The sequence below is a fragment of the Notolepis coatsorum genome (genome assembly GCF_963971535.1).
Source record: "Notolepis coatsorum genome assembly, chromosome: 16".
In the NCBI taxonomy this organism is placed as follows: Eukaryota; Metazoa; Chordata; class Actinopteri; order Aulopiformes; family Paralepididae; genus Notolepis; species Notolepis coatsorum.
Window position 1 is genome coordinate 89,201,819 of NC_140180.1, and position 119,001 is coordinate 89,320,819.

General features: G+C 43.1%; 3 protein-coding genes across 4 annotated transcripts; 1 reads left to right on the forward strand and 2 right to left on the reverse strand.

Annotated features, from left to right (window-relative positions):
* Positions 1–1,156: 1,156 nt before the first annotated feature.
* Positions 1,157–8,161, forward strand: LOC311243049 (neoverrucotoxin subunit beta-like; the record flags this gene model as incomplete). Its single annotated transcript, XM_084332120.1, has 4 exons — positions 1,157–1,217; positions 3,683–3,781; positions 4,119–5,268; positions 8,137–8,161. 4 exons carry the CDS (start codon positions 1,157–1,159, stop codon positions 8,159–8,161), a joined length of 1,335 nt encoding a protein of 444 aa, XP_084188246.1.
* Positions 8,162–9,890: 1,729 nt separating this feature from the next.
* On the reverse strand, positions 9,891–33,991 carry nsmce1 (NSE1 homolog, SMC5-SMC6 complex component). Of its 2 annotated transcripts, none has more exons than XM_084331800.1 (8): positions 32,635–32,701; positions 29,678–29,840; positions 27,095–27,216; positions 24,246–24,323; positions 16,291–16,437; positions 14,985–15,101; positions 10,781–10,907; positions 9,891–10,085 (listed from the first exon to the last, which is right to left on the reverse strand). In XM_084331800.1, exons 2-8 carry the CDS (start codon positions 29,793–29,795, stop codon positions 10,063–10,065), a joined length of 732 nt encoding a protein of 243 aa, XP_084187926.1. In that variant the 5' UTR covers positions 29,796–29,840; positions 32,635–32,701; the 3' UTR covers positions 9,891–10,062. The 2 variants fall into 2 exon arrangements, with proteins under 2 accessions (XP_084187926.1, XP_084187925.1); XM_084331799.1 differs by lacking the exon at positions 32,635–32,701 and adding an exon at positions 33,899–33,991 and having other exon boundaries at positions 9,892–10,085.
* Positions 33,992–45,638: 11,647 nt separating this feature from the next.
* On the reverse strand, positions 45,639–96,627 carry LOC311243050 (uncharacterized protein). The gene is made up of 22 exons (XM_084332121.1): positions 96,559–96,627; positions 88,034–88,956; positions 87,488–87,549; positions 83,462–83,500; positions 83,200–83,300; positions 81,341–81,411; positions 80,493–80,609; positions 77,582–77,707; positions 75,031–75,198; positions 74,204–74,328; positions 72,615–73,302; positions 72,065–72,152; positions 67,491–67,507; positions 67,164–67,286; positions 66,883–67,011; positions 64,377–64,478; positions 61,648–61,776; positions 61,342–61,472; positions 57,781–58,072; positions 53,879–54,041; positions 50,929–51,044; positions 45,639–48,451 (listed from the first exon to the last, which is right to left on the reverse strand). Exons 2-22 carry the CDS (start codon positions 88,823–88,825, stop codon positions 48,392–48,394), a joined length of 3,639 nt encoding a protein of 1,212 aa, XP_084188247.1. The 5' UTR covers positions 88,826–88,956; positions 96,559–96,627; the 3' UTR covers positions 45,639–48,391.
* Positions 96,628–119,001: the final 22,374 nt, after the last annotated feature.

Sequence of the window (119,001 nt, forward strand, 5' to 3'; positions counted from 1 at the left end):
GTAATTGTGAATTTATTTAAATGTTGTATTGTATTATTTACCCATTGTCACAATCCATTGGATATTCAACCTTATTTGAGAGAATATTATAAATCACCCCTAAGCATGTTTGAGGCCTGCATGTGTGTGAGTGTGTGTCATGAGAAAGAGACAGAGGAAGGGGTGGGGATTTATAGGAACTCTGAGTATTTGTGATCAATGTGTGTGTGTGAGAGAGAGAGATAAATAGAGTGTAGTGTTGATGTGTGCATGTGAGAGAGAGATAGGGTGTGTTGTATATCTGAGAAAAATTGTGTGTGTGTGTGTGTGTGTGAACCAGGGCGTTGCTGGAAAAATGGCTGGAATTACATTTTGCAAATGCACAGTCATCTTCGGACCCCACCCTTATCTCTGTGTGCCTGTGTGGTTGAGAAGGATGACCACTCTGCTCTCTCTACCCTAAACCCTGAGAACCTATTATTTTCGTAACCTATTCTTTTCAAATTTCAAATTTCAAAAACAGGTGGGAAGAACCGCTAAGAGGCGGGACTTCCGACCTTTAGAGCGGGAATTCCGCTCATTACATCATCAATCAATGTAATCTTTTTGATTAATGGCAGTAATCAATAAAAAAAATGCGATTGATGGTTTGATATTCCATTATTCTCCTGTCATGTTGGAAAGGAAACAACTATAGAAACATTCCTCTGTCACAGACTTCTGACTGTGACCATTATGAGCATTTCAATATCGTCAAATCAGAATCAGCGGTAGCAGGACATAATCGTCTACTATAATATAATCAATCAGCATCTCTCCATCCCTTACTCTCCTTTGCAACTTTCCATACATTCCTTTGCATCAATTCACATAAAAAAAATAGTATATCCACAATGAAAATGAATTCAGAGAACATAGATAATAAAGCCACAGATGAAAGGAACCTGCCAACGTGGTAATAGCTGTATTTTCAAACACAGTGCAATATAGGAAGCAGCATTCACACACCTACAGCTACTGTGTTTTGTATTTCTTCTGTGCACCTTCTAGACAGATTAGTAAGGGGTGAGTGTCATCATGTTAGAATCATATGATTATCTCTGTATTGGGTGCAGGGGTCAGTACTGGGGTAGAGGGTGGGGCTAGTGGGTGGGATCAGACGGTATATAAACCAATGATGGAGCATCAGATCAGCAGACTGGTGGAGCCAGTTGGAGCAGACGCAGAACACTGTGCAGGTGAGGACACGCTAACGGAATCAATGAACAATGAAATAACTGTAGTGTGTGTGTGTGCACGTGCTAATGAGGAATGGAGCAAACTCTATTGTAGGTAAATGCTAGATGAAGGTAGATGCTAGATCTCACGGCCAGGAAGAACATTTTTACATGTATTATTTGTCATTTATAACACAGTGATGTTCAATGCAGACTAGTAATTGCCCAGAAGGGCGAGTATTGTCCTCATTTCAAAGCAAAAATGTCATTCGTTGTTTGTTTAATTTAATTAAGGGAATTGTTTGGATCTGTCTATGATGATGCTTAAAGTGCACATAATACATTTAAGTAGATTTGGAAGCAAAAATATACCATTCATTATTGATGCAAACCAACTTCAATCTCCGCTTTTCTTTCTCTCTTTGATGGGGGGGCTCTTTAAAGGACCACTATAGATGCTTATGTTGCAGCAGAGTGTGTGTCTGTGTGTGTGTGTTAGAGCAGTGGTTCCCAAAGTCGGGGTCGCGACCCAAAGGTGGGCCGCGAGCAGCCACGGGAGGGCCGCGAGATGATTTCCAAAAAAAAATCAAATTTTTTTTATTTATTTTTTTTGTCAGGCCACTGAACTTAGAAGCAGGCCAGGACAGTGTTTCTAGTTGTATTCTAAAATTCTATTCTATTGTATTCTAAAATGTGACTATATGGTTTTATATTAACTTAATAAATAAACAAAAACGAAAAATCTACTTATTTCAACGAACATTTCAAACTAAATAACAGATTATGCACATAAAACGCTGAAAACAACCAAAGCAACAATAGTATTTTAATGAGGCTATTATTATTATCATTATTATTTTGCAACAAGTTAGCCCTCTCATAAATAGCACATATAAATGAATAACAAGTCAAGTCAAGTCAAGAGTTTTAATTGTCACGGCATACAGGTATACAATGAAATGCGGCTGGTCTTGCCCGCGACGATGTGCAATACAGTGGTACAACATATAATAGAATCCAATAAAAATACAGTGGTACAACATATTAATAGAATCCAGTAAAAAACAACAGTGCAATAAACAGGTACATGGTGTGCCATCTCGGTATCTGTACATAGTATTTACAGAGCATATAGGACATGCTAGGTAGCTTTAGTAGTGCAATACACTGTTCCTGATGTTATACTAATTTAAAGTGGCCTTTCCTCTGGCCATAAGTGTGCGTATGTGCGGCATGAGTGTTAAAGTGGCTGCTAGTGTGTGAGCGTGCTCAGCGTGCGTGTCGTGTATGTGCTTGTGTGTGCTTGTGTGTGGATAGTTCAGTTTCTGTGTCTCTCAATGTTCATTGTTCAAGGCTCTGATGGCCTGGGGGAAGAAGCTTAGCCTAAGCCTCTCCGTCCTAGTAGCTGGGGTTCGCAGGCGTCTGCCTGACCTCAGCAGCTGGAACAGGCTGTTATTGGGGTGGTGGGGGTCTTTCATTATCCTGCAGGCTCTGGATTTGCATAACTAACTTGAACTAACTTAATAGGATAGAAGTGATATTTGGCTTAAAAAATCGGTCGCCTGGCAAAAAAAAAAAAAAAGAAAGCCTGACGATGTGCATTGGGCCGCGGCTCTCTGACGCCTTATTTTCTGGGTCCCGGCCTGAAAAGTTTGGGAACCCCTGTGTTAGAGCACTGTTTCCCAACCGGGGGTACATGTACCCCTAGTGGTACGTGGGTGGTCCCCAGGGGGTACATGAAAGGATTGATGTGTGCAAAATGACAGATGTGTGTGTGTCTGAGGGAGGCAAGTAGAAAAGCAAAACTTTCATAGTGCAAGAGTCAAGGGTTGGATTCAGGTATTTGCTTTGGCATATGATCAATGGAACTGCAAAGGTCTAGCCTTAAAATATATTGTGTATATATTATATCCTTGAAATGCACTAAACATTTACAAAAAACGAGTTTGTCATTAAATTACGTGTCAGGGTTTTTATTATTATTAATTATTGTGGTTGGCTTTTACAGTAACAAGCCTATCAAGCCGTACAGTTATTACATTATGCATTCAAGATAAACAGTGGCGGTTAAGGCCCTTCCATCTACAGTTGTCACCATTATTGTATAGCACCCCCATCTGGCCAGTTGAGGTCTAGTTTGGTTCAGTTCAGCTGGATCCCCATTAGCTACTGCAGCCATATTGTTCCTGGGATCCACACAAAAGCTAGACTTACAGCTTGCGTATACATTCACGAAAAAGGGACCACTGATCTGACTGATTGACTGACTAACAACCTAATGCATTTTTTTGTCATTCACACAATCAGTTGGCAGAATCTTAGCACCCAGCATTCACTTTCCTAACAGTTAGCAAACATGCATAGGTCTTTAATTCAAATATAAGGTAAAGTTATGAATACGTTTAGAGGATCAGAACTCTTTGGGACAGTTTTGGAAGATGCTGTTATTTATTTCCTGACTCTGGACCATGTTGTTATGTTTCTAGAGACTGAGGCCATGGCTCATATCATGGTGGTGTCAGCCCTGGGACGGCCATTTCGCTTAGGCATGCTCTATGACAGACGAAAAGATCAACTCATTCCAGGTAAGACTTAAAAGAACACGCCAACATTTGGGGAAATTAGCTTACGGTCTTCCCCAGAGAGAGACAAGACGATAGATCCAGTTTCCTCTCTGTGCGTTCAGTAGAAAGCTATCTGGCTGCACGTTAGCCTAGCTTAGCACAATGAATGGAAGTGGACATGGCCGGTTAGCCTAGCCATTGTCCAACTAACACCTCTCCCGAAGGCTAACCGGCCATGTCAGCTTCCATTCATTGTGCTAAGCTAGGCTAACGTGCAGCCAGATAGCTTTCTACTGAACGCACAGAGAGGAAACTGGTATCTATTTTCTTCTTAAAGTGCTTTTCTATTCTTTTGTAGGTATCACTTTATGGGATTATGAAACCCTACAAAAGGACACAGATGCGACGCCTCAGCCCAGCAGCGCATTTCAAATCATTGCATCCGATTCTATTGAGGAGAAGTCTTCTAAATTGGATGTAGAGGCTTCCCTGAAAGCGAGTTTCATGAGCGGACTGATTCAGGTCGAAGGCTCCGCCAAATATCTGAGTGATCAGAAGACTTCAAAAGATCAGGCCAGAGTAACGCTGCAGTACAGAGCCACCACCAAGTTCAAACAACTGTCCATGAGTCAACTCGGAAACGATAACATGCAATATCCAGATGTTTTTGATACCGGCATAGCAACACATGTGGTCACAGGCATCCATTATGGAGCACAGGCGTTCTTTGTGTTTGACAATCAAATGTCTCAAACCTGCAATGTTCATGATATACAGGGCAACATGAAGGCGATTATAAATAAGATTCCTACCATTAATATTGATGGTAAAACGTCTCTCACAATGACCGACAAAGAAAGAACCATAAGCAAGAACATGTCCTGCAAATTCCATGGGGACTTCAACCTGGAGGTCAACCCAACGTCCTTTGAAGATGCAGTGAAGGTCTACCAACGTCTTCCAAAACTTCTGGGAGAAAACGGTGAGAATGCCGTCCCTCAGAAGGTCTGGCTGATGCCCTTGAAGAGTTTGGATTCCGACGCGGCGCAACTCGTCCGCGAGATCAGCGTTGGCCTGGTGAGGCAAGTGCAGGACACCCTGGAATGCTTCGGTCAACTGGAAATTAGATGTAACGACGCGCTGGAGGATCAAGTGGTTCAACACTTTCCACAGATCGCTGAACAGCTGAGAGATTTCAAAGCAAAATGCCACGATGCCACGATTACCCTCAAACAAGACATGGCGAGGAAACTCCCATTGATCCGCGGAGGGGAGGAAGACGAGAGCGGCCTCAACAAGATCCTTGAAGGGAGACACAATTCGCTCTTCAGCATCCAAAGGCTGAGCAAGTGGATGGACTGCAAAGACAGGGAGATCAATGTCATAAGGGCGTGCATTGATATGATGGAGGGAACAAAGATTGTCAGAAATCAAAACGAGCTTGACAGAGAAGTCCTGAATCCAAAGGTGAAGCAGGTTGTCTGTTTTGCCTTCACCTCCCTGGACACGTCAGACTCCTTCCTCACGGCACTATCTGACCATTTAAAGTTAACTCAATCGGGAAGGGCTCAGGATCTCCACCCACTGATGGCAGATGAGGGGCTGCAACAATGGTATTACTCAATGGAAGTGTATTCCAAGATGAGAGAGAAGGCAAATAGTTTCATTGATTTTGCCCGAGCCAACAAGGACAACAAAGACATCAGTTTCCTGATCGCAGCTATAGCAAATCACAAACACAAAGGAGCAAGCATCTATCGGTACCAATACAAAAATGGATTTCAAATCACAGACAATTATGAACCCCTTAAACAGCCCAGGTTGATTGCTCATCGAAACAACGGTACAACAACATTTCGAAACAACTAGGACTGCAGCGACGTTATCGACGTTGTTGATGCAGTGGAAATGACAGACGTTCAAAGTCATAACATGCACATGTCATCTAACTATAGTGCTTAATTAATGAATGAAGATATTGTTTTTGATGTCAACTTCAGCTGCAACAGTGAGGAGGGGCAGAGCCCGATATGCTTTCCATCTCTGCCTGTGTTTTGTGTGCATTCTCAAAAATACTTTTTTTGGTACATCTTCTTGAACTGGGTTATATTTATACTTTGCTTGAGTTTATACTTTGCCATTCCATGAATTCAAATAGTTATAACCCCCCCCCCCCCCCCCTCTGTTTTAAAAGTTTGCATATAGACTTCTGCTGTTAAAGTGAATAATTGACATTCCTTGATCAACTCGACTGTCATGTTGAACTGATCATCTGTGTAGTAACTGCAACCTTTGTTTAGATTGTTGAAGAATATCATTCTCAGGGTCAATATTTTGTTCACGTTCATACATTTAAAAAAAATGTAATGTATTTTTCTTTTCTCAGAAGAGAAGAGAAGTCTTTATTTGTCATGCAGATTAACACACATGCGAGATGGGCGACTCACAGGAACACACACACACATGCACTGAGGAAATGTCTCTCTGCACTTTTCCCATCCCATCGTCCTTCCCCCCCCCCCAAGGGCAGCTGGGAGCAGACAAGGGTTGCGGCGTGGGCCGGGGACCAATCCAAGTGCTCCTGTCAGTCTTCATCAGGGACGCGACAGCGTTAGCAATCTGTTGTGCATGTTTTTCCATTGGGTTTATCTTTTAATTATTGATCTTTTTTTTCCTCCGATTTTCTCCCATCCCAATGTTAGTCGTTATGCCAATTCCCAATCCCCTTCCTGGTCGCTGCCCACTTACCCCCCACAGTCGGTCTGGGAGAGTGGAGGCTATCACATGCTTCCTCCGACACACGTCTAGCCAATCAACCGCTTCTTTTCACCTGGCAGCGCAGACTCTCACTGAGAGGGCGTAGCGTGTGGAAGGATCACACTATCCCACTTAGATCCTATCCGCGCTTAGCAGGCGCCCCGACCGAACTGTAGGAGTTGCTGTTTACAACGACCCGGACCCACCCCGCCAGCTTCTCCCACCCTCTAATACTGCCAATTGTATTAGTGTGAACGGCCAGCCAAGCTGGTGACAACCCCGGAGCTGTGAGCTGGATTCGAACAGGCGAATCCAGCGTCTCCGGGGTTGGTGATGAACGCAATCTCCGTTACGCCACCTGACCGCCCCCATTGGGTTTATCTTATTGGGAGGGGAAACCCTTGCGAGCACAGGAAGAACATGCAAACTCCACACAGAAAGGCCCGGGAGATACCCCAGCTGGGTAACTGGCAACATGGCAACCTGGTCCCTAAGTGGGAATCGAACCCAGGACCTTCTAGCTGTGAGGAGTGTGTTACTACACCACCGTGCCATTCTCGTGTATTTTAAGGTCTTGAGATCCCAACCATCACTCGTCATATACGTTTCCCAGCCCTCTGATGCTGCTTGTGATTTTATACACATGATCTCTTCATCATCAACAGTTAACTCATTGGGCGCCACCCACTTTCCCCATCCGTACTGCCTGGCGCCAGCGTTATTGACCATTTTAGTGATGTTTGCAGACCCATCGTGTGTTCTGTATTATAGCTATGGAGACAATAGTATGGCTCATTTGACAGGCATTGTTCATAGTCCATTACTGACTAACCAGTTCATTTCTACATACTGTAGTTTGTGCACTATTACACGCTAAACATCGCCCCTTTCCAAAATAATCCAGTATTTTTTCATAGATCGCGAGATATGATGAGTTATATGCAATATGCCTAAATCGTTCTGGTTGATCGCCTGAAACCCCAAATACTTCCAAATCAAAAGGTATATACTATGTACATTAGGCTTGGGCGGTATCACTTTTTTCATACCGTTATACCATGATTATATAATACCGCGGTGTACGGTATTGAACGGTATGACTTTCATTTTAATCAGCGGGGGGGGGGGGCAACCCGTGTTACCAAGTAAACAAGTCGCGGAGATGGCCAGTTAGCCCGCAGCATCCGAGTGCTACTATCATTAGCTCTCAGAATGGAGCCACTAGCCAGAAGCCTGCAGCATCCTAGTAATACTAACGTTAACTCTCAGAATGGTAGCCAGGAGCCCCGCAGCACCCTAGTACTAGTAACGTTAGTATTGTGTATTCAAAAACACACCGGACTGCGACGTAACGTTTTACCGTTTATTTGCTTGTTCCACCAGTCCACAACAACACACACTCTCGTTACCACAACGTTTTACGGTATTTTCACAGCACTGTCGCAACATTACCGTAAAGCGTGACCACCGTTGTGATACACATACACAACAGTTAGCTCTCAGAACAGCCAGTTAGCCCGCAGCACCAGGCAGCAACGGTAAGCGTGTCTCGACTCTCATTTAATTTCCAGTGAAGCGGGGTTTCCCCTCCTCCTCCTGTGTACTCCTCCTGTGTATAGACAACCAGCTGCCTCGCTCCACTAGTGACTCGAGGACTGGTCTCGCCCTCTGCTGGCGCGTGTGTGCAGTGCACTACAACCAACCACTGTTAAAACAACGTTTCACTGTAATATAAACTGAAATGGATCTGTGATTTTGACTGTATTGATTTTCAATACCGTCGGTATCTCTAAATACCCCGGTATACCTTAATACCGTCATACCGCCCATGCCTAATGTACATATGTGTCTTCACAAAATCATCAAGGGGGGGGTCGTTTGAACTCAAAACTGTGATCGTTACCAAAAGCACGTTTTAGGTCAGGTAAAATACGACACTGATAGTTACAAAAACATGTTTCAGGTTCGGTAAAATAGACATAGAATATACCTTACCTTAGCCAGAAGGTACTCCAAAAAGAATAATCCCCAGTGATCCCATCGCGATTACTCGTGTATATGTCTATAGTCGTGTATACGGGAAATAGGCTTCAGGTGATAAAATCTCAGAGCAATCGCTGTCTCGGAGTCCTTGCAGAAAAAAAAAGAAGAAAAGGTGTCTCCACACCAAGCTATTCCAGGTAATTTGCATATTCATAGGTCATTGTGTTCTCAACACCTCCCTCCCCCCTCTGTCCCGTACCTTCATTCTATTCCTTTTGTTAACACCTCCCTCCCCCCTTCCCCTCATTCTATTCCTTTTGTTAACACCTTCTTCCGCCCTGTCCCGTACCCTTATTCTATTCCTTTTGTTAACACCTCCCTCCGCCCTCTGTCCCGTACCCTTATTCTATTCCTTTTGTTAACACCTCCCTCCCCCCTTCCCCTCATTCTATTCCTTTTGTTAACACCTCCCTCCCCTCATTCTATTCCTTTTGTTAACACCTCCCTCCGCCCTCTGTCCCGTACCTTCATTCTATTCCTTTTGTTAACACCTCCCTCCCCCCTTCCCCTCATTCTATTCCTTTTGTTAAGACCTCCCTCCCCTCATTCTATTCCTTTTGTTAACACCTCCCTCCCCCTTCCTGTACCATCATTCTATTCCTTTTGTTAACACCTCCCTCCCCCCTTCCTATGCCCTCACCCCTCACCTGGTCAATCCTTCCCCTGCCCCCTTCCTTTGTCCGAGTTAAGTTTATAAGGTGAACTGACAGAAAGAAGGGAGCTTGACCCGAACTCCTGAGCTAATTTGTATTCGATTTACCATGTTTTTTTTCTGATTTCTCTGATTTTCTCCCCGTCCCAATTAGTCGTTGTGCCAATTACCCCCCCTCCCCTACCTGGCTGCTGTATGCATGTTCTCCTACGAGTCGGTACAAGGGCGTCCCGAGTCGATCGCACGCTTCCTCCGAGACGTGCGCCGACAGCCAGTGACGTCTTTTCACTTGGCAGCGAGGACTCTCATTGGTGAAGTGTAACACGTGGGAGGGCACGCTATCTCCACCAAGTCCTGCCCCGCTTAGCAAGCGCAGAGACCTGACCTGTAGGCGTCGCTGTCCACAACGCCAGATTCCCACCCGCCAGCTTCCCCACCCCCTAATACTGCCAATTGTATTAGTGTGAACGGCCAGCCAAGCTGGTGGCAACGCCGAGAGCTGGGCTCGAACCCAGCATCTCCTGCATTGGTGACGAGCGCAATCTCCGCTACGCCACCTGACCGCCGATTTACCATGTTTTAACAATAGATTTGTATCAACCAAGATGATTTGATCACACGCACAATATGGTGCTTGTCATTTGCATATTCATAGATCATTGTGTTCTCAATGAGGGTAAAGGTGTAGAGATGCTGCTAAGCAATTTTCAGTACATGTATATACATTTTTATTCAATATACAGAACATCTTTTAAATCTTTCAAAATACATCTGTAGGAGATACATGCAATCATGAGGAATGTTTTAAAAAAACACATGTAACAAAGGAAATGTAACAAACTGGTCATCTTCAGGACTGCGACCGCCGGTCCTCTGAAAGAAACATGACAATTATAAGACATTATACAGATACACTGTATGTTTACCGCTTGCCTTCATTCTTCTACGCTTTTATCCATTTGGCCTTTTATACTTTTGTGTAACCATTAAGTAACCAGGCAGATTAAGAACTAATAATTTTACAATGACGGCTTGGCAAAAGATGAAAGGTTGTTAATGAGCAGGATGAAGCATTACAATAAAATATAGACCTGTTCGCTGTATACAAACATACCGTGTTCGAGCCAATCAGCAATACCAACTGAGTCACGTGACTAAGTTGCCCCCTACCTGCGTGAGCTGCTGAGCTAAAAAAGTATGAAGGGGCGCTATGGAGAAACCATGATGACACTCCTCTGACTAAAGGTTGTTTCAAACTAAAATAGCTGGATGTCATTTTGGCAAATCAGCATGGCTGCGAGTGTGAGTCTTTCACCTTTTACATATCTAGTGTTGGCATGGATTGATTGTTTAGATCGCTAGCATGGATAACAAATGTAAATATATTGTAGTCTGCCCCGTTGTTCCGACCAGGATTACATTCCTTTTGCCCCCTTGATCCGCGCGCACACTGAGTCTGACGTATACAGCAAACAGGTCTATAGAGAGACAGACACCATGGAGAAAAACACACTCAGGACCTTCGTTTACAAATTACGTCCACAGCTAACGTTAACAGTGCAACTTACCAGGGATTTCATGTGGCCAGAACTCGTCACATTTGGGACACTGTGGCTCTGTTCTCGCTTTAAAGTACCTGGCTACACATGGGTTGTGGATCCTTATGCCACAATTCACATTCTCACACATTTGGTGCTGAAAGAAGATCATAGTCATAGTTCAGTGGGCGGTGGACATTTTAATTTAGCAGAGAAGTATTATGTAGATCCCAAATCTCTACCCAATGTTATGCTACACAGTGTGACACAGATTCTCCAAACATGAGTGACATCACTGATTTATGAGGTGCTTCACAGTTAGGCCTTGGTTACACTAAAGAAAAACACCAACGTTTCATTTTTGAATTATTTCGTTTGCATGTCGTTGCAAGTTAAAAGGCAACACCGTTTTAGCTGGCATTTTCGTTTTCCTAGCAGCAACGCTCAAAAACTCCCTTAGAACGGTGGCATGTAAACAAAGCGGCTCGGATACGGAGCCGCTCACGCCCAACACCCATGCGCACTAGACACCGACGTCCGCGTGCCCTTGATATGACAGATGATGATGATGATATCACAGAACGCTGCTAGAACAAGACTCAAATATTATTGCTCAAGATGCAAAATATGCATAAAAGATAGCCACTTATACTATTCTGAGAAGATAATTCATCTGTATCGCAACAGAGTCATAGATTTTGTCGAGGCAGGTAGCATTATGTCGGGAAAAATGATATCTATAGACTGTGTATTTTTCCTCCACGAAAAATGGAGCCTCTAATAAATATGATTGCTCAAGAGTAAAAGACACGCAACTGTTTTGACACTGTTTAACCAATTAAATAGGCTAATTGTTTTTCAGCCTGTTATTTCGTTTCAACTTCTTTAATTCACATTTCTTTAGTTTGCAATAATGCAACTGCAAGCCAATGTTCCGAGACATAATTGCCTTTTATTTGTAATTGTTAGGCTATTTGTGAATCCACCATTTAGGGCTAAACGGTGTATTCAAATAGCAGCCTATAACCAATAAAAGGTAATATGTCTCGGAACATTGGCTTGCAGTTGCATTATTGCAAACTAAAGAAATGTGAATTCAAGAAGTTTAAAACGAAGTTTAGCCTATTCAATTGTTTTAGAAGCCTATAGCCCGGGCGGCTAGGTGGCGCAGTGGGCAAGGCGCTCGCCACCAACGCAGGATATGCTGGGTTCGAGCCCAGCTCTCGGTGTTGCTACCAGCTTGGCTGGTCGTTCATACTAATACAATTGGCAGTATTAGGGGGTGGGAAGCTGGTGGGTGGGGATCGGACGTTGTGGACAGCGACTCCTACAGGTCGGTTGGTGCGCCTGCGCAGTAGAATCAGGAAGCGACGGGGGCGGCATGTCCCTCCCACGCAGACCCTCGCCGCTGAGAGATCGCGCTGTGCAGGTGAAAAGATGCGACGGCTGCCTCCTCGAGTACCGGAGGGGACACGTGATGCAAGGCTTCGTCCACATTGCAGCCGGCTTGTGGGAGGCATGGCCTAACAACGTTCGAGATAAGGGAGGGTAGAATTGGACAATACGAAATTGGGGAAGGGAGAAAAAATTGAAAAATGGGGAGAAAAAGTAGATAAAAAAAAAAGAAGCCTATAGCCAATGTTCGAGAAACTGTTCTGAAGGTCGAGATTAATGATTAGACTTAAACGTATCCGTTGTCTTACTTATTATTAAACATATTATTTATTTCTCCCAAATGAAGGTTCCGAAAAGTCTGTCTCCGTCACAAGCGTAATGTAGGATAGACAGATAGACAGGTTGGTTCTTTATAAACGGGCGTTTATTATCTTGGGCTCATCATCACAACTCCTCGTCCCTCTCACGCCGTGATAACTATATTTATTGAATGAAAACAGTACAAATGCAATGGTTACTTACAATACAAAGGCGCTTAGCTCATGCATCAAACAAAATTAATTTGCTCAAAAGAAATAAAATACCTTGTTGGCCGCTTGTCAAGAAAAGAACACTTGTTCAATGTCGTCCATCAGAGCGCGCCCGCTCTCTCTTTCCACGGTTAAATGTGACGGAGATATATAAGAGATATATCTTATCTGCCATGATAAGATCCCAATGTACAAATGGAGACGAAGGGACATTTATGCACATGTATTGGGACTGCCCACCAGTTAAGGCATTCTGGAAAGATGTGACCCATCAATTATCAAAACTCGTATCTTGGAATACACCAGTACACCCCTCTGTATTACTATTGAATGATGTTTTTGAGTTTGCAGTAAATCCACAGCTAAAGAGATTGGTTTTATCGGGTATCACAGTAGCTAAAAAACTGATCGCATCACGCTGGTTTCAACCGGAAAAAATGTGCCGGAAGGTTTGGTTTCTTACATATCTCGATGTGATTTATCAAGAAATATCTACAGCAAGAATTCTGGGTCTCAACGAATCCAAAATGTCAATGTGGTTAGAAGTGGTGGAGAGAATAAAAGCTAGCTTATAATGGTAGTGTCTGGTTAGGAGTGAGGGATAATGGAGGTACTATCCAAGGAGGGGTCCGGGAGGGGGGGGTTCGAGCTGGAACATATGTGTGTAGGGTTTTAGATAATAGGTATTAGGAGTATATCCTGTATAAGACATTGGTATAATTGGTAATTTCGTTGGATATACACTGTATACGGTAAAATATTATTATATACTTTTTTTTGTTTTCTGTTTCTGTACTTGCATGTCATTTTAGCCACCTTAATTGTTAGTTTCATTATGCATTGTGTGTTGAGTACTGACTTTTAATAATTTTGTTTTGCAATAATAATAAAAAAAAAAAAAGATATATCTTTACACTGTTTATTTACTTGATAGTATTTTTATTATATGTCCTTTTATCGCGCTGTATAGACAGCGTGAGCCCACGCACCTGCGTATTGTAAATGCCAGTGTTGGAGCTGGAGAAAAAAGGCTGGTCCGGTGTGTAATTTACGAGAGAGCAGGTTTTGCTCGTGAGTTGTGATTGGAAATGGTATCGTAATATAAGTTTAAGGAGAAGTGGAGTAACGTACTCCGACATAGATAATATAATAATGGACGGTGAAGAGACGTTGGGCTGAGTTCGGTTAATGATGCCATAATTCTCTGCTGTGCTTTTAGGCATTAAAGACCTCTGCGACAGGTCCTGCATTATTATAGACACGCACGCTCTGTGCTCTCTCTCTGCGTCTGTCTGGCTTGTGCACGCGACAAATACCTCCCGCGCATACAGGAGACAAACGGCGTCTAACCTGACTGCATAGACGCAACGTTCAGAAAAGTTAAATGAAACGTTGGTGTTTTCCCTTTAATGTAACCACAGCCTTAATCATCTGAAAAAACAGCTAATTCTAATAGGAATGTTTACCAGGAATGTGTGCAATCAAATCACAATTCAAATAACTTGGTTTCAACTTGTGTAAAAATGTTTAACTGGGAGCTGGCTGCGGTGCCTCAAGTGTTATTGATCATTAATCAAGATATAACATTAAGGAAAAAGGGAAGTGGGCAGTATTGACTTGTTTTTCAGGGCCGATAAGACTGACAACTAGGGTTAGACCAATATGAGTTTTTCAGGGCCGATACCAATTATCAGCGTCATAATTTACAGTAACAAACCATAACACAGCTGTCTTTAAATTAACTTATGGATAATATATTAACTCTACAACAATTTTACAACAGACATATAAACAATTGTCCCAAACATGACATCAAAAAAGTTGACATGACAACTTTCTCTTGTTGATTAGATCTTCGTGATTATTGGGTTATCATGAATTTAGTCTGCAAAAATATTGCCAACCTAGCGCTATTTCGCCCCTTTATGGGTAAACTAGCATGAAATGTTTGTAATCAACGGACTCCTTGCGTTCACTAGTAATACCATGATTTCACTCTACTCTAGCAAAAGATGGTAATGTCGGTGGGTCGATATTTGAAATTCAGTATTGGCTGATACAGATATTTATAAAATAAAAGAGGCTAATATCAGCCCCATATACTGAACCATACTGACAACTGGTAGATATGCCTTAAGGGTTTATTATGTTTAATGTAATTACTTATAAGTGAACAAACGTTGAACACTAAACTGTATGTTGTGTCTGTCCACTATGTTTGTTACTTTTGTTATTTCCCTATGTAAAGCGACCTTGGGTCTTTTGAAAGGCGCTATATAAAATGAAGTTATTATTATTATTAAACTTACCTGCAAGGCAATGTTCTGACAGATGTGACACACTTTGACCTGGTCTTGGTACATGAGACGGATATAGGGCTCCATCTCAATGATGCACCTGGTGGACAGTGTGTACTCGCCCTGCTTCTGAGTCATGGAACACAAACAGGCACATGGAGAAGATATTGAGAACCTCAGCAAAGTTGACACAGTTGGAAAATAAAGGCCAAAATAATTACAAGGCATTTTGTAAACCACCTTCTACCCAAATGTTCAAGTAAATTGAACAATGTTCAATTTAACATTTGACCTAAATGTTAAATTGAATATGTACTTGTTTATTTGGATCCCCATTAGCTACCAAAATAGTGGCAGTTAATCTTCCTGGGGTCCACATATAATAAAAACAAAACTAAACAACATAAAACAGTGAAATCAATTCACAGCTAAAAGGCAAAATGTATATATATATAATAAAGTTCTTCGTATGTGCACGTGTGTGTGGGGGTTCACCAATAAGACAAGACAGGATAAGATGTTCCTTTATTAATCCCCTTGGGGAAATTCGGCTCAGTGGCCTCGTGGGTAGAGTGTCCGCCCTGAGTTCGGGAGGCTGGGAGTTCAAGCCCCGGCCGAGTCTTACCAAAGACTATTTAAAAAAATGGTACCCATAGCCTCCCTGCTTGACACTCAGCATCAAGGGTTGGTTTGGGGGGGAAGTTCTTGCGACATACTAGCGTCATGTCCAAGGGGCGTACTTGTACATCAAGCTGCCTCACACTACGGAAACAGGAGATAGGCTCCTGCCCCATGTGCCGTTACGGCTCGAGAACCATTGGTTCTCAAAGGCAACTTGGAGAAATTCAGGCATCATAGCAGCATGGGGGATGGGGGGTACAGGTAGTAAAAACAACACAAGCAGTGTAAACAAATAAGTCAATATAATTTACTATCCAACTAACTGAAATATACAGTATTCACAGTGTCACATAAGGTGCAGTATGCATAAGGTAGTGTTATAATTTACTGTCTAACTAACTGAAGTATACAGAATTCACAGTATCACAGTATTCACATAAGGTGCAGTATTCACATAAGGTGCACATAAGGTATGCATAAGGTAGCGTTATTGTCCTCCTTGGGTTCCTATTAGTTCTAGTTGGATGTCTGGCAGCAGTCCCTGCCCACTGTTGTGGAGCCTGATGGCCGCTGGTATGAAGGACTGTCCGAGGCTGTTAGTTGAGGGGGTCTAAGCCAAAGCTAGAGGGCGAAGCCGATGTGAAATAGAACCTATTCAAGTTGTGTTTTAGGGTGGATTTGCTCTTTAACGTCGTACCTCACAGAGCCACTTGTCGAGCACCAGTCGGTTCAGGACGTGCTCGGCCTCCTTCTTCTTCAGCTTCTTGGTCTGCAGGCTGTCCACGCTGTTCAGGACGTCAGTAGAGGAAGCTCTTCCGTTGTCCGACTCGACAATCAGCTCAATCTATAACCACACAGTACAGGTTCATGTTGAGACCTTTCCTAGTTAAGAGTGGCTTTCTGAAACCTCATGAAGGACGCAATGTTACGCTAAGGTTAGCCTAGCTTAGCACAAATGAATGGCGGCCAATACGGACCACTAGCTTAGCTGTTGGCCAAAAGCGCCTCTCCTGGAGATGAAATTGGTATCCATCTTCTTGTCCGACTCTGGAGAAGATGGATCGCCATTCAGTAGAGTTGCCAGTTTTTCAGTCTCATAATTGATTAATTGGTCAGTTTGGTCTCAGTGGACCAAGAATTTGTAGACTTTTATGTGATATTCCAAGCTGAATGAGTTATTTGCTGAAAAATGATAAGTCGATCTCTGGTAAGCACTAGATTTAAAGAGGACTTTGTCCAACTAAGATTTTACGGACAGCCTTACGAATCAACGTTATCCAAGACTCCTGTGATCGATAAGTACTTACTGTATGATTACTCAAGCATTTCTTTATGACCACAGCTCCTGCAGATGCATTTAGCTACGTATCTTTATGCAATCATCACAGCATATCATGCAATTAACATTATTTTAAGAGTAAAAGTTATTTAACTTGGTCACATTGTGCATCATCATTTGAATACAGTCAAATGTAAACAGTCCAAGTGCATTGTCATAATGACGTGAATGTGAGAGAGGTCTATGATCCAAAAGAAGATCCAGGCAGAGGGAGGGGTCTCTGTAGATAAACACACCAGACCCGCTTGTAGTGGTTTAGGATGTAGTTGTTTAGGATAATTGTACTTATTATGACTAAGGAAACAGCTTTGTTTGGTATATCTTTGTTTCTGCCGTCACCGTCATATTTATAAATAATAAAAAAAAGAAGAAAGAAAATTGTGGTAGAGCCAATATTGATTGAAATAGCTATTCCACCTCTGTGTACATAAAAACATGTAAAGGTTAGTTTTTAGTGGCAAAATAAAGAAATAATACATTTGTTACTGCAACTTCCTGTAATCACTTGAAGCATGACATTTTTTTAGTATTCTTGACCACACCTCTTCTGATATGTCTATTCCAAAGTCCCTTTCCCAGTGCCCCTTTATTATTGAGAGTGACGAGTCCTCCATCTCGAAAATGTTCATATAAAGCTTAGACATAGTTCCCTTGAGCTCAGGTTTTATCTCCAGGATTGAGTCCAGTGATGTATCTGGAGGCAGGGATGGAAATGTAGTGGATTGACTACGTATAAAGTTTCTAATTTGTAGGTAATTTTCGCCATCGACTAAAGACGCACTTCTTCAACCATTATCTGAATTAAAAATTAAAAATCTAACCCTAACTAACCATACTGTCATGCACTTGTCCTAATAAACTAACCTACACTGTAGCACTCAACACTTTGATGAACATTGTTGCTCAGCTGATAAGAGTTGTGCCCTTCCTGATGGCTTGTCGTACAGAACATGTAAGTCGCTTTGGATAAAAGCGTCAGCTAAATGACTAAATGTAAATGTAAAATGTAAATGTAACGAAAGAAGTGGTGTGATGGCAGATCATATTTGTTCTTAATTTGTTCAAATGACATAATGTGTTGCTTTCATAGAGCAGTCTCGTGTTCAAAACTCCCTTTTTGAACCACTGATCAAATATGTTATCTAGGAGGGAGGCTGGAAACAGATGATTCGCTGCAATTGGAGCATAAGTAGACATAGAGATTAAACCATAACTTTTTCTAAATTGGGACCAAATTTTCAGAGAGTGTAACACTACAGGATTTAGACAGGGCTGGGGAGATTGCAGGGGAATTGAAGAGCACAAAAGAGCGGAGAGTGAAATGCGGGAAGTAGAACTAGCTTCAATGTGTAACCAGGCAGGAACGTCCGGGGCAGATGTATCATGTAGCCAGAACAGTAAACTTCTAATATTCGCGGCCCAATAATATATTTGGAAGTTTGGTAGGGCCAAACCCCCACCCATTTTCAGTCTTTGTAAAAATAATATAAATAAATAAATATAAATATTTTCCGGATTCTGGGTGGTTTGTTGTTCCAAATAAATGTTGAAATTAGGCTGTTAAGTTTTGTAAAGAATATTTTGGTGAGGAAGATCGGGACACATTGGAAGAGGTATAAGAACTTTGGAAGAATGCTCATCTTAATTATATTAATTCTCCCAACTAAAGATAGGGGCATGGTGGATCAACGTATAAGATCTTGGCGTGTTCGGTCCAGGAGCGGTGTAAAGTTGGCCTTTAGTAATTGGGAGTGGGACTTTGTGATAGATATACCCAGATAGGTAAATCTATCGTTTGTGATCTTAAAGGGCAAAGAATTAAAAGAAACCTGGCTGGCCACATTGTTAATGGGTACAAGTTCACTTTTATCAAGGTTGAGTTTATACCCTGAGAATTCACAGATTTTCCTGAGTGTGTCAAGGATATGTGGGATAGACAAAAGAGGATCAGATATATAGAGGAGTACATCGTCATCGTATAAGGAGATGTTGTGCTCCCGCGTCGCTCTAACTATCCCTTTAATATCTGGGCATTGTCGAACGGACGTTGCCAGAGGTTCCATAACCAGGACAAAAAGCAGTGGGGATAGAGGGCATCCCTGTCTCGTCCCGCGCTGAAGGGGGAAATATGTTGAATGCACATTATTTGTTCTAATGGAGGCCACAGGGTCGGTGTATAACGGTCTGACCCAGGATATAAAAACGTCACCGAAGCCGAACCGCCGGAGTGCGTAGAACAGGTAGCCCCATTCCACACGATCGAAGACTTTCTCAGCGTCCAGCGACATGAGTACCTCTGGGCGCTGTGTTGAAGTCTCTGTGTACAGGATATTAAATGCACGTCTAATATTGAAGAAGGAGTGTCTGTTTCTGATGAAGCCCGTTTGGTCCAAATTGATAATAGATGGCAAAACAGATTCTAGGCGGAGAGCTAACACCTTAGCTAAGATCTTAACATCGACGTTGAGCAAACTTATTGGACGATATGAGGAGCAACTAAGAGGATCTAGTCCTTCAAAGAAAGTGTCCATCAGGCCCGATTCAGTTGGATGTTCAGTTTCATATAGATTAGAATAGAAATTACGAAATTGTTCATTAATACCTGAGGGGTCAGTCTTTAAGCCAGTCGGAGAGTCAATTTGGTCAATGACCTGAGTGGCAAATGCTTGTCTCAAACTATGTGCGAGGGCTCTACTCGGTTTCTCACCCTGTTCATAAGAGATGTGCCTAGCCTTCAGAAGAGCACGTTCTGCCTGCCCAGTTGAGAGTGTATCAAACTCTGTCTGATGTAACAGCCGTTCTTTATAAAGCTCTGGAGTTGGGATAGAAGCATAAGCTCCGTCTGCGTTCAAGATCAGTTTTAGGAGTTGCGATTGTCTTTCTACTCGTGCCTTATAAGTAAAGGCACTGTAGGAAATGATCTGACCCCTCAGGTAGGCTTTAATGGTCTCCCAAATCAGAGAAGGGGAGGTTTCATTATTCAAATTGGTTTCTAAAAAAAATTCAATGTGTGAATTAATGAAAGAAATGAAAGCCTCATCTGACAATAGAAGTGAGTTAAGCCTCCAAGGGGATCTATTTGGCTTATGGTTGGGGAAAGCTAATGCTAATGTTACAGGGGCATGGTCAGAAATTACTATACTATTGTAGACACATGACTGCACCAAGGGGAATAAGGTTGTCCAAAAAAAAGTAATCTATTTGCGAGAAAGTATGGTGGACGGGTGAGAAGAAAGAATATTCTCTCTTAGTTGGGTATAGGAATCGCCAGGGGTCTGACATAGCACACGCCTCCAAAAAGCCCTTTAAGTGCTCAGATGTTGGCAGCTCTCCTCCTAGAGGATCTGTCCAGTAAAGGGTCAAGCACACAGTTAAAATCCCCGGACAGGATCAGTTGGTGAGTGTCTATGTGTGGTATAGATGACAGAAAATGTATCATAAATCGAGAGTCATCACAATTGGGGGCGTATACACATGCGAGTATCACAAGCATTTGATAGAGCTTACCAACAACAATAACAAAGCGCCCATTAGGATCAAAAATAGTTTTGATTGCTGCAAACGGAATTGATTTCCGAATTAGAATCGCTGCACCCCTGGCCCTACTCTGATAGCTTGACTGAAAAACCTGCCCAACCCAACCCTGTTTCAGATTAGTATTGTCGGAAGTTCGTATATGCATCTCAGTGAGGAAGGCTATATCCGTTTTCAGAAGCTTGAGGTGGGTAAGTAGCCTAGTGCGTTTAATAGGGTTGTTCAGTCCCTTCACGTTCCAGTTAGTAAAATTAGTCAAACACCTGTTCCCGATCAGGGGGGTCCCTGTATGATTAGCCATAACAGCCCAATGAGTTTATGCTAAACGGATGGAGCATCTGTAGGTGATGGAACATGGCTCCTATCAAGTGTAATTTCAAGTGGACTCTGAGACTTTGATAAATACAAACTGCAAGGAAAAAATTTAAACTAGTATTAATAAATGGTGTGAAAAGGTAAAACAGAAAAAGCAAAAATACAACATTTAACACAAAACCCACATTAACCCCCCACCCTCCAGCACTACCCCATTCGAAGTGCATAGTCCCCAGGGCAATTGGCCCAACTAGCTAGGGTTTTTTCTGGCTAACCTAAACAAACCCATAGCTAAGCAAACAACAATAATACAAAAGAAAAGGGTATATCCCTATTGCAGTGCAGGCAACCTACAGTACCATGCTTTGTCAAGGTACCCGAAAATATATTTTTGGTCACTACCGTGGTATTTTATATTAACGAATAACCCCAGTTGCCATAATACATGGAGCATGGAGTTTTAAAAAGAGATGAAAATAAAATAAAAAAACACCTTCAGAAAGAGGTAGGGAAACAGAGAAACACAAAGCTGTTTAATCAAATCACCAGCCAGTATTTCAGTTATTCTGGTTGCTGTGCTATCTGAGGAGGATTTGTTTTTGTTTGCCTTCAAACATGGTCTCCATCACTTCAGTCATACATTATTTTATTAGGCATAAAAGAAAATATAGTTTGTTTCCTGTTGGTTGTTAAGGCCATGGGTAGGTAGGGAATTTATTTTATTTTATTCTTTCACACGGCGACTATGGATAGGGAATTTCTTTATTTAATTAAAATGTTCACAACAACATGGATGCATGTACTCTGCCAGAATGTTTAATATCCATAATACTAAAGGTTTGACTAAGATTTGTATGAAACTTTATTGTTTTTTTTCCCCCTCCTTTTTCCTCCGATTTTCTCCCATCCCAGTTAGTCGTTATGCCAATTCCCAATCCCCTTCCTGGTCGCTGCGCACTTACCCCCCACAGTGGGTCTGGGAGAGTGGAGGCTACCACGTGCTTCCTCCGACACACATCCAGCCAATCAACCGCTTCTTTTCACCTGGCAGCGCGGATTCTCACTGAGAGGGTGTAGCGTGTGGAAGGATCACACTATCCCACTTAGATCCTATCCGCGCTTAGCAGGCGCCCCGACCGAACTGTAGGAGTCGCTGTTTATTAAACTTTATTGTAAAAAAAAAAAATCTTTTAAACTCATAAAATAAATTATGTAGGGGGCCGCAAAATATCATCCAGCGGGCCACAATTGGCCCGTGAGTTTGAGAAACCTCAAAAGAAATTATCCGATTTCACACGCTTGTAGTCAAGACTTGGGGTAACATTTTCTACTCCACTATTTAAAGGGAGTAGCCATTTGAATGAAAATGGAGGAGAGTGTCCCCGAAAATGTAAGAGCCAAAACTGCATTCTGAATAGCATTGTGGGCGGAGCTTCCATTTGATTACATTACGGCAGAATGTTTGGCCTCTCTAGTAAGGCACTTAACCCCCGCACTGCTCCAGCAGAGCTGCTCAGTGGTTTATTGTTATTTGCACTTACAAACATACATTCTGGAATAAAATAAGTAAAAGAAGAACAGTTAAAATGTGCAGGAATGGTCAAAAATCCCAAGGGCTTATAAGTGACCTCCCCTCTTAACCCGCCCCCACACACACACACACACACATATTATGCACAAACACACATACGCAATTGCGCATATCCCTCTCTCATACACACAGATACATACAATACAGCATTATACAACAATTATAATGTTGGGGAAAAAGACTACTCACAAATACACATGGATACTACAGACTACAGGATCTGTAGTTCTTTTTTAAACTTGCTTTTAAATGCATTTAAAGTGGAACATGTTTCTGTTAGATTTTGTATATCATTCCACATCACTGCACCCTGATAAACAAATGAGAATTTGGCAACAGAGGTCCTACAGAAGGGAATGCGTAAGTCATTATTTCTTCTTGTGAGATGTGCATGATAATGACAATTAAACTCAAAATAACGTTGAAAGAAGTTAGGTAAAGATGAAGGAAGACCAATTACTTTATACATAAGAACCCCTGTTTGGTACTTGTTGACCTCATAAATTGTGAGAAGTTGCAGTTGTTTAAATAATGGTTTGGTTGGGGCTAAATAAGAAGAGTTGGTTGCAATTCTTACAAAGGATTTCTGAGCTCTATGGATTGCTTGTAAGTAAGACGGGTAAGTGTTGGCCCAAATTATATTGCAGTAAGAGATGTGAGGATACATTTTACTGTAATACAAAGTTAGTAATGTGCTATTTTTTTATTGGTTTTTAACCCTTTTTATAATGCCCAACGATTTTGAAACCTTCTTGCAAACAATTTCACAATGATTCTTGTTTCTCATCGATATTGACACCTAAGAACTTCACAGATTAAACTTGTACAAGTTCATTGTTATTTTTATTTTTTTTATCTACTTTTTCTCCCATTTTTCTATTTTTCTCCCATCCCAATTTCGTATTGTCCAATTCTACCCTCCCCTGTCTCGAACGCTGTTAGACCATGCCTCCCACTGGCCGGCTGCAATGTGGACGAAGCCTTGCATCACGTGTCCCCTCCGGTACTCGAGGAGGCAGCCGTCGCATCTTTTCACCTGTACAGCGCGATCTCTCAGCGGCGAGGGTCTGCGTGGGAGGGACACGCCGCCCCCGTTGCTTCCTGATTCTGCTGCGCAGGCGCACCAACCAACCTGTAGGAGTCGCTGTCCACAACATCCGATCCCCACCCTCCAGCTTCCCACCCCTAACACTGCCAATTGTGTTCGTATGAATGACCAGCCAAGCTGGTAGCAATGCCGAGAGCTGGGCTCGAACCCAGCATCTCCTGCATTAGTGGTGAGCGCCTTGCCCACTGTGCCACTTAGCCGCCCCAAGTTCATTGTTATTGATACAAATCTTGGTTCTGTCTGAAATGTTTTTGTTCTTATTTCTAAGATGGTCTTATTTCCGCTCAGTGGTAAGGAACTTAACCCCTGCACTGATCCAGCTGAGCTGCTCAGTGGTAAGGAACTTAACCCCTGCACTGCTCCAGCTGAGCTGCTCAGTGGTAAGGAACTTAACCCCTGCACTGCTCCAGCAGAGCTGCTCAGTGGTAAGGAACTTAACCCCTGCACTGCTCCAGCAGAGCTGCTCAGTGGTAAGGAACTTAACCCCTGCACTGCTCCAGCAGAGCTGCTCAGTGGTAAGGAACTTAACTTTCCCTACTATAGGATCCACCCGGCTACAAGGTGTGAATGTTTTCAGTTGAACCTTTCCAGGAAATTACTACATCTAGGAAATGTAAACTTTGTTGCAAGCTACCTTTTCGTCTTTTCGCTAAATGATGCATGGAATTTATTTCAGATGATTTCAAGCAAAGAAGAATCCCAGACAAATGTATTTTGCACATGGAAATTCAATGGGTCTGAATACTAGGGAGGCATTGAACTCACCGTTTTCTTGAACACCTCCAGTTCGCTGTCAGAATAATCTGATGACATCCTGGTGAGTTCAGTGTCCGCCATGTTCACCTGGACAGGAGGGGTGGAATTAACAACAGTGTGATTGTTGTGTCATTGTTGTCATTGTGAATCATTGGGCTGCGCTGCTTGCTGCTCTAGGGCGACATCTATTGGCTGAATGTTGTCTATAGCACCTTTAACGTGTGCTCAGAGCTATCTATATTGACCAAAATATAGATAACAAAATAGATCATACAGTATGTTCTGCTCTCAAAGGTAGAATATGCAAAAAAAAATCTTAGGTCTAGGTTTTTTGCATTCGCAAATTTAAATGTAATACAAATTACAAATGTTATTGGATCTGGCGGTCATATGGTCCATTGATTATCTAAATGACACTTTTTTCAAAAAATAATAATAATAAGGCTTTCTACTTTGCTCCCATATGCCCAATTTAGTCAGTATGCCAACTCACTTCCTGGTCATTACACTACTGCTGGTCTGGGACGGGTGGCCTAAATATTAAAGGCAACCAACTTGTGTCTAACCACACCCAACTTGCGTCTAGCCACGCCCCCGCGGCAGCAGCGGAGCGGCAGCTCTGCCGCGGAGCTCCGTCGCGGCAGCATTATGTAGCAGTAATCCCCCCTTTTTTACTATCCAGAACTAGCTCAATTGGCAGCGCTGCATTGCTGTGGATCCTACGGCCCGTTGCTGGCAAGTTCGATTCCCTTCAAAAAAAATTTCTTTTTTTTTAACGTGCATTCGCATTCTTTCGCCGTTAAGTTTAGGCATAACTTTAAGCATTGTTTCGGAGTTGGTTAAGGTTAGGCATTGTTTCGGAGTTGCTTAAGGTTAGAAGGGTTAAGTTTAGGCGCTGTTAAGGAGCTGGTTAAGGTTGAGTTTGTCTTAGAGAATGGCAATATTTTTTAACGTGCATTCTTTCGCCGGTTAAGTTTAGGCATTGTTTCGGAGTTGGTTAAGGTTAGGCATTGTTTCGGAGTTGCTTAAGGTTAGAAGGGTTAAGTTTAGGCGCTGTTAAGGAGCTGGTTAAGGTTAGAGTTTGTCTTAGAGAATGGCAATAGACAGCCTATTTCCGCGCTGCAGCTCTCTCGCGCTGCCGTGGTCACATGGGCGTATTGGCCGGGCGTATTGGCCAATCAGAGAAACGCTAAACACAAGTTGGTTGCCTAAAATATTCATGTGGACGGGTGTAGAACTACCACAAGCCTCGTCCAGTTACACTACTGCTGGTCTGGGACGGGTGTAGAACTACCACAGGCCTCGTCCAGTTACACTACGGCTGGTCTGGGACGGGTGTAGAACTACCACCTGTCACCTCCCGTTACACTACTGCTGGTCTGGGACGGGTGTAGAACTACCACCTGTCTCCTCCCGTTACACTACGGCTGGTCTGGGACGGGTGTAGAACTACCACCTGTCACCTCCAGTTACACTACTGCTGGTCTGGGACGGGTGTAGAACTACCACCTGTCTCCTCCCGTTACACTACTGCTGGTCTGGGACGGGTGTAGAACTACCACCTGTCTCCTCCCGTTACACTACGGCTGGTCTGGGACGGGTGTTGAACTACCACCTGTCTCCTCCCGTTACACTACTGCTGGTCTGGGACGGGTGTAGAACTACCACCTGTCTCCTCCCGTTACACTACGGCTGGTCTGGGACGGGTGTAGAACTACCACCTGTCACCTCCCGTTACACTACTGCTGGTCTGGGACGGGTGTAGAACTACCACCTGTCTCCTCCCGTTACACTACGGCTGGTCTGGGACGGGTGTTGAACTACCACCTGTCTCCTCCCGTTACACTACTGCTGGTCTGGGACGGGTGTAGAACTACCACCTGTCTCCTCCCGTTACACTACGGCTGGTCTGGGACGGGTGTAGAACTACCACCTGTCTCCTCCCGTTACACTACGGCTGGTCTGGGACGGGTGTAGAACTACCACCTGTCTCCTCCCGTTACACTACTGCTGGTCTGGGACGGGTGTAGAACTACCACCTGTCACCTCCCATTACACTACTGCTGGTCTGGGACGGGTGTAGAACTACCACCTGTCACCTCCCGTTACACTACTGCTGGTCTGGGACGGGTGTAGAACTACCACCTGTCACCTCCCGTTACACTACTGCTGGTCTGGGACGGGTGTAGAACTACCACCTGTCTCCTCCCGTTACACTACGGCTGGTCTGGGACGGGTGTAGAACTACCACCTGTCACCTCCCATTACACTACTGCTGGTCTGGGACGGGTGTAGAACTACCACCTGTCACCTCCCGTTACACTACTGCTGGTCTGGGACGGGTGTAGAACTACCACCTGTCTCCTCCCGTTACACTACTGCTGGTCTGGGACGGGTGTAGAACTACCACCTGTCTCCTCCAGCAGGATATTGATGGTTAACAGCAACTCTCAAATACCACACTTGAAATGAACTCTAGACCTTTTATCTGCTCCTTGTAAATTAAATAATGAGGGAATAACACACACCTGAGCAGCCAATTGTCCAATTACTTTTGGCCCCTTAAAAACGGGGGAGGCACATGTAGAAACACTGTTCACCTGATTTGGATGTAAATACCCTCAAATAAGAAATTAAAGCTGTCTGCACTTAAAGCACATCTTGATTGTTTCATTTCAAATCCATTGTGGTGGTGTACTGTACAGAGCCAATATTATGAAAACTGTTGAAATATTTATGGACCCGATTGTATATATTAAAAAAACCACAAAACAGACAATAAATGATAAATATTGATGTAAAGATATTGATATACTACTAGGCTGCCTAGGTGACAGAAAATGGAGAAAGTCACTAACCAAGGCGTAGTACTGCTGATCGTCCTCCTCAGACGTGCCTTTTCTGATCTGCATGAACATGGGCTGCAGCTGGGAAGTGATGACGTTGATGAAGTCATCCAGCTGGTCAGGGGCGTAGTTCGCTGGAAGAGAGGACACAGTGTGTTAGAGGCCCCGAGAACAACTCCAACAAGACTCGACTCTCGCAGCTTGACCGAGCAACTCTCATGATAGGAGAGTACAAGAAAAAGGCAGAAAATATATATCTGTTTGACCCGAGCAAACAATTGACTGGAGGGTCATGAAAAGAGGCTGGAGATTTGGATAGGTCCATTCTGGCTAGGCTTGGTCAGTATGGCGTTAACAGAGGGTGGAGATTGGGATAGGTCCATTCTGGCTAGGCTTGGTCTGTGTTAAAAGGTAGAATCTATAATGTCCTCAAACAGTGACCTCTAGGCAAAGGATACTGCCAACACGGTACTGCGCTTTGTTTACAGTTTTTGTTTGTATCTGATGTGTGGGTTGGATTTCAGTGGGTAGAAGGGGAGGGGTTGCTACTGCTGGCCACACCTCAGGCTCTGCCAAGAGAGAGGTCTGGATAAATTCACACTATAATAAGTTACTGACCTTTTTACCAAGTCAAGTGAAGTTTAAGTTTATTTGGATCTCCATTAGCTGTTACAAATGGCAACAGCTACTCTTCCTGGGGTCCACACAAAACAATAAATACAAACAAACATAATTAAAAATAAAACCAACAATAAACATACGAAACAATATACATAACATAATCAAACATAATCCCCACACCCATCCAACCCAACCCACCTCATTACATTAGCATTATACCAAAATATTATAAAATGACTAGTAAAATAATAAAATGTTATGTGGATAAAAAATTTTTTTGTTTAATATATATCTGTGGTTATCCTATAACCCTAGTTATACGATTACTGGCTGAGCGGCTTGCTCTGCCTATTGAAAAACGCACGTTCTAATGCCCGCTGGGGGAAACCTGTCCAGCCAAGGTGTAACAGAGGGGCTTTCAACCAGGCAAGATCCCTATGCATTTGGTCTACACCTGTTCTCGTAGAACACCCGAGTGCAAGACGAGCTGCTCTATTCTGCACAATCTGAAGTTTGTTGAGATCCTTTTTTGCTGCACTTGACCAGATTGCTGGGCAGTAGTCAAGGTGTGATAAGACCATTTGAATAACCTGTAAGAGGGTAAGTGGTGTTAATAAAGAGGAGTATCTTCTTATCATAGATATTCCTTTCCCCATTTTACTAGTCACCTTGTCAATGTGATTCTGCCACATTAGCTGTTCATCCAGTAGGACTCCTAGAAGTTTAGTGTCAGTAACCTGTTCTATACAGTTGCCTTTGATTGATAATCTTAATTGGTTCTGATGTCTCAATACATGGTTTGAGCCAAAAATTATACATTTAGTGATTCAGAATCAATTTGTTTTTTATTACCCATTCCAGAATTAAGTCCAGATCCTTTTGCAATTGCACATTTAGCTCATCCATGTTGTTTGATGACATACACTGTAGAATCATCAGCAAACATAGCTATACTAGCCTTACTGAGGACAAGTGGCATATCATTAGTAAACAAAAAATAGAGTAGAGCAACAGGCCTAAACAACTTCCCTGTGGGACCCCACACTGTACTGTCTTTACAGTAGAAAAACTACTATTAAAGTAAACAGTTTGTGTTCTGTTTGATAAATAGCTCCTCATCCAGTTAAGAGTCAAATTATTAAAACCATAAGCAGTAAGTTGTGTGTTCCTTTGCAGTGATAACAGTAGTCAAGAGTAGTGAATGGCAGGATTCAATTATAAGTCTCATCATTATGGGCATATAATGTTTACTTGGCTCCATTGTCATGTCAGATGATGCAACAATATTTTCTATCGCTGCACATGGTGTTTGTTTTGGAAGCGAGCGTGGGTCTGCATCATCATTTTCACAATCTCTGTCTCCCCATGTCGGCACTACTATGCAACCCTAGATTTTGCAAATGAAGATGGGGACTGTACTGTACTGTAGACATGAGTTTCAGTCAATGTTGCTACCAATGATGAGTAAATCACAGTTACCATGCAGGCGCGCCGTATTTTGTTTTTAGTTAGCTGACGTTATGAACTACCAAGCATTGTTGTGTGATGATGAGCAGAACTCATGGATGATCGCTGTGTATGTTGTATGAATGTCCGACTATGTATTGTCATGTTGAGAGAGAGAGAGAGATATAATTAGAATGTGAAATTAGCAGATTGTGGCACGGCAGTGACGGCAGACCACTCGCGAGAAAGAAAAACACAGCTAACCAGTTCTCATGCGGTTAATGACAGCGGATAGCCGGCTATCAAAATAACCATTATGCACATCCCTAGTCAAATCTCTACCTTGGCACGGATTTCTACCGGTATATTGGTTCAACCGGTGTGACCTGACGATATGTCCAGTCAGAGCTGGCAGTGGGCTCATTTTACTCTGTAGAAAGGCAACGTTACTATAAATACAAGACAGACCCAGAGTGGAATTCCCCCTTTAAGCTCTTTTGGATTCTCTGAACATAAACGTAACCTCACCATCATGCATCTTACAGCAATCCCGGTGGAGAGCCTTCGCTCCTGGTTCATCAACGATGCCACGGACCATCATGGTTTGTAGGAACCTTCGATGGCTGTCTCCCATTGGTCGTGCCATAGCGATGAGGTGTGATAACGGATGAGACTGCCTGGCCCAAGGGTTCTGGATTGTGGACACACATAATGGTAAGAGGGTAAGCAGCACAGTCATTGATTTGTTTAAATATAACCAGTGGGACGGTGGGGAGGTCAAGTTCTCTCTCACCCTGCCCTCTTTTCTTGATCCTCCAATCAAAACTGTTGCTTCCCCCGGACAAACAAGTTAGAAGCAGCAACTAACTTGAACATGGCCACCGATGATCTTGAATCCTTGTGTTGTGTTAATTACAGTTCAATTAAATTATAAGATAGCAGGTCAAGGTATCGTAATTAACACAACACAAGGATTCAATGTCCCCGGTGACATCACTGGTGGCCATATTCAAACTAATTTACTCTCAATAACTGAATGAATGAGAACTTTATTAACAGATTGCAGAATGGGTACAATACAGTACGGCTCAATACACACAATTGTTAAGGGGATGCAGACCTGAGAAAGACGTTTGTCTTGTTTACATCAGGGTCCCCCATTTTCAATTCATAGTGACATTTATGACATACACAACATACATGCATTTATGACATACACAACAATATACATGACATTTATGGCATAGGGACATACATGACATATAGGTATTTAGTACTGTTACATTTGTGACATATACGATATGCAAATATACAGTACTGCCCATAGATCCTGACAGAGTATACATATGATTGGGAGGGGACTGTACATTAGGAGGGGGTGGGTGGGTGGGGGGGAAATATACATATGGTGGGGAGAGAATATATACATGCGGTGGGGAGGAGACTGTCTATTAGGCAGAATGAGCATGGCTAGGAATGACGTCTAAACACGTCATCGGCGATTAAAGTGTTTTAACTAACTAGCTATGTAGCTTGCTATCACATCCAACAACGTTAACTTACACTACGGTCGGTTAGTGTAACGTTGGTGGATGTGATAGCAAGCTAAATAGCTAGTTAGTTAACGTGCTGGTTGGTGAATGAATGATTGATTGAAAACTTTATTTAACAGATTGCAGAATGGGCAAATAGAATCTCGAATGAGGAACTTTATAAGAAGACAGGCAGCTTGCATGTGTCCCTTGAGATAAGGAGACGGAGGTTAAGATGGCTCGGCCATGTATTGAGGATGCCCAATGAAAGGTTACCCAAAGTTGCCTTGAGATGGACCCCAGTTGGGAAGAGAAAGAGGGGTAGACCAAAGAACACCTGGCGAAGGACAGTGATGATGGAGCTGAAGGAGATGGGTCTTTCCTGGGACGAAGCGCAGGACAAACCACGAGACCGGATTCAGTGGCAGTGTATGATTGCGGCCTTATGCCCGGTGTTCTGCCAAATTCTACTGTTCCTGGAATTCTGCTGCCAGCGCTCCTGCGCTTGCGCACGCATGACCCACAATCGTTCACTTAACAATATTCTGCCACCTTGCTGACGAACGTCATGTTGAGTTTGATTGATTGATTGAAAACTTTATTAACAGATTGCAGAATGGGTACAAACAATACAGTACAGCTCAATACACACAATTGTTAAGGGGATGCAGACCAGAGAAAGACTTTCGTCTTGTTTACATCAGGGTCCCCCATTTTCAATTCATCAGGACATATGTGACATACATGACATACAGATAGACAGTACTGTTACATCTATACATTTACGACATACCAGATTTGCAAATACAGTACTGTTTGTGATACAAAAAGAGTCCAGAAAAGGGAGTATATACATTTGACGTAAAAACTGTTGGAGGAAGTTGGGTGGGGTTGTGTGGGGGGGGTTGGGTAGGGAGGGGTTGGGGGGGGAAACACTGTACAACTGTACAAGCAAAACTGTACATTGGGATAGGTAATTTACATTGGAGGGGGTTGGGGGGGGGGAAACACTGTACAAACAAGCAAAACTGTACATTTGAATATTGACAAAACCATACTAGGTAAATTACTGTACATTGGATGGGGTTGGGTTAGGACATTTACAGGGGCCAGTTTCGAATTGCAGTCTCCCGTAGGTGTTCCTTGAGAGTGGTTTTGAAAGTGGGTAGTGATTCACATTCCTTTACAGCTTTGGGTAGGGCGTTCCACATTGATGTGGCATAATTGCGCAACGTGTTTAGTCCCTTGTTTGAGCCAAATCTGGGTTTAACACGATTTGTGGAGCTCCCCCTGGTGTTGTGATCGTGGTATTCACTGACCTTTGGGAAGTATTTTGATTTTGACATGTACATGGGTACCTTAGTCGTATAGTGTATCTTGTAGACCAGGCCCATTGCAAGTTGCTGTACTCTGTCGTCTACTCTAAGCCATCCTAGGTTGTCAAAGTGGGCAGGGGTGAGGTGGGTACTAGGAGTAAGGTCAAGCAGTAGTCTGACCAGTTTGTTTTGAGATGTTTGTAATTTTGTTTTTAGCGCCTTTGAGGTGCTTTGGTACCATGAGGTGCAAGCATAGTCGTAGTACCCTTGAATGAGTGCTCCTGCCAGAGTCTTCAGGGTAGTCCTGTTTACCAGAGAGGAGATCCGGTACAAGAATCGATTTAGTTGATTGACTTTTTTTATTACATTGGATGCCATTTTGTCACAGGAGAGATTAGCCTCTAGGATGGAACACAGGTAGGTAATTTCATCTTTCCTTGTGACAATATTGTCACCCACTGTAACTGAGAAGCCGTCGGTCTTGCTGAGTTTGTTATTTTGAAGTCTTGTTGATATATCTTAATATCTTAAATGTTTTTCATTGCACCTTTTGAACTGTATAAGCATGTAAATATTTGCATGTAATTGGCTTTGCAGCTGAATGTATTTGTAGATGATAACATGTCGGTACACCGACCTGTTGGAGTTCAGAGTGAACTATAGGGTGACGTCACCCAGCTGTCAAAAGATATAGGCGATTCGCGCTACGGCAGCAGTTTTCGAGGAAGCAGTAGAATTCGGCAGAACACCGGCCCCCAACCGAGACGAAGAGGATAAGTAAGTAAGTAAGAATGGGTACAATTCTCGAAGACACTCTGATGTCACGAGACCGCCGCCATCTTGGTATAGGGGGGCCATACGGATTTCTAGTATCAAATGCATGTGTTGAGGTCCGTTTTTATTACATGTTTTATCACATTCTTGTTCATTTCATAACATTTTCATACGATTTGTTTTGAAAATATTGAGGCCAACATGGCATTTCACTATTTCGAAAGCCTTTCTGGTGATTCTAAGGCGAGATATGATTCAAAGAAGCTCCCCCTGATTGACTTGACATAATGTCCATACAAAACACATACAGACATGGCCATCTCTCGAATACCCAAATTGAAGCTGCTATGTTACGTTTTGTACTAATAACAAAACAAACACAGAAATCCAAATCGCAAGTTTTATACCATCACGGAGGAAAAGTGGCTGGCGGCTAACTTTCGGCTAACTAGCTCTGGTGTTGTGGTCGTGGTAGCTACATGCTAAGCTAACGTTAATCACATCATATCGAACCGATAGGAGTTTATCTTATCTAATCTTACGTGGTGGTACCACGTGTGTCACTACCCGATCAAACATCCATGTAAGATTACCGGTAGATAAGATAAGCTCCTATCGGTTCGATATGATGTGATTAACGTTAGCTTAGCATGTAGCTACCACGACCACAACAGCAGAGCGAGTTAGCCGAAAGTTAGCCACAGCCACTTTTTCCTCTGTGATGGTATAAAACTTGCGATTTGGATTTCTGTTTTTGTCATTAGTACAACGCGTAACACAACAGCTCTTTGGCATTGTGAAGGACTGAAGAAAATTCCACTTGATTGTCTTTAATTTGCCGCTTTAACCATCCGTTTCTGCACTAAATGAACCGTACACAATGTACCAGGCTGGGCAGTTTCCCCCCACACTGCAGTTGCGTAGCAACAACAGGCAGGAAGTTGACTTCGAGAATACAGTACGGCTCAGAGAAAGACGTTTGTCTTGTTTACGTCAGGGTCCCCCATTTTCAATTCATAGTGAAGTTAGTTAGCTATATTTACTTTCACTTTAGCTCATTTGCTGTTCACATCAGTGTTAAAATCTCATTCAGTTGTAGAATATTCGCTTCCTGGGTTCAGTGTTACCTTCGGCAGCGTTATTAGAGGCTTTCCTGCGCTCCTAGGGAAGATAATGTAGACTTCACAGGGAAGATAAGATGCACTTCTTCTTCTTCTGCTTCTTCTTCTTCTTTTTCTTCTTCTTTGGTGTAAAACGGCAGCTTGTATCCATAATGTTGCACTAGTGCCACCTTCTGGAACTATTCAACGACTGCATCGCCAGCTTCCATATTCGTCCCAGTACTAGTCCTGTTATTAGTCTAACAATCAAAAGACACAGGACATATCCTGTCAACCTGTGACATATGTTCACAAATACAGACTGAAGTGTCATGGGGCACAGGAAGAATATATAGGAATTATGAAAATGATCAATATCTTATTCATAATCACTAATCAGATTGTATCAGTTGTAGTTTCAAGTTTCAAGTTTTGTATAGTGAGTTTGTGTCTTATAGTAAATAAAATTATGTCTGAGATTATCTACGACCATGTGATGTTATTCATTATTATCCCTCTCGTGTTCTGCAGCAACCGAATGGCTGGAAATCTGTGTTGCCAACTTTACGTACTTGGTCCCTGTTTGCTCTGTCGAACCGGGCATAGAAATGGTTCAGCTCCTCGGTTAATGTGACAGAGCTATTTATGGGTGATGTTGTCCCCTTGTAGTCAGTGATGGCTTTGATTCCCTCCCACACCAGGCTGGGGTTGGTGGAGTTGGAGAAGTGGGTCTCGATCCGTTCCTTATATTTAAGTTTTGCTGCCTTGATGCCTCTCCTTAGAGCTGACCTGGCGATGCTGTAGGCAGCTGCGTCCCCAGCCCTGTAGGCTGCATCTCTGGCCCGGAGGAGTGACCTGACCTCCGCGGTCAGCCACGGCTTCTGGTTAGGGAATGAACGAACCCTTTTAGTGACAGTCACCATGTCCATACAGAAAACAATGTAATGCATGACTGTAGTGGTGTAGTTATCTAATGCCGCTCTAGGATCTACCTGCGGCCCTCTGTCCTTGAAGGTGTCCCATTCAGTCACCTCGAAGCAGTCCTGGAGCTGGGATACAGCCCCCTCAGGCCAGACTCTGACAGTCCTGGTTGTGGGTCAAACAGATTTGATTTTCTGCCTATACAGGTGGTAAAGGAAGAGCGAGATGTGATCAGACAGGTCTAGGTGAGGGTCTGGTTGCGCTCTATAAGCCTTTGCAACATTGGTGTAGACTTGGTCCAATGTTTTATCCCCCCTTGTCGCACAGGTAACATTAAATAAACATAAACACACACAACCATACATACATTAGTGTACCCATACTCACTATCACACCACACATTCATGTACCCACACATACCCTCTGCTACACTTGCACTTATTCATAAGAACATTAAAAAGGTTTTACATTTTTTATTTTATTAAAAAAGCATTAAGCATTGCAAAACATCACAGTAGAAAAACAAATAAAATATTGCACCTTAGAGAATACCATTATTGCACATGTCCTCACATCTGTCATATTGCACATACAGTATATATTATAGTGAGGTACAGTAGATGTAGATGTGGTGGCAATAGGGGGGGGGGGGTGATTGTTCAGTTCAGTGATGGCTCTCGGGAAGAAGCTGTTCTGCAGCCTGGAGGTGCGGAGCTTTGAAGGCTCTGTATCGCCTCCCAGATGGGAACAGGGAGAAGAGGTGGTGAGAGTGGTGCATAAACACGTTTCGCAATGATGCCACATCAATGTGGAACGCCCTACCTGAAGCTGTAAAGGAATGTGAATCACTACCCACTTTCAAAACCACTCTCAAAGAACACCTACGGGAGACTGCAATTTGAAACTGGCCCCTGTAAATGTCCTAACCCAACCCCCTCCAATGTACAGTAATTTACCTAGTATGGTTTTGTCAATATTCCAATGTACAGTTTTGCTTGTTTGTACAGTGTCCCCCCCCCCTCCAATGTACAGTAAATTACCTAGTATGGTTGTCAATATTCCAATGTACAGTTTTGCTTGTACAGTTGCACAGTGTTCCCCCCCCAACCCCTCCTACCCCCCCCCCCCCCCCCCCCCCCCCCACACAACCCCCCCACCCAACCTCCTCCAATGTACAGTTTTTACGTCAAATGTATATACTCTCTTTTCTGGACTCTTTTTGTATCACAAACAGTACTGTATTTTCAAATCTGGTATGTCATAAATGTATAGATGTAGCAGTACTGTGGGCGGCTACATGGCGTAGTGGGCAAGACGCTCGCCACGAATGCGGAGACGCTGGGATCGCCTGTTCGATCCCAGCGCTCCACATTGCTTTCAGTTTAGCTGGTCGTTCATACTAATACACATTGGCCGTATTACCTGTGGGAAACTGATGGGTGGGGATCGGGCGTTGTGGACAGCGACTCCTACAGGTCGGTTGGTGCGCCTGCGCAGTAGAATCAGGAAGTGTCGGGGGCAGCGTGAGCCTCCCACGCGTTACTCCTCGCCACTGAGAGATCGAGCTGCGCAGGTGAAAAGATGCGACTGCTGTTACCTCAAGTACCGGAGGGGACTTGTGCCATGTATGACTTAGTCCACATTGCAGCCGGCTTGTGGGAGGCAAGAAACCGCGTTCGTGACAGGGGAGGGTTAAATTGGGATGGGAGAAAATATAGAAAATGGGAGAAAAAGTGGATAAAAAAAAAAATATGTAGCAGTACTGTGGGCGGCTACGTGGCGTAGTGGGCAAGGCGCTCGCCACGAATGCAGAGACGCTGGGCTCGCCTGTTCGAGCCCAGCGCTCCACATTGCTTTCAGTTTAGCTGGTTGTTCATACTAATACACATTGGCCGTATTAGGGGGTGGGAAACTGATGGGTGGGGATCGGGCATTGTGGACAGCGACTCCTACAGGTCGGTTGGTGCGCCTGCGCAGTAGAATCAGGAAGTGTCAGGGGCAGCGTGAGCCTCCCACGCGTTACTCCTCGCCACTGAGAGATCGAGCTGCGCAGGTGAAAAGATGCGACTGCTGTTACCTCAAGTACCGGAGGGGACTTGTGCCATGTATGACTTAGTCCACATTGCAGCCGGCTTGTGGGAGGCAAGAAACCGCGTTCGTGACAGGGGAGGGTTAAATTGGGATGGGAGAAAATATAGAAAATGGGAGAAAAAGTGGATAAAAAAAAAAAGATGTAGCAGTACTGTGGGCGGCTACGTGGCGTAGTGGGCAAGGCGCTCGCCACGAATGCAGAGACGCTGGGCTCGCCTGTTCGAGCCCAGCGCTCCACATTGCTTTCAGTTTAGCTGGTTGTTCATACTAATACACATTGGCCGTATTAGGGGGTGGGAAACTGATGGGTGGGGATCGGGCATTGTGGACAGCGACTCCTACAGGTCGGTTGGTGCGCCTGCGCAGTAGAATCAGGAAGTGTCAGGGGCAGCGTGAGCCTCCCACGCGTTACTCCTCGCCACTGAGAGATCGAGCTGCGCAGGTGAAAAGATGCGACTGCTGTTACCTCAAGTACCGGAGGGGACTTGTGCTATGTATGACTTAGTCCACATTGCAGCCGGCTTGTGGGAGGCAAGAAACAGCGTTCGTGACAGGGGAGGGTTGAATTGGATGAAACGAAATTGGGATGGGAGAAAATATAGAAAATGGGAGAAAAAGTGGATAAAAAAACAATTGTGTGTATTGAGCTGTACTGTATTGTACCCATTCTGCAATCTGTTAATAAAGTTTTCAATCAATCAATCAATCCTTCAGGAGGCTGCTAGATCTGCAGAGGCAGCGCATCCTGAAGATGTCGTCCAGTGTGGGCAGGGGGAGACTGATGATTTTTTGGGAGGTGTTTATGACTCTCCTTTCATATTCTGTGCAGTTTGCGTACCATGCTGTGATGGAGTATGTTAAGATGATCTCAATAGAGCAGTGGTATATATCTCTGGATGTGGAGAAGGCCTTTGACCGCATGGAGTGGGGGTACTTGTTCTGCTCTACTCCGCCCCCTTGGCTTGGTGTTACTACCAACTCTATAAATTCCCCTTATTTCCCACTCTCTTGGGGCGGACCTAGCACATTTGGCGCCCTAGGCAAGCTTCACCACTGCCCCCCCCCCTAAAAAATAATCAAAACATCCTAACAATTATACAGTAAAGTACTGCACCCTTATTTATTACAAGCAAGAACAAGAGCTAAGAATAAATGTAAAGTGCACACTAAAGAATTAAAACAAACAACTTAGCTAACAAGCAGAAGGTGTCACATCACTCCAGTTCTAGCCTCCTTGCACTGGCTTCCTATACATTTTAGAATTAATTTCAAGGTCCTGGTGCTCACTTTTAGAGCTTTGCATGGCCAGGCACCAGAATATTTAACAGACCTGCTGGAACCATATGTGCCCAGCAGGACCATGAGGACAGCTGACCAGGATCTGTTGGTCATTCTGTCCACTTTAAAGATTTGGATAGTTTCGTCGCCAACTTTAAACTCTGTTCAGCATCTGTCTTGGGGCCTATTAGTAATAACCACCTGTTTGTTCCCTCCACTCTGGACTCGTCTTTTACACGCTGGAGCAGACTAGGAATAGTTTCAAGGATCTATATGACGGTGACACTTTCTCCAGTTTTAGCTCCTTATGTCTCCAATTTGGTCTTCCACGCTCAGATCTATTTCGTTATCTTCAGATCCGTCATTTCGTACGTGCACAATTTGACTCATTTCCTGGCCCCCCTCAACAATCAAATTGGGAGAGACTCTTGAGTCTATCGCCAAACCAAAAAGGGCTTATATCTGAAATGTATCAAAATATTATGTGCTTGACTAAAGACAAAAGTGCTAAGACGAGATCCAGGTGGGAGGAAGAACTGGGGGTGGAACTGATGGAGGAATGGTGGGGGGGGAGCACTGGATAGGGTGAATTCCTCCTCCACTTGTGCCCGACTCAGTCTAATACAACTAAAGGTGGTACACAGAGTACACTACAGCAAAGCAAGACTAGCTGAAATCTACCCAGACTCCAATCCCAATTGTGACCGCTGTAATAGTCCACAAGCTGATCTCTCTCACATGTTTTGGTCCTGCCCAGGGCTTAGACCATTATTGTCATGTTTTTTTGCTTTATTTCACCTTTCTGTGAGGGACAGCTGTCTATTTCGTCTCCTGTGAGGGATAGCCATCAATCACTGCCCTCTGTGGTTAATTGCCTCATGGGTCGGCAGGTGTGTGGGCTTGATTGCACCTGATTCAGTGCAGCTGTGCCTATGGTAAAGCTGAGTCTATTTAAGTTTGAATCTTGCAGTGTTAGCTGCTTTTTCATTTCGTGTTGGCTATCCTTCTGGTCACGCTTGTTATATCGAAGTGTAGTGCTGATCTCTGCCCTATTCAGAATTTAGCCTTTATTTGTAGCCATTCTTGTTTTGGGCTACTAGCTTTATTCTACACTTTGTTTTATAGAGGCTGAGCCTTTTATGGTTGTGTTTCTTTTGGAACTGTCTTTACCTACTACAGGCACATAAACTCCCTGATAGAGGTTTATTGTTTTACGTTTTCAATATAAACTCCGTTATTAGGAGGTGCCTTTGTGGCTTATTTCTTTTTCTACTATACTTCTTTATTGAGTGTTGTCCTGTTTTTTGGACTTGATTTATTTTCTTAAATACTCACTTTGAGGCTTCTACCTGTAAAGGTTGTTTTGTGTTGTTTATTTCCCCCCTTCTCCTTAATGTTTGCGTAAGCAGTTTAGTGGTTATTCGTTACACGGATAACTTAAAGAGTCCCTATTATCTGCTCATGACCCACACACACCCGCAGCCCTCACAATTATGGTCCTCAATATTTGATGTGCTCTCGATAGTTCTCTAGATACTACAATACAGCCCTGTCCACTATTGGCCATTTTCGGGGTACCGGTTGAGCCTCTCCCTATTAATTCAAACGAGACTGACATAGTCCTACCTGTCGATCCATGGGGTGGGTGGGTTTGGGGCTGGGCTGGGAGGGGGGCGGGTTTGTGGGTGGGGTAGATTTTACAAAAAAAGGGGGAAAATGGTGAATGAATGATGCTGATTTTGTATTTGTACAAACGGTTGCTTCACCAATAAAAGCTTTTGTTAAAAAAAGAGAATAGAGCAGTGGTAGAAGGCCTTAAGCAGCTCAGCAGACAGGTTGATTTTTTTAAGTGTCCTTAAAAAATAAAGCAGCTGTGGGCCTTTTTTACCAGTGCAGTGGAGTTGGTGGTCCATTTGAGGTCCTCAGTGATGTGGGTCCCTAGGAACTTAAAGGTCCCATGTCTTATAAATGGCCTTTTCCAGTGTTTAGCATTGTTTTCTAGCAATGTGGGGTTGTATCAATGGGGTCTGTGTCTCTAATTCTCATTTTGGCTCATCAGTCCAGTCTTGAGTTCACGAGATCCTCCCTCACTGAACTAAGCCATTCTGATTTGACTCGCTCGCTGACGTGAATAAGGCACTGGTTGTAGTCACCGCCCACAATCAACAATTCGCTCAACAACAGAGCGAGTGGAAATACTGACACTTCCTCAAACGGGTTGATGTGGCGCGGGTGCCGACAGAGAGAGAGCAGAGAATGAGCGAGAGATAGAGAGAGGGATACAGAGCATTTACACAGTGTGTAAATGCTCTGTATCCCTCTCTCTCGTTCTCTGCTCTCTCTGTCAGCACTCGCGTCATGTCAACCTCTTGCAAAATATCATAACACACACTCCCACGCGTATTCCGATCCGTGCAATAATATTCACAGCGGTATATATTCTCATTCGAAACAAGTTACCAATGCATTGTCCTGTGGGATTATGCCCCCCTGTGGCGAAATTAATTAGTCTCCCTGTCTATCTCTCTGTCTGCCAGTGCAGACTGTGGGTGACTGTCACTCAAAGCGCTTATGGGCGGAGCCCAGCCCAAAACAGCTTGAAATCTTGAAGTGGAAAAATGCTGGTTTAGAGTACTTGATTAGAAATACAAAACAATGAATTTAAAAAAAATATAACCTTACAGATGTGTTCTATAGACTCACAGGAATTGTGCAACATTGCCCAAATAGTGAAAGGAATAGCAAAACATGGGACCTTTAAGGAATGCAGGCATCCTTGGATGTGCCAGTCATTAGCTGTAAATCTGTCAAGGTCATCTTTCTACCAGGCTCTAGGGCCCCGCTTATCATTATTCAGACACCACAGGTCCTGGTTGCCCTGGGCAACCTGACCCCCCTGCCCTACAAAGAAGGTCACTAGCCTTGAGTAGGAGGGAGAGATCAGAGCTTCAAACATCACCTGCTACAGACGCCAATCTAATGGTGTCCTGACACAATTCTTCTATATGATTTATAGCGTGAGTTGAAGATCATTCCAAGAACCCGAGGCTGACTTTCCAAATTCACTTAACCAAAAAACAATGCTGATTTTATTTTGCACATATCGCACACATCCAAAAAGTCAACAGTTTTGCACACATTTATTTAGTTGAGAGTAAATATTAATATGGTCAACAGTGATGTTATCTGGGATGTTGAATACTTGTGTTGTTAATTACAGCTCAATGAAATGATAAGGTAGCCGTCCCTATAAGACAAGATATTGCTATTTTTTCATCTACATCATTTCATGGAGCTGAAATTAACTCCACACAAGAATTCAATATCCCGATGACTTCACTGGTGGCTATATTCAAACTAATTTAACTGTCAACTAAATTAATGTGTGCAAAACACTTTCTTTTTGGATGTGTGTAAGATTATGTGTACAATAAATCAGCAGTCAGATATGGTCCATAATTCTAATCTAGCAACATTGTGATATAAAGTGGTAACTTCCTGGCAATGGAAATGTGAGGGAGAGTCTTGTCTGTTTACTGGCTGACATCTTGATTAGAACATAACATTTGACTCGAGTCGCATTCAATTCAACATGTCAGCGCCCAGAACTGTTAACCCAAAGTTGTTGAAATGGTTAAAAAATGTTTGACAAGTGTTTGACAAATAAGTTGCCTGCATTTTATGTTTAGGTAATATAAAATGCTTCCAAGTAAGTACAATGAAATTATATATCGGTACATACAGCCAGTAACCAGCAACTGGTACCTGTAATTTTTGAGAACATGGCTTGGCACCCCATCGAATAATGCTACTGCTAGCATTACTAACTAATGCTAATAATTCCCGCTTCCAGTATCTCAAAAAGCAAAAACTAGTGACACTATTGAAACCCATGTTTAATTTCTGAACTTGCCCTGTAATATGCTAGGGAAACTATTTAAACCCATACTTTCATTGCTTCAAAGCTGTCCACGTAACATAATTTATTTATATTAATTATATTTTCATCTTTATATGTATTGGATTGTATAGATACAGCGTTTATTCATATAATAAATTATATAATTAAGTTAAAAAGGGGTAGGAATTGTGGCTGGGTGGCGCAGCGGACTAAGCGCTCGTCACCAACGTGAGAGACACTGGTATCGAATCGGGCTTGGCTTGGCCGGCCGTCATACTGGCTCAATTGGCAGAGTCCGCGGTTGGGAAGCCGGTGGGGTGGTATTCTTGTCGTTGTAAACATCGACTCCTACAGGTCGGTCAGGGCGCCTGCACAGCGAGGGATGGAGATGGTGAGGGTAGTGTGACCTCCCACACGTTACACCTCACCAATGAGTCCGTGCTGGCAGGTGAAAAGATGCTGCTGTCTGTCTCCCATGTCTCGGAGGAAGCATCTGATAGACTTCAGGGCTCCCTAGACCGACCAGTGGGGGGCACATGCGAGCAAACGACCAGGAAAGGGAGGGGGGAATTGGCATAACGACTAAATTGGGATGAGAGAAAAACAGAAAAACAGGAGAAAGTGGATAAAAAAGGGGGTAGGAATTAAAGTGTATACAAGTTTCATGTTATTTATTATTTGTCACAAATAAAATACACGTACTTTACAGTGAAATGCTTTGTTCTGTATGAGCCCCATGTGCTTCATACAGTAGTACAATCTAAGTTCAATGAGTAAAAAAAACAAGACTGAGATACAAATGCAGACAATACTTCTTCCGTCCTTTTTCGAACAGGGTAAACTATGATTTGTTTGTTCCTTTTTATTTTTTTATGTGCATGTCAAATTAACATTTTAGTTTTTATACTTGTTTGAAGAAAAAAAATCATTCATTCAATGACACTATTGAAACCCATGTGTTTTCCTTCCCAGGATCATACTGGACGGGACCCGTGGGCCAGCTGAACACTGCAGTCCTGTGAAGGTGCTGAGACGGCCAGCTGAGCACCACTGCAGTCCTGTGAAGGTGCTGAGACGGCCAGATTCAACATGAGTGATAAATACATTTCATTCCTCGAGACACAGAAGAACCAAAAGATCTGGGCCACTTTTTTTTCTTTTCGTTTTGCCCTTGGGTTTCCATACAGTATTCCAGGTTTTGGGAGAAGCTGTTAATATTTCTCTGTTCCTGATCATGTCTCAATGTAATATTACTGTAAGTGCAAATATAAACACTAACTGCAATGAGTTAGAAAACATGTCTCAGCTAATACTTGAATACCAACAGGAGTTTGGGTTTACATTTTAAATGTACTCAATGACTGATAGATTTGGACATTAGTTATGTACATTGAACATGGATGTAATACAGGATTTAAAATCTGTGTGCAATTGATAATACATTCTACCTTACACCTTAAAGACTGTAAAATTGTATTCACCGTTCACCTCAAACTCTTTGTCTGGAAAACAACCCATGGAGATGTTTGTTTGGAAAAATGTTGCACATGTTGCAATAAAGATGACCGGTACTTAAAATGATTTACTTAATCTTATTTTTGAATACAGCACATTTAAAATACATAAAACATTTTATACTACTGTACTAGTCCAATAATACATTGAGAAAGTGATTTTTAAAAGTTTTAATAGCATTGAAGTATTCAATAAGCTCACAGATCTGAAAGTTGAATAAAAAATAAAACATACGGGAACATTTGGCTACAGTTCACTATAGGAATAGAGGCATACAAAAACATTGGTTCACACATTCAAAGTTTGATCCTTGCAGTGATTAAAGAGACAAACTTGGACACAGTAGCATCTATAATAAACTGATTCCGTGGAAAACAATACTTGATCAAACTAGAGAAATAATAATGTACGTGGGTGTTCAGTAGAAAATAGTTCCTACATTAAACTACTCCACGTTTGTAAATCTTTAATTTTTTTATCTACTTTTCTCCTCCTTTTTCTGTGATTTTTCTCCCCATCCCAATTTTACCCCTCCCCTGTCCTGATCGTTGCTCACATATGCCCCCCACTGGCCGGTTGTAGGGAGGATAGCCTTGCATCACATGTCCCCTCCGATACATGTGGAGGCAGCCTGTCACATATTTTCACCTGCCAGTGCAGACTCTCATTTGGCGAGGAGTAACGTGTAGGAGGCTCACACTGCCCCCGCCATTTTCCTGACTTTGCTGTGCAGGCGCCCCAACCGACCTGTAAGAGTCGCTGTTCACAACGACCAGACTACCACCCTTCGACTTCCCACCCGCTAACTCTGCCAATTGAGTTAGTATGACGGCCGGCCCAAGCCGGAGGCAACGCCGACAGCCGGATTCTAACCCGGTGTCTCTTGGTGATGAGCGCAATGTCCGCTGCGCCACCCAGCCGCCATCCAATGTTTGTAAATCTTGAAACCAGGGCCCTGTTCCTCGTACCTGGCTAACTGAGTTAGCCTGATAATTTTCAGGATACCTTGACTTAAGCCAGACCTTTCCGTTCCCCGACGCGCAATTTTCGAAATCACTATGGCAACAGATCAAAAAGTTTGAACCTGCTCCAGTGCAGGGTTAAGTTCAGTTAGCTGGATAACCTGCATGGCCACGCCCTCACAAAGAAATGCCAGCTCGCTTCCTGAAATAATCCTCAGTTTTATACCATTCTGAATTATGTTTTTGTGCTTCGTTTTTTCTAGAGGGGGCTTTTGAAATGTAAAATAATATACCTAAAATGCTGATAATAAATCATATTCAGCCTATGGATTTACTTTATCCTAAATAATGCACGTCATAGTTACCGTAATTTTCGCACTATAAGCCGCACCTGAATATAAGCCGCAGCAGCTAAATTGAATGATGTGTACATATATAAGCCGCAGGTGTTTTAATGTTTAATTACAGTCTTCCCACCAGCATTGGGACACAATACTGTCGGACAAATAACAAGAATTAACTCACAAGAATTAACTCACTTAATACAAGTTGTATTAAGTTTAGCAAATAAGGGAACAGATAAATAACATTTCAATGCAGTCAAAAAAGCAATATTTCGATTTTTACATTTTCGGGTTTGGTCACGTCGAGTCACATATAAGCCGCACCGTTATATAAGCCGCAGGGTCGAAAAATGGGGGGTATACGGATACGCCGCTCGCGACACACAATGTGTTTTTTTTTTTTTGTTTTAATCTTTTCCCCCCCTCCTTTTTCCTCCGATTTTCTCCCATCCCAATGTTAGTCGTTATGCCAATTCCCAATCCCCTTCCTGGTAGCTGCGCACTTACCCCCCACAGTCGGTCTGGGAGAGTGGAGGCTATCACGTGCTTCCTCCGACACACGTCTAGCCAATCAACCGCTTCTTTTCACCTGGCAGCGCGGACTCTCACTGAGAGGGTGTAACGTGTGGAAGGATCACACTACCCCCCTTAGATCCTATCCGCGCTGAGCAGGCGCCCCGACCGAACTGTAGGAGTCGCTGTTTACAACGACCCGGACCCACCCCGCCAGCTTTTCCCACCCTCTAATACTGCCAATTGTATTAGTGTGAACGGCCAGCCAAGCTGGTGACAACGCCTGAGCTGTGAGCTGGATTCGAACAGGCGAATCCAGCATATCCGGCGTTTGGTGACGAACGCAATCTCCGCTACGCCACCTGACCGCCCCACAATGTGGTTATTTTAATAACGGTCACGGAGCATTGCAAATGTGAATCCCGCTGGGATATTTTTAATCTGGCGTTTGGCTCTGATTAGTTTCATATTCTTCACTGTGGCTGTATCTGCAGCGGAGCGCCCGAATTGTGTTTCATTCAAGCATAAATTGAAGCGTCTTTATATGCGTGGATTGTGGATATGAATTACGAGGAATCTGAATCTGTGGATTGTTGTATGATATCACTGTCACTCTAAAGAAACTAAAGAAATTGCAAACTGCCCAGAACAGAGCTGCAAGGTTAGTTTTACATTGTTCCATGAGGACAAACACCATCACTATGCACCGGCAACCGGTACCGGTTAACGGTAGAGAATAGGCTCGTTTTCAACACAGTTATGCAGTCAGGTTCATTCTTATTTTACTAGGTCAGCTGATGATGGACAGATTATGTTACCACGTCCAAAATCAAATGCTTTAAAGGAGGACCGTTTATCGTGCCATCAATCATTGGAATAACTGCCCACTGAACATAAGTAAATTGAATAGTAAAGTGTCTTTCAAATACCACCTGAGAATGCACTACTTAAATATGTGAGCAAAATATTCTGATGTTGATAATGATGTCTACAATGTTTTACTGTTTTTAGACAATGTTACAATGTTTTTAGATAATGATGTCTACAATGTTTTACTGTTTTTAGATTATCATTGTTAATTGTGATTGTCATATGTATCTCATGTTGTTATGTTTTGTGTTTTCTGTTGTCTTTCTATGTGGACCCCAGGAAGACTAGCTCGCCACTTAGGTGACAGCTAATGGGGATCCTTTTAAACAATAAACTCCCACGTTATTGTGATATTGTAACTGGGTTTAAAATATATGAGGAGATGCTAGGGCTGGGCGATATAACGATAACGATAAATATCGCGATATATTTTAATAATCGATATCGAATATATTAAAAAAAAAAAAAAAAAAAAAAAATTATATATATATATCTTTTTTGTGACCTGCAACAGGGCAGTGGACAGACTTGTCTTTCTTGCCTGCAACTTAAAGTAATGGCTTTGCTTGTCCAAATGACAATACTGACCAAATTGAGATTTATTTTTCTCTTGTCCATTTATTTTGTTTGCTTTCTAATTTAAAATACATTTTGAAACCGTCTGTACACAGTAGGCTATGTGTGCTAGCAGAACTAGACTCCAGTCACGAGTCACGGTGCACATGGTGGTTTGTCCACCAAAAAAGCGCCAAAAGATCGAAAATAAACTAACAGAGCCAGAACTGTTCAACTTCTCTGGAGCCACAGCCAGCAGAGAAGCCGGTTTACTTTAGCTTTTAAACCAGCTGCAGCCTGAGAACTGGAGTGTGAGGGGATGTAACACTAAAGATGGCGGCAACGACAAAGAATTGCTGCAAAATAAACATGCATCTGTTGTTATAAAAAAATATATATATATATGTTTTTTTTTAATAGTTATAACAATTAGATAATTATCGATATCGAGAAATAAAATAAAAATCATATCGTTATCGCGATATGATTTTTTTCCATATCGCCCAGCCCTAGGAGATGCGCTGTTTGACGGATTTGATGACGTGACGTGATTTGATACATTGAATGAGCCTTTGACGTTTTGATGAATGAATTTGAGAAAATGCATTAATCTGTTCAAGCACTGTTATCTGATGATGAACATGAGGCGTCACTGGTATAAACCAAAGGTTAATCAATTCAATGCATGTATGGATGATGTCCGAAACAGATTAAAACCTGATTAATAGTGAAACTGTATAGCCTCCCTCCAAGCCTCCGACACGTTATTTCGGGGGTCGCGCCTTGAAAACTTTGTATTTATATAGTACTGTATGATACCTAAGCCCAGCGCATACAGTACAGATACAGATAATATAATTTGTATCAATTAGATACTCTTTGGGCTTGTTTTTATCTACTTATTCTGAAAGAGTTGAACTAATTATTATCGCTAGCAAGATCTCATTTGATTATTCATTCCATTAAGCCTACTGCCAGCAGGCACATTTAAAGAAATATAATCCGATTGATTCGGGTAATGAGGGATTTAAAATTAGCCTATAGATTATGCATTTAACTTGTCGGCGAGGCTATTGAGCCATACTGTATTGTACCCATTCTGCAATCTGTTAATAAAGTTTTCAATCAATCAATCAATCAATGCCGTTAGAAAATCATGATTTCGGCGATCGACACCTGCTGTCTTTTCAGGTGAGGCGGCCGCGCGCAATTATCCTGAGTATCAAGTCTGGTTCGAATTAACGAGACTGAATCAGCGTTCGAGGAACAGAGAAAGCCTGGATTCAAACATTGGGTTAATTGAATCTGGATAATGGGACTTTTGATGGACTTAGTTGAACCAGGTACAGGGAATAGGGCCCAGGTCATTTCTGGACTAAAGTATAAAAACATTTTTGGTGCCATTTTGAACAAACCAAGTGCCATTCACCTCCATTGTATTGGGAGTGACGGCAGACATATTTACAACGGATATCTCCAAAACTTCAACAAATCACACTGAAACTAGCTGGATGGATAGATAGCACTCTGGGTGCTATTCTTTTGAGTGAACTGCCCCTTTAACATGTCATTACACAGCAACAGATTTTCCTTTCCGATTGCCCTGTGTCTTCTCTTTCTCCAGGTGTTTCTAGAAGAGAGGAAACATGGGAAGATTACCTTTGTGTCACTTTCACAGTTTAAATATTAATACGTATTAATTAGTTATCACACATGTGTTCCAGGTTCTCATAAAAAAAAAAAAAAAAAAGTGTGATACTCAAGTAATGAATAACAAACTATAGCACCAGCATGTCATTTATCTAATCAGGTGCATTTCACGTGAGGGAATACACATGCATGCAACATATAAACATTAATTTTGGACCCACATATATATATTTCTTTTATGATACACTAACTATGATTAGTTTTATTATCAATAATTTGTTTGGGACAAACCCAGTTTAGGGTAAGGGGTGTTGGTGCAGGAGGAAATGGTTAAAATGAGAGATCCAGGTATTGATATGTCAAGTCTGATTGTAATTCTGCACCTGGCACCAGCAACACGAGCCCCCACACGCCTGCGCAGCCCAAGGCCGGTCCCACACAGCGGTCGATGAAGGAACCAGCCTCCACACCGCACGGCGATGAAATAACCAGCCTCCACTCCACACAGCGACTGATGAAAGAACCAACCTCCACACCGCACGGCGATGAAATAACCAGCCTCCACTCCACACAGCGGCTGATGAAAGAACCAACCTCCACCCTGCACGGCGATGAAGGAACCAACCTCCACTCCACACAGCGGCCAATGAAAGAACAAACCTCCACCCCGCACGGCAAATGAAAGAACCAACCTCCACCCCGCACGGCAAATGAAAGAACCAACCTCCACCCCGCACGGCAAATGAAAGAACCAACCTCCACCCGCAGAGCGATGAAAGAACCAACCTCCACCCCGCAGAGCGATGAAAGAACCAACCTCCACCGCACACCGCAGGGCGATGAAGGAACCAGCCTCCACCCTGCAGGGCGATGAAAGAACCAACCTCCACCCCACACCGCAGGGCGATGAAGGAACCAGCCTCCACACCGCAGAGCGATGAAAGAACCAGCCTTCACCCCACACCGCAGGGCGATGAAGGAACCAGCCTCCACCCCACACCGCAGGGCGATGAAAGAACCAGCCTCCACCCCACACCGCAGGGCGATGAAAGAACCAGCCTCCACACCGCAGGGCGATGAAAGAACCAGCCTTCACCCCACACCGCAGGGCGATGAAAGAACCAGCCTTCACCCCACACCGCAGGGCGATGAAAGAACCAGCCTCCACACCGCAAGGCGATGAAGGAACCAGCCTCCACACTGCAGGGCGATGAAAGAACCAACCTCCACCCCACACAGCAGGGCGATTAAGGAACCAGCCTCCACCCCACACCGCAGAGCGATGAAAGAACCTGCTTTCACCCCACACCGCAGGGCGATGAAAGAACCAGCCTCCACCCCACACCGCAGGGCGATGAAAGAACCAGCCTCCACCCCACACCGCAGGGCGATGAAAGAACCAGCCTCCACACCGCAGGGCGATGAAAGAACCAGCCTCCACACCGCAGGGCGATGAAAGAACCAGCCTCCACACCGCAGGGCGATTTGGTTCATATCGATACTCTTATTTTGAAAAACCCTGTGGCAACTCGTCGAGTCATATCCGCCCAGTCCGTGCTAATGTCTGCTGGCATTAAGCAGAGTAGGGCTACCCAGCAGTGCGCCTATTTTGCGTCCCGAAATAAGTCTGTGGTGTTTTTTTTTCCTCACAAGGGGTCAAATGCATCTAACATGCTTTGCATCGTCGCCATTCCTTTATGCCCACACCGCCCGAAATTAACGTTACGTTAGCGTAAGCTAACAAGCTAATCCTGATCAGAGCCATAGAGAACAGCAGAAAGTGTGGACTGGGGAAAGGGAAATGGGGTGGGGCACTCTCCTTTTCTCTGTGTGTGTGCGTGCGTTTGGAAAGACGATGAAGTCACTAATCAGGACTCAGGACAGGAGTATATTATAGTAAACTGAGGATTACTGAGGATGGAATATAAAAAAGTTCAGAGAGGAGTGGAAGTTTGAAGACAGACTAGACTACAATATGATGCTGGGGTGGTGAGTTGAAACAGTGTGTGTGTGTCCCGACCCCACTTCTATGTTTCAATAAATTATTTGCATTTACAACTATTAACGCTGACTCATTCCTTCAGTCCACTCAAAATTATGCTAATATTCCTTATGTTGTTTATGATATTAATTGAAAATAGCATATGAGAGTATTATATAGTAATAATAACACATGGCGATATACTAAAAAGCTATTTATAATTTTTGGCTGGTAAAAAAAAATCTGCCTGGCTGGTAGTTTTTAAAATCTCTTTAAACAAGTCAAGAAGAAACATCACAATAAATCAAGAACAAAACAAAAAACACCATGAAATCCAAAATAAAATGTATAAATAAATGCAACAACTCTACTTCCTGATTAAAAGTCAGTTCAACCCAACCCTGCCATGAATAGTTACAAGGAAATCTTGAAATCTGTCGGCCGTCCATCTTTATCTGACAGATAACTTTCCATACCTTCAGTTTATCGTAGTGAGCCTGGCTGCTACAGTGGACCTTCTTGGCCGTCTCTTCGTTGGAGTAGAAGAGGAAACAGACTCGGCAGTAGTAACCCATCTTCACATGTTCAACTCCTGCAATAAGACACCGTACATGTTACCCAGAGATATTTGGATCTTTACATATTATTTGAATGTTCATTTCTGATACATTGGCTTCTCCAGAGTCTCCCAAGTAAGGTTTCAGAATTATATTCATATAACATGAATATCATATGATTTCGGTATCCATTTTCGACATAGGCTAATAAAGGAATTTCTGATGTGGGTGTGATGGCCAGTGAGAGCTAGTATGGAGGGGGTGGTTCTGGGACACTGGAACAAACAGCCTTCTTGAGGTGTCGTGACTCGTGGGCCTAACTTGGGCCTAACACCAGGAGGTGCCCCGATAACCCTGCTGATATGGTGCCCTCATTGCCCATCTACCTACATGTATATTCTTTATATTACCCTGCCTGTACATCCCATGCTGCTACATGACCCTTGACATATCCCAAGGGGATTAATAAAGGAATATCTTAACACTTTGAGTGCCACGGACGAGAAATCTCGTTTTTTCCTAGTTTTTTTTTATTTATTAGCGATTTGAATTCATATTTCATCAATCTAGCCTCACGTTAGTGCTGCAAACTCTCTGAGCTCCATTGGGAAAATACCGCCCCCTATCGTCTCTCCCTGTGGTACTGCACCCCTTTGGAATGGATTGAATGAAACGCATACTATCGATAATCTAGCGTTTATTTGAAAACGATTCATAAATAGGCCAAAAGATTTCAAAGTTTTTTGTGTATTCCAGAATATTCCAGTAAAGGGCGTTTATCACAGAATCTTTATATTTTCCTGAAACTTTAAAAAAACGAGTTTTTCAAAATGGTAGAAAACAGAAATTAACCGATTAAAAAACAATCCGTTTCGACAATGTTGACTGCAAACAAGTAATTGATAAGCGACGGCCAGATTATACACATAATTTAAGATGTAGTTTATGCGTTCGCAAATATGAGAGCGCTATCATTGAAGTGGGTGGTGGCACTCAAGCGCTAAATCGTGCGCCCCCTGCTGTCACTCAAAGTGTTAATGGTGAGTAGATTACAGTTGTTATGCAGGCATGCTGTAGTTAGCAAACATAATGTACTAGCAAGCATTGTTGTGATGATGAGAAGTTGATGATCACTGTCTGGCAAATGGGGGGGGGGGGGCGCTTCTAATTGAGACCGGCCTTTATTTGTCAAAACGTGTAGATGTACCCAGCCAGTAAAAGGGAATCTGCGTTTAATTGACTTTTTTAAATTAAGTCTAAGGTAGATTCTCTATTAATCACAATTACCAACGCAATTCGATTACCATTAACCTTTGTGTTACACAAAGCTTGTATATTGTGTGTCGTTCTGCTTAGCTAATGTTGGCCATCTGTAGGATTTTCCACGCTAACAATTTATAGTTCTATGGTCATGAAAAGGTTTAAACTATATATGAATATAGTTATATGAAAACTATATATGAAAAAACTATTTTGAATACATTTTTTATAAATTTTCAATATTTTGAATTAAAAAAAAACTCCATGTTTTGCCCCACCACTGCTATCACCACTAGTGAATAAAGCCCTCCCCTGCTATCAGCACAAGTGAATAAAGCCCTCCCCTGCTATCACCACTAGTAAATCAAGCCCACCCCTGCTATCACCACTAGTGAATAAAGCCCACCACTGCAATCACCACTAGTGAATAAGGCCATGTCCAGACTTGATCGTTTGCATCATTCTGCCACACGGAACTGCATTCTGGCAGCCTGAAGACGGTACTTTCTGATACCAGCTTTCAGAGTGCGCAATTCTGAAGACGCCCCCCACTGCGTCACCATCTTTACAAGCGAAACGAGTCTTCTCCTGAACCGTTGACGCATAGCCCACCTCTCCCTAAATAATTAGCGTCACATAGCTGGCCTTTTTCTGAAAACCCAAGCACATATTGTTCCATAGCATACGCCTTCAGTTGATCATGACAATCCTCTCTTACCTTGACAATTAAAAAGCCTCCATAATTTATTAAATAGTATTCCCATGGCTGGTGTTGAGCTGTAGCCAGCTAGCGTTGATGCTATCCAATGCTAACAACATTAGCTAAATAGCTAACCAACTAAATACAATAGACAGTAGTATCCTGAGGTAACGTTAAATACAGACGTTTGCTACAATTACAGTGGTATCCTGAGGTAACGTTAAATACAGACAACGTTTGCTACAATTACAGTGGTATCCTGAGGTAACGTTAAATACAGACAAGTTAAACATCAATCAATTAATTTATTACAACACAGGTAGTTTGAGCTGCCTCCGACCGCACGACCGGGCTATTATATTATATACGGCTTTGAGCTGTCTCTCTCTCTCCTGCCGATTAAAATCCACAGCTCTTCCTCCTCCTCCGACTGGCGACTGCCTGTGAAGCGGCACTCGCTCCGCGGTGTGTGTGTGTGTGTCTCTCCTATCCGTTGGAAACTAGTGTCGGCTCAAAAGCACAGAACCAGACACACAAGTTATTGAAAACAACGATCGACAACACTTCCGGTCGGTTTTCAAAATAAAAAAAGAGCGAAAAACAGGAAAGACATTTATTTTGTAAATTTGTGGCACGCACTTATTATCTTGAGACGTTTTCGTTTTTACGGAAAAGCCCACCCCTGCTATCACCACTAGTGAATAAAGCCCACCCCCCTGCTATCACCACTAGTGAATAAAGCCCTCCCCTGCTATCACCACTAGTGAATAAAGCCCACCCCCCTGCTATCACCACTAGTGAATAAAGCCCTCCCCTGCTATCACCACTAGTGAATAAAGCCCTCCCCTGCTATCACCACTAGTGAATAAAGCCCTCCCCTGCTATCACCACTAGTGAATAAAGCCTCACCGATGGGGCTGTTGGGGTCGTGTGGTGCCAGGGGCAGGGAGGCAGCGGCTGGCTTGGTCTCGGCTGGCGTCTGGGAGGCAGAGTGCTGTCCGTTCTCTGCAGCGCTCACACTGGGCTCCTGGCTGGTGGAGACATCCATCTCCTCATCCCCGCGGTTGTCATCCTACAAAGAGCAACATCGTGGCATTAGTGACTTACCCAAGTAGCAGATCATGGTGTCGATACTATGATCATTTATCACATTCATGTTTTGAGGGGAAATGAGTCTTGATTGATTCATTGGATATCTTTTGGATTGGGGCTTTAAACCATGTCAAGTCAAGAGTTTTATTTGTCACGGCATACAAGCATACAGTGAAATGCGGGGGGTCTTGGCCACAACTATTGTGCAATAGTACAATAATGCAGTAATACAATAATAAGAATCCAATAGACATTTGTGCAATAATACAAGTAGTAAGAATAAGACATAACAGGTATATGTACATGAAGTTTACAAAAAGCATGGTAAGACATGCTAAGGTTCTGCGATAGTGCAATACACTGTTAGCTATGGTTGAGGCACTGGGTCTTATGTACACTACTATACAATGTTACACTGACAGAGAGGTGGAGAAGCTATGCCCCCAAAGATATAAAAAAAAATCAAAAAAAGAGGAAATGCCAGTTCTGTGATTTCAAAAGGATGAATTTAATCAAAAACAAGTTACTAAAGGTGCTATAGGACATTGAGCCACTAGATGTTAAAGGTGCTATAGAGCACCTTTAACATCTAGTGGCTCAATGTCCTCTTGTATAGAGGACATTGAGCCACTACGGTAGATGTTAAAGGTGCTAGATGTACACTAGATGTAAAAGGAGTAGGGATGAGTTAGAATATTCGAATAGTCGTGCCAGTCTCCACATTCGATTTTCATGTCCGAGTCAAAAGAAATATGTTTTATATAATTAAAAAAAAAATATATATATATATATATATATGTGCAATACCCTTTGATTTTAATGATCCATTATATTAAAAATAATAACTGAATTTAACTGAAACTGATTTTTTTTTATTATAATAATTATAATTGTGTATAGCCTATTTTCTTCACGCCATGTGTTTGAAAGTTTCCACTCGCAGTTGCGCAGTTAACATTCTGATCGAACCCCAGAACTTGCTTTGCTGCTACAGAAAGTTTTCGCTTTGAATTCTGCTAAAAACATGGATCTTGTAGCGAAACCCAATGTTACGTCACCTGTTTGGGAACACTTTGGCTTTGAGCCTGATGAAGAGGGAAAGTCTCGAGTCGAGACCCCAAACCTCTAGACCAGTCCTCCTAAACAAGATTGAAGGGCATTTGGATGCCGTAAATGCTGCCGTTTTGATCCCGAAAGAAGACTGAGTGATCACGGTTAGCGAGGACAGGTAAGTTCTGCTAACGTTAGCATAAACGTTAGCAAGTTGGCTCAGTCTTATTTGCTGGGTATAAACTCGGGTCTTTGGAAGTAACGGGTTGGTAGAAAGCGGCACCTGGTAGAATAAGCTAAAATGTACTCCTGGGCCGTGTTATGGTATGTGTTGAAGGATAGCCAGCTACACATAACGTTAGGCATTAAACTGTTGGCTATCTAATGTAACGATAGGGCTGAGCAGTTTAACTCTTGAAAATTGTGGCTGATACAGATAACCGATATTAATATTGCTGTTCTGGCCGATACCGATATTTACCGATGTCGATATCTCTGTATAGAAAACACTTTTTTATGATAATCATATTAAGAGCTATTTTCCAAAACGCATACTTTTTTTTTTTTTTTTTTTTTTTTTTTTTTTTTTTTTTTTACTTTTGTAACTTATTTTCAGAAATGACTGATATTTTGAAACTATTTAAGGCCAAAACTTGTATAAAATAAAATAAATTGATTTTTTTTATTATATTTTTAACACTTTGATTGCCTAAGGCTAAATTCATGATATACCATCCGTTGCCATCTCTATTTGTCTATGGAGAAGTTCCCCTTCTTTGCAGGGCTATAACTTTTTAAATTCTATTGCTAGATTGCCATTATTAGGGCCCATTCCCAAGGTCCTATATGTATTGTTCATTGTGTAGCAACGTTAAACTTTTTCATTCACATATTCATAGTAAAATATGGTCTAAAGTATAAGTATGTTTTCATCTCTTTCTGCAGATTTCTCCAGAACGTGATTTATAGCCCCAAATGCATTATATTGATGATGAAATACAGTTTGGTAGGAATCTGTGCGAGATCAAAAATTTCAATTGGACGTACTTCTAGAAGTTTCTACGTATCATCTGATGATGACCGGATGGGCGGGGGATCGTTTATAATTCCGTGGGCAGCGTTATATCATTCATCTAGTGTGGGTGATATGATCATCAGAGCAGTTTATATCGAACACGTTCAAAAATAACGCTGAATCTTACCGTATCTTCCTCGCGCCGTTGGACGTGGAACTGAAATATTCCTATTATGGGATGTAGAAATACGCGATCTATTTCCAGGTTGTATAATAGTATATAAGTCCAAATCATGTTGTTTATGGAGTTATTGGCAACGGATCGCTATGTATTGTGTCGAGATCGAGTCCCGGGACCTATAGAGAGTGCCCGGAAGTAATATGGACGATCAGCACTTCATCCACATGACTTCCTGTTTGGCGCTTCTGCCGATCGGCCACCAGATGGCGCTCTTGAACCGCTAGAGGGTTGAGAGGAGGCCAGCACTGTGTCTCAGGGCTGCGGAGGAAAAATATGATTTCGATCACAGATTTTTGAAATATTGATATTAAAGACGAGTTAGGGCGTCCTCGGCAACTTTAGCATGGCTAGGAAAGACGCCTAAACACGTTTTCGGCACTTAAAGTGTTAATATCTGCCCTATCTTGATATCGGACCGATACCGATGTGTAAAAAAATAAAATAAAAAATAGACTACTACAGAAATAAATGCATTCAAAAAGTTTATTTAGGAACCAATTATTTTAGTTATCTTTTTCCCCCCTCCTTTTTTTCCGATTTTTCTCCCATCCCACTGTTAGTCATTATGCCAATTCCCAACCCCCTTCCTGGTTGTTGCGCACTTTCCCCTACTGTTGGTCCGAGAGGCCGGAGACTGTCGCATGCTTTCCTCCGACGCATGTGCAGCCAGCCGGCAGCCAGCCTGGCAGCGCAGATTCTCACGGGAGAGTGTAACGTGTGGAAGGTCGCACTACCTCTCTCCAGATCCTACCCTTGCTGAGCAGGCGCCCCGACCGAACTGTAGGGGTCGCTGTCCACAACGGCCAGGACCCACCCACGGCTCCCCTCCCCCTAACTCAGCCAAAACGAGTTAGTATAGCGATCAGCCCGAGCCAAGGCAATGCTGACTCTCCGGGAGTCGAGACCGCAGCCTCTTGCATTGGTGACGAGCACAATCTCCGCTACGCCACCTGACCGCCTAGGAACCATTTTAAAACTTTATTTTTTAGCGTTTATCGCTTTTCTGGTCAAGCATGACCGACAGAAACAGGTTGAAATGGGATGTAGAGCAGGGGAAGACATTCTGAGAAATGACGGCGGGTCCGGGAATCGAACTTGTGTCCCCCAGATCCGTGACGAGCACGGTTTTCCCCGACGCAGAAATAGCGCCGAGATATGCGGTGAGCTACGGGAGCTCCCTTAGGAACCATTTTAACATTAAACTTATTTTTTTCTTCTGGTGGTTACTGTGGCGGTTTGAATGGCTTCGCTAATTTGTGCGGTAAGGAAAAAAATATCTATATCGCGGCAGCTCTACATACAAGTGTTATCTATAGCACCTTTAATATAAACATGGAAATAAAGTGTAAAGATAAAGTGTAAAAGGTGTCAATATTTCCAGCCATGACTGTTTGTCAACAACACGCCACTTACTTTGACATCAGCGACGTTCTGGTTTTCTGAACCCGTGGGCTGATCAGTTCCCTCAGGAGGATTCTCCGTCTCTGGATCCACCGCACTCTCCTGCTCGTCACCGGGCACCTCTGCACTCCCCCCCGCCGCCGCCTCCTCTTCTTCCTTCTCCTCCTCGTCATCCTCCTTCGCCTCCCCCTCCTTTAACTTCTTGGCTGGAGGCTCCTCGCTGTGTCTGGAGGACTTGGACGGCGCGGTGCTGCTACTGCTGTCCCTCTTCGACGTCTTCTTGTCCTGCGGGCGGGGTGTGTGTCTAGAGAGAGGGGAACGAGACAGTCTTCAGAAAGGGACCGTGTCTAGTAGGGGTGGGAATCACCAGTTTCATCATGATACGATACGATATCGATTCTTTGGACAACGATACGATATTTGCCGATATCACAAAGTCTCTCACGATACAATACGATACGATTAGATTCAGGTGCCTGCGATCGATATGAGATGATATCATATGCCCATTTAACACAATCAGTAACATTTAGATCAACAAAAAAAAGGTAATGAAAATATCATTTGACATTTGTATTTTTGAGCTCTTCCAGACATTTAAAGGAAAATCAATCTATTGTTTTAAATACAAATAGACCTCCTGTTCACTGTAAAGTGCCACGTTTTTATATATTGAGCTTTAAACTTTAAGCTACATTTTTTGGAACTCAAAACTCACAACATCCCTCTCCCAAACCGTTCCTACAACAATTTGTTGATGTTGCATGATCATGTATAGGCCTACATTTATTATGTATTATATTGTTTATGTTTAAATAGCATTTAAACATCAAACTCCTCTGACCTCATCTGGTCTTTCCAAAGACGCGCGCACACACACACACAGAAAGGGAGAATGCTATGCTGTAACGTCTACACACGGAGCTACTGCTGTTGTTCTTGGGCGGATATGAGACTCGCCACAGGATTTTCAAAATAAGAGTATCGATATGAATCGATTTTATTACATCGCATCGATCCGATTCGATTGTTGATAATTACATCGATGTATCGATCTGGATCGATGTATCGTCCCACCCCTAGTGTCTAGAGAGGGGAACGAGACAGTCTTCAGAAAGGGACTGTGTCTAGAGAGGGGAACAAGACAGTCTTCAGAAAGGGACCGTGGCTAGAGAGAGGGGAACGAGACAGTATTCAGAAAGGGACCGTGGCTAGAGAGGGGAACGAGACAGTCTTCAGAAAGGGACCGTGTCTAGAGAGGGGAACGAGACAGTCTTCAGAAAGGGACCGTGTCTAGAGAGGGGAACGAGACAGTCTTCAGAAAGGGACCGTGTCTAGAGAGGGGAACGAGACAGTCTTCAGAAAGGGACCGTGGCTAGAGAGGGGAACGAGACAGTCTTCAGAAAGGGACCGTGTCTAGAGAGGGGAACGAGACAGTCTTCAGAAAGGGACCGTGTCTAGAGAGGGGAACGAGACAGTCTTCAGAAAGGGACCGTGTCTAGAGAGGGGAACGAGACAGACTTCAGAAAGGGACCGTGGCTAGAGAGGGGAACGAGACAGTCTTCAGAAAGGGACCGTGTCTAGAGAGGGGAACGAGACAGTCTTCAGAAAGGGACCGTGTCTAGAGAGGGGAACTAGACAGTCTTCAGAAAGGGACCGTGTCTAGAGAGGGGAACGAGACCGTCTTCAGAAAGGGACCGTGACTAGATCGTCACCTAGGTCAGTAGTTCTCAACATGGGTTCCCGGGGACCCCCGGGGGTCTGTTAGGGGGTTCCAGGTGGTCTCCCAGAAAAGGTGGTCCCACCTCCAGGTGGTGCCACCCTTTCACTCGCTAGAAGTTAGCTTGTTGAGAGAATGTAAAAGAATGAATATTCTGATCATAGTTTCACCCTTTCCACTGCAGTCTCCTCAACTACATTATAAATAGTTTTGCGCCTCGTCTAAATTCTGTGATGAATTACAGGAAATTACTCAAAGTATTTTCTGAACCGTCTCTGATGTTACTGTTGTGGCGGAAGCATATGGTTCCTGCCTGAACAAGGTTACATTTGATTATTAAAAGGTCAGAAGTCTCAAGGAAGAAGACTGTGTTCCTAAAATGTTGGCGGGGTATTGTTTTGAAATTCTGAGAATGTGCGTGTGGGGGAGTCATTGACGAAGTCGTCATTCCAAAAGGGCGGGGGCCCCCGGATGGAGCGCCCATTTCAAGAGATATAGAGGACCAGAGAGGGAGAACGGTCCATTTCAAGAGATATAGAGGGAGAACGTTCCATTTCAAGAGATATAGAGGACCACAGAGGGAGAACGGTCCAATTCAAGAGATACATACAGATTGATTAATTAATTAGAGTTAAGGGCCGGCCCTTGGTTCGTTAGTTAGTTAGTTAGTTACTTGGTTAGTCAGTTACCTTATTTAGTCAGTTAGACTTTAAGTAGTTAGAGGAGCTAGACAAGTAAGTTAAGATTAGTTAGTTTATGGATAATTAAAGTAGGAATCAGTGTATGTGTCTTGTACTAATGGATAAATAAACATCTTCTGAAGTCACCTGATCTTACCATGCTTGATTAAACCTAACGAGGTCAAGGTAGATTAATGACAAATTACCACCACATTACCAAGACAACTCAAGGGTAGAATTATAAAGATGTGTGTCATCATCAGAGACCATCAGTTTCCCATAGGGCTGCACGATTTTGGGAAATAATGTAATTGCGATTTTTCGGACAGATATTGTGATTGCGATTAAATGTGCGATAATTTTTTTTATTCTTTTTTTTAAAGCAGCCCCACAGAGGTTTATTGTAAAATGCGGCTTGCATCTGGCCTACGTGGTGAGTCTGTTCGGGACACCGAGCCTGAAAATGTTTCTTTTTACCTGGGAATCGATACTGGTACCCAACGGTACCTTTTTTCTGTACTTTACTCTCCCTCTCTGAAGTCTAAACTTCACAATACACAATCTAAAACCCCTTACCTCCCTCTCCCAAACCGTTCCTACAACAATAACAACTTGCAAAGGAAATCTTGTATCTCAATGAGACTTCCTGGTTAAATCATTTTTTTTTATTAAATAAAGAAAATGTGCGATTTGCTAATTGCATCATTTCAAATTGCGATTTCGATTTAAAATCGATTAATCGTTCAGCCCTAGTTTCCCCATCTACCACTGGGAGGTCTTCCAGAGCTTTTTGATTTATACCAAACATACAAATGTTCGAGACCTAAACATTTACCTAAAGCAATTTGCAAAAAAACATGTTTGGGAGGAGACCGGAGGAAGTAAAACATATCTAGTCCTGCCCCTTCCTTACAATATAATACATATAAAAAATATAGTCTTTCTTAATCAAAATATAATATAAATCTACAAATGCAATATATGTGGTACTTCAGTCACCTTACTACTTAGTCCTCTCTCTTGTACATGTCCAAAAATACTTGTTTATAACGGCCTTTGAATTGGTTTGTATTATTGCTCAGCTTTATACTGGTATCTGAAGTAATGAAAATGTTGACCGTAATATATATATATATATATTTTTTTAATAACAGAATATTGTTTTTGACTCACCCATACTTGAGCTGCTTGTACTTTCTGCTCACATACACCGTCAGACGCTTGCCTCGCATTTTAAGTGCGTTTACTTTCCAAGATTCTGCCATCTTCTCTGCATCCGCTGCATTTACCATCTCAATAAAACACTAGAAAATTATAAAAATGCATTCAGGTACTGACATTTACATTTCTTGTTGGCAGTAACTGGATGAGAACATGTGTGTGGGTATGGGTTTACATTCAGAGAAACTACACAGATGCTATAATCGATGGGTAACATTTTATGGAAAGTGTATAAAATGAAGGCCAAGATAGACTTACCTCTCTCTTTGTCCTGTTTACAAAGTACTTCTTCACTGGCCCATAAGGCTCTGCTATTTTCAGGATTTCTTCATCCTGGTATTTACAGTTTGGAATTTGACCGATGTAAATAACTTGACTACCACCACGCTGGAAGGAGGAGAAACAGATACGCTTGCATTAAGTTGTGTTTAACACTCATGCAAATTCACCGGTATTAGAAACTGGTTTATCCCAAGGTCATTCAGGTCAACATTGGCAAAAAAAAATTACAAAGTCACAAAAAAAGAAGAAAGTCATATTTTAACTAGATGTTTGTTTCTTTACATTCAACTGGCAGTTTGTAAGTCAAATAAAAATAAAAGTCAAATTAGAATGAAATTAAAACCCCATTTTATTTAGGATTTCTTTTGGCGACCCCACACTTAACACTTTCAGTGCCAACAACGAGATATCTCGTTTGTTCATGCCGACCGTTCAGTGCCAACGACGATAGATCTAGTTTTTTTATTTATTATTATTAGCGATTTGGATTGATATTTCATCAATCTAGCCTCACGTTAGTGCTGCAAACTCTCTGAGCTCCATTGGGAAAATACCGCCCCCTATCGTCTCTCCCTGTGGTACTGCACCCCTTTGGAATGGATTGAATGAAACGCATGAAGAAAAACAACCCTGCTTCCTCATTTTACTTCTCAGGCAAGTCACCCGAGAGGATCGGATTCATTGCCGAGCCCCAGAACAGCGTGGAATACATATTTCCAGTACCGAGCGTTGGATCAATAAATGCGATCGATATTTGGAATGGCGATCAGGAATTGGAATAATCTTTTGAGAACATCTGATCTGAGGTAAGGAATCTATTTTACCAGTCTTAGGATAATCAGAGCTTTTTCACAGAGATATCAACGTGTGCCCTATGTGTGTGTGTATCAGCGTTTCCGTTAGAACATATTCGTGCCGGTCTGGATGTCCTGCAAGATTTCTATCCCCGGACATATTCGAGAAATGCCGGTCAGCCTGGTTTTCCTTTTTACCGGCTGAATGCCACCATCGGCGCCAATGTTAACGTTAATATCGCCTAATCTATGTTTTAAATTATGGCTATGTGTCTAATCTGCCCATCGCATTATCAAAGACTATTTTCCAGTCGGTGCTGTCAAGGCTGTTTATCGCGTCGTTGCCGTTTCAGAGCAGTTAGAAAAGCCCCCGTTTTCAGATAAAAAACAGCTCTTTCTGGAGCATTCTATGAAAATAGTCTTTTAGTGGAATATTCCACAACGTTGATATTCGTCGGCCTTTTTATGAATCGTTTTCAAATAAACGCTAGATGATCAATATTATACGTGCACGCAAGCACATTACGGCCGCGCGCGGATAATCGCCCTGTTGATTTCCTCTCGGACTTTTAGTGAAACCGAAACAAAAAGACATTTCACAAAACAGCTTATAACTTCATCAAACTTACTCTGATTATCCTAACACTGATAACATAGAGTCCTTACCTGACATCAGATGGTATCCAACTGGTATATTCCAATTCCTGATCACCATTCGAAAAAATCGATACGTGTATGGATCCAACGCGATACTGTAGAACCTCATGATCAGCGGGGATCTGAGGTTCCAGAATGAACTGTGTCACTGGTAACCCTGGCTGGATCAGTGAACTGGAAAATGTGGATATAATGTCGCACCTCAGCCAGGAGAATTAAACTTTCCACTCGGGCCTGAACGCTCGACATTTCTGTTTCTGTTTTCTTTCACCACGGCATCAGCGGTCTCTGTGGTGGGCAGACAGACAGGCTCAAAAAAAGAAAGAAAAAAAGATTCACATCCGAGCGGCGCCATCCGCGCTTTATCAGCGTGAAGCAACATGTAATGATTGTTTTGTTCATCGCATAGGCTATTTAATTTGAGCCTATTTTAATACAATTCAAATAATAAAATTGTGCTTAGAGAAATTATTTTCACCGGACATTATGACCGGAGATATTTAAATATTCGGACTTCAACATATTTTGCCGGTCAAAAACCGGTAATTACCGGCTAACGGAAACGCTGCACAGTGTGTATGTGTGTGCTGATCAGGAAATGAGATAATCGATTTTTCAGCCCGCTTCTATAGCGTGCATAAGTACACATATACTATCGACAATCTAGCGTTTATTTGAAAACGATTCATAAATAGGCCGAAGAATGACAACGGTTTTTGTGTATTCCAGAATATTCCAGTAAAGGGCGATTATCACAGAATCTTTATATTTTCCTGAAACTTAAAAAAAAAAAACGTTTTTCAAAATGGTATAAAACGGAAATTAACCAATTAAAAAACAATCTGTTTCGACAATGTTGACTGCAAACAAGTCATTGATAAGCGCCGGCCAGATTAGACACATAGCCATAATTTAAGATGTAGTTTATGCGTTCGCAAATATGAGAGCGCTATCATTGAAGTGGGTGGTGGCACGCAAGCACTAAATCGTGCGCCCCCTGCTGGCACTGAAAGTGTTAATGTATCGCGTAATTTCAACGTGGAATTAAGGAATATCAAAATAAAAGCACACATTGAACTTGATCATGCACATTTATAAAACAAGGCATATTTAGCCAAAATATGTTGCTAGAACATAAAATGAAATAAAAATGAGTGACCCCACTGTCACCTACCCATGACCCCACTTTGGGTCGCGACCCGTAGTTTGAGAACCGCTGATTTAGAATGCAAAAAAACGCATGTATGAACTGACCTGATTGTTGCCTGCAGGGTTCACTCCATGGTCCTGCAGAGAAAATACTGCATTGGTAATGATGTTCCTCTTCCTACTGGCCATTGACTGGATAATGAAGACCTCCACAGCACAGAGAAGGTACGGGATTCAGTGGACACCTTGGACGCAACTTGACGACTTGGACTATGCTGACGATTTGGCACTACTGTCGCACACCCAACAACAGATGCAGGAGAAGACCAACAACGTGGCATCCACTTCCGCGCAAGTGGGACTCAACATCCACAAAGGCAAGACTAAGATCCTCAAGACCAATGCAGCAAACAACACCAACACAATCATGCTGGATGGCGAGGCTTTGGAAGAAGTTGAAGCCTTTACCTACCTTGGCAGTGTTATTGACAAGCAGGGCGGCACAGATGCTGACATTAGAGCACGAATAAGGAAAGCACGTACAGCATTCGTGCAATTACGGAACATCTGGAGCTCAAAAGAACTGACTTCCAACACCAAAGTCAGATTCTTTAACACCAACGTCAAGGCAGTCCTATTATATGGAGCAGAGACGTGGAGAACTACAGCTGCAACCATCAGGAAAGTGCAGGTCTTCATTAACAGCTGCCTGCGGAAGATCATCAACATCCGATGGCCAGACACCATCAGCAACTGCGAACTCTGGCAGAGAACAAACCAGCTGCCAGCAGAAGAAGAAATTAAGAAACGCAGATGGCGCTGGATAGGCCACACCCTGCGAAAGCCCGCAAGTACCATCACCAGACAAGCCCTAACATGGAACCCGCAGGGCAAGCGGAAAAGGGGCCGCCCGAGAAACACCTGGCGCAGAGACCTGGAGGCAGACACCAAGACCATGAAGATGACCTGGAACCAACTGGAGAGAACAGCTCAAGACAGAGATGCTTGGAGATCACTTGTTGACGGCCTATGCCCCAGAAGGGGTAGCAGGCGTAAGTAATGATGTTAACCCTTTCACTACCACACTACCAAATGGTCAACCCTTTCACTGCGACAATACAGAAGGTTAACCCTTCACTTTAAAAGGTTAACCTTCTGTAGTGTGGTAGTGAAAGGGTTAACTTGCCAAAATACAGAGAAAATACTAGGTTTTCCGATCAGAATGTTAACTGCTTGACTATGAGTGGAGACTTTCGAACACATGGCAAAGTAAATAGGCTACACAATTATAATAATTATTTACCAAATAGCATTGCATTTATTTCAGATCACATAACACAACAATTGGAACATAAACAATAGGCCTAAAATAAACAAAGGGGGGCAGCTTCACTCAGCGGTGGGCGTGACACGTTTGTGTCACCGTGGTAATGCGGTAACCGCGGCAGCTCTAAGTGAAATTTAAATATTGAATTTCGTTCCGACAACCCCAATGTGAACCGAAATGGTCATTTGTGAGATCAATGTAATGTTAGCCTAAGCTATTTGAAATCATAATGAAATCATTAAAATTTTCACATGGAAATAACCAAAACATTTCATTTTCAGATTTTCTTTTTCTTTACTCACTTTCATCTGTATAACACTGACTCATTCTCATCTTATAACTCTAGAAACTACCTCCATTCTTGAGTGGTTTGGATTCATGAGATATTACCATGACTGGAAACTACAATTTCATCCAATGGCCACTGAAGTCAATCATTTACCCGACACACTTTTCAAAGTGTTTAGAAGAGTAGACAAACCAGCCACTAAATTTGCCAGCATTTGGCTAGTGGCTGGAGTTATTTTGAACCCTGGTTATTATGTAAGGGATAATGTATAGCTACGAGGTCATTGTCGCAAAATAATTGACGACAGTTTAGAATACCGAGGCGCCTCGCCGAGGTGTTCTAAACGTAGTTGTTACGCATTACTTTCACATGGTGGAGGGATACTTACTGTCTGTGGTGCATATTCACATTGTGGTTGTAGTGTGTCGTCACTAATTGGTGGTTTGATTGATACACTGTTTCTTCCTGTTTTTGGTGTTCCATGTTATTAAAATGGCCGCCCTTCTAATTGACACAGGTGTGGTGATGAGGCACCACGCCCTACAAAGGAGAGCAGAGTGCAGGCTGCAGTGTCTCCCACTTCATAAGAGATGTCAGCTCACCAGAGTCTCATCTGCTCTCACTGCTGCTATTTTTGCTATTGTTCTATTTTGGCCTATGTGCCTTGGTTTTGTTATTGACCTTTGGAGTCTGGAACACCCAGCTCTCACCCTTTTTGTCCATGTAAATAGCTGTTCCAATAAATAGTGTTATTTTTGATAAACTCCTGTCTTGTCCTGTGTCCACCACTTTGCATTCAAGGCCTACACGAGCCATACTTTAGGCTTGAATGTAACAGTAGTGAACGAGTAATAACGGACCGCTGCTATGGGCAACCGAGCGCTATTGACCAATCACAATCAAGCATTGCCATGTAATAATACTGCATAAAACATTTCATTCTCTTCTATGAAACTAAACTAACCAATGTTGACGTTTTTGAAGATTGCTTTTACCTGGATAGTGGGGTAGTTCTGTGAATGGTTTATCCTCACGGCTCTGCCACAAACGGATGCCTTCACATTCCCATGGTAAAAATTGGCCATTGCTTTGGCTTCCTCTTCGGTTTCAAATTGCAGATAAGCCTATGCAAGGAAAGCGAAATGGTTAATTAAATCCTACAAAACTAGTCTTGTTTAAAAAAAAAACATTGATATAGGCCATCTGGTGCATCCCTACATGAAATACAGTATACCTCCCAGCCCTATTACAGGTTAATGTATTAACATCCATTTACCTCAGGTCTTAGATCCAACACCAGGTTTTTCACCACTTTACCAAAGGGTTTAGCCAGAGCTAGCAGCTCATTGAGGAAACCGTAGCCTCGATTGAATCCAGATAAGGTCACAACCCTCAACCCCTACAAAAGGATAGAAACCATTGTATTAATAATGCATTATATATACAATTAACTATATAAATATACTAATTAATTAGGTCATATTTAAATGTGTGTACATTTACACATTACTGGGAATTTATATACATTCCAAATGCATTATGATGCTGAATTCATGGGAAAAGATAAGAACTTTATTGTCCCCACGGGGAAAACAATACATACCCCTTTTCTTGTGTTGTCTACCGGTAGGAGAGGTAGGAGGGGAGGGGAGAAGGTAGGAGAGGAGAAGGTAGGAGAAAGGAAGAGGGAGGAGAGGGGAGAAAGAGAAAGAATGAGAGGGAGACGAGTTATTTGAAAAACTATGACATAGACCAGTGGTTCTCAAGGGAGTTGCAAAATTATTTTTATCAAATTGAGGATGAGAGATTTACACCCAACCAAAGGTCATTACATTTTGTCCTGTGGCTCTAAATTGTATCTACTCGACACTTAGGGCAGATGGGCAGATAAACAAGCCGACTCTTTTCTGCAACATAAGATTTGTCTGGTAGAATAAACTGAATACTGTGACCAGTGGATGATAAAGTGCGTCTAAATGAAGGACACTGCAGTCATATCACTGCAGAAATGGGGGTAGAACACAATTCACATTGGCCAGCGTTACCATTCCAGTAACGTGGTTTAGTTTACTCAGTTTATGTGATCAGGGACAGTGCATATCTTTTGTATCAAATATACATTTATAAATGAATACAAATTAAAAACTGTAAATATGCCAACATTAGCAGGGTTGCTAGTTTTCAGTTGTAGTCCCTGGGCTAGATGTTTAAGCCAGGGGTGGAGCTGGACTCTAGCGGTGATGGCGGAGAGGAGCCTTGCTAAGCGCCATGCCATCAGGGACATCCCCTCCCACCCACTAGGGCTGACAGTAGAATTTTCTTTTGTCCTTCAAAGCTTCGGGCCGAGATTCGATTTTAACACTTTGGCTGCCATGGGTTAAATTCATTATCAACCGTAGGTTGCCGGCTCTATTTGTCTATAGAGAAAGTCCCCTTCTTTGCAGGGCTATAACTTTTTAAATTCTATTGCTACATTGCCATTATTAGGGCCCATTCAAAGTCCTATATGTATTGTTCATTGTGTAGCAACGTTAAACTTTTTCATTCACATATTCATAGTAAAGTATGGTCTAATGCAGTGTTTCTCAACTGGTGGGTCGCGACCCAAAAGTGGGTCGCGGGGCCATTTTGAGTGGGTCGCGGATGTGTATGTAAAAAAATAAAAATAAAAAAAAAAGTAATTTTTTTTTTTTTTTTTTTTTTTTTATATACTTTTTTTTTGCACTAGCTATCTTTGTGAAAGTGGCTTCTCAGCTCTGGTCCAGCTGAAGACAAAGCAGAGGAACAGATTGGACATTGAGCATGACCTCAGAGTTGCTTTGTCTACCATCACCCCAGACTTTGAGACTCTTGTCAGGAGCAAACAACATCCCCAGTTATCCCATTAGTTCCCTGGGATGTTTAAGCTAAGAAGTCTGCTAAGAAGGATATATTATTTATTATTATTATTATTATTTTATTTCATTGTGTTTTTAGCCCTAGTTGTACATTTGTTGCAACCCCAGTTATCCCATTAGTTCCCCCAAACTTACTGTAGGTCTGTTATGTTAAGCTAAGAAGTCTGCTAAGAAGCATAATTATTTATTATTATTATTATTTTATTTCATTGGGTTTTTAGCCCTAGTTGCACTTTTGTTGCAACCCCAGTTATCCCATTAGTTCCCCCAAACTTAGGTCTGTTATGTTAAGCTAATAAATCTGCTAAGAAGCATAATTATTTATTATTATTTTATTTCATTGGGTTTTTAGCCCTAGTTGCACCTTTTTTTTAACAGTGCATGAAATATTGTGTATTACTGCAATTTTTTTATTTTATTTTTTTTAAATCATAGTCGTTAAAAGATTTGGGTCGCGACTTAATGACTAAGGAAAATGTTGGGTCCCGAGGCTAGACCAGTTGAGAACCACTGGTCTAATGTATAAGTATGTTTTCATCTCTTTCTGCAGCTTTCTCCAGAACTTGATTTATAGCCCCAAATGCACTATATTGATGATCAAATACAGTTTGGTAGCGATCGGTGCCAGATGAAAAATTTCAACTGGAGGTACTTCTAGAAGTTACTACGTATCATCTGATATTGACCGGATGGGCGGGGGGTCGTTTATAATTCCGTGGGCAACGTTATATCATTCGTCTAGTGTGGGTCATATGGTCATCAGAGCAGTTTATATGGAACACGTTAGAAAATAACGCTGGATCTTACCGTATGTTCCTCGCGCCGTTGGACGATCAGCTTGGAGTAGACAGTTTTCGATTATGGGATGTTGATATAGATGAACCATTTCCAGGTTGTATAATACTATATACGTCCAAATAACGTTGTTTATTGAGTTAGGGCGAGCGATTGATTATCCAGTGTGTTGAGATGGAGTCCGGCTACCGATCGCGAGTGCCCGGACGAAATATGGATGAGCACTTCCTGTTTGGCGCGCCCCTCCCTCTTGGCCGATCTGCCACCAGATGGCGCTCTTGAACCGTTAGACAGTTGAGTGGAGCTCACCAGTACATCTCATGTCTCCGGAGGAGAAATATGATTTCGATCACAGATTTTTGAATTATTGATATCAAAGATGAGTTACGGCGTCTTCGGCAGAATGAGCATGGCTAGGAAAGACGTCCAAAGGCGTTTTCGGCGATTAAAGTGAACATGGTCATGTTTGTTGAATAAAGAAAAAAGTTAAAAAAAAAGAAAAAAAATTGCAGATTTTTTATTTAATTTTTTTGTCGATCCCGATCTTCGGAACATCACGTGATCGGCCCCGATCCCTATCACGTGATCGGATCGGGACATCCCTAACTATTGCTATCGCTAAATCTAGGTGTTCTAAAATCTATTGCTATTGGTAAGACTATAATAAGTTAGTGACTCGGAAAACGCTCGCATATCGCAATCAGAGCCCTGATCGCAATGGCCGACTTGCAGGAAGTAAACAAGCCAAATGAGAGCTTCCGATTGGTCATTTGCTTTATTTCCCATGAAACCAGTCACGTCACAAATTCAAGCAAGCATGAAAGCATTACAGTAACGACGTTGTGTGTGTCAGCAAGTTGATACAGAAGCCTCTCCCGTGTTTTGGTAGAAGCTTGTACACCACGCCCCCCGCTCCCACTGGCACGCACCCGAGACCACCTATTTCAGCGGTCCAGGTTTGGAGCGAATCAGCGTCCCGGGGGACGGGGGGGAGCGTTCTCAGTAGAATGAATGACCCACCCTTTTCTGGTGCGATCCGGCTCTGATTCGACCCCGAATGGTGAGTGCGAAAGCACCCTCATTCATTAACCCCCCCCCGGGACGCTGATTCGCTCCAAACCTGGACCACTGAAATGGGTGGTCTCGGGTGCGCGCCAGTGGGAGGAGTGGTGTACGAGCTTCTACCAAAACACGGGAGAGGCTTGCTGTATCAACTAGCTGACACACAACGTCATTACTGTAATGCTTTCATGCTTGCTTGAATTTTGGGCAGATAAAAACATACAGCAACAACTGGACAATACCCACAAAAACTATATTTATGGGCAATTTGCGAGTTCAGACCTCAACCAAACAAGCATGTGGAGCCTCACGGCTCAGTGGATGAAAACATGAAGCCACGTTACAAAGCACAAGACTTCCCTGGCTCGCATTAGGCCTGGCAATTTTTTTTGCCATTGCTATCTCTACTATACATTGGTTTCTTGTTCGAATGCATTTATTTATATTAGACCAGTGGTGCCCAACCAGTCGGCCGTGATCGACCGGTAGATCAATGACATTCAATATAATTGCCACAAGCGATGGGCTAACATTAGCTGCTAACTAGCGTTAGCTTAGCGTTAACCCTGGAAAACGCTCAAAGCGGGACTCCACGACACCAGTTCCATTCGTGAGAGAAGGGGGGTAGGTTATATTGACAAGGCTTGACAACAGAAGTTCAAATATAACTTGATATTTATTGGTTATTTGTTCTTTATATCAGCATCCAGTCTCCACCGCCGTATGTTAAACTCTTCCTGTTGACGTTCGAGCGTGACATCATCGCCTAAGGAAAGCTTACACGCTGAAAACGCAAACCGTAAACAAAACCCAGAGCGCACCAAGACTGAGTGTGTACGCAAACTAAAGGGGGGAGAGGGAGGGGGGAAGTTCGCACCCAAGGACGGAACGAGGACGGAACGGACCCGAATGGTGAGTGAGAAAGCACCCCGACACTTCCAAAATGTAGCACTGAGCGGCACAGGAAGTCCTTCATTCCGACAGCCATCAGACTTTACAATGCTGTGCATCACTGAGCACAGGGTGACAGTTACCATCTTCCTGGACTTTTTACTTTTAAAACAACATTGTAAATATTACACTTACTGTAGATTTCTGTATTTTTTACAGTATATTTTCTATTAGAATGTACATACATAACAGGAAATGTGAATCCCGGACCGTATTTTACTATTATTATTTTATTTTTAGGATTATTTTATTCTTTGGCATTTATTTTTTGTTATTCTTATTCGTGACTTTGTTTTGTCTACCTAAATATTTACTGTGAGTGATTTGTAGTGCCAAATTTCCCTTGGGATGATTAAAGTATTTCTATTCTATTCAATATGGTATCCAAACACTGTGTCATACCCAAATCTCCCATTTGGTGACTTCACCTGCAATGTATTCACCATGGCCTGTCCTGAGAAAGTCATCTTACCGATAGAGTGAGTTTGTGAATCCTCCTCATCCTCAGCCAGCTCATCCAGAGTCACAAAGTCTTCCATGTTCTCCAAGAAGTCCTGATCCTGATGCACAAAGATACACAGACTCAGTTACACACATTCACATAGCCAGGGCCCGAAATTAGAGCCTGCCACCCGCCAATGGCGGGCAGATTTTAGGTTTGGCGAGTGACAGAGGTCTGTCCGCCATGTGGTGGGTAACAAAATAGTCATGTAAAATGATTAAAACTGCGGTGTGTTTTGGTCTTACGACTAGGCATGGTACCAGTACCAGTTCTACGGTCTCAAAACGTTGCAGTGTCAAAACCACTGACGGTATAACATTACGTTTCGAAACATGGAACTTCGGAAAATGCCTGTCAGAAAAGTCAACTGGAATAGTTACCATGGCTAGCTAGTTAGCTGTAATAAATAATACATGACATGGTGTGCTGTTATCTGAAAATAATGCTCATTGCACGGGGGTAATTAAATCAAAAGTAGCCAAAACATTGAAAATAGCCCAGGACTCAAGAGGGTCCCTACCAGGTCCTCCTCGGGTAAATCTCCTTCGGTCATCTCAGGGTTTTCTTCTGGCTCTGCAGACGGCTCATCTTTGGCCTCTGGTTCGTCTGTGGAATCTTCCGGTGGTCCACTCTCCACCTCCGCCTGGCCCTCCGTCTCCATCACAACCGCAGTCTCAGCCCCACCTCCGTCAGCCCCACCTCCGTCAGCCCCACCTGCGTCAGACCCACCTCCGTCAGCCCCACCTGCGTCAGACCCACCTCCGTCAGCCCTATCTCCGTCACCACCCGACTCCAGCAAACCGCTGCCGTCTAAAGCGTTCTCCGAGGTCCCATCGTCGCATTCCGGAGCTACGTCTGTGGTTGCCTGGACGGGCTCTTTAGATTCCGTCTGCTCGCTTTCTGCCGAGGGGTCCTCCTTCTCCGCACCGCTGTCCGAAGCCTGGGCCCCTTCGCACTCGTCCTGCTCCTCTCCTTCATCTCCCTCTATCACTCCGGCCACCTCCTCCCCTGGCCCCGCCTCCGCTTTCTCCTCCGCGGGAGGAGTCGCCTCCTTTTTCTTCTTCTCCTCCTTGCTCTTGTAGCTGGTCTTGGAGGAGCTCTTGGAGGAGGATCTGTCCGCTCTGCTGCTGTTGCTGCCCTTCCTGCCCCGGCTGTCCCCGCTGTTGGCAGGGCTTTCCAGCACACGGCCCGAGCTGCGACGGTTCACACTGCAACAGCAGCAGAGCAGACATTCAAGTAGATAACAGCCATGGCTTTAAACATCCAGTGCTTCCTAAATAGACCTCTCACGTGTTCACGCCATTATGACATCATCCGGGGCTTATTACCGTAAATCCTCTAATAGTGGAGGGTACTCGAATAAAGGACGGGCCTCTTATATAAGCCGGGGGTTTGATACATGCAGACAAATACAGGCCGGCTTCCAATACAAGGTCGCAAAAAAAGTTTTATTTTTATTTTTCGTGCCGTGATGAGATGAGATAAACTCTTGCCAATGCAAATTAAGTGCTGCCTCCCGCTACACTGACTACATTAACGTTTCCCTCTCGTTGGTGTTAGCATTAGCTAACGTTGTCATATCTAGATCTGTGGTGTCGGCTGGATGACGTTTGGCTTCGTTTGCAAAAGTTAACGTTCGCTATCTATATGGCGTTGGCAGGCGGGGCTGGCGTTGTCCAGTTGGCATTACAGATCATGATGGCTATGATAGCGTTAGCTAAAGCTACTGCATGTTACTGTATCAATGCAACTCGATTCGACTGAGGTAGTCGAGAAGGTACCACACGCTAAATCGTCCCCGGACCCCGCAACCTATAGACTTCCAACTTCAGTGTGTGAATTACGTTAATCCACCAGTTTCACCCTGACAAAGCAAATACTCATGTGATCTGTATATGTTTATGTCTAAATAAAATCAATCAATCACAATTGGCCAGTTTGTGAAATTAAGGCCTGCCTCTTATATAAGCCTATCTCTAATAAAGGCCTGGTGCTCTTTGCAGCTGAGGTAAATACAAGACGCGTCCTATATTTGAGGATTTACGGTATGTGCATACATCTATCCCATTCCTATTCACCATTTCCCATGAGAGGTCTATGGCTACTTACTTGAGGGTCTTGTACTTGGTGCAGATGTTGAGGCGTACGGCACGGCCTTTGATGTTGAGGGGGTTTACAGTGTAGTATTTCACCAGCATCTCTGCGTCTTCAGGGGTTCCCAGCTGAACAAAGGCCTGGGAGACACATACAAGCTGGCTTAGCATCAGGATGTTCCCGCTCCTTTAAAAAAATTAACACGCCAACATTTTGGGAAATACAAATATTTCTGAAGTCAGACGAGAAGATTGAAATCAATTTCACCTCCGTGTGTCAGTTTTGATGTTGTTGGAAGTTATATTTCTTCACTTTTGGCTAGCTGCTCCCTACTGCGTACAGTGGTTGTGCTAAGCTAGGCTAGCTGCTCCCTACTGCGTACAGTGGTTGTGCTAAGCTAGGCTAGCTGCTCCCTACTGCGTACAGTGGTTGTGCTAGGCTAGTATGCATTTACTCTCAATAACTGTCAAACTAAATTAATGTGTGCAAAACTGCTTAGAGTCACTGTGTGTGAGATTATATGCTAAATAAATCAGTACCCCTTTAAGGGTGAATTTGATCTCCTCTTTCAGTTCATTGTTGAGGACCAATAGGAATACAGTTGTATATGATGATGGGATCACTTTAAAATCAATGATCATATTTGAACGGATGGCGTTTTTTCACTGTGCTCCCAAGTGCAGGATGTTGAGAGGTCTTTGTTCCTTAAAGAAAACGTTGTGTCCACATTAATTTCCCATGTGCCCATTCATGTTAAGAATGGAACTGAGCGAAATCTGATAACACACTCCTTAAAAAGAGAGGAAATATTGACACAGAACAGCTCCGTCTCCACCGCTCACCTCCTCGGTTAAGAACAGGTGCTTGTCCACGACGCCGAAACGGCCGGCGATAGTGAGCAGCTCCATCTTCTTGTCCTCCTCCCTGGGCAGGTTGGAGAAGAACACCACCTGACTGCCAGGACCCTTTAAGTCCCTGTTGGGCTGGTCTAATGTCCGGTCGTCTTTCCCCTGTCAGAGGAGAACACAGCAAGGATCACACATCAGCATGATTCCGTGTCATTCATCTTTCCCCCGTCACAGAGGAGAACACAGCAAGGATCACACATGAGCACGTCTTTCCCCTGTCAGAGGAGAACACAGCAAGGATCACACATCAGCATGATGCAGTGTCATTCATCTTTCCCCTGTCACGGAGGAGAACACAGCAAGGATCACACATCAGCACGTCTTTCCCCTGTCAGAGGAGAACACAGCAAGGATCACACATCAGCACGTATTTCCCCTGTCAGAGGAGAACACAGCAAGGATCACACATCAGCACGTCTTTCCCCTGTCAGAGGAGAACACAGCAAGGTAGGGCTGTCCCTGACTAAGGATTTGGATAGTAGACTTTGATTGGCCGCAATTTGCCGATAGTAGACTACCAAAAAATATATAAAAATAATTTTTTTATAGTTCCATTTGGGCTGTGGGGGGTGCTTAACTCATTCAGCACCAGTCACGATGATAGTCGGGTTAACTCGCCATCGCTTGAGCACCAGACCAGAGTATAGTCGGGTTTTAATCGTTATTTCTTTTATTAGCAATATCCATTCATTTTCATCCATCCAGCCTGATGTTATCGTTGGGAATGGGTCTGAGCTCGCAAAAGGGCAAATACCGCCGCCTACGCCTTCCAGTTGGTATTGCACCCCATTGGGAATAGTCTAGTTTCTTTTCTGGGACAATCCAAGCCGTGCGGCCGTGGTTTAAATACTCAGGCGAGGTAGGCAGATCCGCAGATCCCCCCCCCCCCCCCCCCCCCCCCCCTCAATATGCAATGCTGTTGAACGTGGCACGGACCTCCGCGCCCAGTACTTCAAATGGCAATCAGATATTTGGATTATTTCTTTTGCATTACATCAGATACAAGGTAAGAACACTATATATAAATTTGATCGTTGATCTGATATGTCTTTCTACCGCGATCACGGCTGTGTGTGTGTGTGGCTGTGTGCCTTTGAGTTTGAGGAGGCAGCGGCGGAGCCCCGCGGTCCAATGCTCTTTTCATGTATGCACGAGGAAGGATAATAATGATAATCTAGCGTTGAGTTCAGGAAGATTCGATAATCAGGCGAAAAATTCCGTGTTTAGTGTATTCCACTAAAGGGCTATTATGGAGTCTCTCTGGAATTACGCAGAACCACCCAAAGTTATACTCGTATTCAAAAGGCTATAAAACGGAAATGTACAGATGAAAAAACAATCCGTTTTGTACATGTTGACTGGATGCAACTAACTGATAATCGACGGGTGTATTAGACCCATAGCTATACTTTAAGATATATTTTAAGGACTCGCAAATCCGTTTTGTACATGTTGACTGGATGCAACTAACTGATAATCGACGGGTGTATTAGACCCATAGCTATACTTTAAAGGGGAACTCCAACATTTTGGGAAATTAGCTTATTTAACATCTTCCCTGGAGTTAGACAAGAAGATACATACCTTTTTTGTCTCTGTGCGTGCATTTTAGCTTTGGGAATAGACGCTCCGTTAGCATAGCTTAGCTTCATCACTGGAAGTGAGGCAGGACAGTAGCCTTACAGTGCCTTACAGTGTATTGCAAGGTCTGACATTGACCAAACTTGATATGCATGACCTTGGTGGGCTCTAGGTCAACTCCTGAAAAGGGGGTCAATGTCAGACTTTGCAATCAAAAGTTAGGGGGCTAATAACCCTTGCCATAATTTCAGTGCGCCCCCTAACTTTTGATTGCAAGGTCTGACATTGACCCCCTTTTCAGGAGCACTCACTTTAACACTACATTATATGCATCTATTATTAAAGAGATTTGCACTACATGCATACCTCATTTGCACCTTACCCTATGTTTTGTACCTCATTTCTGCATTGTACCTCACTGTTACTCATTTTACTCTGTATTGTATATATGTATATTGAACATTCCTTTACTTACTTTTTTTTTTTTTTACTGTATGAAGCACACTTAGGGGCGCATACAGAAACAAGCATTTCATCGTAAAGTATTCTGTATTTTATTGTGACAAATAATAAACAAACTTGAAACTTGTATAATTGTGACAAGCACTGCAGTCACAATTATGATGAATAATTATACAGATGCCATAAAATATATAATTTATAAATATATCTAAGACCAGTTTACGGAGGTGCTCCTCCCCAGCTCCTAATAGACCCTTTTTTTTTTTAGGAGTCAACAACGCCATCTTGAAGGCACAACACTTGTTTCCGAAACCAAACCACACGTGCATCTTTGGGGGAGCAAATTCAGGGACATTGTAGACAAAAGCACTTGCAAGTACAGGCCATCAGTTGTCAACATTGTTTAAACAGTAAAAGAGTCTATAGGTTCGGTGATGGTTACCTCAATCACCATCAGCTCCTTAGAGACATAGAACGTAGTTGGCTTTCCATTCAGGACAGCTGGTTTCTGCTGGTAGTGCTTCGCCATCTGCACGGCCCCATGGTGAGTTTCAAACTCCAAAAAGGCCTAACAGGAACACACAAAATAAACGTCCGTCTTACCATCTTTTAGAGAAAAATCACATTCAATGGTATACAGGTTAATACTAGGGCTGCATCCAACTATTCTTTCTTCTTCCCCCGATTAGTCAATTAATCCCATGTCTAATTTATTGATTATCCTATTAGTATAGTAGTGTTGTCACGATACTGGAACTTTTGATACATTACCTTGAAAAATATAAAAACTTTTTTTTGTATCCACTTTTTCTCCTTATTTTCAATAATCGTGTTTCCAATTCTCCCCTCCCCTGTCTTGAACGTTGCTCGCATATGCCACCCACTGGTCTGTTGTAGGGAGGATAGAAGCCTTGCATCACGCGTCCCCTCCGGTACACGAGGAGGCAGCCTGTCACATCTTTTCACCTGCCAGCACGGACTCTCATCGGCGAGGTGCAACGTGTGGGAGGCTCACACTACCCCTGCTATTTCCTGTCTCTGCTGTGCAGGCGTCCCCCAACCGACCTGTAGGAGTCGCTGTCCACAACGTCCAGATTACCACCCATCGACTTCCACCCGCTGGCTCTGCCAATTGAGCCAGTATGAAGGCCGGCCCAAGCCGGAGGCAATGCTCAGACAGCCGGATTCGAGACCGGAGTCTCTAGCATTGGTGACGGACGAGCGCAATCTGTGCTGCGCCACCCAGCCGCCAAAATACTTTTCGGTACCACAGGGTCCTGTTCAGTTTCTTAACTTCATATGAGTTTCAAAAATCAAGTATTGGTCAGGCTCTAGTATCCAATGACAGGTAGCCCACTAATTGGGTGATGCAGCATTGACCCCATGTTGGCTTCTCATTAGTTTATAAAATGAGGCCCTCCGATTGGCTGGGCCTTAGTGTCACATGTGTGAGCCTTAGGGCCAGGGCCGCGTGTATGCTTTTACCAACGCAGTTGTGTTTCCGGGTTCCCGTTTTGCGCTCTGATTGGCCGCTGAAGCACGCCCCCCGAGTGACGCGCAAACAGCTGTTTCCGCGCTATACGACTGCCGTCTTCCACTTCAATGACAGCGCTCTCATATTTGCGAATGCATAAACTATATCTTAAATTATGGCTATGTGTCTAATATGGCCGTTGCTTATCAATGACTTGTTTGCAGTAAACATTGTCGATCTACTTTTTTCTCCCATTTTCAATTTTTCTCCCATCCCAAATTTCGTATCGTCCAATTCTACCCTCCCCTGTCTCGAACGCTGTTAGGCCATGCCTCCCACAAGCCGGCTGCAATGTGGACGAAGCCTTACATCACGTGTCCCCTCCGGTACTCGAGGAAGCAGCCGTCGCATCTTTTCACCTGCACAGCGCGATCTCTCAGCGGCGGGGGTCTGCGTGGGAGGGACACGCCGCCCCCGTCGCTTCCCGATTCTGCTGCGCAGGCGCACCAACCGACCTGTAGGAGTCCCTGTCCACAACGTCCGATCCCCACCCATCAGCTTTCCCACCCCTAACACTGCCAATTGTGTTAGTATGAACGACCAGCCAAGCTGATAGCAATGCGGAACCCAGCGTCTCCTGCATTGGTGGCGAGCGCCTTGCCCACTACACCACCTAGTCGCCCAACAGATTTTTTTTTTTTTTTTTTTTTTTTAAATAATCGGTTCATTTTTACGGATTGTTTTCTTTTTTTTTTATCGGTTCATTTCCGTTTTATACCATTTTGAAAAACGCTACACGCGTACAGTACAGCTCAATACATACAATTGTTAAGGGGATGCAGACCAGAGAAAGACTTTAGTCTTGTTTACATCAGGGTCCCCCCATTTTCAATTAATCATAATAAGCGTGACTTTATATGTGCGCTAAAGTTCGCGTTTAAAGTGCTTAGAAATGCAGGTAAATGCCGGTTCATTCATGCTTTGAGGCACGCTTCCTGACAGGATTTTATAATATTGTATTTTATAATATTGTAGCTTGACAACGCTCTCAGCTGAGTCAAGAAACGACGCTCTCAGCCGTCTATGCAGCATCACTTTTCACATCAAAACAAAAGTAGAACTGTAATGTGGAGTGGACTTAAACAAATGGGGGACCCTGATGTAAACAAGACGAAAGTCTTTCTCTGGTCTGCATCCCCTTAACAATTGTATGTATTGAGCTGTACTGTACGCGTGTAGCGTTTTTTCAAAATGGTATAAAACGGAAATGAACCGATTAAAAAACAATCCGTAAAAATTAACCGATTAAAAAACAATCCGTTTCGACAATGTTGACTGCAAACAAGTCATTGATAAGCGACGGCCATATTAGACACAGCCATAATTTAAGATATAGTTTATGCATTCGCAAATATGAGAGCTCTGTCATTGAAGTGGAAGACGGCAGTGGTGTAGCGCGGAAACAGCTGTTCGCGCGTCACTCGGGGGCCGTGCTTCAGCGGCCAATCAGAGCGCAAAACGGGAACACAACTGCGTTGGTAAAAGCATACGCGCGCCAGGGCCACCCACAGCACGCCCCTCAATCTAATCAACTACATTTACATTCTGAATGTATACTATATACAATTTTTTACGAAAGCCAGAAAAAATATATATATATATAAATTTTGTCATAAAGCATATATGCAAACAAGCCAGTGTGACTTCCCAACTGAAAACGACTGTTTTGCTAACCGTTTATAATGACTGGTGATGTCTTGCTAACTGTTTATAATGACTGGTGATGTTTTGCTAACTGTTTATAATGACTGGTGATGTTTTGCTAACTGTTTATAATGACTGGTGATGTGATTTAGGCAGAGTTTTAAAGCAGTCTTACCTTGTTCTTGAGCACGAGGGTTTTAGTCAGTATGCCGAAGGGTTCAGCTAAAGCAAACAGGCTTTTGTTGCTGATGGGCTTTCTGTCGTACTTAGCCACCACCACTCTGCTTCTCAGCTGAGGAAGACAAGGTTTGCTTTAGACACACATTTAGGTACATTAAGTAATGGGAATGCAGGATTCAGGAAATCTTCAGTTCTTGGGAGTCATGATTAGATTCCAAATTATTCTGGATTCAATACATGCGTAGATTAGATTCTAGATCCGGTTTGAGTTACTTTTCCCATTTGACTGGTCTCAATATTTTTTTTATCACAGAATCTAAATTAAACCTTTACTCAATGTAAACCTCAAGATTTATTTCCCAGTTTAGTCACTCATTATGACAACAAATGCTATAATTTGAACAAAAACATGTTGGCAGTCTTCTGCAATAACAACAAATTTATATTATAATATTTTTCTTTTTTTTTTCAAAATTGGAATCGCGAATCTTATGTGAATAATTTCCCTCCAAGTAACTGTAAATGGTACAATAAACATACATTAATGAAGTACCACATAAAACAAATGGTTTCCCACAGTATGTTACAGGCCAGGCCAGTCAAACCAGGGCTCCAGAGTATTATTTATTTGTTCATGAACTTTAACATAGCTCTACTAAAGATGATAACCAGTGTGACATCATCTACATTTCTACTCATGTTCTTTCTATACATACAGTGAGAGTAATATGATGGCGGTAAAGAATAAAATACCTGCTGAATATTTTGTAGGACAGGACTTGGATAAAGGAGATGTTTGAGTGGGAGTTAAATGGGGGGAGAAATGGGGAGATCAGAAGTTACCTTGGGTGATGGTCCAGAGCGGAGCTGGTTCTTGCCAGAAAGATTAGGACCTCCACCTCCTCCACTACCACCTCCACCTCCTCCACCACCACCTCCACCACCTCCTCCACCACCACCTCCACCACCTCCTCCTCCTCCACCACCTAAGACAAAGCAGGAATATTATAGTATAGTTTTATTTTGCCCTCACGATAGTCATTAGGCTTAATTTAACAGGCATTTTCACAGGACATGGCAAATACAAAACTCAAAGTGTCACTTGTCTGAGTTAAAAGAAGAAATCCACAAGTTTAATTCACATCTGTGAAACCTGGCAATTACTTAAAAACCTATTTGTTTTTCACTCAAACCCCACTTTAAAAAAAAACGTTATTTAATCATGTAGTCCACTTGAAATTAAAAGGGCAAGTTCATAATTTTGGTACAAACCCTGAAATAAATGCTGAAACCTACTCCACAGTGCACCCAAAGTAGGCTTCAGCATTTATTTCAGGGCTTGTACAGACTGGAACGTGGCCCGATTGAAGCATTGGTTTTGTGGCCAACTACTAGGAACTGTGAGTATCAACTAAGCATAACAAACAGCATGGATTGTGGCTAGAAAAGTCTCTACCGATCGGCAACATCATTGGTAAGTGGGAAATAGAGCTGGGGTTCGAAAAACCTGAATTTACCAATGAGAATCTCATATTCCCAATAGGCAGGTGGAAACTTAGGCAACAGTGCAAGAAATGTTTAAATAGGGCCTGGGTAGGCCTGCCACGATAACACATTTTGCTGGGCGATTAATTGCCCCTGAAAATATCGCGATAAGCGATATTATTGCGACCGGTTAGAGAATTTTTTTTGAGGAATTTATTTCCCAAAACTTTTATTTTGAAGCCCACCGCTCCGTCTTTTCCGGTGTTTGACTTTTATTTTGAAGCCCACCGACCGGACCGGAAGTATTGTTGTGATTATCCTAAGCAGAAACTATGAGCCGACAACATGTCTCGTCCGACCGGTTCTGTTTTTGAGCTAATGATAAAACAAATTGTTGGTGAACAACTAACTTTCGGTTAGTTTTAACGTTAGCTACTAACGTTAGATGCAGCTACTACAGGCAATCAACGATGAGGAGGAAGCGTCAAAGCAGTAATAGAATAGCTGTGGTGCGTAAGCACTGCAGCACGACTCGAAACTACCGGAGTGTTATAATAAATTAATTCATGTTTAACTTGTCCCCGTGTCCAGTCCTTTGACTAGCCCCACCCGTTCATTGTAAACAATGATGCATGTAATTGTATTAACGTTATTCTGTGTTGTACTTGTAGCTATGCTATACGTTGTATTTCGTTTGTTAGATATTTAGCTAATGTTGTTAGCATGGAATGAGAATCAAAGCTCTATCTTTCATCTTTATTTAGCAGTCCAGTTTCTCTGGGCAGTAGCGAGTAACTACTTGGGTCTAAAAATAGCTAACGTTACACTACAAATAATGCTACTTGGTTAAAAGGAGCAACACTATTGAGAAATGTCTATGTGGCGTTGCCCCACGGAGCTCCCGTGCTGTACTCTAGTAACGTCAGCGGCCCGCCTCCCAACACGGACAGTGACTGAAGGGGCACTGGTTCCGCCTCATTAAAACAAACGAGCAAATAGCAATTAATCGCGCCCGTCAAAATCATTGCATTCATTTTAATTATCGCAGCAATTAATCGATTTATTGCTTATCGCGGCAGGCCTAGGCCTGGGTTAAAAAAAAATTAAATGAGGAGCATTGTTTAAGGAAAGTCTCCCTTACAACATGTCCATGCCAATGTGGGAAACTTGGTTGATGTTGATAAGTTTTATGAATCCAGTTCCATGCAACTCCTTACCCCAGCTGAAGGGCATGCCACCTGATGAATGGCCTGAGGACATGGGAGCGGGTCCCAGTAGGCCAGGGGACATGTTGGGCGTCTCCAACAGAGACCCGATACTGATAGGAAGGACAGACGAGCAGAGAATCAGAGCATTGAAGAAAAACCTTGATCTCCAACAGAGACCCGATACCGATAGAAAGGACAGATGAGCCGAGAATCATTCCATTGAAGAGAAATATTAAAATAATAATTGTGATTATATGTATGCGTTACAAACCTTCTGTTTGGGGTCCTTGCTGGGTCCCAGTCTGGATACCTAATGACAGATAAAGCAAATGTGCTCGTATTATTTCTTATTTGTCAACATTTTAAAGCTGTGATTAGGGCTGTACCGAATGTCATTTTTTAACATTCGAAGCTTCGATTGAAGTATTCGAACGAAGCTTTGAATCCTCAATTTGAATTAAGTGATTAATCTGATTAAATTAGTATTTTTCTTTTATTAAATCAACTTTCTTTAATGAATATAACTCATCAGTTTCGTCAACATAAATAATCAAATAAGGGCACGGTTGGTATGAAAGTGATGGTGACGTCTTATAGTATAATATTAGTGTAGCCTAATCTTTAACTGCAACTGTGAAGAAAACCCCCATTGGTTTAAACAGATTGAATAGACACAAAAAAATAAAAATTTAATAAAAATAAAAATATTTTTATAAAAAATTAAAATGTTGATTTAGATTCGCCACTATAAACAAACTCAAAACTAAACCCTCTTCACACATCAACATAAAATGTCTCGTCAGCACAATCTTCTTGTAACAGAGATTGTTTTTGTGCATGGATTACTACAAAACATAGAACTTTCTCTTGGGCATTTCCTGGTTGATAAACAGAGTAGGCAAATACTTCACCTACCTACCTACTAGAGCTGTCCCTGAAGCCTGTTTTTGGGATTCGAACATTCGCCAGGTTAGAACCATCGTTTTTAAATCATGCAAAAAAACGTAGCGCATATGCGCAGAGTGCTGCGGTTATTAATAAGAGTAGTCAGTGTTTCCCACAGGATTTTCAGAGACTATGGGGGGTGAACCTCCAACCCTCTAGGGGGGTCCGGGGCATGCCCCCCCGGAACTTTATTTTTTTTGTACATTTTAAAGTTAAATGCATCAATCTGGTGCACTTGCAAAATAAAGAGGCTAGATCTATGATGAACTTTGTGCTCAAAACACAAAATCGACTAGAGCTTCCCAATCCTCTCCTCGAAGCACCCCAGCCGTTCAATGTATTTGTTAAATTCCACCACCAGCACACCCGATTCAACTTAACTAGCCCTTTATTAGTTGAATCAAGGTGTGCTGGTGGTGGAATTTAACAAATACATGTAACGGCTGGGGTGTCTCGAGGAGAGGTTTGGGAACCACTGGACTAGAGCATACATTTGAGCCATCAAAGAAATGAAGCAAAAGTGGTTACCTGTGTTGAACTGGTTTATTTTTTAGAACATTTAAAAATATAGTGGATTACTATTACGACTACTACCACTGCCAATACTACTGATACATCCCTATTGGCACACTTTATATATATATATATATATATATATATATATATATTATTAAAAAAAACATTTTTTTTGTTCATTATAAAACTGTGGCGGGCCGCCACAGTCTAGGTAATTAATGGGAAACCCTGGTAGTAGTACCTACTTACTTACTGGTCACGGGAGGCTTCAATAAACGTGCATAGCTTAATTGACGTGCATAACATACCTGTGTAACATTAAAGGGGAACTATCTTACTGTTTTTCACTATTTGGGCCATTTTACACAATTCCTGAGAGTCTATGGAACACATCTGTAAGGTTTTTTTTCAAAAAAATTCATTGTTTTGTATTTCTAATCAAGTACTCTAAAGCAGCATTTTTCCACTTCAAGATTTTAAGCTGTTAGGGTGGCTAGGTGGCGCAGTGGGCAAGGCGCTCACCACCAACGCAGGAGATGCTGGGTTCAAGCCCAGCTCTCGGCGTTGCTACCAGCTTGGCTGGTCATTCATACTAATACAATTGGCAGTATTAGGGGGTGGGAAGCTGGTGGGTGGGGATCGGACGTTGTGGACAGCGACTCCTACAGGTCGGTTGGTGCGCCTGCACAGTAAAATCAGGAAGCGACGAGGGCAGCGAGTCGCTCCCACGCAGACCCTCGCCGCTGAGAGATCGCACTGTGCAGGTGAAAAGATGCAACGGCTGCCTCCTCGAGTACCGGAGGGGACACGTGATGCAAGGCTTCGTCCACATTGCAGCCGGCTTATGGGAGGCATGGCCTAACAGCGTTCAAGACAGGGGAGGGTAGAATTGGACAATACGAAAATTGGGGAAGGGAGAAAAATAGAAAATGGGGAGAAAAAGTAGAAAAAAATAATAATAATTGAAGCTGTTTTGGGCTAAGCTCCACCCATAAGCGCTTTGAGTGACAGTCACCCACACAGCATGATACATATGAGAGAACGAGCAAGCAAGAGAGAAACAGAGACAGACAGACAGAGAGAGGGAGAGAGAGAGGAGAGCTCAGAGAGCGTGCGTGTGTTTCCCCACACACACACAATCGGGTTTGTGTGTAAATGCTCCGAGACGAGAGGAGAGATGCGTCCCGAAAACACACACACAGTCGGGTTTGTGTGTAAATGCTCCAAGACAAGAGAGAGAGGAGAAATGCGTCCCAAAAACACACAGTCAGGTTTGTGTGTAAATGCTCCGAGACGAGGGAGAGAGAGAGAGAGAGAGGAGAGATGCGTCCCGAAAACACACACACGCAGTCGAGTTTGTGTGTAAATGCTCCCGTTGCTCCGTATCCATCTCTTCCTCGGGAGTCGGCACCCACGCCACATCAAACTGGAAACAAGCCCTCTCCTCTGTCTGGCTTTCTGTGTCATCCTTTTAACATGTACATGTATTATTAATGTACCTTGCGGTACCATGTACAAAATGTTAATAAAGTATGAGGAAAAAACTGGAAACGTAATAAATAAAAAGGCAGTGAAACAATAATCAAATAAACACCAAAATATATACTATCTCTATTGGAATGGAGACTTCAGCACAGGATAAACTAGGGATGGGCAAAAATAATCCAGATTGATTGATCACATGATGTACTCGAGTACTCGTGGAGGAAAACGCTGTACAAAATAAACGTCTTTTCCGGTGTTTTAGACTTTTATTTTGAAACCCACCCACCGACCAGAGCGGAAGTATTGTTGTTATTATCCTAGCAGAACCTATGAGCGGCCAACTTCTCTCGTCCGGTTCTGTGTTTTTGAGCTAATGATAAAACAAATGTTGAGATTGTTGGTGAACAACTAACTTTAGGTTAGTACTAACGTTAGATGCAGCTACTACAGGCAATCAACGATGAGGAGGAAGAGTCAAAGCCGTATATAATAGAATAGTAGCCCTGTGGTGCGTAGGCACAACTCGAAACTACCTGTTATAATAAATGAATTCATGTTTAACTTGTCCCCGTGTCCAGTCCTTTGACTAGCCCCACCCGTTCATTGTAAACAATGATGCATGTAATTGTATTAACGTTATTCTGTGTTGTAGCTATGCTATACGTTTTATTTCGTTTGTTAGTTATTTAGCTAATGTTGATAACATTGAATAGCATCAACGTTAGATCTTTAATCTTTATTTAGCAGTCCAGTTTCTCCGGGCAGTAGCGAGTAACTACTTGGGTCTAAAAATAGCTACACTACAAAGAACGCTACTTGGTTAAAAGGAGCAACACTATTGAGAAATGTAGTTAAGCTATGTGGCGTTGCTAGTGCCCCACGGAGCTCCCGTGCTGTACTCTGTAGTAAGGCCAGCGGCCCCCCACACGGAGAGTGACTGACAAGGGGTACTGGTTCTGCCTCATTAAAACAAACGCGCAAATAGCAATTAATCGCGCACGTCAAAATCATTGCATTCATTTTAATTGTCGCGCCGATTAATCGATTTATTGCTTATCGCGGCAGGTCTACAAACGAAGATCCGAACATTCGGGCTCAGCCCTAAAACAGAGTAGGCAAATACTTCACCTACAAACACAATACTATTCAGACAGCACAATATCATTTTTTTTTTTAGATGCATAGGTTTATAAAATAGGCAGAGCTGAAGTGTGGGTTGTTTGAAGAGGTCAATGATGAGTGTGGCCATAGGAAGTTTAAATCATCACTATATGATACGTCAACTTTCACCGACATGTCATCCTCATAATTCATAGACAAAACTACATGTGTGTGTAACTGAGTCACTTACATTTGGAGGAGCTGCCTCCGGTTTTCAGAGTGGCGTAACCCATTGGTATGTTGATTCCACTCCTAAAGATACAAACAGTAGATTAATGACACATTCAAATGCAGAATAGACCGACTTCCCCCGGGCCTCAATTATAGCAATGAAAATCCCAAAGTGTTAGGATTCTGGGTAAAAAATTGACTTTTAACTTGGAAGATACGACCTAAACCAAAGCAGATGTATCCCAAACTAACCATGGCCAAAGTATGTGATCTATAAGTACGAGACACTGAAGACATTTGGCTGGGGGAAGATAAGAAAGAATAACCTTCATATGGGTAGGAGATGCAGCTTTAAACAGATTTTCCCTGGGCAATTATCTAGTGAAAATTGGATATCAAGTCAATGGAAAGCATGATGATGAGTGAAGATTACCAATACAATAGTCATGGACTGAAGTAGACTGAAGGCAATACATGAACTGAGCTGGACTGGAATCAATGAATGAAGATTTTACAAGTTAATCCAAGAGGGAAAGAAAAGGAAGGAGGTTGGGCTGGTACTCACCATGGTCGAATGAACGTCAAAGTCACAAAGAGAGCAGACATGTGGAAACATGGGGGGTGTGACTCCCAAGAAGTCTTGGATTTTGCCGTGTGACGGGGAGCCAATCCTCCTCTGCATAAAGACAGCGTTGGACGAAGGGCCAAGCCCACTGTAGGAATCATGGCGGGAAAGCTCAGAATACGGCCTCTCCCTGCCCCCGGTACCGCCGTTGTTGTTGTTGTTGCCATAATCTAAGTCGTAACCCCGAGCGGAAGGGGTGTCCTGCATGGAACCATAGCCAAAGTCCTCGGGCGGGGGGGCGCGAGCTGAAGACTGGCCCATGGAGTGACCACCCATCCTCCCCATGGGCATGTCCTCCCAATCCTCCCTGCCACCTCGGTAGGATGGGTCAGAGGACATGGGAGGCAGGTCTCTGGGGTTGCCCGCCATGCGCCTGTCCCCGGCGTCTCCTTTACGGCTCTTAAGCTGCATGAGTATGTGCGGCAAAGTCTCCACACTTATGTTCTCCTCTGGGATCTGTGCCAGAGCGTCGAGGTCGGCGGGCGAAAGCCCCAAGCTGGCAAACAGCTTCATGGTGCTGCCAAGATTGCTGCCACCGCGACGGGACAGCTGGGAACCACGGTCCTGGCCTTCGCCGCCACCCATGCCCGAGACCATGCCCCCCATCTGTCGGTTAGGGGGACCGGAACGCTGCTCAATCATGCTGAAGTTCAAGGTCTCCGCAGCAGCCAGGAGCCCGCGTCCCACGGAAAAGCCTTTTTGACCACCGTCCGACGGGTTCTTCTGGGACATCGCCTCACAAGGTGGCCGTGTTCTCTAGCCTCAGAAGGTATAAAGATGCAGAATAAATCTGGGGGTCAAAAATTTAAGTCTCTTGTTGTTTGAAGGAGTGGGGGGGAGATTATTTCCTCTGCCGTGTAAAACTGTAAAGAATGAAATCAGTTTTAAGTCAAGGAGAACTTTTCTTCCTCTTAGGTGGAACGTCGTATCTCAGCTGAAACACAACGAGGTGTGAACATTCTTGAACGCTGCCTTCACAGAGCAAACAAGAGGCAAATGGAGACGGTGCATTTATAGCATGGAAGAAAATGAACAACAATTCCACAACAGTCAACTGGACAGTTAGGCCTATGCTACACGTATGAAGTAAGAAACAAGGAAGCAATTAAAAAGCTATGAAGAGAAAGGTAACTTAGTATTAGGAGACAGGGAGAGAGACATAAGCTATCAAGATTCAGAATTGACCTCTCATACAAGGAGAAAGAAGATACACAACAAAATGTAGGGCATTGATGTGACCAGAAGACAATGTGACATAATTGAGACCATCTTCAATGAGAAAGATCGATATTGGAAATTAAAAGTCACAAATCAATCAAGCGAAATAACTGATAATGTATGAATCACCAAATACAATGTGAATATATGACTCAATCTGTAAGGGTTATATGCAGACCGAGAATTTGGCTGATACCAAATCATGAAAGTGTCCTAAAGCACTGAAAGAGATGATGCAGGCCTTGGAAACAAGGAATTGGTTCACCTGAAAATAGGCTTACAACACCGTCTTGTGCATTTCATGTAACGTTAAGCAGATAGCCATGTTAAGCTTAATTTATACTTCTGCAGAAACAGAGCGCAAAGCTGTAGAAAAGGCTTTCAAGACACCACACACGCCTCCTGAAAGTTTTAACTATCACAGAGATAATGATTGGCCTCAAGAACAATGAGGCAGGATTTCGCATGTAATCTCACACAATCTAGAATCTGTATCATCAACTAAACAAAGATGAGTCAGTTTCAGTGGAAGCTGGCAAGGCACATTAACAGTACAGTATCACCACTTATTATCCACTATTGCAAAGATTAATAAGAGGAATGTCATTCTTAATTATTCAGAAAAGATTTCCATGCACCTATGCTGGAAACTGCACTAGACCTAAAATACTAGACCATTATCCTTGTAAGTAACAAAGCTATTTGTAAAGAAATCTTTTTCATTTAAAATGTAGTCTTCTGAGGCTAGTTTTGAATTTGACATGGTAGCAGCTTCCTTGTTGACTAGAAACAAGGCGATTGTCTGCAAGCCTGGTGCACTAACTTACCATGAATGATTTGGTCTAGTAAATGAATATTAAATAAGTTCATTGTTAGCCCATTTATTTGCATGCTATAGTTTGTTAGGCTATCACCCTATTTATTTAGAATAGTCAATTAGGCTAATTAATAACCTAATTACAGAAAAATTGAGGTTGCTGTTATTTAGGCCTAATCGTTGTAATTACATTTAAATTATAATTTAGCCTATGTTTGCTCATGATATTGTGCATTATCTGGACATCCTCAATAAATAAGAATCAAACTCCTCACCGGGTCTTTACAAAGACCCAAGAGATGGACAGTAATATCATTAATGTTGTAATATATAGCCTTTATTTTCAGATAACAATATTTGTATACAAAGAAGGAATACCGCAAACTCAATGTAGCTCCATTTAGGACCCTGTTAACTGTTACACCACTGAACCTGAACGGCATGCTGGGTACAGCTGGCTAGCTAGCCAGGTAGCATCTGTTAACAGCTGGGATAGCAGAAAAAAGAAAGATGAAGAAAGCGAGGCCAAAGATGTTACATGGTAGCAACGTTTTGCACGTTTGCCATGTTGTTTCACTAAGCTCACACATTTCAAGCATCAGTGATATAACGGTCCAGAATTTCCGGAAATAGGCTAGCCTGCTCCGCTAGCGTTAGCTGTTAGCAATAGGATTGTTTGAGATTACTTTAGACTCGCCTCGAATACAAGCGAATAGCCGATTCCAGCCGGGGGAGGAGTCAGAAAGTCGAACACTTCAGAGTTGACATATAGCCTGCTCGCCTAGTTTCGCATGGCAGATATCGTGTTCACATTCCCACACACACAGCTGAATAATTCTATTTTGCATCTATATATATATATATATATATATATATATATATATATATATATATTATATACTGTATATTGAGGCAAAACAGAATTATATATATATTATTGAGGCAAAACTGAATTATTCAGCAGACGCTATATAATAGGGATGGGCATTTTTAACACTTTGGCTGCCATGGGTTAAATTCATTATCAACCGTAGGTTGCCGGCTCTATTTGTCTATAGAGAAAGTCCCCTTCTTTGCAGGGCTATAACTTTTTAAATTCTATTGCTACATTGCCATTATTAGGGCCCATTCAAAGTCCTATATGTATTGTTCATTGTGTAGCAACGTTAAACTTTTTCATTCACATATTCATAGTAAAGTATGGTCTAATGTATAAGTATGTTTTCATCTCTTTCTGCAGCTTTCTCCAGAACGTGATCTATAGTAGAGCCATATGAAATCCGCGTTCACGGAATCGCGGACGGAATCGCGGAATTAACCAATAAAAATGGAATCAACTGCAAAACGTGGAATATTGCAGAATTTGGCCTAATCTGGACTGAAATTTCGTTTTTGGGTGGAACGTTTGGTGCACACGCGACCGGGGAGGCGGGGACTCTACAGCGTGTTACACACAACACAGCCGCGGTGCTCAAGCGTCTGGCTGCTTCAGTGTTAACATCGTCAAGAAGCTAAACAATTCCACAATAAGCCCTCAATTCAGAGCAGAACAGTATCCTAATGACTTTTATGCCTCCGGTGATAAGGTGTTTTGCTAATTCTGTCAACGTTCCGTGGACTGGACCCGCAAAAACACTTGCGACACTATTGTGATTAAATAGCTATAACGTTAGGACGTTTAGCTTCTAGCTAAATCTAGTGCACCCATCCATTTGTTTAATGCAAACGATTGTCATTATACACTGCCCTTTATAAACTAAATACACTTAAATAGCTATGTAACGTTATAGGACTATAGATGGAAATGATAGCTTCTAGAATTTCTAGCTAAATCTGGTGCACCCATCCATTTGTTTAATGCAAACGATTGTCATTATACACTGCCCTTTATAATCCAAATAAACTTAAATAGCTATGAAACGTTACAGTACATAGGACTATAGATGGAAATGATAGCTTCTTGCTAAATCTAGTGCACCCATCCATTTGTTTAATGCAAACGATTGCCATTATACACTGTCCTTTATAAACGAAATAAACTAAACTAAAGGTGCCTAAATTATGCATTACTATATTTCATCACAATATAATAGATATAGCTAGGTTACTGACATTGTCATTGTGATAATGTCAGTAGTAGCTAGCTGTATCTATTGTTTACACTTGAAATATGTATTTTTATTTTGTCACAATATTAATTGAAAAATATTGTGTAAAATTGAACTGTATTTCTGAGTTGCAGCACTTAAAAACATTAAATGGACTGTTATATCTTATTCAATTGTGGACATTTATTCATTCCCACTTATTAGACACTATTTCTGATGGTAAAATGAGCATAAAAAGCAAAATACAGAATTCTGAAATATTAAAACGGAAAAAATGGAATTTGGGAAAAAATAAAATGGAATTTGGAAAATAATAAAACGGATTTCATATGGCTCTAATCTATAGCCCCAAATACATTATATTGATGATGCAATACAGTTTTATGGCAATCAGCGCGATATAGAAAATTCCAACTAGACGTACTTCTAGAAGTTACTACACGTCATCTGATGTTGACCGGATGGGCTAGGGGGCGTTTATAATTCCGTGGGCAGCGTTATACCAATCATCTAATGTGGGTCAAATGTTGATAATAGCAGTTAGTATCGAAGACGGTAACTTTACACGCTAAAACTCACCCCAGTCTCCGCGCGCCGTTGGGCGATCATCGTAGAGTAGAAATTGTATCATTATGGGATGTAGATTTACCCGGTCCATCTCCAGCTTGTATAATGGTATATACGTCCAAATCATGTTGTTTATCGAGTTATTGGCAATCGATCGCTATGTAGTGTGACAAGCCAGAGTCCCGGGACATGTACCGAGTGCCCGGAAGTAATACGGCCGTCCAGCACAACCTCTACGGCACTTCCTGTTAAGCGATTGCGCCGATCGGCCACCAGATGGCGCTCCTGAACCGCCAGAGAGCTCAGTGGGTCCTCCTGGTGGATCTCAGGCCAGCGGAGGGGACATATGAATCCGATCCCAGATTTTTGAAATATTGATATCAAAGACGCTGTAAAGTGTCTTCGGCAACTTGAGCATGGCCGGGAATGACGTGTTTAAGCGTTTCCCGGCACCCAAAGTGTTAAGAAGAATCCAGATCGATTGATCGCATGCTATACTCGAGTGATCGTGTATTACTCGAAAAGGGGGGAAAAACTCACGCGATTGGGTTAACCGGCAGGTGATCCAGACGGCTTAGTGAAGTATACTGTACATAGCGGTAATGCTCAGATTGCTCATCGAGTCATGACCAGGGGTGCGTTACTCATGGGACGGGGTTGCACATGCACAGATGTGCATGCGCGTGCACACAGGAATGCGGTGCACTAGACTGATTTGCCAACTCGCTAAGTACCCACCTGGCTACTTTGCATAACAATAGCGCAGGTAGTCAGGTGTGTTCAAATACGTTCTCGGATACATTCACACAAAACTTGTGAATGAAATGTGTTACAATCCATGCATTGTCTTTAGTCTGTGCGTATGCGAGGGAACATTTATGCGCATGCCTGGGAGCACGCGTGCACGTGGCGTCATTAAAACACAGTGCAGCCAGCTTTGAAATCACCAACGCAACCCTGGTCATGACTATAGATGCAAAACGTAATTGTTGTATTTACTATCAATATAATTATTTAATTCCGATGATAGAAACAGTCCCTGTAGAATCGACTTGAAGCAATCACCAACTATTTGTTCAGGGGGGTTGATAGTTATTTTGATATAAACTCCATTGCAGAGATGGTTATGGTCGCTTTCACATAGAGTTTGAGGACTCGGTGCGGTTCTGGGGGTGAAGTTGCAACACTGTTGCATTCTTCATTTGGTTCGCCTGCGTTCACATAGAGACATCTGTCAGCGCACCGAGACCTTCTGAACAATGTCACGCGATCGAAAAGGGCGCTTGTCTATTGGACAGTGGAAATGTGTGTGTGGCTGCTGCAAGCCGTGTGTGTGTGCGCGCGCGGACTGTCTGCGAGCCCTCAGATCAGCGGAGCGAGTTTTTTTGACATGGCATTGATCCATTGTTCTATTGAAGCACATTACCACCATCCTCTCGCTAAACAACTTGTAGACCAATAATAATATAATAATAATAGTATTGACGTGGCATTGATCCATTATTAATGCTGTGCGCCTCGGTAGTAATAATAATAAGCCGCGTTTTTCTTCCTTCTTCCCAAGATGCACAGTTAGATAGATAGATAGATAGATAGATAGATAGATAGATAGATAGATAGATAGATAGATAGATAGATAGATAGATAGATAGATAGATAGATAGATAGATAGAGAGAGAGAGATTAGATGCAGTGTGCTTGTTTTGCAGTGAGTGCTGCAAGCAGTGGTAATAATAATCACTTCCTATATTTGGTCCGCTGAAGCCGAACCGAGACCTACGTTTTCAGGCGGACTAGAGTTCGCCTGCTTGGTCCGCGGACCGAGTTCGACGCGCATTCACACAGACCCGAAAAACCGGACTATCGAATTCTGGTCCGAAAGTCCGGACCAAACAGCCCCTGTGTTAAAGCGACCTAAGACAGCATTTATGAGGAATGTGTAAAGCTTCTATTGTTAATGTCAGTACCCGAATTCCCCACGGGGGTCAATACAGGATTGATTGATTGAAAACTTTATTAACAGATTGTAGAATGGGTACAGTACAGCTCAATACACACAATTGTTAACACTTTGACTGCCATGAAACGTCTTTTCACGTCATTGCTGGCCATGCTCAAGTTGCCGGGGGACGCTGTACAGCGTCCTTATATCAATATTTCAAAAATCTGCGATCGGATTCATATGTCCCCTCCGCTGGCCTGAGATCCACCAGCAGGACCCACTGAGCTCTCTGGCGGTTCAGTAGCGCCATCTGGTGGCCGATCGGCGCAATCGCCAAACAGGATGTTGAATAGAGGTTGTCATGACGACCGTAGTACTTCCGGGCGCTCGTTATAGTTCATGGGACTCTGGCTCGTCACGCTACACGGTGATCGATTGGCAATAACTCGATAAACAACATGATTTGGACGTATATACCATTATACAAGCTGGAGATGGACCGGGTAAAAATATATCCCATAATGATAAGATTTCTACTCGACGATGATCGCCCAACGGCACGCGGAGACTGGGGTGAGTTTCAGCGTGTAACGTTACCGTCTTCGATACTAACTGCTATTATCAACATTTGACCCACATTAGATGATTGGTATAACGCTGCCCACGGAATTATAAACGCCCCCTCGCCCATCCGGTCAACATCAGATGACGTGTAGTAACTTCTAGAAGTACGTCTAGTTGGAATTTTTTATATCGCGCTGATTGCCATCAAACTGTATTTCATCATCAATATAATGCATTTGGGGCTATATATCACGTTCTGGAGAAAGCTGCAGAAAGAGATGAAAACATACTTATACATTATTAGACCATACTTTACTATGAATATGTGAATGAAAAAGTTTAACGTTGCTACACAATGAACAATACATATAGGACTTTGAATGGGCCCTAATAATGGCAATGTAGCAATAGAATTTAAAAAGTTATAGCCCTGCAAAGAAGGGGACTTTCTCCATAGACAAATAGCGCTGGCAATCTATGGTATATCATGAATTTAACCTTAGGCAACCAAAGTGTTAAGGGGATGCAGACCAGAGAAAGACTTTAGTCTTGTTTACATCCGCATTTCAATTCATCGTAGAGGAGAGCAGCCTGGTCTAAACTAAAGGCTCCGATCCGTTAGCCAGGGGCTATTGAGTCTAGTCATCCTGGTAATGATCGTTACAATATTTCATATTGACCCTAATCATTTTTATATGGACGCTAACCGCAGACAACACGGCCAAATGAACAATTAATGCCGGTAATTAAGTTTCGGTTTATGTTGAGCTCCTATGGTGCTTGTAAAACAATAGCTTTATATTTTCTGATATGATAAATGCAGAGTTAAAATGATGAGTGTAATTTTCGTTTAGCAGAACGTTTGACGGTCGCGCATTGTTTGGACTGGAGAAGATGCGCGCGCACGGTGCGGCCTAGCATACAGACAGCACGGATCTAACGTCGTTAGCTTCGTACAATGTAACGTAATAAGGCTTTAATTCAAACTAACAGTTAACGTGTGACACATGCATCTTTTCGACCCTATATAATGTTGTAGTAGACAGTGGTGAAGACTCCAGAGAGGGCAAAACGACCACGATGATGTGGTTCAAGTTAACGTTAGTTAATGCACGGTAGAAGAAACAATATATGTCCGTTTCACAGATAATGCAATAGTATACGCTAACGTCGACTTACAGTAACTACAGAAGATTATATAGCATGGTTTCTCAAAACCTAGTTAGCGTTAATTGAACTCGAGTCTTACCTTCGTCTCTGTTCAGTTAGATACGTTAGCTAGCGTTACCTAGGTGCAAGACTAGGAAGTGTTTCCCGTCCACGATGTTCAAAATGGCCGAAATTGTGACCGGTGTTGTGCCGAGTAGGGTATATCTGCAGAGCCACAGAGCCCAACGTCTGGGCGGGGCTTCGTGGCGTGGACTAGGCTTGAGGCGGGGCTTCGTGGCGTGGACTAGCCTTGTGGGCTTGTATCCTTTCGGCAAGCAACAAGCTCTTCCGCGTTGCTCTGATTGGCCGAGCGTGCGCATGCGCATGGGCCGCGACAAGCTCCTCAGCCAGGCAGCGTCTATGCCAAATACAACGCAGTTCGGTTTCCGGGTTCCTCTGATTGGCCACTAAGCCCACGTGACCGCCCGCTAGCACGCCCCCCTTATCGCCCACTGCCGCGCTGTGAAGCGGAAGAGCCAGCGGGGCGAAGCGAGGCGCCAGCTCCAGCAGCAGCGGCCGTCTTCTCTCCGAGGCGGCTCGCAATACACACAATTGTTAAGGGGATGCAGACCAGAGAAAGACGTTTGTCTTGTTTACATCAGGGTCCCCCATTTTCAATTCATATCGACATTTATGACAGCTCGGAACTAGGCAGAATCTGCATAATGGCTCGCTGATAACAAACTATCATTACACATGGGCAAAACAGAGTCCATTCTCTTCGGTTCAAATAACAAACTCAGCAAGACCGACGGCTTCTCAGTTACAGTGGGTGACAATATTGTCACAAGGAAAGATGAAATTACCTACCTGGGTTCCATCCTAGAGGCTAATCTCTCCTGTGACAAAATGGCATCCAATGTAATAAAAAAAAGTCAACCAACGAACTCGATTCTTGTACCGGATCTCCTCTCTGGTAAACAAGAATACCCTGAAGACTCTGGCAGGAGCACTCATTCAGGGGTACTACGACTACGCTTGCACCTCATGGTACCAAAGCACCTCAAAGGCGCTAAAAACAAAATTACAAACATCTCAAAACAAACTGGTCAGACTACTGCTTGACCTTACTCCTAGAACCCACCTCACCCCTGCCCACTTTGACAACCTAGGATGGCTTAGAGTAGACGACAGAGTACAGCAACTTGCAATGGGCCTGGTCTACAAGATACACTACACGACCAAGGTACCCATGTACATGTCAAAATACTTCCCAAAGGTCAGTGAATACCACGATCACAACACCAGAGGGAGCTCCACAAATCATGTTAAACCCAGATTCGGCTCAAATAAGGGACTAAACACGTTTCGCAATTATGCCACATCAATGTGGAACGCCCTACCCAAAGCTGTAAAGGAATGTGGATCACTACCCACTTTCAAAACCTCTCTCAAGGGACACCTACGGGAGACTGCAATTCAACACTGGCCCCTGTAAATATCCTAACCCAACCCCCTCCAATGTACAGTAATTTACCTAGTATGGTTTTGTCAATAGTCCAATGTACAATTTTGTTTGTTTGTACAGTGTCTGTCTCCCCCCCCCCCTCAATGTACAGTTTTGCCAATGTACAGTCATTTACCTAGTATGGTTGTCAATAGTCCAATGTACAATTTTGTTTGTTTGTACAGTGTCCCCCCCCCCCCCTCAATGTACAGTTTTGCTTGTTTATACAGTGTGCCCCCCCCCCCCCCCCCCCAACCACCTCCAATGTAGATAACCCAGTATGGTTGTCAATATCCCAGTGTACCCAACCCCCCCCACCCAACCTCCTCCAATGTACAGTTTCTACGTCAAATGTATATACTCCCTTTTCCTGACTCCTTCTGTATCACAAACAGTACTGTATTTGCAAATCTGGTATGTCATAAATGTATAGATGTAGCAGTACTGACTATCTGTATGTCATGTATGTCATATATGTCCTGATGAATTGAAAATGGGGGACCCTGATGTAAACAAGACGAAAGTCTTTCTCTGGTCTGCATCCCCTTAACAATTGTGTGTATTGAGCTGTACTGTATTGTACCCATTCTGCAATCTGTTAATAAAGTTTTCAATCAATCAATCAATCAATTCAATCAATCAATCAATCAATCAATCAATCAATCACATACACAACATACATGACAGCTTTGGCTGTTTGTACGATGAAACAAAGAACTTCTAAGATATACATTAACTTGGATTTCAGTGATATTCAGCGGTTATGTCAGTGTTCTTAAAAGCTTGTAGTTGTGCATGTCATAAAAAAACAAACTTGCATCATTTGGGTATTTCTGAATGTTTTGGCATATGAGTCTATATAGGATGCATTTTTGTGTAATTGTTTGATCATAATACAGGACTAAGGAACATGGTATTTTTTAATTTCAAATTATATATATAGGACTATGTATAAAGAAACCATTTCTTCTTTCAGAAAGGCTGATATAAAGCTAATGTTTTGTGTAATTGTTATACTCATTGAGGACCATTACATTTGTAGTATTAATCGTAGAATCATATCATATCAGTACCTTCAATAAAGAGTAGATCTGACTACTTTACTGAATTAACAATTACTGTGAATATCTCCAAACCACGCTCACAAACATTGAGTAACAATACCTTGGATGATGTAACTGATATGGATATTAGTCACGCTACTGGAGAAAAAGACACTGGACAGTTAAAAAAAAAAATCACTTTATTCATTCCAGATGTAGCTTATTTTTCCAATTCCTGCCTGAACATTCAAGACATGCTGTATTGCGTGGGGCTTTTAGAGAGGAAGATCCGTAGGACATCACAACGTTGATTCCTGAACGCAACCTCTTTGATATAGCTAGAGGAGAGATTACACCCATGCAGCCTCGAGTGTCGTGTGCAGTGTAAACAAACATTGTTTATGAGAACACATCCAAAGGGAACACAGTTTCTTGAGTCTGGCGTTGTTGAACGAGCCGCCTCGGAAGAAGACGGCCAATCTTCCGCTTCACAGCGCGGCAGTGGGCGATAATGGGGCGTGCTAGCGCGCGGTCACGTGGGCTTAGTGGCCAATCAGAGGAACCCGGAAACCGAACTGCGTTGTATTTGGCATAGACGCTGCCAGGCAGGAATACTAAGCTCCGCTTAACGCAATTTATACAAATGGAAGTATTGATTTCGCCGTAATCAACACAACAACAACACACAGTAACTATGCATCATTGTTTACAATGAACGGTGGGGCTAATCGAAAGGACTGGACACGGACGCGTTAAACAGCAATCAATTAATTTACTATAACAGTCCGGTTCTGTGTTTGTTTGTGTCTGTAGATTGTTGGTGAACAACTAACTTTAGGTTAGTTTAACTTGTCCGTGTCCAGTCCTTTCGATTAGCCCCACCGTTCATTGTAAACAATGATGCATGTAGTTACTGTGTGTTGTTGTAGCCACCGGTTAATTCGCGATTTTTTTATTGGTTTGTCATGACAAACCAATTACATAATCCAGCATTATGTGTAAAGAAACAACATATTCCAGTTAACGGTATATTTTTTTAATGATTCGTTATGGCGAAATCAATACTTCCATTTGTATAAATTGCGTTAAGCAGAGTTTAGTATTCCTGCCTGGCTGAGGAGCTTGTTGCGGCTCATGTGCATGCGTGCGCTCGGCCAATCAGAGCAACGCGGAAGGGCTTGTTGCTTGCCGAAAGGATACAAGCTACCCGCGCTGACGGCCGCGTGTATGCTTTTACCAACGCATTTGTGTTTCCGGGTTCCCGCTTTGCGCTCTGATTGGCCACTGACCTACACGCGTACCCCCCCCCCCCCCCCCCCCCCCCCCCCCCCCCCCGCTATCGCCGCTGGGGCGTGAGATATGAAGACAGATTTGCCTGGGTATAGGAAGGATGCGACAACAACCAAATAATAAAAACACTCGAAACAGCGCGTACGCCCCCCCTCGCTATCGCCGCTGGGGCGTGAGATATGAAGACAGATTTGCCTGGGTATAGGAAGGATGCGACAACAACCAAATAATAAACACTCGAAACAGCTATTACCAGACAATTACAACAGCAGTGGTGCCTGCTTCAAATGTCACGTATTATAGGCTATAAGCCTGTGTAGATCTATTCGGAATAATAAACATATACACGCTCTAGCAAAACATGACACAATGTGATCCTATCTCCGATAGAGCGGCTGGTCGCAGAGACGCGAGTTGAACGAACACATCGGGAGGAGAATGAATGAATGAATGAATGAACCTGATGTAAACAAGACAAAAGCCTTTCTCTGGTCTGCATCCCCTTAGACCTGTCGCTAAACCACACCCCAAAATAGAATTTGTCCAATCATATCACAGCAAAAATCCTCGCTGCAGAAACCTCGGTCAACTCGGTTTGTGGGCTGTATCAAACCAGACGGCTGTGATCGAAACCACTGTGAAGAGTTCAGTTTATATGTTATTATCTACCTAATATCTGATGGTGAAACGCTGTGCGTGGGGTACCTGTAATTCGGACACCAGGTACCCTGAAAGACTGGATGGAGGAGTATATTTCATACCTTTTCCGAAGCCCAAAAGACAACTCGACAAATGCAAGCGATGGATTCTGCTGTGTCGTCGACCACATACACAACTGAATGTGAAGACCATTACCAAGGACACTTATGTTTGCTCAAAGGTAAGGTCAATTCATAAAGACATAATATTTGACGGCATGTATTAGAAACGTAGACCAAACTATTAGTTTGCTAACATTTTACTTTGACTGCCAACTAGCTAGCGTATATCCGGGCTCTCGTGTCTGCTCCGAAAAGACACAGACCCTACCTCTCGAATGACAACCTTGTTAGATTTCTGCATCATAACGTTAGCCTTATGTATCATAACATAAGCTTTCTGCATCATAACGTTAGCTTTCTGCATCATAACGTTAGCTTTCTGTATCATAACGTTAGCTTTCTGTATCATAACGTTAGCTTATACTCTGGACTGGATTGATAGCAGGGCTAGTACTAGTAAAGCCAGTGTGGTAAATATTGAGTTGAATTTCATAAATAACCTTGTATACTGTTTAGCAGAAGTGGTTGCAGGGCTAAATGAGGAATGAGACGCAGGGACAGTTGGATAGACAAAGGTCACACCTAATGTGACCAGATTAGTACTGTATGGTAATGGCCCAAAGGGTCAAAGAGTATTCACACCCCCCCCACCAGAGGACATCATGCCAGCCCCCACTCGTGAGACAAGACCCAACACAGCGACCACACGGACGGGGGCCACCGGCGGAACCCCTCTGTGCTCAGCGGGGGACCACACCGACGGGGGCCACCGACGGGCCCCCTCCATCTCTGTACCATCACGTCGCCACAACCCAGGAGGTGGGGGCTGCCAGCCCCCACAGGAGATCGCCCACAGGAGACGCATGATTGGATCAACTGTGTTGGTGAACTGTATTCTATTATTGGCTAGAAATTGTAGTATATAGGAGGAGACAAATTGGTAATTCGGGAGCCCCAGACCAAACCGACCCCAGGGGTCTGTGGGCTCCACCGCTCCTTCCACCAGAGAGACTGACTGATGCATTTTATGTGAGTAAATACATGGGAAAACACCATTTGTTGTTTAAAGTTTAGTGTAAATCCTTAATATCTGAAACCAGATTTACTCATGTATAATGTGTGCAGCATAGTCAATGTATGTTCAAATTATGTTACCAAGTGACTGTTTATGTACATTATTGAGGTTTGAGAATGCAAACCTGATTGTAATTTCTGTACACAGATAGCCCTGTTAATGTTTTCTGATAATCTTTTGTCCTATTCACCTTGGTCTCCTGGCTCTGATCAAATAAATGTTGAATTGGACTATAGTTCATGGTTTGTCTGGCCTACACGTTTATTCCTCATCTGCTTAAGTCAGATGTAAGAGATCAACAAATTCTATCAATATGATCCCTTTCTCCTCCTTCCAGATAATCAATCTCATTTGTACTGTACTACAATAACCTCAAATTATTGTAGAAGTTCTGTGGGAATTTACCACACCAGCTAGTTCCTCATCTCATCAGCAACGTTACCGCAAGCCAGGTGCATACCAGTGGAAATGATGACCAACAAGGACAGTTATAGTTATAGATGTAATGTAGTGACCACCATTGATAGTATAAAGAACTGGCTAACAGACAACAGAATACTAATAACATGAATATACTACTACATGCACTAAGAATGCTCGATGCACTTCAGATGCCATAGTGCCACTTGAAACCAGTAACAACAGGGACAACGATGTAAATAAGTCCTGGACTTTTCGTTTTATCCCTGACAAGGCAAATACAAATGTTGATCTGTCAAAGTTGTTATGTTTGTTGTCAATAAGATCCACTTTGAGCTGCATTTTATGTATGAAAGATGCTCCATAAATGAACTATTATTATTATCTGTCTATGCTTAGCTAATACTCAGCTTTTTGTGTTTTTTCCACAGAATGAGGTGTGCTGGAGATGTTACTGCCCTCACAGAGACGACACAGGTCAACCCAAGACAGGACATGAGTGACAATGAAAGAGGTCTGATTTATGTTTTTGGACTAAAGTGAGCATCATGGAATGTGTGCAGCTTTACAATCATGTCATTGATGAACTGAATATATGAACTGAATAATATCCCTCTCTCCTCATTCACCTCTCCCCCTCATCCCTCTCGCCTCATTCACCTCTCCCCCTCATCCCTCTCCCCTTATCCATCACCCCTCTCTCCTTATCCATCACCCCTCTCTCCTCCCCTCTTACTCCAGATGAGGAGTGCCGGCCTGTGGAGCAGGTTCCCCCAATGGAAGGTGGACATTACTAGAAAGCTAAACAGAATGCTTAAATATGAATGTTAGAGGTTCTAGAAGGTCCTACTATGACATCATCACCAACGTTCCAGAATAATCGGGCAGAACTAAGGTTCTAGAATGTACTGCCATGACATCATCACACACGTTCCAGAATGTTCGGGCGGCACTAATTTTCTAGAATTTTCTTAACAATAGGTCCGTGGGTGAATTATGTACCATTACAATCACTACAGTACTGTATTAAGTTTCAAAAGTAAAAGTACAGTACATATTCTATAGGGTGTTCTTGTATTTCAGTGCATTCAACCCTCGATATATTGACCTGAAGGTTGTTAAAGTGGTCCAGTTATGCTGCTCTGTGTCCCTCAGATTGCTGGTTTAAAATGTTAAAGTACTTAATCTTCATCAACAATTGCTGATATTGCAAATGTCAACAGACCAGGCTATTAATCCATAATGGAGGTAATAGAAGAAAGGTTACAGGGTAACCAAAATCAACATGTTTCTCCTTCCAAGGGTCATCAATAATCACAGCAAATGTTGTGACTATGACTAACGGGTCAGGAGATTGACAATGTGCATCCAGCGATAACATTTTAATTCGATTTGTGAACTATGGGTCTGGGGTTGGTACAAAATCAATTTTAAGCCTCGTCACAGCATTCATTTGGCTACAAGAATATAATGTTAAATTACCATAGATGTATCACAACAACACATGATATTGTTCGCTATTCCAGTTTATATCGTACATCCATTTGTGTAACTGTAAATCCATGTATATTTATTGTATATATTAAAAATAGTGGCTATTTATGTACACTTTAGTTGTGGGTTTTCTTTTCTAATCAGAGTGATCTATCTTGAGAATGTGTTGTATATGCATTTATTTATATTTATATTAAATATAACTTATACTTAGTGTTATAAGAAAAGCTATGTCCTGTATCCATATACTGTGATTTACAGGTATTTTGGTAAATGGTAAATGGCTGTATTTATATAGCGCTTTTATCCAAAGCGCTTTACAATTTGTTTCTCACATCTTACCCATTCACTCACACATTCACACACCGACGGTGGAGGCAACCATGCAAGGTGCCAACCTGCTCATCAGTGTCTTGCTCAAGGACACTTCGACACGCTGCCCGGGAGGAGCGAGAATCAAACCGGGAACCTCCGGATTACCAGACGACTGCTCTACTCCCAAGCCACTGTCGCCCCCTATTAGGTCTATTTTATTATTAGGTATTTTTACTTTGGTCTCTATCACTATACATTTATAGTTAGTGTAATCAATTATTTGACCTGATGTACACTAGAATGTGCAGCATACCATTCTCTGACGTCTCACCCCTTTATGGAGGAGGATTGTTGGCAAGTGACAGCTCTCACTTTTTTCCTCATTCTAGTGACACAACTGTCGGGTCTAGCTCGTATACTGCGTTGGACCACTAGCCTTAAACTAAATGTATCAGCAATAGTAGTAATCATGGATTATCAAGTTCTTGTAATCTTCAATCAAGTCAACTGTAAGTAATGCTTGAGACGTTATCTATAGCTAATGCTTGCATCACCATGGAGGTCTAAGGTAAATGTGTATCTCATGAACGTACTTTTCCACTGCATATTGTAACCCTCTCTGTCTGCTTCTAGATTAAATATTTGTGTTATCTTTAAAAATCAGGTCTATTTGTTATGGTTTGAAACCGACCCCAACAGCACGGCACAGACAGGTAGTTCAGAGTTAGCCAAACACTAGGGCGTATTTATTACAGAATCAAAAATGAGCCAAATAACAAATCAGAATTAATAAAAAGGAGAATGCTTTCGGCAGAGTTGTCTGCGGCTCTGCAGATCCTCCCGGTTTAGAGGTGGGGAATCGGCGTAGGCGCCACTACCTCTGCGGCTCTGCAGATACTCCCGGATCCAACTCGGGAGGAAACGGAGAGAGAGAGAGAGTGGTCAATAATCAATCCAACTGTACACAGAGGCAGTGCAGTTCAGTCCTCCTTAGCTGAGTCCAGTATAAATCACAAGTGACTTGATCTTCGGTGTACCAATACACAAGTTAGCAGAGTCCAGTACAAAACAGAAACAGTATTTCTTCAGTGTTATCCTAACACACAAATGAGCTGAGTCCAGTACAAAACAAAAACGGTATTTCTTCAGTGTTATCCTAACACACAAATTAGCTGAGTCCAGTACAAAACAAAAACGGTATTTCTTCAGTGTTATCCAAACACACAAAAAACAGATAATCCAAAAGGTTTGTTTCCAAAAACTCACCAAAGCGCAAACGCGTAAAGCGGGCAACGAGGCACAGCTCCAACGGATGATCGAGATATACACCAGCGGCGACTTCCAAAGACGTCCTGGAGAAGAAGTAGACGAGGCACAACAACGGGGGGAACAGGCAATAGCAGTAGTAATCCAAAACGACCCGACAACGATTGATATGAAGCCTCTGGAGCGCTAATTACAAACAATACACGTGCGAGATGGAAATTGGTAATCGCTCCTGAAGCGTGTGGCGGGGAATGGACCAATCATCACAATACCTTGAAGAAGCGTGTGGCGGGGAATGGGCCAATCCTCACACTATTACCTGCTGTGGTAAATCTCCCGCGGCCTAGCCCCTTTCGTGACTGTGAAGCAAGGCTTGCATCACAGTCAGGAAAGGGGCTGCCTGCGGCCATCGTCAACGAGAGTCATTCACGGTCGGCTTTGTTTGCCCGAGGTTTCAAAGGCGGCGTGGTTTAGCGACAGGTCTGTATTGAGCCGTACTGTATTGTACCCATTCTGCAATCTGTTAAATAAAGTTTTCATTCATTCATTCATTCTCCTCCCGATGTGTTCGTTCAACTCGCGTCTCTGCAACCAGCCGCTCTATCGGAGATTTTTTGCTAGAGCGTGTATATGTTTATTATTCCGAATAGATCTACACAGGTTTATAGCCTATAATACGTGACATTTGAAGCAGGCACCACTGCTGTTGTAATTGTCTGGTAATAGCTGTTTCGAGTGTTTATTATTGGGTTGTTGTCGCATCCCAATAATATATCTATGCGTGTGATTACCAAACCTAGCCGCATTTCTGGCAGACGCTCTCTGATTGGCACTGACTGATGCTCTCTGATTGGCCACTGACATGTTTGCCCAATCGCGTGACGAGCTGTGTCTTTGCCCATTTCCGCGTCGAACAGCCTGCAAACTACCTGGCGTTCTATCGCCATGCTCTAAGACAAACTCTAACCGTAACCAACTTCGAAGAGTGCCTAAACTTAACCAGTGTAGAAACTGTCGTCGGCCAATCAGAGAGAGTCTGCCAGAAATGCGGCTAGGTTTGGTAATCACGCGGCATGTACCTGGCTTTGCACTACTGCACATGCGGATGGGGGGGGGGGGGGGCTCTCTCGCTCGCTCTCGCTCTCTCTCTCTCCTTGTTTACGACATACACAACTTTCATCTTGTTTACATCAGGGACCCCCATTTTCAATTCATCATAACATGACATACAGATAGACAGTACTGTTACATCTAGGCATTTATGACATACCAGGAGGGGGTTGGGTGGGGGGGACTGTGCATTGGAGGATTGGAAGAGGTTGGGTAGGTGCCTTTCTCAGCCTTTCCTGAGCTAGACATTATCAAACAGATCTATAAGCAGATGTATGGATGTCTGGCATCTTTGTCATGGCAGCTAAAGCTTCTTTCGGTTTAGTGTCTGTGGCTGTGCAGGGATTCGTGGGGAAAGAAACAGGTTGGTACGTAATGGACTGCTGGAGTTAAAATTACTTGTACCTGAGGCCTGCCTGGACACATGACATAAGTGGTGGTCCACCCGTCACTTTACCATGACTGCACATTAACCTGGCACACAACATACTTGTTCACATGTCATTTTTCTTTCACTCTAAAGGAAATATGTCTCACAGTAGACCCCCCCAGTATGGGAGGCCCGTCTGTGGACCTGATGATGAGTATACCAGTCTTCTCCTCAGACATATAAAATCGTTTTTCACATTAGGATCTAACATCCCAACAGGCCACCTTGTTTATGGTTTGATTCAGTTTTAGTAGAATGTGAAAGACAAGAATGACATTGATGTGACATACTATAAAATCAGTTTCTTTACAGTGCAATGAAATAGTTCTGGATTACTGTTACTGTACAGTTCAAAGTCATCTTTACCTTCTGTTTGGTATCCAGTTTAAAACCTGAGTCTTCCCTCTTGTCTGACACCCACTCTTATATGGTATATATCAGTAAACACAATGGGTTTGATAATCAACCATGTGAGAAAGTACTGTATATCAAGTGCAATGCTGCATATTTCCATATCTAGATTCCACATACTATAAATACTGCCAACAATGTAGAATGCATTACAGTTACCAGGAATGGAAAGATTGTCTACACAACTTCAACGACATTGTGCCTTTACTTTAGGAATGTTACAGGTTAGAAACTGGCTGACAACTTATTAAATGTACATGGAAATTTGAGGCTCTTACAGATTGAAACTTTATTAACAGATGCAGAATACAAGTACGACTCAAGACACAGAACATTAGTATGCAAAATAAAAAATGAACACAGATTTGAGTGTGAATGAAAACTTTATTTAACATATTGCAGAATGGGTACAATACAGTACGGCTCAATACACACAATTGTTAAGGGGATGCAGACCAGAGAAAGACGTTTGTCTTGTTTACATCAGTGTCCCCCATTTTCAATTCATATTGACATAGGGACATACAGAGGAGAGTCTAACTTCAAGAAACAGGCTGTTCATTCAACAATGTATGTATATTTCAGTTTGTGGAGTGAATATGAGTTGCATAAGATAATAGAGTGTGAAGGGGGTAGGAATACATACGTTTACACTTCATCCTACTCCTGCTTGTTTGTTTTTTAATCTGTTTATTACTTGTTTTTTATTATTTATTTTCTATTTATGTTCGAAATAAATAAACGCATTCATTCAAGATATCTGGCCTCGCGTGGATCTCACAGCTGTGCCCGCACAGTGCAATACTCCAATTCAGCCATTGGCAATTCAGCCATTGGGTGGGTGGCGTTGCTGAACGGCCCTCAGAGCGCCGGTCCTGAGGACCTAAGAGCGCCGCTCTGCAGCTGCATGCTTCTCCCGCCATGGGGAAATGTTCAATAGTATCATGTTCGTCTGTTTGATTGATTGATTGAAAATTGTATTAACAGTTTGCAGAATGGGTACAATACTACGGAAGCCCTAAGAGGCCATACAATCATACATTTTATTTACTACGTTTTCCCGTGATAACGACTTATTATTTCGTTATCTCGACATAACAAATATCGTTTTCTCGTGATAACGGATTAATTTATTTCAGGGGGGGTATACTACATGACTGTCATGTAGTATACCTATCTTGCATGCATATCTTGTATGTCTTGTATGTCACAAATGTAACAGTATGTCATGTCATGTCAGTTTCAAGTTCCTTTATTAGTTGTCATACAGAAATACAGAATACTTTTGCATGAAATGCTTCTTTCTGTTTTGCTCCTGAGAGTGTGCTAGATGAAATAACAAGATAGTGTAAAATAGTATAATATAAGTATGAAATAGAAAGTCAAGTACGTAGACAAGTGTAAACAAAACAAAAATGTTCAATATACATATATACAGTATATGTACAGTCTATACTTCTGTACATTTTATACAGTCAGCTACTATACAGTACAGTGTAGAATGGTGAGGTATAGCTTAGCTTGTGGTGCCACCTTGTGGTGGTGAGGTGCATGGGGTTGATGCCAATAAATATAAAGTGTGTGTTAGTGTCTAAAGTGGGTAAAGTGTGTAAAGTGTGTGCTACAGTGTGTTGTTTATTTAATGTGAGTGTGTGCGTGTGGATGTGTGTGTTGTGGGGTGTGTTTGATGGTCTGTTATTGTTCATTGTTGATTGAGCATCCTGATGGCCTGGGGATAGAAGCTCCTTCTGAGTCTCTCTGTGCTTGCCATGAGACTCCGGTATCGCTTGCCTGACCGCAGCAGTTCAAAGAGGCAGTTGTTTGGGTGGCTGGGGTCTTACTCTTTGATTATTCTCTTAGCCTTACCCATACAGTGCTAAGTGTCTTGGAGAGTGGGAAGCCCCCCTCCAATTGTGCGTTCCGCTGAACGGGCCACTCTCTGTAGTCTGCTACGGTCTTGTGCAGTGCTATTCCCAAACCAGGAGGTGATGTTACCAGTCAGGATGCTCTCTATTGTGCATGAGTAGAAGTTCTTGAGGATCTTCTGAGTCAATTTGAACTTCCTTAGGCGCCTGAGGAAGTAGAGGCGTTGTCGTGCCTTCTTGAGTGTGTGTGGTCCATGTCAAGTCCTCGGATATGTGGACTCCGAGGTACTTAAAACTGTTCACTCTCTCAACCGGTGCTCCGTCGATGCTGAGGGGGCTGTAGTCCCTGACCCCCAACCTCCTAAAGTCCACAATCATCTCCTTTGTTTTGCTGACGTTCAGGGAGAGGCTGTTCTCTTGACACCATCCCGCAAGAACCTTTACCTCTTCCAGGTAGGCCCTCTCGTAGTTTGCAGAGATCAGGCCCACCACTACTGTGTCATCAGCAAATTTGATGATTGTGTTGTTGTTCTGCTGTGCCACACAGTCATGTGTGTACTGGGGGGCACCTGATTACTTTTACCAACAGATTTCCAGTTCCGCGTTCGCGTTCTGCGATCTGATTGGCCACTGACGTTTCTGGTCGCGCCAATCGTGTGACACCTGTTTCTATCGCCGGTTAAGCTTAGGCACTCTTTCGAAGTTGGTTAATGTTAGAGTTTGTCTTAGAGCAGGGCGATAGAACACCTGCCCTGATTCCAAACTCTAACCATAACCAACTTCGAAAGAGTCGCCTAAGCTTAACCAGTGATAAACTAGGCGTTAGGTAGTTTGCAGCTGTTCAAGGCGGAAATGGGGGCGTCACGCGATTGGGCGCACATGTCACATGACCAGAAACGTCAGTGGCCAATCAGATCCCACCAGAAACGTCAGTGGCCAATCAGATAGCAGAACGCGAACGCGGAACTGGAAATCCGTTGGTAAAAAACTAGACGCCTGGGGGGTCCCTATGTTGAGAGTGATGGATGAGGAGGTGCAGTTGCCTGCTCTCACCACCTGGGGTCTGCCCGTCAGGAAGTCCAAGACCCACTGGCAGAGGTCATAGTTCAAGCCCAGGTCCCTGAGCTTGGCTATGAGTTTGGAGGGGACTATGGTGTTGAATGCTGAGCTGTAGTCGATGAATAGCATTCTCACATAGTTCCCCTGCCTCTTGTCCAGGTGTGATGCTGCTGTGTGCAGCACATGGGCTATGGCGTCCTCCGTGGACCTGTTCGGGCGGTATGCAAATTGCAGGGGGTCCAGGGTGTTGGGGAGGGAGGAACAGATGTAGCCCTTTACTAGCTTCTCAAAGCACTTCATGGCTATGGAGGTGAGAGCTACAGGGCAGTAGTCGTTGAGGCAAGCAGGCTTGGATTTTTTGGGTACAGGGATAATGGTGGACTTCTTCAGACAGGTGGGGATGACAGCCTGTTCTAAGGACAGGTTAAATATGTCAGTGAATACCGGGGCCAGTTGGTCGGCACAGACTTTTAGGAAGCGGCCGGGGATACCGTCCGGTCCTGCTGCCTTCCTGATATTCACTTTCTTAAAGGTCCTCCTCACCTCATGTTCTGTTAACCTGTACACTGAGTCTCCATCGGCAGTGCCCCCCCCCCCCCCTCCATTGCGGTGGTTTGTAGGCTGGTGTTGTTATTCACAGCCTCAAACCTCGCATAGAAGGTATTGAGATCATTTGCCAGTTGGATGTCACTGTTCAGCTTGAGGGAGGTGCCTTCGTAATCGGTCCGTGTACGTTTTGATCGTTCGTTTTTCGTTTCAAACAGAAATACGAAAAAACGAAAGAAACTGAAATACGAGGTGTTTTCCTATTTCCGTTTGAAACCAAAATCGATACCGTCCGGTCCTGCTGCCTTCCTGATATTCACTTTCTTAAAGGTCCTCCTCACCTCATGTTCTGTTAACCTGTACACTGAGTCTCCATCGGCAGTGCCCCCCCCCCCCCTCCATTGCGGTGGTTTGTAGGCTGGTGTTGTTATTCACAGCCTCAAACCTCGCATAGAAGGTATTGAGATCATTTGCCAGTTGGATGTCACTGTTCAGCTTGAGGGAGGTGCCTTCGTAATCGGTCCGTGTACGTTTTGATCGTTCGTTTTTCGTTTCAAACAGAAATACGAAAAAACGAAAGAAACTGAAATACGAGGTGTTTTCCTATTTCCGTTTGAAACCAAAATCGAAAAAACGGGGAAAAACTGAAATACGGAGCTGTTTTTCGTATTTTGGTGTCAGAATCAAATGGAAAAAAAGGAGTAAAATAATGGGCCGATTTTGGTCTGTGTACGTTTTGATAGTTCGTTTTTAGTTTTTGATGTGAAGAATGGAGAACGGAACCACGTTTTTCAATGTAAAAGCCATGCGCGATCTAACGTTAACGAATATGTATAACATTATGAATAAAATACATAAATACATACATACAGATCTATACCAGGGTAATGTTATGATACATACTGTTGACAGAGTCACCTGGGGAGCAACAATAATAGGTTCATGATGACAAGGTCCTTCTTTAGCCTTTAATCGGCGTGGTTTATTTCACATTGCATATGCACCATGAGACCTTCTCTCTCTGTGAGAGGTAGATGAGGAAGATGGGGAAGAGATTCAGGGGGAGGGAACAATCCCCTTTATACCCTCTTACCTGACGTCAGCTACAATAGCTACGTCTCCTTGCGCCTATAGCGCCCTCTTGTGGAACAGTTAAGCAGTTACATACTATCATATTAACACATAAACTCTACACTCCCACTTATGGATGACGTGTATACTGTACAACTTTTCCAAAAACAACTTTTCAAAGAAAATAATACAGTTCAAAACATCAAAAAGAATATGGCAGTCAATATTACATAACAGGCAATATTTTACACACCAAACATGACCTTTGCAAATCTTCTCAATTTCAGTTTGGAGACAGGCTTGGTCATAGCGTCTGCAACCATGTCGTCTGTGGACAGTAAACAAGTGTCATCCTTTCCCCACCCAGGACTTGGCTTGTGCACTCCCCCCCACCTTCCCCCCCCCTCCCACTCCCCCCCCCCTCTACAGCCCTGTAACAACCCCAACCCACTCCCCCCTCCTTCCGTAAATGGCGCTGCCTATGACGGCTGCCAGTCTGTTTGCGGTGGTGAATATGCATATGTTTGTCTCAAGGCTCTGTACCATTATTACTATCTAAAATGTAATAATTGTGGAATATTACTGTAATGAGCTGTATGTGTATGATCCAAGCGTCCTATGATCCTCATAGGAGCATAACAGAAAAAAGCATTCCATGTGAAGGTATTCTGTATCTTTGCATGTCAACTAATAAAGAAACTTGGAAACTTGGAACTTGGAACTTCTTCTCTGATGACAGGTCTGATGAAGTGATATTTTATATCCACATGTTTACACCTCTGTCGGCACACAGGGTTTCTAGCGAGTGCAATGGTTCCCTGGTTGTCTTCATAAACAACAGTTTTCTTATATACATAGGTATCCGACTATGCGTGCACCTCATGGTACCAAAGCACCTCAAAGGTGCTTAAAACAAGATTACAAACATCACAAAACAAACTGGTCAGACTACTACTTGACCTTACCCCCAGAACCCACCTCACCCCTGCCCACTTTGACAACCTAGGATGGCTTAGAGTAGACGACAGAGTACAGCAACTTGCAATGGGCCTGGTCTACAAAATACACTATACGACTAAGGTACCCATGTACATGTCAAAATACTTCCCAAAGGTCAGTGAATACCACAACCACTACACCAGAGGAAGCTCAACAAATCATGTTAAACCCAGATTCGGCTCAAACAAGGGACTAAACACGTTTAGCAATTATGCCACATCAATGTGGAACGCCCTACCCAAAGCTGTAAAGGAATGTGAATCCCTACCCACATTCAAAACCGCTCTTAAAGAGCACCTACGGGAGGCTGCAATTCTAAACTGGCCACCGTAAATGCCCAAAACCCCCACCACCTCCTAATAGACAGTCTCCTCCCCACCGCATGTATATATTCCCTCCCCGCCGTATGTATATTTCTCTCCCACCCACCCACCCCCTCCTAATGTACAGTCCCATCCCCATCATATGTATATACTCTGTCAGGATCTAGGGGTAACAGTACTGTATATTTGAATACCGTTTATGTCACAAATGTATCATGTATCAGTACTAAATACCTATATGTCATGTATGTTGTGTATGTCATAAATGTCTATATGAATTGAAAATGGGGGACCCTGATGGAAACAAGACAAACGTCTTTCTCAGGTCTGCATCCCCTTAACAATTGTGTGTATTCAGATTCAGATTCAGATTCAGACAACTTTATTGGTCCCGCGTGGGGCAATTCATATTTGCAGCTTACAAGCAACAAAGACAAACAAACAACAAAACATCTCAACGACAGCACGGCAAATAAAAAGAGAAACACTCCATGTGATACAATCCAGCAATAAAAGTAAAAGTAAAAACAGACAACCAAGTGCAAAATGCTACTTAAAATGACTACTGTCTGTGTTTAAAAGTCTGATAGCCGAGGGGACAAAAGATTTGGCGTAGCGGTTGGTCCTACTTGGTATTGAGCCGTACTGTATTGTACCCATTCTGCAATCTGTTAAATAAAGTTTTCATTCATTCATTCATTCATCCATTCCTTCGAGCAGTTGTTCTAGATAAATACATTCCTGTATTGTCATAGCTAGAGCCATGTATTCGGCTTCACAAGTTGATAGTGCCACTGTGGGCTGTTTCTTTGTTTTCCATGAAACCAGTGAGCTGTCTGTACCCAAACTCACACAATACCCTGTGGTACTTCTTCTTGTTATGGTTTGAAACCGACCTGAAAGGTTATTCCCCCGTGCCTTCCCTTATAATGTAACCTACGGTGCCTCCAATGAAAAGGATCAAGATATACTCTCGGATCTTCCACTTATACTGTAAATTAACCCTGGGTTCTTTTAATTGAATGTCGGCGAGGCGAGCAGAGACAAGACACGAGTCAGATGGCTCCAAGGTTTTTTATCTCAGAGGACACGGAGAACACAAGAACAACAGATCAATCTGGACCACCTGCTTGAATTCAGACAACCGCAGAATGGCCCCGATGACAGACAACGACAAACTTTTATACATGGTAGCTAGACCCTCCTCTTTCCTGACTTGATGATTGATAGTTGTTGCGTCATCGCTTGAGGACAAAGGGACTTTAGGCGGGAAGAGGAGTTGAAGGAGGGGTCGTTTCAGTATGGGTTTTCCAGTAAGGGTGGGGGCCGAACGATAAGTGTTCCCTTGGGTCCCCCGCATGTGTGTCTGTGTGTACATGGTCGTGTATGCTTTTTGAATCAGTGTGTGCGAGACTTGAGGTCATGTCCTTACTCTAGTAATTTGTCTTTAACTATGACACTTTGTGATACTTAAGCAAGGCAGTCCATAAATTTATGCTGTCCATAAATCCTGTGTGTTTATCTGTGTGTATGTTTGTGTGTAAGTATGTGTGAAACGAACTTTCTATCAGTGTGTATGTGTCCTTGCTTGTGAGCCGGCCAGTCGTCAGACGGAGGCAGCTAGAGGAGATGTGCGTGTAGGTGCACGTGTGTGTGTGTGTGGGGAGAGGGGTCCGGAGCCAAAAGGTCGGCAGATCAAACCAAGCTGTGTGTGTAAAACAGACTGGGCCCTAGCCTGCACCACGGGTAAGTAGGTCAGACCAAATGCAGGAGAGGGAACACAGACTCAGCGAGGGTGGTTTTAATGGCTCAAATATTAATTCTATCACCTTGTCAAAAGGGTATGACAGTAATTTGATGGTTGATTATCTTTCAGTCCCCCTTTGTCATAATCCAATAATTATGACACAACCATCAACCATCAAACCATGCACTAAGTATGGACCTGTCAAAAGGCCAAAACTCAACCAAAATCGAAGGTCAGGAACAAATACAGTACATTTCTGAACATATTCCGACGTATGGGATGACCACCAACACTATCATCAATACAGCGCAAATCGAAGCAGAGCATGTTGGAGATCTCAGTCTGCTACATGTGGCAGATAGACAGTCCAGAGGTCATCCAGTCCTTGGTCCCTGCACAGTCAGTGGGTGGAGGGAGACGAGGGAGGCGTGGGAGGAGAAGGAGGATGTCCTTCGAGACGACTGCCTCCATCTCGCCAGTAGAGTCCAGTGTCGTCAGGGCCGTAGATGGGCAGGCCATAGATCAAAACCGTGAAATACGAATAACAATCATACAATATAACCCAGGAAACTAATATGAGGATACAGTCATCAAAATTCATTGTAACTTTATAGAGGAATAAAAACAAAAAAAAATAACCTAACAATAAACTGACGTCTATTTAACATTAACCAGGATCTGTAAACTATGGAAATGATGCTTGACACTCTCGCACAATGTACATGTTTGAAATACTATTTAAGACAGTTCAGACAGTTCAGTCATATTTTGCACAATATCAATCATATTTTAAGACAGTCCAGTCACATTTTGCACAATTTCAATCAATGTAGACCCTCTCATTTAATATTCTCATCTTAATTCATTCAGTTGCTGATTCCACTCATCCCCACTCTTGAGACTGTGAAAACACCAGTCTCAACTCAGTCCACAGCAGTCCACCGCAGTCCACCGCAGACCACCGCAGGCCATCAGGTAGAGAGAGCGCCGAACGACACTCCATCCTAGTCAGTCAGCCATCACCTCAACCCCCAGAGGACACTGCATCATACTGAATTTCAGGCCGAAGTCCTGTTGCCGGCCCCTCCCCCTCAATTTGGCACCAGCCTTACATTTTCAGGCGACCATCGAGCGACAGCTCGTGATATCGTCCGGGGTTTCCCGAACCCACCTTAAGGCATTTCCACCCCAAGATCAGTTCCGTCATCACCGGCAGAGGTATGGAGAGGAGAAGGGCCTCGGTACGGTTCTCAGCATGACCACAGCGTCCCCAAGGAAGCAGACGACAGCTGACCGTCCTCCCATCGTGTCCACCCGCTCAGCTGGTCGCTCAGCCACTCCCCAACCCGACAGCCTGTGGAAGAAACAAAGCACACAGAACACCACAGCTTACTCAGCAGAATAACACCCTGTATGAGAAACCCATCGATTGATTGAAAAATATACAAAATGTGCAAAAGAACCACTCAACTTTCAGACTGCAATCACTGGCTCATCGGCGTCACGCTCCGTGCTCATTATCACCCATCTCACAAATGAAAAAATAAAAAGAGAGGACCACATCAGAAACACATACTCCAACAAAACATATAGTAAAAATCAAATCAAAACCAAACAAAACACACATTGTCCTATATCAGTGCATTCCTAACGCAGATCTAATCTACTGAGCATACAGTAGTCTATTGAGCATACAGTAGTCTAATGAGTACACAGTATTCTAATGAGTATACAATATTCTAATGAGTATACAGTATCCTACTGAGTATACAGTATTCCACTGACCAGGCTAGCCCCAGGGGTATGGTCCACGGCCTCTCAGAGGAGAGCAGGAAAGAAGAAAAAAACAAGCACCAACATTCCGTCCCCATAGAAACATGCAGTTATTGAATTCTCTATCACCACCCACTCAGTCAAAAAAATTTAAGGAAATAGGGACCAAATTAAAACCAAACATAACATTCACACACATGTACTAGTTGGAACATAAATGCACAATCACGCATTCATACAACAGACAGACATGCATTTAGTATCGCATAGGCAAACAAACATATTAGTGGCTTCCCTCCCTGACTGCTCCAACCTCAGCTATTACTCCCCCTTAAGGCCTCTACATGCTACAGCAAATTCAAAGCAACTTCAACACAACATCGACAAAGCAACGGTGTTGCAGACACATTACCTTTATGCTTCTGCAAAATCAACGCGCAGCCTATGATGCAACAAAATGTACCCCGGATGTGCGGCTCGAGCGCGCCCAGCCCGCCTGAATACTTTGGGCAGCCGAAGGTGCGCACTCTAGCAATTACAAACGGATTTCCCTTCTCAACCATACATCGTTAGTATAATAATAGCCCTGTTTATGTTTGTTTTCGCTTGTGTTCTTGTATATAGTGTAATATAGTTATATCGCCACATCAACCCAGTCCATCCCCATTGTTTCCCCAATCTCCTTCCACGGATTCATCGTCATAATGCTATCCTTGTAGTCTTTAGACCCGCTATTATATAAATGTTTGTACTTTCGGACCTCCTCTGCAATACGTTCCTGCATTTGATTCATTTTAAACAAACAATTAAACAAGTGTAATGAAACAATACACTAGCTATCGAGCTCCTGTCAGAAAGTTTTCTTTTGGTCTCGAGCTCCTGTCAGAAAGTTTTCTTTTGGTCTCGAGCCAGGAAAACACTAGAAGTGACAGACAGCCCCGCCCCCATTCACTACCAACCAATCACTGCTACGCAATACCAACGCAACGGGTCTTTAGATTAGATTTTGGAGACAGGTACGCAACGTCCTCGCAACACAGTCTACAAGACTGTCTGCAACAAGCGCGCTGAAATTGCGCCGATGTTGTGTTGAAGTTGCTTTGAATTTGCTGTAGCATGTAGAGGCCTTTAGGCCTAGGAGAGAGAGAACACGAGAGGTCAATGGGGATCGAGGGGGGGGAAACGTAATCACCCTTCCTTCCCCATTTCGTAACATACCTTCCTTGAAGAAAGCTACCTCACGGATTGACATTGACACAAATCTCTCTGCGCCCATTGATTGTAGCTGAGCTATAATGCCAGACCTAGACGTAAGGCCTATAGCCCCTAGTGGGGCCATGGGGTGTACGGCCATGGGGTGTACGGCCATGGGGTGTACGCGTCGATTAGTCCCTTCGGCACTGCTACCAGGAGCCGTTGGAATGCCCGGGGGAATCTCCATAGCCAATTACTTAACTTTTCCCAGAAAACAGGAGCAGCCAGCTAAAAATGACTCAGCTTCCTCTTCCCACCCAGGACAGCTGTGTCCTCTGTGCTGAGTTTTGAGAAGGGAGAGAGAGAGAGGAAGAGAAAAAGAGAGGGGCACAAGAGAGAGATAGATAGAGAGAAAAAGTTGAGAGAGTGAGTGAGTAAGTGGTGGAGGATGAAAAAGAACGAGGGAGATTAAGAGAGAGAGAGAGAGCTTGGGAGAGAGAGAATAGTCAAGGTGAGCGCGAATGTAATAGGGAGAGGGGCAGTGTCAACAACTGGTCAGACAACGGCCACAGGTAAGTAAATGTTAAGTGCCACACTCAAAGGGGCTGTGCACGCCTCCACGCCTCCCCCTCTCACCCTGCGCCGGTTCTCTCTGTCGGGCAGGTAGGTACGGAGCCCTGTTGGGACATTCTCGGGACCAATGACCAGGCATGCCACACGAGAAACAATTTCCTGGCCCTGGCATCTCAGGTGGGTAGGGGGTAGATGGACAGGGGCTCTCCCCGGACCACTGACCACACAAGAAACAGTCTCCTGATCCCGATGGGGGGTAACCCCGCGGTTC

Bases quoted from the DNA above. Each gene is read 5' to 3' on its own strand.
- nsmce1 (XM_084331800.1), bottom strand. From the start codon at position 29,795: ATGGCACGACCAATGGGAGACAGCCATCGAAGGTTCCTACAAACCATG. The intron at 24,324-27,094 runs GTTAGTGACTTT...CCTCCTGTCCAG, and splicing joins ATCAGCAGTACTACGCCTTG to GTGAACATGGCGGACACTGA. The intron at 10,086-10,780 runs GTAAGTTGCACT...TGTTTCTTTCAG, and splicing joins CTGGCCACATGAAATCCCTG to AGGACCGGCGGTCGCAGTCC.
- LOC311243050 (XM_084332121.1), bottom strand. From the start codon at position 88,825: ATGTCCCAGAAGAACCCGTCGGACGGTGGTCAAAAAGGCTTTTCCGTG. The intron at 83,301-83,461 runs GTTTGTAACGCA...CCTTCCTATCAG, and splicing joins GCAAGGACCCCAAACAGAAG to TATCGGGTCTCTGTTGGAGA. The intron at 81,412-83,199 runs GTAAGGAGTTGC...GAGGAGGTGGAG, and splicing joins TGGCATGCCCTTCAGCTGGG to GTGGTAGTGGAGGAGGTGGA.